Below are 142,064 nucleotides of genomic sequence, written 5' to 3' on the forward strand. Positions count from 1 at the left end.
TACAAGGAAAATTAAACATTTTGTCTCTGCTTGCTTCCCCTTTATAAGCTTAATGTAAAACAATTTCGATGCGATACCGCTAACAAAGAGAGAGTACTTATTTAAACGCTAGCCTAACAAGACTGCAGGCTCTGCCAAATTAAGGGGGGATAAATTGTAGTATTAAAACACATCTTTCATTCTCAACAGGTTCTATATTTTTATCAAACTGGGACGGAAGGGGGAAAGAAAGGTGGAAACCTTTCGTCTATGAATTTACCTTCACAGAGCTTGTCCAAGCTGATAGATAACCAAGGAGTGATTTGTAGTAGTCGCCTTTTCGATCTCGACAAAATATAACAATAATACTCAAAAAATATTTAAATTTCATCGCACACAGTTACAATAACTTATGAATAATAATTGTTCCTTATATTCTTGTGATCGACTACACTGGTTGTGAAATTAAATCTGTGGTTATTCACAGCATCTCTTCAAACAACAGATTTATACAATTGTTCTCTTTTCAAAATATATCAGTGATAAAGTAGTTTGCAGTTTAATATCTCATCGTCAGTGTAGGCTTTGTGGAAAGTTTCAAGTTCAAACAATCAATTCAAATTTTGTCTGCTTAGCGAACGTTTACATGGTAACAAGTCAAGCCGAAGAGCATCGTTAAAATGCCATTGTTACTTCCATTTTATTTGTTTCCAAACCCTTTTCATTTTTCCCTCGCGGCCACGAAGAGAGTTTATTGTTATCACAATTTGATATCCATGTCGGAGTTAATCATTCCCTTAGGAAGAAAAATGCAAGTTTGAGGCAAAGAGAAGATTTTAAAGGTGAGATAGTTAAATATTTTTTTGAGGAGGTAAATTTTCAATATACGTGGGGAAGCATTAAACCCAGTGTTGACGGAATATTTGCACGTTGAATTTCCAAACAAATAATCGTGTCCACCTCTCGGAAACTTAGCACATGGTTTTGGAATTTATGATCTTGAGTGATTGCCGCGTGTTTAAGTGTTCTCTTATTTCTTCTGATAAAATTTCACTTATCTTCATTAAAATGGACTAAGTGGAAAAACGTTGAGGTTGTAGTTTAATGTGCGTCGCGCTAATGTGTTAGTAATAACATATCTTTTGGAAGTTGACTACCGACAAAGAAAAGGCTGAACTGTTACATGCATTTGCGGAATAGAACTGTTTTCTTGATTTTGCTGGTTCGAATTTCTTACGGGTTTCTCTATAATATTTTTGTCTCAAAGAGTCACTCAGCAGGTCATTGTGAGTTGAATCAAATGAACCTTTCAAAAGTATTTCTTTCCCTGTCCAGTTTACTTCACCTCTTATCATATTATGTGAAAAGAAAGACAAATTCTTTCAAGAAAAAGAATCGAATGCTTTGGTAAGATGTTTTCGTGAAGTGCCCGGCTGTGGCAATTTTTTGTTGAAATAATGATTTAAGACAGTAATTAAAAAATATGCAACGCAAGTTAGAAAAAAAAATAATAAAAAAATAAACTCCAAGGGCTAACAAATTACAAAAAATACAGTAAAGTATCACGTTTTACAGTCACGGTGAGATTCAACAAAAAAGTGTATGCTCAGAAATAAACAAATCGGCCACAACTGGCCCTTTTCGTTTCGTGTTGTCAGGGGATGGGGAAGCCCTTATTATTTCCAATAACTTTTTTTTTTAATTCCCAGGGAAACAACGGACAAATTCAGAGGGTTAGTTGTCAAGGTAACGATACGTGACGTCTCAGGTCAGATGAATTATGTACGCAAATTCGGGCATTGTGCTTTTGTTTGGGTGTCGCTCCTGAAAACGTGGCATTATTCCTACCAATTATGCTCACAATTTGTCATTAAAAAATGTGCTCAATTTAATGATTCAAAATGATAGCTTTTGAGAGCCCCTCAAAACCTCCCCCCCACCCCCTCCCCTCCGTCATTCCTACAACAATCAGCTTAGTAAAACTAGCTGAGAATAAAAGACTTGCCGAGGTTCACAGCACAACATTTTGCTACAAATTCCAGTGCAAGCGGGAAAATCAGGCTCTCTGATGACAGTACTCAGCCTTGATAACTTTTCTCTTGTTGAAATGTGTTAAGAGACAAAAATGGCATCCAGCAAGAATTTTCTGTATATGTGTTTTTAACTTATTTAAGTATTGGAAAATGAATGGAAATAATATATTACCAAAAGCCATTCAGTAGAAATTATAATAAGCCAGTTGATCGTTTCTTATTCCTTTTGGCGGTCTTATCCTACAAGTAGAATTTCGGTCACCTTCTTCTTATTGTGATAGTAAATTTGACATGGAGTCAGATGTTTCTACGTAAACTAAAATTTGCAGCTAAATCTTGGTGTATTTCCATTATGTTGAGAAGAGATGTTTAATTACGAAGAAGTATGATTTTGTCTTATAAAAATTGATCCCGTACAGGAATTTCCTGGAAGTAACCTTTCTCATATTTTTTTTTAACCTCTTTGACTATTCTCGTTTTTTAGGTTAAGTCCATGTCGAATTAACGATCAAGAAAATTGTTCTTAAATTTCAGTTTAATACGTTCGACACCTGTTTTTCTTAGAGGTGACATAAGGTGTAAACATGTAGTACTTTTCATCCTCCGTACTAAAGTTATAATCACGGAACTTATACGAAGAGCACGTAGCTCTTTCGAGGCGGTACCTTGGGTATGCCCTTTCTTCTCCGAATTTCTGCATGTTTATTCTGTTGTTATGAAACAGTCTTCGAAGGCTATTTTCTCTTAAGACGTCTTTCTAAGTATGATTCTAATTCTGCTAGTAAGTTCATTATACTTATCGTATTGTCAATCTTGTTTTTGTTTTGCCCGACCTTGACCGTAAGACTAAGAAATTTTAGGTAGAAAATCATTTTGTAAAGTGTAAACATCTCGAAGGTACATACTTAGTACGCAGGAACTGTTTCTTGTAATTTAACGGGATTTGCTAACTGAGTGATAATTGATAACGTTGCATGAGGATTGAAAGCTTAGTAAGTGTCACCTTTATAAGCTGGTCCCCTGCATTCTCACTCAGATCTGAGCTGTACCCAGCATAGTGACTTATATAGCATAAGAGTGAATAAGGAAAGAGACAACCGAACGAATGTTAGAAATACTACTCTAACAAATGTAACATAGAGAAATTTTTTTTAAGACTTTTAGCCATTAAAGCGGCATTATGCTCGAGCTTTTCTTAATTTTTTTCAACACACAACGATATAATTTGCGGATCTCAGCAGTATGCAGATCTGCATGTGGCTTGCGCTCCAAATACTGTTGTGAGACTTGCACCTTTTCATTAGTTTCACATTCATGTTAAATGTTTAAAAAACAATTCTAAAAATCTTTAAAAACCTTCATTTATATCATCCTCCTTTTAATAAAGGGTTGGGCGCCTTTATGGAAGAGTAACTCTAATAACTCTGATTTGCCTTAATTTTCGCAATCCACCCGTAAAACATCGGATGAAATCGCGGATGAACGACACTTTCATCTTGATTGAGTCAAGATGAACATGTCGATCATCTACGATTTCTTGGTTTGACCACCAAAATGAAGAAAGGCATTCAAAGAAAAAAATGGATCTTATCGGTTTGCGAAACAACCTGAGAAGTTTCTCAGAACACCTTTCGCCTAGCGCTTTCCTCACCGTGAGAGCGATCATGGGGGCGTACTGGAACACGGAAACATGGAAAAGGGGGTTGCTAAAAGATCAGTTAAACCAAAAGCACTGAACAGCAAAATCACGAAGTTTTTGACAGTTTAACTGTGTGATCGCGCTTCACTTCATGGAAATATCAATTGTACACTTTATAATCTGTCAGTGTGTGTAAGGATGCATCCATATGAGGGTAATGAAAACTTACGCAATAGATTTAGGTCTCCGTTGATATTAAGCGTATTTCTGACTTTATGTCGCGTGTTTGAGGAAATTACTTTTCCTTCCATGCCGACTCCATACCTTGAAATGCGCATCTTTGTCATATCTTGTCCAGGCAAAGATCACTAAAAGCATTAAATGTAGCATTAGACTGGATTACAGGATAACCTTTAACTCGCCGAAGTGATCAGCGAGTAACCTCTCCATATAATGTCTTAACATTTTCCAATAGTCAAGTTGTAAGATGAGAATACTAAAACGTATCTGGTAACAGTTGTCATCTTGATCTAATGACAAATTTTTGTAACTAACTTACAAGGAAAGATGCGAGGAGCTCGTGGATAGATTTAACAATCAGATCATGGGAATTAGGGTTACTCACTAATTTTCCAAGATCTTCTGCATTTGCCTCTGAATCGATTTTCAAATCTCAGTAAATCATAATTCAGTTATCACTGATCCATCAGAATGATATAAGTTCAGTTAACATGGCTATGGAGATCACTGGTAGTTACAAAGCTTATACATGTAGCATTCTTTCCCGGCAACAGCTGACAAAGAGAAGCGTTAATTGAAGACAACTAATTCTCATTTGAATCCTGGAATACTGGCAAAAGGAAAACATAAATCAAAGTTTCTTGTTACAATGTATAGTCTTGTTTGCCTAAACCTTAATCTTTTCTCTCCTTAGAGCTCAATCAATAGCTATTTTCCTTACTGTCTGCCCTCAAATTTCCTATAATGCTGCTTCTAAGAATTTGGTGTTAACTCAAACAATAATCCCCTTGTTGATATTTTTCTTTGTTCTCATCACCTACCAGAATGGTATTAAAGAGAAAATTACAAGTCCTAGGTCACTACTACTGGAAGTGAAGGGGTTAATACCAAAGATAAATATATCATGAGGCTGAGTCTCAAAACTGGATTTTAAAATATACTATATAATTGTGGTTAAATTCAATATCCACATAGCTTTTGTATTGTTTCTTTTTAGGTTTGTTTTACGGGACATCATGGATGATGATGGGGATGCTATATCCTCCCCTCCCCCACCTGCTCCAGCCCCAACTCCATCTTCCCCAGTAGAAACTCCGCAGCCAGTTGAGAGAGCAGTTACTCCAGAACCTCCACGTGAGACAGATCAGGCTCAATCGAAGGTTGAGCAGCCATCCAAGGATGAGAGACCAGAAGGCACAAAGACACCACCTGGTGGAAGTCAAGAAAGGTAAGCAAGAAAACATGTTTGTGCCAAAAAATTCTGTTTGTTGATAACAATAAAAATGTTGTGCCCCAAGGGAGGGTGGGTGGGAAAGCAAACTCGAATGAGAACCTAGCACACAAAGCTAGCTAGCTGACAGTGTTGAGATGCAAGCATGATACTCATTCAGCAATCTTTGTTATTAATTAACCTCATAATGGAGGTCTGCTTGCAAGCTAGACTGATTGGGTTTGAAGATATCTTGGGTAAAGTATCCAAATCCTCCCTTAAACATTACTTTCAAGGTGTGATTTGATGTGGTTTAACTACAATACACATTTAATGGCTTTGTCTTGAAATTATTTATCCAAAAAAAAAAGGATGCATGAAAAACTACATGGAACAGAGGATTTACTGGCAAAAAGTGAAGCAAGGAAGAAGCTACCAGACAAAAATCTTGATTTTCAGGTCTGTAAATTATAATTTCAATGTTTGAAAAATAGCCATTAACCCTTTAACTCCCATGAGTGATCAAGACAGAATTTCTCCTTTTAAGATCAATACAATATCAAGCAAGCAAGTGATGAGAATAAGGAAAAATATTAATAAGGGGATTACTAGTTGGTCCAACACCAAATTCTCAAAACTACTCACAAGAACTGTATGGCAGACAGTAAGGAAATTACTAGTGAGGTCTTGGGAGTTAAAGGGTTAATTAGCTATTAACTTGGGGATGGTTTAAATCCCATCCAAAGGGGGAGTGCATGCAGTAATACTCCTTGTTGCTTCATGTTATGGAAACTAGGATAAGCTTCCTCTGGATGGGCCACTTAGCTTTAGTACAGACTTTACCTTCCCTGTCAGTGGTTGTTGTACTTATTTTGTACTATCCATATGCCTTGCAGTTTTAAATAATAAAGGCCTGATCCGTGTTTTATTTCATTAATGCTTGTCTTTTCACTTTTCAGGTGAGGGTTAGGATTATCGAGGGTCGTCAGCTTGCAGGAGCTAACATCAGCCCTGTGGTCCGTGTGACAATGGACAATCAGTCACGGCAGACTAAAGTCATCAAATCAACCAACAAGCCATTTTATGACGAGGTTCGAAAATCAGAAATAGAATTGCTAGAAATATACTTAAGATTTCCTGAACCTTTGACACCCTAACATCATGTAGTGCGCATATTCACCATAGGGTTCTCCGTACATTTCCCATAGTGCTTGCAAAGAGAATTAATGTTTAACAGTCAGGAGCTCCTTTAGTTGGTTATCATTTCCTTTATTCTCATGTCTTAAATGTTTGATTCAGTGGTGATTCTGATTCTTTTTTTTGACTCAATCAGAAGACCTGATTTCTTGAAGAATTCTGCTTTATTTCCTTAAGGCACATTGAACTAAACTGACTATAGTTACCATGTTGTTAAATCTCAACAGGTGTTTTTCTTCAATTTCAATGTTACACCACACAAACTGTTTGATGCTCAAGCCCTGTTTGAGGTATGATGTGAAAGAAGTTACGCAGATGGATAAAGAATTTACTCAATTTACCTGCAATACCACAGTGAGATTTTTTGTGGCCAATTTGAACAAGGAAAGAGACAAATGTTTTAAATAAGAAAGAAATAATCAACAAGTAAGGGCTATTGAAAATGATTAAGAAATGATAAAATGCTGTACTTTAATTGTTCATATTTGATCAGGAAAATAGGTTACATTACTTAAATAATTCACTATTCTTACTTTGCTCAGGAGTGTGCTGAATATAAAATTTTGTTCTCCAGGTTTTTAATTCCAAGAAATTAAGAGCAAATGCAATGGTGGGGAGTTTTCAGGTGAGATCTGCTTAGTTAAATGCAAGGCATGTGACATCTTCCTCTCATTAGCATAGTTGTTTACAGTAAAAAAAAAAAACATGGACAATATCTATATTATAAAATATCTATATTATATATTATATATTATATTAAAATATCTATATTATATCTATCTATATATCTATATAATATCTATATCTATATATCTAGTTATTTGGGAAGTTTATATGTTGTACTGTCATTTATTTATGCAAGAATTTTTTTTCAGAACATAGTAGGAGGGAGCTAAAGGGTTGTTTAAGTCATTCGTACATAAGCACTTTTGTTCACCTCAATAAAGCATGAGAAAAATGTTTATGTTGTACAAATCACACATTTTATCTAGTTTCAATACTAGCGCCAAAGCTATTCGTAAATCTCATTATGTTCCAAATTATTGATGATGAAGCTGACATACATTCTGTTCTGGTCAAAAATTTAAGGGAATGTTGATATACTTCACAATTATTTTTGTGTTTTATGATGTTTCATAAAAAGTTAGATCTGACTATTTCATTTATCTTGCAGTGTGATGTTGGATTCTTCTATGATGAACCTTGTAAGATCACAAAAATCTACCTTATTATGAAAATTATAATTATCTGTTTAACATTTTTTAAATTTGAGGTACATGTAACTTTAGTAGAAAGATTTTGTACCATATTCTTGTGCTGGGGTTATATACCTCAAATATGTCTAGAGTAGTGATGTTTGGTTTGGATTCAACTTCAGTTGCTTTATTTTTTCCAGCTCATTCTGTACTAAGGAAGTGGATACTTTTATCTGACCCAGAGGATAAAATGGCAGGAGCAAAAGTAAGAAGCATTTCTTGTATTTTGGATAACTTGTCCTGTATTTTGATCTATAGAGCAGCTGATACACTCACATACATGTTCACATTCATAGTGGCTAAACTAGTTCTCATTTTCACATTTTCCTTCCTCGATGGTTTGATATCTGAGTTTGATTTTAATCTGATAACTGAAAAAAATCAAGATGAGATGTTAATTTTCAAACCAAGGAAAAAAATTGATCCACACCAATACATAGTGGTTTTAGTTTAGTGCATGAGGGTGATGAGGAAAATTAACCATTTCCCCAAATAGTCTAGTGGGAGATTCAGTGGCGTATATTTTAGTGCACTGGACTCTGGGTGCCTCATGAACAAGGCATGCTCACAATACATGCATATAATTGAATTCAACAACTTTCTTCAATTCAGATCATACTTTTATTACATTTTCCTTTTACAACCCTTCTATTGTACTTCATTCTTCAAAGATAAATGGTAAGATACATGTGTACATGTATCTCTAAATTTTTTTAAACCACTCTTTGCAGGGCTACTTGAAAGTTACAGTTATGGTTCTTGGACCTGGTGATGAAGCCCCAGTAAGTGAGAAATATAATAGATTTCTTGATGTAATGACTCTCATGTTAGTAAGGTTGAGTGGTATCAATAAACGAGTGTGGCATCAATTCTCTCTTGTAGTCACTTGATATTTCCTTGTAAAAAAGTCACAAGAATTTGACGTTAGATCAAGATAACAACTTCTACATGTACCTGATAAGTTTGAGAAATCTTGATACCTGTTTATTGGCTAATGTATGGATATTTTAAGGGGAAATTTCATATTACTTCTTAGAATTAAAGGATTGGTAAAGAATGCGTTGTCCATGTTTCACTGTGATTGATGCTTTCGTTTGTGTAAAGAAAGCATGGAACACCACTTGAATCTCCATAAACAAATACCTGAGGCCTAAAATGCCTTGAAACATGAAACTTTTTGCACTTTTTGTTCACTTAAATACGTGTTACTTTCATCAGTTACATGCATTGATAATGATTCAAATTGTGTTCTATAAATGTATAATATCAAATTGTGCAAGGTTTGTGAATAATTCAACTCAGCATGTACACGTATTAAATGTGGATTAATTACTAGTGTTGGAGATATCTCAGGGTGGTGCATCGATACAGTTTGGGTGCCACAGGGTAACTAAAATTTGTCTTTAATGAATGCTTGTATGGTTTGAGCACCCTGGCTTTCTGAGATCAGAGCTTTGATCATCTATCCAATTGTGTAACCCTTTATTTATTTTTTGATTCCCAAAGAGTGCCTGCAGGCTTCTAATTTCTTGTTACTGTCTCACTTTTAAATCAGATATAGAGGTCATAAGAATAATAAAAGTAATAAACCATTACCAAATTAGAAAGCTCCTGATTGATCGTCAAACAAAATTTCTTAGTCAGTACCATAGGAAATGTAGAGAGAACAGTGTGGAGAATATGAATACTGATGTCAGGATGTAAATGATTGAGAGTACTATTTTTTATGTGATATCTTTGCGCAGGTAGTGACGATAACTGAGGATCAAGATGACCTTGATGATATTGAAGAGTGAGTGATATTAAGTTTGGTTTGTTTAATGTTTTTGTTTCTTTTTTTTGGATGTTGAGCTCACATTTGAAATTTGCAGCATTTGGTATGTGGGCTTGAAATGTTTGCTTATGTACAAAGAAAGCCTCTTCATTTATTGAATCTAAATTAGATTTTTTGTGTGTGTTAGCCATAATGATTGTGTTTCTGTTATCTTGTTGTCCTTATTAATTTCAGTTTTCCATACATGTCACGATCATTTTATGTAGAGAGTGAAGTTTTATATTTATTTGCACTCTGACTGTGTTTTCTTTCTTTAGTAACTTGATCCAACCTCCAGGCATGATGCTTAGACCTGCAGTTTTCTCCTTGAGAGTGTATAGAGCTGAGGATATTCCACAGAGTAATACTTTATTTTTATTAGCAATTTATTAGTAGTTGTAGGGGATCCGTGTGGTTTCTCTAGTGCTGGGAGTAATGCAACCCTGAAAAGATAAAAATACATCTTTGTCTAAGTTCTCAGTATCTCATTTGGTAGAACATGGGAAATTCAGAATCGGACTTTTCTTTGAACTAACTTTGCGAATAATGTTTAGCATCCTTTTCTAGTTCTGAGCTTTTTACCTCTTGAAGTTCCTAAAATTCAATTTTCTTCTGTCTGAATCAAATCAGTGTACATTTTAAAAGCTCATTAGGCTGTGCAATGTCTATAACTGTCTGAGACATATGGACATGCGTACCATAGAAAATAAATTTTCATGGACTTGTTATGTATTTATCTTTTTGTTCTGTTACATTTGTTTCTTTGCAGTGGACTCTGCTGTATGTGAGACAATTAAAAAGTCCTTTGTTGGTGGGCAGATGAAAGAGTTGGTTGACCCTTACATGATGTTCTCATTTGCTGGCAAAGAAGTATGCCCTTTTTTTTCACCTGTTTGATTAAATTTTCTAATTTTCCTTTGCATTAAAACAATATGGTCTCAAAAACTTTGCACCAACATGAACTAGAATGTATACACGTATATGTAGCTGCTGACATATACTCGTATATCTACAGAACAGTACTTTTGTTATCAGGAAACATAGAGATCAAATGGAAATTCTTGTTGCCATAACTGATTTCAAGAAATAACCTTTAAGAGTAGGCATATCTATGTGAACTGCAAGTTTTACAACAAATTTACTTCAAAATGCAATCATAGTTCTTCTGATGGACACAGATGCCTGGGAGTTGCCAGATCTAGTGAACAATGCCCGTACAATAATTCCCCTGAAGTTTACTGAACTAGGATCAATACATATGTGTTATTGATCAGGTGTTAAGTCAAAATGGCAAGACTTTTGCCAAGCTCCTTTTCTATGTTTTATGAACCAAGTTGAATGTTAAGTTTATAAAAATTAAAAAAAAGAACGTAACTTTCGGCCATTTTGAAGGAATAGGCTTGGCTATAAGTAAAAGATTATCATGTAACAAAAATATTTTGCTTCTGTGAGAATTGAGAATGACTAGTTAAAGAAAGCCAATTGGGGAGTACATGTTCGTTTTTTATTAAAAAAAAATGGGAAATTTCAATAAGCTTACAATCTCAGTTAAATAAAATTAAAGAGCTGCACAAAGTTAAATTATTTTTTCTTGCTTGGGATAAAAGCTGGCAATCCCACTTGGGTAGCAATTTAGAACAAAGGATAGGCTTCATTACCCACAGGATCTTTAAGGTCTCAATAATAAGATTTCTCCTTTTCTAGGCAAGAACGGATGTACACAAAAACTGTGATCACCCTGAATTCAAACAAGAGCTACATGTTCCATTTCAGGTACAAGTTATTTTTGCTTTGGTTGCTACATTAGAATTGAAATCTTGTTTGTGTCTTTAACACTTTCTCTCCCAGGAGCAACCAGAATGAAATCTCTCCTTACAATAAAGGGCCCAGTTGTTTTAAAGGTCAATCTTGCAAATAATATTTTCAAATTAGTGTTAACGCCAAGTGTGCTGTCCAAGCAGGTTGCCCTACTACTGAGCCACAGAGAAAATATTGGTGAGCTTGGCCAGGAACATGTGTATTCAGTGCTGTTTAGAGTATAATAAAGGATGTGGAAAAATTATGCGCTTCTGATTGGCTGAAAATGAGTGCATTCTCATGTAACATGAGTGAAAATTACAAATAGTGTGCACGTGCTTTCAAAATTTTCATCTGTCTTGCCTTCCAGTCGTGTTTTACTCATGTATACTAGTAACAAGTAATAACAAGATTTCTCTTGCAATTTGGTGTAATATGCACTTGTAAATTTTTCAAAGATTACAAATTGCACCTATCCTACAGGCTTGTACAATTTTGTTGTCTTTGAAAAATTTACTTGTGCTTATTTACACCAGATTGCACTCAAAATAATGTTATTACCTTTACATATATAGGGCATTTGTCATGTTTTAATTGAACCTGGTAATGACCTTGCACACCAAGAGTTCTCCAAGGCTAATTAGTAGAAAATCAAACTGTGAAATCTGAGGTTCTAATCTTTGGGAGTGGGAATGGGATCAGGACTGAGTCTTTTTTCCTACCCTTGTGACAAATAAATAATTTTTTCATTTGCTGACCAAACTTTTAAAAGATTTACAACATTCCTTGATTAATCTGGTGTCATGGAGTCAAAAAGTGACCATGCGTATAGTGTTGCCTTTTTTAATATACACTTTACATGATACTGGTGGACATTAACTTTGTGTGTTAAGATAAATTCAAGGGTTATAGTTAGTTCAGGAGAAGTCATGTACAGTTACATGTACATATGTGCCAACAGTATATTTATGCCAGACAGATGAAATGAAGTACATAAAATTTATTTTCCAGTTCCCTACAATGGCAGAAAAATTAAAGTTGCAGTTATGGGACTGGTATGTAATTTTTAAAATAATATTCATAGTTTAATTTATTTTATTATACTTCTTTTAGTTAATTTTGAAGTTGAACAAGTTAAGTCTAATAAAAATTTTGATTGGTACATGTCAACAATATAACAGATAATCAACAAATTTATGCCTAGAAAAGTATATTTTGTTGTATACATGCTATTGAAAAATTTTTCTAAAGTTGCAAATATTTTTCCCGGTTAGAAGTTTTTAGAATTCCTTGCTGATGGATGTGACCTCCTTTAGAGAGGGTATCTGGATGACTGTAGAATATATCATTTTGATGATCAGTGTCGAGCTAAAATTGTACACTGCCAAATATTGAAACACTTGTGACGCTAAATTTGAATTTTTAGGTAGATGGCATTATAAAGGATAAGCACTCTCCAGCTTAGTAGTAGAGTGTTGCGCTTCAAAATCTGCACCTTTGAGGTTCCAGTCCTCATGAAGCACTCAGATGTTTTTTCTTTTTCAGGTGCCCTCAACATAAGAACCATTTTTGAACACAATACTTATGTTATGCAAAACTGTTGTTTTCCAGGGACAAATTAAGTGGCGATGACTGCATTGGAACGTATTACCTTCCCATGTCTGAAATATCTGGACAAGGAGAGGAAGGTTGGTACATGTATAAAAAAAGACTTAATATACTGTTTATTAGTCCTGGAAGTGCAGTGTCCGAGACAAACTTCTTAGGAGGAACATAATCTTGAGGGAGGCCAAAATAAGTTCCAAAGTAGAGTTTAAAGGAGATCCATGGTGTATGCCGTATGCTCCCCCAGCAAAAGCCAAGGTGGCCTAATCTATTCCCTGATCTGCGCAGACAAAACAGTCGGTGTTGAGAGGTCTGATAGGCAGCAGTAGACCACCGGTAACTAGCTGTTGTTGAAATATTGTGAAATTTGGTCATGAGCTGCACATGCTTTTTTCAGTTTTTCTGAGGTTATTTAGCAATGAAGATGAGAACAACAACTTGCTTCAACAATAGCAACAAGTGAAAGGATCTTTCTTGTTGTTTTAAATATTTGTTCTCTGGAAGTACATTTCTGTTTGTGTCTTCCTCATTCATCAACAGTCTACTGCCATGATTTGACCAACTCTATTCTCTTGTACTTCTAGGTTACCTGCCAAGGTTTGGACCCTGCTTCATAAACTTTTACGGCTCCACAAGAGAATACTCAGATCTTCCTGATGAATTTGATGATTTGAATATTGGCGTTGTAAGTCCTCATGAATACAAACGTTTGATTGTTTACACCCTTACAGTCCATCAATTATTTTCGCTCGCTCGCTCGCTATTGATCTCAATCTATCACTTGACCGCATATGCCCTCAGATAATAATCTTAGATTTGTAAACCTTATGTCCAGTGCGATGAAAGTCTTCGTTTAAGGTTCAATTCAAGATGAGAGAGTCTTTAGCTGTTATTTCAGAAGAAGGGACATGTTTGTTTGTTCATTAAGTCGTTCCAGAGAAAACTGAAAAGTAAACAAACCAAGCATCAAGTAGGAAACAATTCGTTACCATTTTGTCTTACGCGTTGCCAAAAAGTTATGATAGATGATAAACATCGTAGTGTTTATTTGGCGCGAAAATATACTCGTACATTAGGGACATCATGTGTTCATCGAAGCTCACAGTTTTTGTTGAGCTTTAATCGCGGAAAATTGTTAGATATACCTTTATTGTGATTGGCTGACGTGTTTACTTGAGTCTCAATTTACTTTCAGGGTCAGGGTGTAGCATACCGTGGCCGAGCTTTAGTTGAGCTGGAGACAAAGTTGGACACTCAACCTACCAAGATGGTCGAAGAAGTACTAAATGATGACATTATACGAGTTCAGGTATGCGTAGCTCCTGCTTGAAAAAAAGAAACGATTTACTAGTTGGTATAACGTGATATGTTCGTAGACATCCCTTTCTTGCCATCAACGGACATTTCTCAAAATCAACGCGTCTGATGTTAGAGAAAGAGGTGTAACGTAAGCACCGAACAGTTTTGCACATTTGGATCGAGCAGTTTTCGAATGAGTGTTGAATGTAATCGGGCACTGCATTGTTTTTGCTTTACTTCACTCTGTGATTGGTCCAGAAAACTTGCATCATTCTCTCAGGCAATCACATGATAAACTAAAACCAATCACGACTTGGTCGCCCGCGTTTTCCCGCGCTTTAGGCAGCTTGGTCGGTTTGAGATCTCATTGGCTTTAAACGTATTTTCCTTTTTTCTGATTGGCCGTTGTGATTAATTTGGATTTGGTTTTACGACAGTCGATTGAAAAGCTCTCTAACATGCTGCACAGACTATGTGACTTAGACCCTAGTGTTACCAAACCCAATAGGGTGTTAGCTCAAGTCACATACCTTTGCCCGTCTTGAAAGTGGCCTGACTTCTGGGAAATATTTCTTAAAACCAGAGCATGTTTAAGTTCAGTTATTTTCCCTTCCAGACTTATCTACGTCGGCGTAAATACAAGCTGTTTGCCTGCTTCCTGGAAGCCACACTGGTCGCTTGTACTGATGGACCTGTTACTTTTGAAATAAGCATAGGTATGAATGGATACGTGATTAGAAAATGTTGACTTGTTATGTGTTCCATTACTGAACAGACCCACGACAACATGGCATTTATTTTTTTTAAATGATAGAAAAACAAAATGCTGTTAACGGTGGCGTCGTCTATGGGACTGTCCTTTAATAGATCATTAACAAGAACCAATCAAAACGCCCGTAGGAGTCACCTTATCATATTAAAAAAAATTGCTCACGGTTGTCGCAATGCGCACAGTTTTTTGTAAAAGTACTGATTGGAAAATTCCCTTGACTCAATTTCGAGAAGTATTGCAAAGTGATAAACTACTTGTTCTTCGCTTGCTTCTGTTGCTACACTGTTGTTTGGTTTCTGTTTTGGTTTCTGATATGCAAATTTTAATTTTGTTACATGATGGTAGTCCATTGAAAGCATTCCTTGAAATAAAGTTGTTAAAAATTTTGGATTCCCATCCCCTGCCCCCCCTTAAAAAGACAAGTGCATATCACATCCCTGCCTTCTCATGGCAGTTACTTCCTCATTCTTCTGTCCTCGAGATGGTATGCGTTTTTTTCTCAGGTAACTATGGAAACCAGCTGGACTTGTCAGTGCCGCCCTCGTCGTCTTCTACGTCACCAACAAACGCTATATTTGATGGAAGCTACTATTACTTCCTGCCATGGAATGATATTAAACCGTGTTGTAATGTAGATAGCCACTGGGAAGATATCGCCTTCAGACTGGAGCCACGAAATATTCTGACACGGATATGTGAACAACTTGTGAGTTTTAACATTTCGCTCAACAGATGTGCCAAACGTTCCATTTATTTACGGAGGATTGATGTGTGTATTGTGATTTTCCAATTAGGAGTCAGACTTGGAAAAAGTTCAGCTGGCTGTTTCTGAGAAAGCAACTCTAACAACCGTTGCTGTTCTTACAATTAAAATGCTGGATACATTGATAGATAGCTGCAGGTAAGAAAGCTGGGAGGGTCATCACACAATCCGTCTCAGGAACGTTGAACATGTTGAGGCGGTTTTGTATCTATCAGTAAGTCTTGTGATTTTTAATCCCTGTTTTGAACTCCTGTGATCTGATTCTTAATTCTCCAATCTAACTACCCTGCATTTCTTTGAGAGGCAAAAAGAAGAATCTGTACCCGCTAGTTAATAAGTTTGTTTCCTTATGATCTCTTGCTTGTTGGATAATGTGTTGATTTTGCACGAGAAGTTATAGATCGATCAAGTGAGGAGAAGTGAACAGAACACATTCAAAAGATGAGATATCTTAGATCAACACTCAAATAAATACGGCTTTATTAAAGTGATCTCCTATGATTCGCAGAAAACCGCTTCCGCAGTTGGCAGCCAAAACACCCGGAATCAACGATCTTGATCTGAAGAGAAGAGACACACGAGAAAGTGAATTGGTCAGTGTGAAAGTGTCAAATCCACATCGATGCTAATTACATATCTTTGATTCAGAGCCCTCTTTCAATTGATTGTCGAAAGTAATCCGAGATGTTATTGGTTTTGCTTTTCTTTGCTCTGTGATTGTTCCAAAAAACCTCGCGCCACTCTCTCATCAAATCCGATGCACAACTAAAATCAATCACGACTTGGTCACCTGCGTCTCCCCGCTCTTTGGTTGGTTTCTACTTTGAGTTCACATTGGTTCCTAATAATATTTTCTTTTTTTCTTATTAGTAGATTTGACAACTTTGGTTTTGGTTTTAGCGGTACTTAATCGAAAAGCGTTCTAAAATGTGAGATTTTGTAAAGCCATCCCTTTTGGTTGCGTTGATTGTTTCATTTACTCTCCCGTATATGTCTCCTTGACACTCTGTTGGTGTCGCAATTGAGAAAACTAAACTGAACGTCGCGATATTTTGAGTCGCTCCTCTGCGAAGTAGAAAATTTACTTATTTACAGGAAAACTGTTAAATAATATTTTGCCTAAGGGGTACGTTCCCTCGCTCCTCGAGTGAGGGGGGGGGGGGGATGGTACGGCTACACGTAAGCTACCCCTGAGGAGGTGAGCCCAAACGAGAAAGGGATAAGGGTGGTTAGTGGTAGCGAAGATAACACAGTAAATGTGGTAAATGACGATTTGGAAAGTGAAAAGCAAAGTTCTTTACTTTTAATTTACAAATTATTGTTTCTACGTTTCTTTTAATCAGAAATGTATCATCGAAGAGGCCTCAAAACTTCGTACAAGTGCGACTGACGTAGATGAAACGATTGGAGTCGTGGAGGATTTTTTAAAGAAGCTTCATTTCCTTGCAGTAGAGGTACGAAACATGCTTGAACACAATACAGTAAATTCCTTTCATTCCCAACTCTACGAATTGACTGTGGAAAACAATTTCGAGTTGTATTGCCTTTTCGCTGCTTTGGCTGTTTTCTCTTTGATTGGACTACAAAACTCGCACCTCCCTCTCGGCTAATCAGATGCAAAACTAAAACGAATGGCTAACTATTTAACTATTAGACTTGGCTAACTCAATCGCAATGCTCCATGGGAATGCTTTTTATCATACCCACTTCCTTTACCTCAAAGTGGAGGTCGCATCCTTGATTAGGTGGATCTTGAGGCCCGGGACTCGGTCAGTAAGGTAACTTCAATGAGTTTTAAGCTATTGCAAGCTCCTTATTCTCAAGTCGAACATCTTTTAGAGGGTAAAATGGGACGTTAGGGCAATTGTTGGAATAATGATATACTTGAGGCGTTTAGGACCTCTTACCGCCGTCTGTTTACCCTGCGCGCACGCTCGTGTTTGGGTTTCGCTTAACGGCCCCTTTTCCGGCCACAGTCGCCTATTACACCATCGGCAGCCGCCTATGAAAACTTTTCCATTTTAAACCTCTACAGGCATGTTTTTTTAATCGTGTTTGAATGTCTCTAAAGCCGCAGAATAGTATGCCAGATGTGGTGATTTGGATGATGAGTGGAGAGAAGAGAATAGCTTATCATCGTATCCCTGCCTATGATCTTTTGTACTCAACACATGTAGGGGCTCGTGGAAAATACTGCGGAAAGACACTGGATTTATTTATGCAGGTAATTTTTCGAACAAACGTTGCCTTGCGAGCGGTTTTTAACGTTCAGATATCATCGAAGGAAAGAAATGAGTCCATTCTCTAACCTCACAGTACCCCGGAAAGAAACAGTTTAACCTAGAGGACTACCCAGAAGTTCCCGCTCAAGTCCGTGTCATGCTGTGGCTTGGACTTGAGAAAGACCAAGAGGCCTGGACTAACCGCCAAGAGACTGAGGGCGACTTTTGCGTATTCGCGGAAACGGTAAAATTAAGTTAAAAGTGATTTTTCAATGATTAGCTTGTAAAGATACACTGGGTGTAACTTTCATTATAATGACGAACCAATGCACATCGGAAGTGACTGCAAATTTGAAAGAGTACTTCATTTCAAGGGAATTCTCCTCAATGAAAAACGGAATCTATTTTTTACTAAGTTATTGGTTTAAAAATCTTTTGTTTCCTTCTCAGCCAAACAGATTAAGGACTAAAGGCAATTGTGACTTATTAACTCGCGTTTATGCGCTTGAGTTCTTATCAGAATGGTTTTAAATCAGTCATACAACTTCTAACTCTGGTCTCATTGAGTCATTCCTTTCCTCTCATTATGAGAACTTAGAGTTTGGTTTACGGCGCTCAAACAAATTGCGATCTGACATCCAACCCGATTTCATAGGCAGATCGCTGGGCAGTCTTTACACAAGGTAGGAATAAAAGAATTCAATCTATGAAAAGACTGCCAGGCGAAAAGCGTAATCCTTTTGCAAACGGCTTGGTTACTTTTTAATAGGCCACTAGTGACTAACGGTTCTATAGCGTATTTCCTCACGAGAAATCAACTAGTGGCTAGAGAATCTGCGTTCAAATGAAAAGCTATGTACGTTGCGCTTTTGTCCTCAGTACGAGAACCAAATGAGTGTGCTTGGTAACTGGACTGCTAAAGGACTCCCACGGCCTGCCTGGTCAAATGCTGGTGGAACGGTGAGTTAACTTATTCTCGAGAAAGTGACAGAGTTATTATTCCAGGGAATTGATTGAGTCCTCAGCTTCCACTGATTTGTTGCTGCGTATCGTGAAAATTACAACATCTACTCTCTCCCCATTTAGCAATGGATTTTGAATAGTTAAAACTGCTTTTTCGAGGCATGAGAGAACTTAACAGAGTAAACCTCGCTGGATTTCTAAAGGTCTTACCTTGAGAATGCCACGTATGTACAGTGCATACTTACACATACTAAAATGCCTCCATGAATTTGCTAAAGGCATTGGATTGCGCAACTATAGGTCCAGCCTAGAATAGTTCTGACCAAGGCTTAAATGTTTTTCTTTTTTCGTGGGAAGTACAATTTATTCCATGTGTGTTGGCCTTCACTCAGGAGTATATTTAGGTAACTCCTCTTCTCAGGATAAAGCGAAGTACGAATTTTAGGTTAGTGACAATAATTGTTGAATTATTATGCAGCTGAAGCTGTTAAAGGACTCGTTTATTCCTCCTGATGGCTGGAGTTTTGATGGAAAGTGGTTTGTTAATCCAGAGCTAAGGTGGGTCATTAGAGTTATAAATAACTTATTCTACCGTGTAACATAATAAGCTATGCTAGATTGTAGTTTGATTGGTTCTTACTAATGACACGAGCGTAGCCAGCCTGTAGCCCCGCAGCGCTGGGCTTACGATTTTTTTCCTCCCGCTTGACTCGAATAATGTGACTCTTACAAAGGTTGAAACAAAAATTGAACTTTCTTTACGACATACTTTCGAGTTATTAGATAACAAAGAAGCATCAAGAATTAATCTCATCACGTCAAAGCACTAGGTTAGCAAACTTCCAGATCTCTAAAAATGCCTACAACAAATCAAAAAGGTGGATACGCCCTTGTATGATATAGTGGAAGACAGACTACATTTTGACGTCACCCGTGATCTATTGCTGAACGGATGCATGGCAACGTGGAATCTGAAAACAAATCGTGGCACTCGAGGCATAGCACAGTGAATCACTAATATTCTTACCCAATTCTGATTTCCCTGTAACCAATGAACAGACGAATGGCAATTAGAAATTCTCCTTACAATATCACCACAGAATCATACATCAATATCATGAGAATAAAGGAAATGATCCCCAACTAAAGAAACTCTTGATTGTTAGAGAAATTCTCTTTGTCAGCACCGTGGTAAATGTACAGAGAACAGTATAGAGAATATGAATACTGATGTTAGGTTGTAAAGGGTTAAATGTGTGCGTAATTCAGCCAATCATCTAATATTCAATAGGTACATGGCGAGAGGGAATCTATTGGTTACGTAGAAATAGACAGTAATTTAGTTATTTTCAGTGTTAGAGGGTAGCATGGAACTTGCAGTGGTTATAGCACCTTTGCGTTAGCTAGGACTCTATGTTTTTCCTCTTTGTGCAAAACTAACTCGTGGATCTCTAGCGGGATAGCCTGTCTCAGGCTTTCTGTTGGAGGAAATGAGCTCCAAAACGGCTGTGGTCACTCGTGTTCCTAAAAACCACGAGCACTCTTTGTCACTCGCCTACTCCTTTTCCATTTACACTGATTTTGGGCCTGGAACATGCTATAGCTGAGGTCATAATAATGCACTGGAAATTTCTGAAGTACTGCTCACCAGTTTGGTCTATCAGTTAAGCAACCTCCAGAAAGTAGAAGGATTTGCTGTTTATCAAATACCATTTTTCTTATAAATTTGAACTGTGAAATGATCTTTTAGCTTAGCGTATGAAAAGGACTCAGGCTGTAAAAGTTTTATGGAGGACGTGTTTGAAAACGAAGAACGTTTTCCTGGGGGGCACTGGTCGCCAGCGTCAGTAAATTGGACAGACATTGTGAGTACCTCGTAGCAATACCAATACTAAGCTTTACGCGCTATATGCCAACCGATAGAGTGTCATGTTGTCCACTGAGCATGGAAACAATGGAGCTTTTACGCGTGTTTACTGGTATTACTTAATACGGATTCTTATAGAATGTGCGATCATGTAGTATTGTCCTTTAGCTCGCGTGTGTCTCGGTGTAACTTTTTTACATGCAAAGAGCGTAGATTACGTAAAGGGAGAACCTCGGTGAACATTCCCCACATTCAGTTTTGGAAGCAAGGTGTTTGTTGTCTTTAAAGTAAAGTAAAGGTATAGTAGGGTAGGTGCCGTTAAGGGAACAGCAAGGAAATCACCACGGCAACTGAGCTAGGCGACTGTCAGCACTACATCAACCAACTGGTGTGTGGAATGAGCACTTACCCTCAAAATGGAAGGGAAGGACCCTCAAAATGGAAGGGAAGGAGGGAAACGAAGCGAGAAAAACGCCAAAACAAATTGAGCGGAAAAACAGCGCTATTCCCTGAAAAACCTCACTTAAGCCCCCTACAACAAACTGATGGAGCCGCGGCGATGAATCGGTTTCAACCTTGCCTAAATTACACCTCGCGTAGTTAAACAGTTAAACTTTCGGACACAATTCATAGTTAACGGAAATGCACGTGATTTATTCCATTTTAGCACGGAAATGCTGCCACTGCTAAGGACTCAATAGTTGCCCCTGAAGGCTGGGAGTGGACTTCAGAATGGAACGTGGACACCAACAGGGCGGTGGATGAGGACGGTAACAAGATAATTGATAAACAAAAATGTTATTTGTTTTGTCACTTTCGTGGGAAGGCCAAGCTTTCTGATTTTGCACGCCGTGGTCCTATTACCATCGAGTTCTCTGTGGCTCATTGGTAAAGCATCAGAGCGAGGGTTTGGGGTTCAATTCAAAATGTTTTCTCTGTCTCAAAGTGAAAGGCAAGAAAATAAAAGAAGTGATCACCAACAAGAGAATCTTTGTCGCAGCGCCTTAGGAGATGTTTAGATTACAGCGAGAAGAGTATGCCTACTCATGTTAGGGTGTTAGGGGTCAATCGGTCTTAGTAAACTTTTGTCTCACCTAAGTGAAGTCGAAACTTTTCAAAAGAATGTCTTGGAAAGCTGACAGCTGTGCTGCTATGAACGTCATGATAAGACTGTTTTGTTGTTTGCTTTCAGGCTGGGAGTACACTGTAGACATAAGTATAGGAAGTTATGTGGCAGTGGAGAAAACGTATCATATGTCGAGGAGAAGGAGATGGGTTCGCAGCAGAAGCTTGATGAAATCTACCCACAAAGAGGAAAAGGTACAAAAGTATTTGTAAAAAACACTTGGAGGATTATTTCTGGGAAATAATATAATGATTCACTCTAGCGTTTAGAGGCGCCTTCTGCCTCTCACCCGGGGTGAGGAAGAGCCTACGGGAGGTTAGTTTGGGTGATAATTTATTTCTTCGCATCATTTCAAATTAAGCCAGCCCTTTGCTACAGACTTTGAAAGAGTAAGATTTCATCACTGCAGATTAAAAAAGAATAAGAAAACAAAACTGAAAGTTCTGAAATATTAAAAGAAGACACCCTTTCGCAAGGTTAATTTAAGAGAGTACTTTAAGGCAAGGAGCCACATGGCCTTGTAAGATCGGTTAAAAAATTTGGGAAGAGCCTGCATTTGGGTGTCTATTGGAAAGTGGGCGATTATTGTGTAAAAAGCCATTATGTGTGAGGGTGCGCTCGGTGTAGATACCGTGCTTCTGAAACAGGAGAAATTCCGTTTTGTTATCAATGTCCATATAATAAAAGTGCATTATCTGCGTCTTGTAGGGCCAGGAAAAGGTGGACACAGAGGGGTGGGAATATGCTGCAGTGTTTTCATCAAAGTTTCACAGCAAATGCCGCACTCGAGATTTGGTTCGGCGTCGAAGATGGCATCGAAAAATGGTTCAAACAGATCCGACAGCGCCAGCTGTGTTTCAAATTTCTGACGAGGTTTGTAAATCGGAGAGCGCTTTCACGGTTTAGAAAGCACGGAGTCTATGTTGTTGTTAGCATGAATGCCGGATCGAGAGGTCCAAGGTCGAACTCTGGCGGGTCCTTTGTGTTGTAGTGCTCTGGAGTAGGAATGGATACTAACAAACTGTTGGCAAAAATCTGAGAAAATGCTGGGGAAGAGGGGTAGGGGTAGGGTTAACTTTCGGTGTATTAGCGTTTTATCAAGGGATGGTAGGAATACGCTTACTCACTCAATGCTACAGAGAACTGGCTATGCGTTAGCGGTATGATCTAGTGAGAAAGTGTGTTCAATTGTCCTTACCATGGTCCAGTCGTGGGCGAAGTTCTGCAGTTGTTCTTTACAAAAAATGTTCTATCTGCAAAAGCCCTTACGGAAGTTAACCAAAAAAAAAGACACGAACTCTGCCTTACGGAAAAAAAAGAAGCAAAGATTCTCTTTTTCTTTAAAACTGAACCTGAGAATAAATTTAAAGTGATCAGAGGTAACTTAAAACTGTCCAATCTCGGACAAATAATTTTTCTCGTGCTAATCATAGCTTCTGACTGGACCAGACAGTTATGAAGTTACTCTAACAAAATAGTAAATCTGTTTAACAGGGTAGAAAGGGAATAATGATGGTGCCCCGGATGTTCATCACATTTGAAAGTACGTAAGATAGCTTAAGGAACACTTATTTAACTTTAAAACTAAAATGAATTTTAGGAAAAATAAAATTGTTCTTTACACGTAACCGTCCTTCATAAAACACGAAATAACCAGCTGGTAGAAAAGCAAACCTTAAGCAATTCGTGTCCTTGTTAATCATCAAGAAGGATGCATTTGCCTTGCAACGTTGAGTTTTAAGCTATAAAATACACGACAGTTTGTATTTTACTTCAGCTACTTGACATGTTAGTTTTTAATCGATATTGATAGAATGACCATTACTAAATTTAACCTTTATAGTTATCGGGAATTTGTAAAATTTCAATGGAACATTTTAGCCACAAAAATTAATAATTTGGTCTCGTTCCAAGGACTTTCATAATAATACAGTTTGTAATTGCTCCCCCGCCTTACAAAACGGTTTATCTCCCATAACTTTGCCTTTTCAGTGACATAGACTCAAGTATGCATTCATGGTTATTTTACAGAACCTCACAAGTATCAGCTGAGAGTGTACCTATTTCAAGGGCGGGACCTCCTGCCTGCAGACCCTGATGGACTGTCTGGTGAGTGTAATGTGGCAAGGATGATTCAGTGGCAAAATGCCTGGATGTTGATTATATCTCGTTCTTCATTAGGTCGTTAGCTTAAGTCGTTTTGATATGATACATTGCTTGCTGAACCACAAGAAATAAAATGTGACCAGCTCTGGAAAACACAAGATAATATTGCGAATGTTAGACCTTGACTGCGAAAGTCAGTGTAGTCTGAAATTCCAGTGTAACAGTACTGAACAATTGTATGAAAATCTGTTCCACTTAGTGCCTGGTCACTTCGCCGACATGTTAATTCTCCAACGCCATTAGTCAACTCGCTGACACCGTAGATCAATTGGCCGACATTTGTCTTTGTTCTTTGCCAAAGAAAAAAGATGATGATGTTACCGGGTAACAAATTCAGGAACAAAAATTAGTGTGGCGAGTTGATCAAAGTTGTGGCGAGTTGACCACTTGTGGTGAGTTGGCATTTCGGTGAAGTGGCCGGTAACCTTCTATTCAACCATCAACTAATACAACAACATCAATACAGTAAGGTGAAGATTAATGCTTTTTTCACTCTTGATTCTATTTTTTCTGTTTAGATCCCTATGTCCGCATTTCTTTTGGTACTCAGAGTCAGGTATCAGAGATCATTCACCGCACATTGTGCCCCACTTGGGACCAGACTCTCATCTTTGAAAATGTCCACATCTACGGTAGTCCTGAAATCACTGAGGCATCACCTCCACGTGTCGTCTTGGAACTCTTTGATCAAGACCCTGTGGTAAGACGACTATAGTGACATAATCGTGCTATAGCGTGATGTCTTAACCCTTTAACTCCCAAGATCTGATTGTTAATTCCCCCCTCTAACTGCTGTACATCTCTTTGTAAATTAGTTAAGAGAATTTGATGTTGAAATAAGATATCAAATTTTACCTGCCAAGTCTGGTTATTCTCATGACCTGTCTGCTGGATAATTCATGGATAATATAGGGAGAATTTACACGATGGTCACTTCTTGACGTTTCAGGGTTAAACGTAACTTTCCGGGGAAGGGATATCTCTATATAGGTGTTACCGTGTTGTTAATATGAGAATACTCTTCAAAGATTTTCCTTCTCCACCCAGTAAGTTGTCTGAACGCGATTATAACGCTTAATCGTGTAGTTTGATCGTCGGGGTAAGAGTAGTCCTGCGAAGGATTGTTGTCGGTAATGGTGGCTGACGTTTTGACAACCTGAGCGGCTGTCATCATCAGGGTCGTGTGAAGAGTTCATGGCTGGTGAGTGTAATAAGTCTGGACAAAGCAAAGCGATGAGGCGAGAAGGTAGGAGAGGAAGAACCGAATAAGGACAAGTAGAAGGAAGAGGAAGGCTTTTTACCCATTATCAAGAGAAGTGCAAGTCTGCGAAGTCTAACCTTCGTATAAGAAGTGAAATTAAGCACCACTTGCGCTCACAAACTTGAACGGTTTTGATGTTCTTAACATTCCTTTCAAATGTGAAGACATTTTTTTTCTTACTAGGGTAGAGATGAGTTTATGGGTCGCTGTGTGGAGTCACCTGTTGTTAAATTAAATGGCCAGGCACCGCCAGCTCCAAGACTTCTTTGGGAACCAGTGAAAAAAGGCACGGAAGATGGCGGGGAAATTTTGGTTGCGTTCGAGCTTTTCCTGGTAAGTGTTGTGGCATATATGGAGAAGAATTTTTTTCTTATCTTAAGTGGCACTTTGCTCTAGCTACTCGAGTTTACCTGTATCTCTTGGTCCTCAAAACGTCCTTCTCAAACTTGATCTCTGCCTTTCTAGTCAAGGAAGGGTGCAACTAAGTTAACAATGCACATGAAAAATTACGTGCTTCTGATTGGCTGAAAACGAGTGCAAAGTTTTAACACGAGTGCAAATTACGAATAGCGCGCACACGCTTTCAAAATTTTGTCTCTCCTGACTCTGCGATGCTATGTCATGTACATTATTGACAAGAAATAAGTGATTTCTCTTGCAAATAGGTGTAATAAGCTCTTGTAAATTTTTCAAAGAATACAAATTGCACTTTCCCTACGGGCTCGTGCAATTTTGTTGTCTTTGAAAAATTTACTCGTGCTTATTACACCAAATTGCACTCTAAATCATGTTAGTACCAATACTAATTGAATGCTACAAACCTTTATGTGGTTGTTTTATTTTGTATTTACTCCACAGGACGAGGGAGCTGACTTACCTTACTTTCCACCCACCAAAGAACACAAACCGTCATTGTACATGGTACCCAGTGGAATCAGACCCGCGGTTCAACGCACAGCTATTGAGGTATGAAAACCAGGGGCCTGTTTCTCGAAAGTCCCGATAACCTAACAGGCCCGAAGCCATATTTTATAATTAAAATGTAAAGAAAAGAGAAGTTGGTTTTGGCCCCTTTACCAGTCCATTTTGTTTCTCTAAGCTGATAGTTTTATTGTAAAACTTTTAAAATCATCATCCTGAATGAAAACAGATAAGCTTTACGGGCCCATTAAGTTACCTGGACCTCCGAGAAACGGGCCCCAGTACCACTAATCTACGTGTGTGTATGTTGGTAGCAAGCCAGTAAACTTTACTTTTTATCTCTTACAGTTTGCTCATTAACTTTCTCTCATTAGTTTCTTCTGACCTCCGAGGTTCTTCGGTCGTGGACACACCCTTTACACCCTTACATCAGTATGCATATTCTCCAAACTGTTCTCTATATATTTCCTGTGGCACTGACATGGAGAATTGAGTTTTTTTTAAACAATCAAGAGCTTCTAGTTACTGATCATTCTTAGTGTTCTCGTGCCTTAATGTGTGATTCAGGGGTAATACTGTAATGGGAAAGTAAATGCTAATCACTTTTAGGGATTTAAGGATTAAATAACGCAAACTACACTCAACTCGAAATTTTCATTAAAAAAAAAATAATAATAATATATAATTTTTTCAAGTTGTGGTTTATTGTTTGCCATTCTTGTCACCTGTTGGTTTTTTCTTGTTCCTTTGGTTTTTGTTTACATCCATAGCGATTACATAGACTTAACGGTGCAGAAAACTAAGCACAACATCTTCACATACTCCTTGAACAAAAGACAATTCTTTCGAGGAGACATTGTACATACTACTTCACAGCACGGGCTCTATGTTTTGAGTGGCGGAGCCATTCGAAGGGGGGTGGGGTGGGGGAGTAGTTTACTTCCTCATTAGGCTTAGTGCAATTTAGTTCCACCTAAATTTCGCTCTTTTTATTACAGGTCTTATGCTGGGGCGTTCGAAACATGAAGAAGTTTCAACTGGCCAATGTCTCCTCGCCAAGCATCGAGTTCGAATGCGGAGGTCACGTGATTCAATCGTCGACTATTAAGAACACTCAGAAAAATCCCAACTTTGACGAACCGCTGTTCTTTTTTGACACGGTAGGGATTGCCTAGCTTGGTTACCCAGGATCACCATCATTGTTGTAGAGGTGATTCTTGCTGGGAATTAGTCACTTGTGGTTGTACTTATCAACCAGGATGATGTGATATGCTATGTAGTCATTTGGAATTTCCATTACTCAATTGCATGTAAAAGGGGGTGAATTTCTGGGGAAAATGTGGTGCTGCGTCGAAGGGGAGTGTTAAAAGATAATTAAGTTTTATCAACTGACTTGATAATGTAAATTGACCAAAGTAAAGAGTTTCTAAAGCTGTCGTCTCGAGCGTTAGCCCTTTTCAGAGCAAATAGAGGAATTGTGGGTTGTGTCATTGTGGCTGTGTTCTCTCTGGTAAAGGGCTAACGCTCGAAACGTTAGCTTCAGAAAAATTTTACTGTGATCAATTAACATTAACAACTCCGGCAGTTGTTAAAACCAAGTAACTTTTGAAAGGTATTCATCGACACAGAGATACAGTGGCTGACTCAAACGAGCGTCACCCTAGTTTTCTAGCATCTCATTTTTGTTGTTCAACCTACTCTGCCAAAGACATTGGTGGCAGTTAGAATTCTCCAATTATTTTTATTCAGGCTGAAACTTCATTCTAATTCCAAAGTATGTTTAAGCTTAATTTAGATACTTTCATTTCACTCCTGGAGAAAGATAATGTTAACGTCTTGCTTTCATAGTTAAAGTTAACTGTTGTCCCTTGTGGACCTAAAATAACTTATGTTTATACGAGTTACTGACCACACGCGTGTATGTTTTTTTTTTTCGTTTTGAATTTTTATTGACTGAGACAACGTCGACGTCCTTTACTGGCAATCAAAGAATGAGTTTTCAAATAAAATACAAGTTACGCCCAAACATATTCAGGAGTTTCAAAAGAACTGGACAACAGCGGTCTATCTCCGCTTACAAGACCTCTCATCGCCGTCTGTTTAGCTGGCGAGTAGAGTTTCGTGTTTGGGTTTCGCTTCACAATACAACCGCCTATTACAACATCGGTAGCCGGGTCATGGAAACAGATATTGAAACCCTGCGTATTTCAGAGATGGTTTCTTTTTCAATATTCTTTTCTTCTCCATCTTAGTACCTTCCTAAAGAAGAACTCTACACTCCACCCATGAATATCAAAGTGCGGGATAACCGCTCATTTGGCCGCCGACCCGTTGTCGGTGTTTACTGCATCAAGTCACTGCAGCCTTACAGGTGCTTGCCTTTGGACGGCAATGATTTGGGTGACGATGAAGGTTGGTGTTGAAGGAGAAAAATAATTCCCTCGCGGTATCTGCCACCTCCGGCATACCCCACTGTTTTAACGCATGATCCCCCCGGTGGAGTTTTCGTCTAGTTAGTTTTCGTCTAGTTAGTTTTTTTTTCCTGGGACGAGACGAACCAGCTTTCTTCTGGTAAATTTAATTGTCGTCCATTCTTTAAAGGACAAAAATAGAGAGAAAGAGAGAGCCATTTGCAACAAAACAAATCTCTCAATCTCTGAAATCTTTCTGTTCTTCCAGGCTCCTAAATTTGCTCTCGCTTTAGATACAGTATTCTCTCAATTAAGTGTACTATGTAAATTTTACAAAGACTACAAATTGCACGCGCCCTACGGGCTCGTGCAATGTTGTTGTCTTTGAAAAATTTTCTCGTGCTTATTAACACCAAATTGCTCGAGAAATCATGTTGTCACCTATAAAAATTGCATTGTTTCTGGTTTAAGTTTGAAGTTTGCTGGAAACGTGCTTGTAATCTGGGTATGATTTAACATAAGAAAACACACAAATGGTCCACTTGACTTTTTTTCGCAGCCGATGCAGCCAAAGATGAAGACTCTGGTTCTTACTTACTTGACATCGCTGAAGAGACGGACAAAACGGTAAGATGAACGAGAAAATTGTCCTTGAAGGAAAGGACACTTTGGATAGATTGTACGAAGGGGTTTTTCCAATAAATTTCATTATTTTCGATGTTTGTCAAAGATGTCGTCAAACTTTTGTAGCGGTCGATCATTGAAGGGCTTTGTGTACATGGCCATAGCACCATTCGTTTTAAAAATGTTTGTTTCTCAACAGCTCCAATTGGATTGTTTTCAAGGCGTTCTTTTGTGCGATCCCAATCCCTCAAACTTCAATCGTCAACTTGTTATTTCGTACTAAAAATTTATTGGAATTTGTACTCTGATGGATTATCGGTATAGAACGTGTATTATTCATTTCATAGCATAAAAAGTAAGCGAAAAAAATTTCATGTATGGTAGGGATTTCAATTAAAAACCGTTTAATGGCGGTCTACCGCCGCCCATAAGACCTCTCAGGTGGTTTGGGTGTCGCCTTACGACACACGCAGCCATCTATTTCACCACCGACAGCCGCTAATGGAAAAAGTTATCGAAGCCCATGTGTAAGAGGTGTTGATAAATCATGGAATCCTGTTTTTTTTCTTTTTTTTTCGTGGACAGGAATTGGTTGAGGAGGACATTGACTGGTGGTCGAAGTATTACGCCTCACTGAGCGATTATGATAAATGTGGAGATTACATAGAGCGTGGCTACGACAAGATAATTGTATGTACATATGAAATAATTGTTGCTTTTCCTTGGTATTTTTCATCAGTATCCTACGAATTTATATTGGCACTTCCAATCTTTATTCTGCTGTGGAAATACGTCGTGGCTTTCATAGAGTGTTCTTTACCTCACAAAGTACGAAAAACGCAAATTTAAATTGGTAACCGGATAGAGCCTTGTTAAAGAGGTTTGAGTTTCAGCACTTTCCGAGTAATTGTGTCATGTTCTTTGTAAGACACATTACCCTCACTCCGCCCATCCCTCCCTCAGGAATATAAAGCAGATCATAGAGAAGCCTAACAGAATCCTGGGGGATTGGTGGGGGGTGGGGGGGGGGGGGAGGAGGAGTAGGAGGAGGAGTAATCTGCTATCGGTTGGCATCTTACTTAAACCTTTACACCCTAACATCAGTATGCATATTCTCCATACCGTTTTCTATACAATTCCCAGGGTGCTGACAAGGAGAATTTGTTCAACAATTGAGAGGTTCCTCATGACCTTAATGTGTGATTCAGGGAAATTAGATGCTAGTCATTCGAGGGGGTTGTAGGGTTAAGGGTGATAATCATACTGAAGTTTCCCAACAGCACTCAACTTCAACTTTGCAAATTAGCATGATTAGTGGAAAGAATAAGAAGTGGTCTGTCCTTTCTGATGTTGTTGTTTTTTTTCTTCAGGTGTATGAGCAAGAGCTTGAAAAAGTGGACGTTTTTGAAAAGTTCCAAGACATGGTTAAGACGTTTGAACTTCATCGTGGAAAAGCCAAACCTGGAGAGGACGCCACTGTAGTTGGCGAATTTAAGGTACTGAAGTCAAAATTGAAGGGGGTTGGGGTTTTAATTTGATCGAAAGTCCTCGAGGTCAGGTTTGACAAGAAATCAGTTTGATATCCTTCTACCATGAATTGAGCTAAAAAGATGTCTATCCGACTAAATCTGTGTTTCTTGTGGGTTTAGGGAGCATTTCATGTGTACCCGTTACCAGGCAACCCAAATCTCCCGCTGCCGCCTCGTATCCTGAGAAACTTGCCTCCCAGCGAACCGGTTGAGTGTCTGGTCAGAGTTTATGTCATAAAGGTTGGTTCGAAGGCGCAATGTTGGGATAATGATATTGTGTTTTGTTGTTAATTGGAGTATTAGGTATAACAGTAATTCACGGCACATTTCGCGGGGTGCTCTTCAGACAAATGCAATAAGAATTGCCAATAACTATGACCTCTCTCCTCGTTTTCCATCAAAGAAATGTTATATGAAATACTTTCATCTTAATGTGTGTAGCTAGGTTAGAACAGATTTTATGGGCCGTATATCCGTTTTGCCGCTATAAAATCAATTCGATGGAGGTATGGAACATCCGTTAGGTTTGAATCACAGCAAGCATCCCCATGCTCTTTTCGTGGATTGATGATAAATTTCTTTTTAATTGTTTCTTTTCTTGTCATAAAAATGGACTCAACCTTGTGTTTGAGACATTTAATTACCTTTTTTGCTTTCCTGATATTAGGCTATTGACCTTCAACCCATGGATCCTAATGGCCTGGTGGGTACTAAAATTTTTTTTTTTATGTACTGTGCAACCTGTATAGGTAATCACATGATTTCGAGTGCAATTTGGAATAAATTAGCTCGAGTAAATTTTTTTAAAGACCAACAAAATTGCACGAGTCCGTAGGGCGAGTGCAATTTGTGGTCTTTGAAAAAATTAACAAGTGCTTGTTTATTCCAAGTTGCACGAGAAAAATCATGTGATTACGTGTTAATAACATACATGGAAAATACGAGATGGCTTATCATAATTAAGCATTAGCAAAGCGCGCGCATCAAGTGCAAAAATAATTTATTCAAACCGTGCGTTCGGTCAAAACAACCGCGCACGATCAAAACAATAATATACAATGATATCTTCACATCTTTAAGGCGAAAAAAAATTTCAAAGTTCGTCTAAACAGTTCAAGGAATTGTTCAGTCTGTGTCCAAATCATTTTTGATGAAATGGAATCGCCGTTTCCGAGGTTTAACCATGTTTAGAGGGAAGGGCTTTTCAGTTCTTTTTCTCCCTATGATAAAATTTTAGTCCTCTTGGGTGGAAACGATCCAATAGAATTTCTTGTTTTGGTGGACTGTCCGTCTGTGGAACCTAATCTTTTATCTTGAGCGAAAGTATTGCTAAGTTGCCTGATATATCCCTTTTGGAGTAACACCTTTTGGATCACGTCTCTGTGTTTTGTTGTGTTGTAGATTGTGTAAGATCTTTAAAAAGCGTTTGTATTAGCGATGCTATTGTGATTTGAATTTTGCCTTCCGTTTTCTAACAGGCTGATCCGTATCTGGTCGTATCTCTCGGGAAAACTACGATCAAGGATCAAGACAAGTATATTCCTAACACGCTGAACCCTGTCTTTGGAAAGTAAGCTTTTCACCTTTGCATCGTTGTGACAAACCGTCTCACGTGAGGTGGCTGATTGCTGTCTTTTTTATCCTCACATCCTAACCCATCTATGTTTTGTTATCATTTCCTTCATTTCCATGACCTTAATGTTTGAATCAGCAGCGACACTGTAAGGAGAAATGACATGCTAGTCTCTTTAATAAACAAAGCAAGCCTTTAACGCAACAAATGAGTAAAGAAGTACCACTGCTAAAGGTACTGTTTCCCCCTTCATTAATTAGAAACAAGTCTTTGTCGAGTCCATGAAAAATTTGCGTTATACAATAGAGCTGCTACACCTCTTTACACCCTGTTAAGTCCATGAAATTCGCGCTTTACACTGGAGCTGTTACACCCACTTAGACTATGCTTTGTTATTTTTTTTAAGGATGTTTGAGGTTACGGCCCACATCCCAATATCTAAAGACCTGTGTGTCACAGTGATGGATTATGATCTGATTGGTAAAGATGACAAGATTGGAGAGACAGTTGTAGATCTGGAAAATCGGTTTCTGTCAAAGTTTGGAGCCATGTGTGGCCTGCCTCAAACCTACTGCACGTAAGTATTAGCACTGAATAAGAAAGTAACAGAACAATAAGAGAAAGTTGAAAGTGCTGATACAGAAGCAATTTTCACTTTAGGATCGAAAATATTTTTGTTTGAGTGTTACGTTAGTGATGAGTGCGCTTTTTGTTTTCTGTTGAAGGTTAAGTTAGTGATAAGCGCGTTTTTTATTTTCTGTTTGATTATTACGTTAATGATAAGCGCTATCTCTATTTTGAGTTTGAATGTTACTTTAGCGATAAGCGCGCTCTTTTTTCCGTTTGACTATTACGTTAGTGATGGGCGCTATCTCTATTTTGTGTTTGATTGTTATGTTAGTGATAAGCGCGTTCTCTAATTTTTTGTTTGAATATAACTTTAGTGATAAGCGCGCTCTATTTTCTGTTTAATTGTTACGTTAGTGATAATCCCGCTCTCTATTTTCTGTTTTTTTTTCGTTAGTGATAAGTGGGCTCTTTACTTTTGGCTTGATTGTTACGTTATTGATAAGGGCGTCCTCTGTTTTCTGTCTGAATGTTACTTTAGTGATAAGTTTGATTGCTATGTTAGTGATAAGCGCACTCCATTTTCTGTTTGATTGTTACGTTTGTGATAAGCGCGCTCTATTTTTTGTTTGATTGCTATGTTAGTGATAAGCGCACTCCATTTTCTGTTTGATTGTTACGTTAGTGATAAGCGCGCTCTATTTTTTGTTTGATTGCTATGTTAGTGATAAGCGCACTCCATTTTCTGTTTGATTGTTACGTTAGTGACAAGCGCGCTCTATTTTCTGTTTGATTTTTACGTTAGTGATAAGCGCACTCCATTATCTGCTTGATTGTTGCGTTAGTGACAAGCGCGCTCTATTTTCTGTTTGATTGTTAAGTTGGTAATAAGGGCACTCTATTTTCTGTTTGATTGTTACGTTGGTGATAAGCGCACTCTATTTTCTGTTTGATTGTTACGTTGGTGATAAGCGCGCTCTATTTTCTGTTTGATTGTTATGTTGGTGATAAGCGCGCTCTATTTTCTGTTTGATTATTACGTTGGTGATAAGTGCGCTCTATTTTCTGTTTGATTGTTACGTTGGTGATAAGCGCGCTCTATTTTCTGTTTGATTGTTAAGTTGGTGATAAGCGCGCTCTATTTTCTGTTTGATTGTTAAGTTGGTAATAAGCGCGCTCTATTTTCTGTTTGATTGTTACGTTGGTGATAAGCGCGTTCTATTTTCTGTTTGATTGTTACGTTGGTGATAAGCGCGTTCTATTTTCTGTTTGATTGTTACGTTGGTGATAAGCGCGTTCTATTTTCTGTTTGATTGTTACGTTGGTGATAAGCGCGCTCTGTTTTCTGTCTGAATGTTACTTTAATGATAAGCGCGCTCTATGTCCGTTTGATTGTTACGTTTGTGATAAGCGCGCTCTATTTTTTGTTTGATTGCTATGTTAGTGATAAGCGCACTCCATTTTCTGTTTGATTGTTACGTTAGTGATAAGCGCGCTCTATTTTCTGTTTGATTGTTAAGTTGGTGATAAGCGCGCCCTATTTTCTGTTTGATTGTTAAGTTGGTAATAAGCGCGTTCTATTTTCTGTTTGATTGTTACGTTGGTGATAAGTGCGCTCTAATTTATGTTTGATTGTTACGTTGGTGATAAGCGCGCTCTATTTTCTGTTTGATTATTACGTTGGTGATAAGTGCGCTCTATTTTCTGTTTGATTGTTACGTTGGTGATAAACGCGCTCTAATTTATGTTTGATTGTTACGTTGGTGATAAGCGCGTTCTATTTTCTGTTTGATTGTTACGCTAGTGATAAGTGCGCTCTATTTTCTGTTTGATTGTTACGTTGGTGATAAGTGCGCTCTATTTTCTGTTTGATTGTTACGTTGGTGATAAGCGCGTTCTACTTTCTGTTTGATTGTTACGTTGGTGATAAGCGCGTTCTATTTTCTGTTTGATTGTTATGTTGGTGATAAGCGCGCTCTATTTTCTGTTTGATTGTTACGTTGGTGATAAGCGCTCTATTTTCTGTTTGATTGTTACGTTGGTGATAAGCGCCCTCTATTTTCTGTTTGATTGTTACGTTGGTGATAAGTGCGCTCTATTTTCTGTTTGATTGTTACGTTGGTGATAAGCGCGCTCTATTTTCTGTTTGATTGTTACGTTGGTGATAAGCGCGCTCTATTTTCTGTTTGATTGTTACGTTGGTGATAAGTGCGCTCTATTTTCTGTTTGATTGTTACGTTGGTGATAAGCGCGCTCTATTTTCTGTTTGATTGTTACGTTGGTGATAAGCGCACTCTATTTTCTGTTTGATTGTTACGTTAGTGACAAGCGCACTCTTTTTTCTGTTTGATTGTTAAGTTGGTAATAAGCGCGCTCTATTTTCTGTTTGATTGTTACGTTGGTTATAAGCGCGCTCTATTTTCTGTTTGATTGTTACGTTGGTTATAAGTGCGCTCTATTTTCTGTTGGATTGTTAATTGGTGATGAGTGCACTCTATTTTCTGTTTTTTCATTGTTATGTTAGTGATAAGCGCGCTCTATTTCTGTTTGATTGTTACGTTAGTGGTAAGTGCACTCTATTTTTGGTTCGATTATTATGTTAGTGATAAGTGCGCTCTCTATTTTCTGTTTAATTATTAGGTTAATGGTAAGTGCGCTCTCTATTTTCTTCTTAATTATTAAGTTAAAGATAAGGGCGTTCTCTACTTTGTGTTTAAATGTTACGTTAGCGATAGGCGCTCTCTTTTTTTGTTTGATTTTTACATTGGTGACAAGCGCGCTCTCTATTTTTTTCTTTGATTGTTACGTTGTGCTGAGGGCGCTCTCTATTTTCTGTTTTATTGTTTCGTAGTGATGAGGGCACTCTCTTTTCTATGTTTGATTTTATGGTAGTGGTAATCGCGCTCTCTATTTTATGTCTGATTTTTACGATAGTGGTGAGGGCACTCTACTTTCTGTTGGAACTTCTGTTTGATTGTTACGTTAACGATAAGTGCGTTCTTCATTTAATTTAATTTGTGTTTTATTGTTACGTTAGTGATTAGCGCGTGCTCTATTTTTTAGTGATAAGCGCGCTCTATTTTGGGTTTGATTGTTACGTTAGTGATAGGGGCACTCTCAATTTTCTGTTTGATTTTTACGTTAGTGATAAGGGCGCTCTTAATTTTCGTTTGATTGTTTCGTTAGTGATAAGCAGGTTTTTTATTTTGTTTGATTGTTTAGTTGGTGATGAGCGTGTTCCATATTTTCTTTTATTATTTCGTTAGTGATAAGCGCGCTCTCCATTTTCTGTTTGCTTTTTACGTTGGTGATAAGTGCGCTATTTATTTTTGGTTCGATTGTTACGTTATTGACTAGCCGCTCTATCTTTTCTGTTTGATTGTTGCGTTACTAATAGGTGCGCTCTCGATTTTCTGTTTGATTGTTACGTTAACGATAAGGTCGCTCTCTTATTTTTATTTAAATGTTACGATAGTGATAAGCGCGCTCTATTTTGTGTTTGAATGTTACTTAAGTTACAAGCATACTCTATTTTCCGTTTGATTGTTACGTTAGTGATAAGCGCGCTTTATTTCGAACTGGGCGTCATAAAACCAGAATAAAGTTATCACAGCAGCTATTGAGAACGGAGTAAAATACTGCAAGTTCCTAATACTGAAGATTTCAATGTTAAAACAAACAATTTGCTCGAGGCGCTGTGAGTGATGATTTAGCGATTGGTTTAAGTTTTAAATGTGAGTATTTGAGATTGTAGTGCGAGTTTACTGAACTAATTATAGAGCAAAGTACAGGAAAGCTAGAGCAATTTTGGAATACTTTAGACACTTAATTGAAAATTTATCTAATTCCTTGGAAATCTGATCTCAGTTCCGGTATTAACAAATGGCGTGACGCTCGCACACCAAGGCAGATTTTGGACAAGTACTGCGAGACAAACAACTTCCATAAACCGAAATTTATGGGTAACAACAAAGTAATATTCCACGGAGATGCGTACTGGCTGGAAGATTTTGGTAAGTGTGGGACGTGTAACCCCTGAGGGTGACAAGCATCTAATTTCTCGGTAACTGGGTGTTACCGCCGAATCAACCAAAAGGTTCACGAGAATCGAGGAAATGATTGCTGACTTAAATAACTCTGGATTTTAACTAAATTCTCCTTGTCGATGCCAAAGGAAACTGATGGAGAATGGAGTGAAGAATGTACTGACTGGTGTTGGGGTGTTAAGAGTTAAACATTACATTATCTTTTCAGTTATGAAATATGTGCTTGGCAACTTTAGGATAGTTTTTGTATTAAAAGTCAGAAACTTGTTTGACGAAGGACGCCAAATAAGGAAAAACTTTCACCTTAAAGATGGATTACAATGGCTTCCTTTTAAAGCACTAATGATATATCGATGTTATCCTCATGATATTTCCCTGAAACTGGTAATTAATTAACATTTAGAAACTGCTAATATTTACTGTAATTAGAGAGTTAGCTTTAAACGACAGCCTTTCGATACAACCTTAATTTCAGTTCCAAACGAGTTCGTAGACGCGTGTGTTACACGAAATTGGATTCAACATGCCAAGATTCATTTTTCTGCCTGTCCTTAACAAATCGGTGTTGTTGGTTAACACTACCACTACGAGCGATGTTATTATACTGACAAGAGAAGGATATTTGTGGTGTGAGGCTTCCATTTTTTCATCCTTCCATTGCACATGAATCAATTTGATGATTCCCTTTACTTCTTTGCAGAGATTGGAATGACAATATCTCCTCACATGGGTCCCCCTGATCAACGCCTTGCCTTGCACTTGCTGAACGGTTTACCACTGGTGCCAGAGCACGTGGAAACGCGACCGCTGTACAACACCTTGCAGCCTGGTGTAGAACAGGTTTGTTACTTGTCACATTAATATGAACTGGTTTGATTCAGAGCTGAAGTTGTTTATCTTGAATTTTGGATTCCAGGAAACTATAACGACGAGTATGATACATTACCCGGAAAGTTTATTTTTACTTTTCGATAGTTTTGCCCTTTCGCTTTTGCTAAATGACTGAATTTTTTAAAGCTAGCGCCTTTTCCAAAACGTGTGATTTCCTTGCCTAAACTCGCCTAATAAAAGACCATGGAAATCACCCTTTTCCTACGAAACGTTCTTTATTTTGCAAGGGCCTCTTTTCACTCACCAAAGTCATGTTCTTGAAAGACAAAACGTCTAGAATCTGATGATTTTTTTTTCCATTTATCCAGCAGAGCTAGATAATACACATGTTTATGATATTTTTCGTGATTTTACTTCAGGGAAAACTTCAGATGTGGGTGGACATTTTCCCTAAAAATTATGGACCGCCAGGGTTACCGTTTAACATCTCACCCCGAGAGCCTGGAGAGTACATGTTACGTGTCATCATATGGAACACGAGTGACGTCATTCTCGAGGAAGTGTCTGCCATGGGTGAAGCGATGAGCGACATTTACGTGAAAGGGTAATCTAGATGTGTTGACCTTTTGCAACCTAAAATCAGTACGCATATTCTCCATTATATTAGGTTTACATTTTCTATGGCACTGGCAAGGAGAATTTGTCTAACAATTCTGAACTTTCTTGTCGTAGCTTGCGCCTTTGTTTGGTTCATTAGCGCTACTTTGAGATGATATTAGATGCTGGTCACTGTTATGGGTTACAGGTTTAACTGGTTCTTTTTTTCTGAAATATTTAAGGCTTCCTTTATATTTCTCAGCCTTCGATCGAGGGAAGTTTTTGTACGCAGAAAACAGAACGACGGTCAAAGAGCTGTCCCATTCTAACAGGACCTATTTTTCAATCATTCGAATTTTCTTTTGTGAAGAAAATCATCGGCTGAATTTACTTTTTTTACCGCTAAATTTCCGCTTGGCCTGATATCTACTCAGGCACATGAAATTATTAACTTACATAAAGTTTTTTTGATTTACAGATGGATATCGGGGATTGATAAACAAGAAAAGACAGATGTTCACTACAGGTTAGTTATAGACAAAACGAAACAGTTTCACATAGGGACCTGATTTCCTAGAGTCTTTAGTTTTGCATTTATCTCTTTTCCCGACCACTCGGTTTCCATACTAAAACCAATCTTGACTTGGTCGGCCGCGTTTTCCCGCGCTTCAGGCTGTGTGTTTGTATCTCCTTTGGGTTCCCATTGGCTCCACGGGATAATTTGCTTCCGTTTTATTGGTTGCTCTGATTACCACGGTTCTTTTCTGGTAAACTCCGTCGAAAAGTGCCTTCATGATTTGATGATTTTTTCTAGGTCTCTGGACGGTACAGGCAACTTTAACTGGCGATTTCTGTTCCCGTTCTTGTATATTCCGGCCGAAAAAGTTATGGTTGTAAGAAAAAAGGTATGAAATAGCTTGCTTTTGTAGTAGTTCATACGTAATTGTTACTGAACCAAATACATTTGATTGGATGAAGTAACAATTTAAATCAAGAAAGAAAAGTCTGTATCTTTATCCGCTTTAACTTCCCAGATCTGACTGCATATTCTCCTCTCTAGCTGCTACACATTTCCTTTTAAATCAGTTACGAGAATTTGACGTGAGATCAAGGTGAAAACTTCGACCCGATAATGTTGAGTATTCTCATTGCCTGCTTGCGGATAATTTATGGAGATTATAGGGAGAAGTATATTGTCAATTACTTCAGAGAGTTAATGGTTCAGCAGAACCACTACGGAAAATGGGTTTAATCATGTACATGATGGCGAAAGAAATGACATCCAAGCTTAATTAGACTTAAGCCACAGTCAAATTATAACCTGCGATCAAATATAAAACACTTACTGCTCGATCTGCCCAACAAGACCGAGAAGACAACAGGAGACAGGGCGTTCTTCGCAGCCGCGCTAACCCTGTGGAACGCCCTTCCAGACGTTTTTAGAGCTTTGCGCAGTCTCAAAACTTTTGTGGCACAGCTTAAAACTCATTATTTTCAATTGACTTTTACCTTATGACCTATGGTATTTTAACATAGATCTTTATATGCATATATATAATATTTTTATTTAGTATCCATTTATTAAGTATTTAGATAAACTGTGATTTTTTTTTCATTTCATTGTGATATTATAGGCATGTTATAAGCATTGTAATTTAAAGCGCATTAGATCATATACCCATGTATTTTGCGCTATATAAATAACCAAGTTATTATTATCATTATTATGTTACCATTAAAGTTCCAATTTAATGGGGGTTAACTCTTTCTAAATCAAGGTTTCGCATTTGGGCAGCATTTGTTATCACTATGGCAAATTTCCATCTCTTTTTGTTTCGACAGGCACACTTCTGGAGCCTTGATATAAGAGAGCAGAGGATTCCCCCTAAACTGATTCTTCAGATCTGGGATAACGACCTTTTCTCTCCGGACGATTTCCTCGGTAAGTCTCTTTCCCTCATTTGTGAACTGCATAAGTTGTTCTTGAACAGTTTAATGTTATTTTTAGATTTTATTGCCATTCCATGGACACCCTAAGTTGAAGATACAGCTCCGAAAAAAGCAATCTTACTTACAAACTGACTTTCCTGATTTGCTGCGATCGTAACACAAACCTGTTATCGTTTTGTCTTCCAATACATTCTTTTAAAATAATAATAGACGTAAGAAGTTGGCTTCAATCATGTTACTTCCCCTAATTGATAATTTATTTATCCTCATCACCTGTCTGCTTGCTGCTGTCTGCTTGAATTTGAACAAAATGGTTGTTTGTCAAAAAAAAAAAAATTATTTGCAATTCGGTGCATGTATCCTATTAGACGTTTTCGTGTATAGTATTGCTGAGTATTTTACGAGTTGTGCTGTATTTTGATTAGCGTGAGTCAAAATACAAACAACGAGTAAAAATACTCAGCAATACTACACACCAAAACGAGTATAAGTTATTTGTTACCTGCTTTATTTTATGCGCATTTCTTATAAGGCGGGAAAAGTGAAGCAGATAAAGAAGCGAAACACTCGCAGCTGACCGGTTAAACAGGTTTTTTACAGTACAAGATAACTAACTGTCCGATATCGCGGAATATTTGTACTCGACTCGCGCGTTCTTTTTGCTCTGTAGTTGGATGATAGGGTGTCATAGCTCCTCTGATCTATTACATCGCCAGTGCACCACCATTGATCATCTTAAAGTGGTTTATGTGTCTTTTCTTTACTAGGTACGTTAGAATTGAACTTAAACAAAATGCCAAAACCTGCCAAAAATGCCCGCAAGTGCAGCTTAGACCAGCTTCCAGGATTGAAAGACAAACCACGACGAAACATAGAGACAGTGTCACTGTTTGATCTGAAGCGAACAAATGGATGGTGGCCTGCAGTCGGAACGGCGGATGGAGAGCAAATCTTGGCGGTATGTACTCAATCTTAATAAAGTGCTGAAGCAAAGGAAATTTGTGGCTCTAATAGACAGGCCAATAGTGGACGTAATTAGATAATCAATTACCCTCAAATGAAGCTTTTAAGTACTACTGTTAGCAAAGAATGTGACAATTATTCCATGTGAACAAAAACGAAAAGAATACTTCGTAAAGTGTTAACCTCGAAGAGACACTATGGCTTTTTACATATATAGTGTGATGGAATGATAAGAATGTGACTCACCATTCTCGAGCTAAGGCACGGCTTCCATTTAAGCCGAGGTACAACTATAATGTTGTGTATATTACTGAAGTAGTAGACTCCTTTTCACTTGCAGGGTAAAATAGAGATGACTTTAGAACTGTTGACACAACAAGAAGCTGAGGAGAAGCCCGCTGGAACAGGACGAGATGAGCCGAACCAAAACCCAACACTGGATCCACCAAAGTAAGTACAAAAAAATCAATGAATATTACACAAATGCTTTCTAAGTGTCAGTTCCAGTGATGGGTCAAGGAGCGGCTATGTTTTAAGGTCTTCCAGGAGACTACAGGGCGAGACACACAGAACGAAGGAAAAGGTCACGTTGTGTTAACTAGCGGCTCCTGTAACCGAGTTTCCCGACAAATCTGTTTCCACGATGATGACCTAAGCAATATTTTAGTCTTGACCCTTTACAATCTAACGTTCATATCCGTATTCTCCACACTGTTCTCTCTAAACTTTCTTTGTTAATGGCAAGGAGAATTTGTTCGACAATCAGGTACTTCTTCAATTGTTATCGTTTCTACTATTCTCACGACCTGTGCATTTGATTCATTTTAATACTGTAAGGAGAAGTAAGAAGCCAATCACTCGTAGGAGTTAAAGTATCAAAGCGTTGCCAGTGATAAATTCCGTTGATCACTAACTGCTGGTTACCGTTGGCAGGAGATCCTCCTTTCCTGCCCTTTAACAATACTCTGTGAGGCCTAGTGAGGTAGCTTGCTATTACTAACACTGAACTTTTTTTTGCAGTCGTCCTGCCACATCCTTTGCCTGGTTCTCGTCTCCATTCAAAAGCCTGCGTTACATTTTGTGGCGCCGTTACAAATGGAAGATCATCAAATTCTTGCTGATCTGTCTCCTATTAGCTATGGTAGTCCTGTTTTTTTATGCAATGCCGGTAGGTTTATATGATAGTTCTAAAACACATACTGAAGGAGATTAATGGTGCAATCCGTTATATTTTAAGGATTAAGTTAGCTTAAGATAACGAAAAATGTTCGGAAAAATTATCGATTGAGTTGCGATCCAAACTTGGCAGAGGCGAACATGTTATGGACGTTATAATGCCCTTTGACATCCTCTCTGACCCAAAAGTACAAATGTGATGACCTGAAATCGTATGAAAGGGTAGAACTTTTGGCGGTTGATTCACACTACAAGCATTGATCGTAGAAGCACCTTGTCCTCTTGTAATACAAAACAATTCTAGACGGAATCGAACACCAAAAACCCTTGCTATGCATCAGATTTAACCGCTCCAAGCACCTCTCTCACAACTCTGCTCTCATTTCCTCTCTCCCAGTATTTAAAAAATGAGGGCAGACTCGGCCCTTTGTCATATCTTTTCTCGGACAGCAAATGTGCCCTAGTTTCCACGCCTTACCTTCGACTCACATCATGAGCATGACTTCTTATAATATGCGTTTACTGTGCATGCTTTTCAGGGTTATACTATGAAGAAGATAATCGGTGTTTGAAGACAACCAATCTCAGCATTTTACCACAGTATTATCAGTGGGGAGACCACAATTAACAGGGATAGTTGTACGTGAAATCGACATGAGGCTGGAGACTTTAAGGGAGCGTTTCTCTCCGAATGTCAACAATGACCCAAGAACGGTTTAGCAACCTATCGCTACCAGACAGTTAGAAAGAAAAGACAGACTTTCCCTTCTTGACATTGCCAACGAATTTACTGACCGTAACTGCAGCAGAAAGTGAAATTTTGGTATCGTCAAAGAATGCAATGTACAGTAAATACCTGCCACTACCAAATTACCCTTCGCTGTTTTATATTAATTTAATATACCCGAAAACATCACTAAATTAGGTTTGTGTCAGTTGTACATTGTAGAGGATATGTGATATGTCGATGAAGCAATAATGAATCTGATAGATATCGCAAGGGATATTTGGAAATAAACTTTTTCTCCTATTAATAAATCGGCTAAGCATCATGCCCCCCTGCCCCCCCCCCCCCCCCACACCTCTAGTTGGCTCAAACTCACAAGCTCGTCTTTGGCCCCACAAAGTTGCTGCGCGGGCCCTGATTTAAGGTGTAGTTACTCTGACAATCATCTGAGCACTTAAAATAAAACAATAATCCTTATCAATCTCAGCGATTCATTCGCAAATACCAGCGAGCTTTGTCTCGAGAATTATTATGTCTACTTTGTCACAGGTAAGTCATGAAACAATCACCATAATTATACATCATTACGCTTCATCCACCGTCACTGAACATCATTCACCGTCATTGCATATCACTCACCGTCATTATAAATCATTGCGCACTGTTGTTACAGGTCATTCTCTGTCACTGTGCATCATTCACTAAAATTGCGTGTCATTCACCGTCATCACACATCTTTCGTTTAAACTACGCACAATTCACCATCATTATGCTCTATTTAAATCAGCACATCTTTCGCCGTCACTGCACACTGTTCACCGTCTAGAAGTTGATTCGGGAGAAATAAAGGTTGTCGAACGTTTTTTTTAATTTCCATGATTGTTCCCTACCAATGTCTGTTTTGAAAAATACAATAAAAAATGTATTAACCGAGCTTGCTAAAGAGATATGATAAGCAATCTTAACCCATTTATGCCTGTACTAGTACCAAAAAATAATAATAATAGACCCCATTTGTATCTGGGTAACAGGTAATTCGTCTAAATCTTCTTTATACATCCGTGTTCAATATCTATTTTCCTATCATATTTATAGTTCAATTTTCTCAATTTAAATGTTATTCGAGGGAATTGCGAAGAAAGTTGTACTACTCCAGTCAAGATTCGTGAATTTGAAAATAACTTGTCTCTTTCCAGTAGTTTCCCTTCTATCTTCAAAAAGAATTTGAGACAAGTTATATGGACTCCCCAGTTGATTGGATTGGGCTAGATTATAGTCAGTTCCTGCAGTTTCCCCTCGTTATTTAGAAATTTATTTGTATTCAAATATATTTCACGTATTCAAATATTATTTCACGTTACGTGACGAACCTTGCGTAACGCATTTTCTGTAGAGGACGAAAAACACTGGAACTAGTTAACGAGGAAATTGGATTTTTGCTACGTCGTGAACGATGGATGCAAACTGTCCATTCTGTTTCCCAAGCTGAAGCAAAAACAGCAGCTTAAATAACAGTTGCGTTTCAATACATTTTGGCTCTTGTTTGATGGTGTTCAGATAGGAAAATGGCCTCACAGTGGATGAAAAACTCTGAAATGTAGACCACGTGGGACAGCCAGTTCCACGACACGTTATGGGTAAGGAATAAACATGATCGTCATTAATTTAACCTTTATTTGAGCGCGATAATCTTAAAGCTATAAGAATTTGAGTCATGTCTTTAATCATAAAAAACGAAGCTGCAGACTACGGACTTGGTACAAACGTCGGACTAAGAACAGGAACAATTTGTCGTGTAAACCGATCCTACATGTAAACAGTATTTTTGCACAATTTGTTACATTTGATAACTACGTATTGTCGCCCAATCACCTTCCTGAGGTTGTCTATCGCGGATCTTTTTCGCCCATTCTTTGGTGGTGAGGATAAACTCTTTTCGAAACGTTGTTTCAGGCCTCAGTCGGGTATTAGATGAGGCTTCAAACAAGCTCTATGCAATTCTACAGTACATGTAGGAACTAAATAGATAACGCGTGATCTAAAACAACATGTTGTAATGCTCGCATTGGAGCAGTTCTTTCTTTGTTTTCTTTCTCAACGGTGTTGGAAGGCAAACTTACGCCATGAGGTTTTTTTTACTTGTTTACCAAAAAAACGACTGGAGCAGAAAGTGTGCAGTGCACTCAACACAAATACACTGTACCTCCAGACGTCATGTGATTCTAATCTATTTGTTTTCATACGATAAGTTGAACTTGATTGGTTCTTATCTATGATGCTACAATTAACAGTATTTTGCTTTTTTATGATTTAAAACAATTATATTCAGGTCAGTAACAGATCACAGGAGATGTTAAAATACAACAGGAACAACAGTGATACAATTGGCTGGGCCTTGTTTGTCACTTTCTTGTTCTAACCACATTTTGAGGTCATCCTTGATCTGTTACTTAGTAGACACTAGTGTTCAAAAGCAAAATCCGAAAGAAGTGACAGAAATAAAAAATCAGACACCAGTGTCCAAAAACAAATATTGCACACAAGTGTCTAAAATCAAAAATTGCACTCTAGTGTCCTTTAATGTCTAAAGTAAAAAATCGGATATGAGTGTTAAAATGGAAAAATCAGACACTAGTTTCAAAAGTAAGAACTGGTCACTTGTATCTAAACCAAAAACTCCACCAATAGAGTCCTAAATCAAAGATTTTCGTACCCAATTCAAAATGGTCACTGATTATTTGTTATTACTCACCGTATGTACCAATAATTATAATGCTATTCTCCGTTTGAGGATTGATTTTGGTTTGGTGTCTAGTTGCTTCATGCAAAAGCTAAACTCTGGCTTGATGGGCAACTTGGCTCAAGTACAGGTTTTACTTTATCTTGCCACAAGTCAGGAAATGGTCAGGAAAAAAAGGTCCTCCAAGGTCAAGGAAAAGTTAGGAAATTTTGCTTTAAGTCAGAGAAAATGTATATTTTTCAGAGAATTTAGGATTATGATTTTTTTACCAATTCAAGTTTTTAAGTAGGTTTTTATAGACATGAAATGTAAATAAATTGGTTTTCATAAAACAAAAAATATGATTTGGTTTTAGTGGTATGTACTGTAGCATATCCACATAATGGCTTTTCCTTCATCTATCAAATCCTAGATTGAATTGTAATGTAGAAAAAGCAGACAACAAATGTACTGGATTGTTTAAATATAGTTTCATGAAAATTAAGAGATGCAGGTGGTAGGTTTCCAAAAAAATCAATGCATTTTCCATGTTGTGTCAAGGAACTATATATTCATCTGCCTTGTATGAGACTCACTGAAATCATATTAATAAATATTTGGGTGGAAAGAATGGTTGTAGGGGTGGTTGAAGGTCATCACTAGAGCCAATTTGGGAAATTTTAAAATTTTCAGGGAATTTCATAAAGCTATGGCTGTAGTAACCATGTTGTATATTCATGCACTTCTGTCTCAAAGTTAACTGAAAATTTCTTCTTCAATATAATATAATGTCATAAATATGTTATTCTTTTGGATTGTCCAAATTGTTTATTTTGTTTTGTTTTAATATTTCCTAAATGCCTCTTTACAAATATTTCACAGGAAGCCCCATATAGCATCTTTCCCTCTGTGGCATAGTTCAGGACAAATACCTTTGTACTGAAGAAAAATAAACAACATTTGTCACTTGAACACTTTGTGGAAGTATAAAAGCCAAGACCTGAAGTTCAAATTACACCTTTGTTAAAAATTGGACAAGATGGAGCTCAGGGGGAGGACATCAAGATTGCTACTAAATTAGAGAATCTCCAGAGAGCAGAGAAGTAAATTCCAATTGTCTCTGATGAAAATGTCAATGCTGTGCTTCAAATTAACATTAATAATTTTTAAGGAAATTTCCTCTTTAATTAAAAGCAAATTTTTTCTGTGTCTTCAATTAAGTGTGTGAATGAACTCAAACAGGATATGGACGCTGAGCAGGAAATTTACTGTGGAAGATTATGATAATGAAGTTTATGTTCAGTCACTGTACATTTCCTTCTGCATATTTGGATCATCATTTCCATCATTGTTATTGTTGCATGAAACTGTGTTACTGCTCTGACCATGGCTTTGGGTGTTAATAATGTACCTCATTTCACTTAAGTCCTGGGTCTAAGCTTTAGTTTCTCACTGCAAAAGTAAGAAATAATATGATCATTTTCATTATGTCCTCACTTTTACTTTATCTATTTATCTTGATTGGCCTTGACTGAAGTAGTTTTATGTGGTTATTCTTATGTTCTAAATTAGATAATTTTCAACATTGCAAAAGATGTTATCAAACAAATTTGTCCTACTGTTTTCCATACATTAATTTATCAATGGAATTTTTTTTCCATATGTTTTGACCGAAATAAACTAAGGTTATGTCATGTTGCTCTTAATTGAGGTTTTTTCATCGAAACAAAGTCTTGCTCATGGTTTCCTCCACAAAACGTCTTGCACTCTGGCTAGGACATTTTCTAGCTTTAGAATGTTTTCAGTCCCTGTTGGTGTTCCCTGATGACAATAAGTTGGAGTATAACCAAGCACGTTTGCAATTGAAGGAGACAAATTGTTTATTCGCTCTGTCTGTGTCATTAATAGGTTCAATGCTGGTTCAACATTCTCTTTGTATATTTCCTCTTGACTTGCGTATTCCCGGTCCAGAACAAGTTTTAATTTGCGCTTACAATCTACGTTGAGGCTTGGCATTCGTTTGCAGAGAGGAATATCTCGGAGAAGTGGAGAGAAGGCTTTCTCTGGTCAAATCAGAAATGGAAGAGGAAGGAGTGGATGCGGCCGTGGAGGTACGTTAAGTGCGTAGCAGTTTGGATTTTCCAACTTACATGTTTCGAGAAGCTTTTATTCAAAGCAACCCTCCCATTTACACGGTTTCGCGCTGGAAATACGCTACGATTTCATCCTCCTTTTCGCCAATGGGCTAGAGCAGTTTGTTATTTGGACTATTCACTAGCGAAGTAACAGTATCAGTGAAATAAGCTTTTTTCTTTCGCACAGATATATGGTTGGAACGAACCGAGACGAGCGCTCAAAAACCTGGGGGCTTCGCCGTCCGCTAAGAAAGCAAAGCAATACGAATGGAAATTATTGAGACCGCGAAAAAAGAAGATAGCCTTTGCATTTTTCAAATCTAAAATCGGTCCAAAATTTTATCTTTCCATGCGAACAATTTAAACTACAATCGCAAGTTCCAGTCGGGAACCATTGCTTTAGTAGACTCAGTCTTGTTCGGCTTTCGAATGCTATGTTAACTATATTATTGTTTCCTTAGTAACATGTCACTTGATCGTGAATCTGAGCGGCGATTGGTTACCGATTTGTTTTCGTCTGAGTAATCTAATTTTAGAACTATTCCGAAAAACGGTGTTGCCACGGGTAACACCGTTTTTCGCGGAAAACGGTGTCACCACGGGTAACACCGTTTTTCGCGGAAAACGGTGTCACCACGGGTAACCAATCCGATCCGGGTTTTGTCGACGCCGTCAAGGGATGACTCGTAGGGACCTCTCTGAGCGACGGCAAAAGATATTCGTTTATACGATATGCACGACAAAACCTTCACACGCTACAAACTTATGAAAACAAACACTCATGGAAACTTCAAACCTACCGTACAGAATGGTAACTCTTTGCAGAAGAACATAGTTTTAATGTGAACTAGGAAATCGACTGCAGCAACTTTCGGCCGCTATATTAAATATTTGCCGAAAATTCTTCGGAGACTTCGTCTGACGTTAGTGTTTTGAATATTTAATGCAGTCCTTCCGGGTCACGACGGAGCTGTGTAGCGCAGTTTTTGCGGTGCTTTCGGTTTGCGAGGCGAGATGTCCGAGGAGAAGAAAATGAGGCAAGTATTGAACCACAAACTGATCCATTTTAGCTAGATGTCTTACTAAAGCGCAGATTTTACATCGAAGGTAGCTCTGCGAGTTTTTTACCACCCTATCTCCTGTTAGTGCGCGCTTTGCTGTCTGTTGTCGACTAATCATTACGTTCTTCCTCTTCAAGCAATCTCTAGGGTGACTTTGAGATAGTTTGAGGGCATAGCAACAAAAAATATGCGTCTCTAGTCAAGTGTGCCTTGAAAGAATCGAGCAATCAATAGTATAGCTTGTCTTTGCCTATAGTTAACAAGAGCTTGAGTTAGATTGAACAAACGCGAAACACGGAAGCCGCACCCTTTCGATTTTCCATTTGAATGCTTTTCGTCATGTTTTCCTTTTCAAATGTTTCATATTTATTGAATATTGGATGTTAGCTTTCAACAGACTGGCCTTTCCTAGTTAACATTGGCTATCCACGAGTATGAGGGATTGTTATTCCGTAAATACGAAAATTTTGGGACTACCGCTTTCTCTTTCATATGTATTTTAATTATTGTTTGAAGAACTGTTTCTATTTCATAAAGAAAACCACTGCCTATCTGAACAAAAACAAGCTTCCATTCGTATTTTATCTCATGATTAATGCCTAACCACCAAAGTGACAAATATTATATGAAAGGTGCTATATTAATATTGCTGCTTTCTTCGACCAGGTTCGCTTACGTTTGGCATAGCAATTGTCTTATAGACAGGAATAGAAACTTCCTCACTCTGATCAACTTGCAAAAGAGCCCAAATTTTTTGCTCACCAGCTTGAAGCTGTTTTCATGCTTTCCCTTGAAGTGACTTAGAAAACTTTCTTGTTGATTGACCTTCGATGAGAACGACGCCAATATGACGATGCACAATCGCAAAGTCGATTTCGGCGTCGTCAGAGCTTATTTTCCTCAAATTAGTCGGACGATTAAGAGGCACCTTTTAGTGAATAATATTTTTTGACGGAACTTAGCAAATTTTATTTTAGTACAACGAACATCAGTTAGTTAGTTTCATTCCCAAACTTTCCCAGTACGTAGAACAGTTGGAATTCGGCGCTATCTCCGTCAATATTCCCTTTCGATTCATAGGGCAGAATGCTGTGACATTCATTAAATATTCATGATCACCGAAGCGCAAATACGGGGGCTGTCCTCGTGTACCGGTACACGAGGGAATTCTTATTGTTTTCATAACCATACATGGAGTTATGACGCAGTTCGTTAATGTTTCCTTCTTTTGTGTACCGGTACACGAGGATACAACCCAAATACGCGCTCTGAAAAGCCCAAAATTAGAGAAGAAAGGGCCATAATTGGCCAAGTAGCGTTGATAAAACTTGCTCTCCTGATTTCAAGAATTAAAAATCTTAAAATCCACGCACGGAATTTTGAAGAGGAATGTTGTATCAACAATTTAAGACTAAAATAAAGAAGATTGAACAAGTGGAAGGAGTATCCTTTTGCACTTGAAAATAAGGAAAATTGACCTTTTTTTGTATGGAGTCCGTTTTCCAAAGCAAATTTCTGAAAACTTTTACTGAATTTCGCCAACCCACGCACGGTTTATGGAAAATTCATCTTTTCTCATCAAGAATCTGCAAAAAGTTTACAAATTGGTCAACGGGAACCACTATCCTTTTCATTTTGAAAACTGCTGGTTGAATTCGCGTTTGAAAATGGCGCGTCTTGAGCGTGCGAGCTATTGTTTTAAGCCTTCGATTGAATAACAATGGTCACCAAGACTAAATAATAGACCATTCATAAAAATCATTCAGTTGTAAAATTATTCATTATTACCGCGAATTTTAAAAGTAAGTAAAGTAAAGCAGCTGGTTTATTCAAACAGCCGATCATATCGCGCAATGGATAAAGTCATGGAAAACGTCAGCGATCGGGAGCTCTTTTCAGAGCTCGTTGACAACCCGATCAATCCGTTACATGTACATATAGTGCCTCCATTTGTGAAAGAAAACAACCCGATGTTTTATCTTCAAATAAACGGAGAGGCTGCGTTCAAATGGCGAGATAGTTATGGTCAGCCCTGTAAAGTATTTAACTTACTCCAGCGAAGCATCTTGCCTCTTGGATACCAACTAATGGCATCCGCTGAAGAGCGGGTAGGAAAAGCGTTTAGCGAAAGCATCAGGCGATTTTGGCGGGAAATCCAAGCAATCAAGAACGGAAATTCTCTATTTCTCGTTTATTTAAGAGCACGTTTGTCGAAAGACTGAGTATTGGACTCGAACCTTTCTTTCTTTATGTGAATCCTCAGTTCTCCTCCTTCCCCTCCCCTTCTCCTCCTGCCCCTAAATCCTTCTCTGAAACCTGGCAATCTTTATAGAGTTTCATGCATTTTTTCGTAAAAACATCACGATTCTTCGCGATCGAGACTCAAGACTGGCATATACTTGTAGTCCGATTTCAACTGAAAGTAAAGTGAAGTAAAACATACCAAATCAAACAAAATCGAGATAATAACCAGCCCAACGCATCAATCGAATGAAAGTTCTCCTGATTTCGATAATTCATCGTTCGATACCCAAACGTGCAATTTTGTTTGATTGGCAAAACTTTATTGTGAGCTCGATTATGAATGATTAGTTTTTTTTTACGGCACATGATCGTCTTCCTCGAGCGGCAACTATAAAATTCGCTTTGTTTCCGGCGTTGCGTTTCAAGTTCACTTTTTGCGAAACAAAACCTCCTTTTGACGAAACAAAACCTTAGCGAAACTTATAATTATGCGTCGGAGTCAAACTTTTGCGAAACAAACAACGCCGAGTTTATTCAAACAAAGGAAGAAACAAAAGCGGGTTGTGGTCATTCAAACAAAGGGAGTAACAATAGCGCACTAAAGCCATTGTTCAGTTTGCCGCCACATTCAAGTTAATGAGTATTGCCGCGCGTTCATAGCAACCAATAAAAAAGCTTCTTTCTGGGCTCCATGAATAGTAATAAGCGTTATAACAGACCTATGCGTCTTCTTGAACTGTAAGTAAATGTCACAAGAACAATAGCCATTCTACGCTAGTTCAGTAAGGGGAATTGCTCCCGTAGTCTCTCCCGTTGGAGGGATGTATTCGAAAGAAAATGCCAGCGGACACACGACAGTTTCATGATTTATAGCGTTAACAAAGTCCGGGTAAATTCTGCTAAAGTGATCTTCACAAGCTTTCAACAAGTCAGAAGAATACTTGCCAGCAGGCAATCCTGCTGGTAAGTCCTCCCCTGTTGAATTGTAGAAACGAAACGACTTCCGCATGGGGGCGGTTACAGCCAAGGAAAAAAATATCTCATTTGCTTCCATCAACTTATCATATTTTTGTGTGATATTCTGAAATAAGGACCATGCAACAATGTGACAACTCATTCCGGAAAGTAAAGTGACATGATCGATCTTTTACACCCTAGAAACAGTATACATATTGTCCATACTTATTTTTATAAGTTTCCTTTGTAACTGAAAAGGAGAATTGGTTAACAAGTAAAGTCTCCTTAGGTTGGAGATCATTCCCGTTACTCAAGTGATCTTAGTGAATGATTCAGCGGTATTACTGTCAGAACTAATTAAATGCTTTTGACTCAGGGCTTCAGGGGACCTTCGATTAAATGCTTGGTAATTACTCATAGCATTATTTCTCGCTGAATCCGATTTATTATGAATGAATATGCACTTGTAGGAATTTCTCGACCTCTACGGGGAGGGTCCTATTTGAGACAGTTTGCATCATGAATTTTACACGAGGTAGCAAGGGTAATCACACGCAAGCACGTGACCCTTCGAGTTGTTTGCGCCGCTTTTGCAGTACTTTCGGTTTGCGAGGCGAGATGTTCGAGGAGAAGAAAATGAGGCAAGTATTGAACCACAGACTTATCCATTTTAGGTAGATGTCTTACTGAAGCGCAAATTTTACATCGAAGGTAGCTCTGCGTGTTTTTTACCACCCCATCTCCTGTTAGTGCGCGCTGTGCTGTCTGTTGTCGATTAATCATTAGGTTCTTCCTTCTCAAGCAATCTTTAGGGTAACTTTGAGATAGTTTGAGGGCATAGCGAAATCGTAATCGTCGTACTCGTACCGCGAAACTGAAAGGAGCGCAGGTTCCTCTAAAAATTGTAATAGTTGGGTCATTTTGACAGCATCGTCAAGTGGTTTCGTCTCAACCACTTGTTTGAACCTCTGGCAAAAGGCAGGGTATTGTTGTGGTGATCCATCAAACTTCTGGACTGGCACATGAGGAAGATCATGGGAAGCACTCGTCCTTTCCATCGAGGAAGGTGCAAGGCTTTCATTCACAGTTGCACTGGACACATTGGGCGTGACTGTAGAGAACGTCACAGAAGTCTACGGGTTTGAATTGGACTCATTTTAGCGATCACCTTTGACGGGCTTAGACACATTTCTCTTATAAACGGCTGGATTAAGTTGCTTTTTTGAACGACAAGTGGATCACTAACACAGATTCCTCCGGCTTCATTCATGGAGGTAGTGCCTGCAGGGTTTTCTACTGCAGGTTTAGACGTGAGGGGTGGTTTATAACTGACACAGGAGTAATACTGCAAGAAATCACTGAAGGCAGAGAAGCGACTGGCACTCGGAGAAGTTGCATCAGATTGTCCTTTGCAGGAGATTTTTCAACTTTGTGAGACCCCTTAGCACCCTCCTGTTGGATAGTCAGTTCAGACATTGCTTGTTCTGACAGAAACGCCTCTAGCTTGGCTAGTTCTACTTGATCCCTTGCAGCCGCAACCACTCTTTCAGCCTCCAGTTTGGTTAGTTCAAGTCTATTTTGCCGTTCCAATTGCGTTCGTTTGATCTCCATCTCAACCCTTTTCACCTCCAACTCAACTGCCCTTCTATTTCTTTCTCCAGCCTGTTGTTGCATCAATACTGCCTTTGCAGCGAGGGCTTTAGCTTCATGGGTTTTCGAACCAGACACACTCAACCTTGAGGCTTATCTTTTTCCGGATTTCACAGATTCCGGCTGGGAATGATTCCCTTTCTCGTTTACTTCTTCAGCCATTTGGTTATGGTAAAATTCGGCAGCATCAATAACAAAATTTTTCAATCTTATCATGTAAGCTTGTGCCCTGGCGGTTGAGTATCGCAGTCACTCAAAACACTCCGATATTTTTTACAGGAAGCGTCAAGCAAATCATCATATTTATCTCAGCATGCTCAGGAACGCGTTATTAACTTGTGTTTGTTGAATTCGTACCTTAATAACATTTCCAAAATCCTCAAGACTTTTATCTAGCGCGTTACACGCTTTCGTAACGGACAACAAATGCCCCTTGCGAGATCTTTCCAGCGACTCTAACCTTCCGTAGAGAATTCTTCGTTGCGACATGACACAAATCTTGAAAGATAGCGGTTTCCTATGATTAAAATCGACGATTCTCAAGTTGAGGTCGTAAACAACATAAATAAGCACAAATTATTACACCAATGTCCGGAAACTATCCGAACTTACCATATGGTGAAAGGTGGGAAACAAGAAAGACAAATCACAGTTCCAGAGCAAACTAGCTCCACCACATGCGATTGAAAGAAAATGTAAAGGAGAAGAATAAGCTATCAAGGCATCATGGTCTTACGTATCTATAGAAAATAATGAACTGCGGAATGGACTTTACGACTTGTTGAGGAATAGCCTCAGCACATATATTTGCGAAGAAGTTCAGTTCCATCTCTTATGTAAGGAAAACTAAAGCATCACTGATATCGTTACCATTTAAAAGCAAAATATATATAACTTGGGTCCTTGGAACTCTAAATAAATTATCTTAAAAAAACATGAACATTTAAGTTCTGGTATAATTTGAGAGTTTTTGCCCATTTTCAGCAAAAGCTATTGCATTTCCAGTACTCGATGTTTTTCACATTGGTGCTCTTTGTCTTGATGATTTAGCTTCTAAAAAAACAATTTGTTTAATTTATTGCTTGCTTGTCTTTTTTATGGTTAAAATCTTTTATCCATTCAAAATTTGTTAAATTATTTTAATTTTGGTTTTTCTTTTATAGTTTGTATGGAAACATAATATTATCTTAGACATAGAAACTTAAATTGAATTAAAGTGGTTTAAGAAATTTTGAACCACAAAGGGTGGATGTAATTTGTAAGAAGCCTCATATGTCCCATAATCACTTGTAAACTAGTTAAGTCTCTAGACAAATTTGATATTAAAACAGTAACATCATTGTTGCATCTGTATCTCTGTAGGCTTCCATGTCCAGTTTTTCCTGTCAATGGTCCTAAGCAAGGTACATTTGATTACTATGTCCTTGTGTGTGAAGATCTTGATTGGAGTATCCCCGCATGGGATTTCCTGAAGACTCCTATTTTGGAGGCTGCAAAGGTATTGATACATCCATAGAGTAACATTCCTTTTAAATTATTATGTAGGTGTTGACTGATCATATGAGAGCCTGATGGACAACTATTTGGCTTGAGCTAAATAAATAAGACCAATATAATCCCTAATTACTTTTGAAAATCTATTTGAAATTTAATCTCATGACAAAATTACCTCACTAACTGTTTTAGACATAATTTTTTAGGTGGATAAAGCTGTTGGAGTTGAGACCTTGGTGTTTTTCTGTGACCAAGACTTGCCAATGGTAAGCTTACGGAAATTTTCAATAAGGTGCTAGGAACCTATAAAAAATTTAGTCGTGGAGCTGCACTCTGTTTATATGAATGATCCGTGCAGTGACCCATAATCATGTTAAAAAAGAAGAACAGTTTGTAAAGGTCCAGTGGATTTTTAACTTTCTTCCCTAAGAGTTCTAAAATTGTTGTTTCCATGAAAAGTCTACTCTTGTTCCAAGTGATCCATCTAAGGGGAGCTTATCCTTCTGTTTGTAGCATGAAGCAGCCAGATGTAAGAATATTAGTACTTTTAAATGGGATGCCAGTCCAGTGCAGATCATTTCTCAGCTCCTTCCCTATCAGCATCTGTTAAGCCTCCCTGAAAGGTTGCTCTTAATACCTATCATAGCCCTGGGAAGATAGAGGTACTGTGAGAATAAGCGTGTCTTGCCCAAGAACGACTCAGAATGACCTGTCCAGGTCTCAAACCCAAAGCTACCCTGGACCTGGAGTCTAGCCCTTAATCTGGTAGACCATGGCATCTTGCACAACATACAATGATATTTGAAAAATTACCTCTACTCAGGTATATGCCCCGACAGGCCCTGTTAATAGGGACTACGATGATGTGAGACGATACTATGATGCAGCAATGAATGGAATGAAAAGGTGATTTACTATGTACAACGTGTTTTTTCCCATATGTATATGCACATTTGTGTATATAACTTCTTTTTTTGTTTTTCTGGGAATTTCGTGGGTGAAAAGAAGAGATGTGCGTGTTATACTTGGTCAAGATTTATTACATATAAAAAATAAAATGGAACGTTTACAATAATCGCCTTCCTCAAGGCAACCATTGATAACAATGAAGCACTCTACTTGCGTTTTAATTTAAAATAGTTACCTTTATTTAACTTTGAGTGAAAATGTGTGCTGGAAATATAAAAACTATTTTATTTTCTATGTAAGAGAAAGGCTGAGCCTCATTAATTGTGCAGTAATATGATTATGTTACAAATTAATCATTCACTTCTCTTTTGGCAACTAATAAATAAATGTTCGTTGAATTTCAAACATTTTGGATTAATTTGAAAAAAAGATAATAATAATAATAATAATAATAAGAATAATCTCGGTTGATCTAGAGAATATTCACCCAATTTTGCGGGTGCCAAGAAAAGTTGTTTTTTTAGCTTTCTGGAATTTGAAAATTAAGACATTCCACATGGAAACAAAACGCCATGGCTATTTTCCACGTTAATATTGTCAAACTCGGTAAGGATGGCCATAAAGTCACTCTGACTGGATGCTTTGAAAAACCAACAGCAAATGCTTGCATGTCACTAAAAACCTTTTTTGTTCCATTTTAAAGGTCTGCATTGCAAAAAACTGTATTGTGAGTCCTTATAGCCTTAGCTGATATGATATTGTCACAGACACTCTGGGCAGGCTCAGTTGAAATTGTTACTCTGTCGATAAATTATGGTGTTTTATCATTTTCTAAAGGGCTCTTAAGGGCGGAAGCAGATGCCCACTCCTGGTGACCATTTCAAAAGACACATTCCCAAATTCATGGTCTGTGTCACTTCTTGGAGCTCTTCATGCACTCTATGTGGTAAGAATCACTTAGCATGTGATTTAGAGATTTTTTTAGCCATCACTGCAAAAAATCTATGCTTTGAGTTTGAGGTATAGTCAAATGACTCCCAGAGATGCTTTGTTTTAACTTTTACTTAAATTCTGTTTGCTCTATTTGGGAAAAATGGCACAGTAATGTACAATCCAACGACTTCAAAGAGCGACATACAGGAAACATTTTGTGGATGGGGATGTATTGATTACTGGTATTTGAATTTGCCTTGAATTTGCCAAAACTAAAAATCCAGATCGTATTTCAGCTATCCATTCGGAAATTTTATCTTTGAATTGAGTGTTACATTTTCTTAGTACTAACCAAGCATAAAGGCCTTACAGGGAAATATTGGCCTGGGGTTATGGCGGTATGGACCAAGTGCAGCAAGGTCCATACTAAACTGACTGAGGGCCATTATTTCCCAGTACAGCTTGAGTAAGTAAGGTCAGTAAGTGGTTTATTATATGGCACTCAGACCAAACTTGTTTGCTTTGAATTTGCCGGATTTAATGAACAAAAATCAGTTACTCAGAATATGGCCATTTCTGTGGAAACGGTCCCTATTGCAAAATACGGACCAAGTAAGAATCAATCTGAACATTCGGATTTGCCTCAGGTCTACCTTTCCAAATAATAAATTGTTCCTATTGTGCTTTGGGGTACTAGATGTCTTTAGGGGGCATTTGCTTTACTAAACAGTTTGGGAACCTCTCCACAATGCTATCTTTGGGACCGACTGAAAGGGGAGGAGAGGTCTAATAAAAAACTTTTGCTTTAGAAAGATAGTATATTTTTACTAAGAAAAATTACTTTCAAAACACTTGTGAGTTTATAACATTATCAAAATACTTTTCAACAAGAAAGAAAAATTATGTTTAAAAGAAAAGCATACCAAAACAAACAAGGTACAGGGAATCTACAACAGTCTCTAGAATGTTTACTTTTAATATTGCAACTGTTTAGTTTCTCCTCATATGAAATGAATTGTCTGCTTGAGCAAGTTGTCTTGTCATTTCATAATCCTTGGAAGGTTTGTCTTATTAAGAGACTGAAGAGTTTAGAGAGAACAAGGGTCCTTCAAAGCTCTTATTAGCAATTCTGACTCTCATGTTTAGCCAATTGAACTGCGAGAAGCTTTCCCAGACAAGGAACAAAAAGTTGATCACCTTGGAGTGGTACTATTTGGTGATGTGAGTTTATTTAAATAAAATTATTGTTAACATTACATTAGTGTCTTCAAAAAAGGGCCTCTGGCGCTTTCAAAGATCAGCGTATGGGGACACCTTATTGAAGAAAAAAAACTGGCTGCTATCGAGCCTAAAGCTTTTGAAAGTAACCATAAAAAGCAGTCAAAAGCAGAGTTAGGAAAGGCAGATTAATTTCAGGAGTTTGCTTCAAGCCAAAACGTGATATTAGAGAAAGCTCATAACTATTATTGTTGGGAGTGAAAATGTTTGATAAATGAACAATGCAGTAACACAATGGAGAACATCAAGGCGAGTTATGTATCTAAGTGACAATTAAACAGCCTACAACAAATAAATTATAAAAGTGCCTTTAATAATTTTTTCCAAACCAAGATTTTTTTTCATAAAAAATTCCATATAACAGTAAATGATGCAATTCGATGCATTTACACTTTGACTGCTGGATTAGGAGACAGAGAAGTATCATTATTTGACCCATATATATATATATAAGTGAAAGAATCAAAGAGGACGCATCGATTCTCTGTTACTCTGAGTTTCGCGCCTAAGCGCTCGTTTGTCTGACGAGCGCTTCGGCGCGAAACTCAGAGTAACATAGAATCAATGCGTCCTCTTTGATTCTTTCACTTATATATACTCAGCTCTGCTACCACAGCATTGAGCACTTTATGCCAAGGTAGACTCTACCCCCACATATATATATATATATATATATATATATATATATAGGAAGTCTGCAAGTCGATTTTCGCGTGGAACAGTGCTCAATACGTTGAAGCAGAGTAGAATAAATATTATGAGAGGAAAAAACGACGCAACTACATATCCCGACAAGCCTGTTTCGTGAATCGCTTCACTCTTCAGGGGTTTAAGAGTGAAGCGATTCACGAAACAGGCTTGTCGGGATATGTAGTTGCGTCGTTTTTTCCTCTCATAATATATATATATATATATATATATATATATATATATATATATATATGTATGAATAAGAAGTCTGTGTTTGATTTTTCCGTTTTACAGTGCTCGATACGTAGAGGTAGAGCTCAATGTATATTGAGATAGGGAAAAAACAGAGAGAGAATACTTTCATCCTTACAAGTCTGTGTCGTGTTTACTCACTCATAAGGGGATTTTATTATCTTTATTACATTTTTCATATTCATTATTACATATATATGTAGGTATGTATAAAGTCAGTGGCAGTGTTTGTGCTCTTTGAAATTGAATTTTCTTCCATTAAATTCATCACTTTCTTTGGAAATATTAACAAAATGCAAGGCAGCCGTTTTTAAATTTAACGCACCTAGTGAGATATGATGCAATCCTCGATCAATCAGAGAGCGTGCATTTCTATAATCACTTGTGCAGTTATACTAAATACACATAACTATGTCAATCTCTAGGGCTGCAATGTGGAATACATCAAAGCAATCGATTCTGGAAGGTGAGCATATCATGGTGTACTATGCATATGGCAATAAGAAAATTATAGTCCTGTGCTTTAGTCACTGGTGAAGCTCTCTCTCAAGCCATGGCTCTGAACCTATACTTGCAGTCATACATCCACATCCCCCTTTTCACAACAAGGGAGGGATGTTTCACTGTTAACTTTGCATCCTTTTTGCCTTTAATTGGTTTTTAGTCAAAATTAAACCATGACAATAGACATCAAATTCACTGGAAAACATTCTTTTAAGTTTTCTGAGGTCACTGTCGTGGTGATCAAATACCTGAAACAGTGCTCAATGGATATCCTCTTGCAATCATTATTAAAATGACTACAATGTGCCTTCAAAAATCAAAAGAGAGAACTGTGGGTTATATCTCACCAATTGTTGTGTGATCCGTATCATAGGTATGTGTGTCAGGACATTGGTGGATCAGATCCTGAAAGAATGGCTGCCCCTCGGGTGGAGGAGTACATTCGTGAATTATTTGAGGGTTCTCCAGTTAAAGTAAGCTGGTTTGATTGTTTTAATTTGTCCTGGACATACTTTGTTTTATAATAAAGTTTTTAGCAACCACAATGTTTAGTTGTTAGTTTTCAAATTTTTGGTCTTGAGGAATTGTTCCAAACGTATTCAGAAACGTCAAGGGCACAACTTGGGCACCAACTTGCAAAACCTTTAGCTTTACTTGTAGTTCCTCTGCATAGATCCCTTTGCGATCTTATGCTTCCTGATTTAATTCAGGTAACAGTTGTTAAGGATCCAGCTGAGTTTGAGAAGAACTATCCACTGTATGCAGCCGTCAATAGGTGTGCAAAAGGTAAGTAATTTGTCATTCTATTTAAGATACAGATTCCATGTTGCTGTTGGTCTGTTCAATGTCATCAGAAAAATTTGGTATGGAAAAAGTTTTTCCGTCATGTTTCTACCTCATTCATGCTATTTTTTTGTATTTATTGCTAAATAATGACAACAATGGCAGTAATTGTTTTCTTCGTCATGGTTTCACCAGATTAATATAATTACATTTTATTAAATAAATGGATATAGGGTAATGAACTTCTGCAAACATGTTCCTTTTAAGCTGGCAAGATCTAACAATGAATGAATCAATTAAAAAGTTAACTATTCAGTAGATGTAAAAAAAAACAACAAAGAAGAGAGATTCTCCATAGTTTAAAAAAACTTTTTGTCAAATGTTTTCTGTTGAAACACCAGTGTGCTTACCAATTTTAGTTGTTGAGAGACACACTGGTCGAATCATCAACTTGGAGTACGTGGGAGAAGGTGACATCCAAAACACTGTCCTTCTGGTTGGAAAGGTTGGTACCAGAGAGAAACTTGTGCTTATCAGTCGTTTAGCCATTTTCCAAGGTTTTCCATGCTCAATTGCATCTTGGCTAAACTCCTTTGTGCTGCCCCTTTGAAGTATTTGACTTTGCCTTTGGTCATAGTAGATGGACCCGGTCCATTAGCACTAGTCTTGCATGATACTCCACTTCTTGCTCATTCTTTTCCAAACTTTTTTTTTTTATCTGTGTCCTGATGTATGTCATTATATGTTAGGATGTGACCATAATTGTTAACTATTTACAACCATTTCTTTGTGTTTTAGGGTGTGACTTATGACACAGGTGGTGCAGATATTAAGGCTGGTGGGGTTATGGCTGGGATGAGCAGGTAAAGATGCTTTTAATATGGGCCTTAGCATGCATGTACTTACACTTTTGTTACACTTTTCACAAGATATTCCTTTGACCCGCGGATAGCAAATGCTAATCAAGGAGGGACAAATTTGTTTATTTATTCATTTATTTTTTACTTACTTAATTTAATTACACTGGAAATAAAACGGAAATGAAGAAATATAATATAAAAAGGACAAAAAGATACGCAAAAAAAAAAAGAAAAAAAAGGAAAATGGTAGATGTTCATTGTAAAGGAGAAAAAGTCACAGCATTTGAAAGTGTACGAAAAATATTGTAGAACTGGTTTAATTTGATTCAATTTTGCTGTGTTTGAATTTTAGCATTATCTCATCAGGCTTCATACAAGAATCTTCATTTTCTAGAATATTGAGAAGAGCTCTTTTTGTTTCTTTTTTGAAAGATTTCTTTGATAAATATTTGTATTCATTAGGCATCTCATTCCCGACTTTGACACCAACACGCGAAAAGGCTTTTTTTGCATTGTAAGCCTAGAGTACTTAACGCTAAAGAGTTGTGACGTTGATGAGCTAGTATTATATGTATGGATGTTTGACGTTCTCGTAAAAAAGTTTCGTGATTTTAGAAGGTGTACTGTCGTTATGAACATCAAGCATTAATTCACATACAGCTTCATAATATAAGAAGGTAATAGACAGAATTTTCGCATTTACAAATAAGGGGATTGCACGTTCTTTTCTATCAACAAAGTAGATTAAACGTAATACTCGCTTTTGGAGAACAACAATTTTGTTTAGATAGTTTTTAGACGCATTACCCCAAGCAACGAGTCCATAAGTTAAATAAGGTAAAATTAAGGATTTATAAATATTTGTGAGTACAGATGATGGAGCAAAGTGTCTCAGCTTAGCAATCATTCCTATGGTCTTATTTTAGTGATAACACAGTCCAAATGGTTTTTCCAAGAAAGATTTCATCGATTAAAACACCTAAATACTTGATATAACTCTTATGTTCCGAGCTTATTCTCCTTTTTTTTTCACTATCAAATATACTTATTTGAGGAAGATAACGGATTTTCTTTTGTCTAGGGCGAAAAATTACAAGATTTGATTTTTTTGTATTCAAAGTCAATTTATTTGTAGTTAACCAGTCATGTAAATTGTTCAGTTCAGCATTGACCGTCTGTTCTAAAGACTTGGAGTCCTTGTCAGCATAGAGAATGTTAATTAATTGTAGCACTGTTGTGGTTATAGAATATAAAAGGGGACCAATCAGAGGGTACTGCGAGTTACATAGAATCCTCAATTGATAGAAATTTTGAGAGAATGATCACCTAATCTGATGGCTTCTGTTGCTTTAAACATGAAAAAAAAAAAACAACAACAACAATCCAGAGTATGTTGGCTTATTATCTGAAACATGAGCAACTCTGTAGAAAACAACTTGTTGGTATGACTGGTTAGATTTAGGGTTATTATTATAATTATAGATGCTGACCCGAATTATACAACTTTAAGAATGTTATTGAATCCTGTACAAATAGTTTTGTCAGGCTGACTGTTATTCTTACCTTTATGAGATCGTATACTAACTCACTCACTCATGCCCGTTACGCTTAACTGGCATGTAGGGCAGCAACGTGCTCGCATGCAGCGATAGATTATTATCTCCGTCATGTACTTTTTTATTTTAAGGGATAAGTGTGGGGCAGCTGCAGTGGCAGGGTTTTTTCAGGTATGTCAATATTATAATTATTTTTATATTACATAACATAGGGCCTTTTTATATCAATTTACTTTCTTCTAGAGGATGTGATTGATGATTCAGAATTAATCTTTCAGACTCTTGCTATTCTGAAACCAAAAGGAATCAAAGTCTTTGGTACAATGGCTATGGTGCGCAACAGTGTTGGTGCAGGTAAAGAAACACATACAGTCTAAATGGTGTCTCAAGTTGAAATACCGGTACTGCATTTTAAGTACTCCTGTGATGATACGTCTTAGGTATATCTTAGCCGCATGTTAAATTAACTGTGTTCACACATTGAAAAGTTAAATTTCTAAGGCTTGAATGTCCTTTCGCTTTCAATCAGCTCTAATACCTTAAACCTTAGCAACATCAACAATATTAGTACTGATAAGAACGGAGATGCTTCTTTAAGTTATACTTTCAATTATGAATCCCTCTCTTTACTGTCATCATCCTTTGAAAAGCAAAATTTAATTATGCGAGTTCATCACCAGAAAAAATTAAATAAATGTACAATTTCAGAGGGCTATGTTGCTGATGAGATTATAACCTCTGCCGCTGGGGCCAGGATTAGGGTTGGTAACACTGATGCTGAGGGTCGCATGGCAATGGCTGATTGTGTGCATCATATGAAACTCAAGGTAATATTGTGAATTTAAACATAAAGCAAATAAAAAAAATGTAACATACTCATCAAAGAGTAACAAGAAAGCGACAAAGAACTTGATAAAATGAACTAGATGAGAATTTAGCTTTGGCGACACCAGGGTGTGACGCTTCATCTTCTTGATTTGTACAAGGTTCAGTTGAAGTTTAGAGTGTTTGGTTTTTGTGGAGGGCGGAAAAATCGAAGAACCTAAAACCCTTAGAGCGTTTCAAACTTTAACAGCTTGTGATTACATCTGAATGCCTGAGTACTACAATTTTTCTTTTTCTTCCACCTTTTCTTGTTCTTTCCTCTCTTCCTTCCATTATTGCCTTTCCCAACCTTTGCTCCTTAATTTCTTCCCTCCTCTCTTCCCTTCTTTTATCATTTTCTTTATATTCTTACACTGTCCGAGGAGACTAATTGAATCTCGCTTTACTTCCCAGTGATTGTCTCATTGTTGTACCAGTAATAAATGTGTAGTCGTTTTGTTTTAGGCTCTCGCAGAGAAAGTTCCCACACACATTCTTACAATTGCCACCCTCACTGGCCATGCCCGCCTGGCTATGGGTCCTGCCTACTCAGTAAGTACTAATTAAATTGCCACTACTGTTATACAGTCAACTTTCTCACCAAAGCGGTTCCACGCTGTTTGAATTACGTTTTCTTTTATCAGTCAAGTACAGTTCCTGAAATCCCCCATAATTGACCAGTGGTGATAAGAAGAGAATTGGGAAGAAAAAGAATTGGGGAAACTTGCTGAGTATAAATAGGCCTTTAGATAGGAAAAAGAACAGATGTGGTACATACAATTTTGACTTCATGTCCATGATGTGTGGCAAGGCCGTTTATTTACCTTCATGTTTTGCTTATTAGATTGTGATTGACAATGGGCCCGCAGCTCGTACCAAGTTTGCTCAAAATATCCAAAAAGGTTAGTACTTTTTACTCATTTAGCCTGGTAATGCTAGTCTGTTCAAGAACATGCGAACTGTAAAATACAAAATTCAGTTAGCGTGGATTGTTAGTCGTTGTCACACTTACTCAATAATTGGTTTGTTTATATTTCTAGCTGGACATGACATGGGTGATCCGTTTGAAATCTCGACAGTTCGTAGAGAGGTATTTGATAAGTTTGATTACTAAAATTATCAGCTTAATCTTGTTCTAAGTCGTCGTTACCCTAAAAATCTTTTTTTCACTATTATGATTTAAGTGAATTTCTAAAGCAAGCAATCTCACTTTGCGGCAGGCAAAAATTTTCAATCTCTGACTTTTTTGTCTAAAAGAGAAAGCAAAAGCGAGTGGGTTCCCTGAAATTCTCCTTCAACGACTTCATTGCAAGCATCCTGAAAATCCTTTGACCCCTGAGAGTGACGGTGACTGACATATAATTTATCCCAACAGTATTATCCCCTGAATCACACAGTTAGGTAACGAGGATAAAGGAAGTGGTCACTGACTAAAGAAGTACTTGATTGTTAAAAAAATTCTCTTCATCAGAACCTTAGGAGATGTACAGAGAACAGTATGGAGAATATTCACACTGATGTTAGGATGTAAAGGGTTAAACGTGAGGCAGTGGTAAACTAAAACCAGATAAAAAACAAATAAGATAAAATTTCACTTATCTTTTGCCTTCACATCTGCCTCATGTATCGTACTTCACCACCAGTTTGCATCTAGTTACAGAGAAAACGGATATTGCGGCGTTAGGAAGGGTTCATTTATATTTATTTGTGTGCATTTCTTTTGTAGAATCTTCAAGGGTTAAACTTAAGTCGTTTTTAATCTTACACGGTTGTCACAGAAAATTGTGCCAAAAAGTTTGTTTAACATTGTAATTTTTCAAATCCGTGTAAAAAACTCGGTAAGATTAAACAGATAGGAGTAGGTTGTGTATGTTCTTTGTTTGATTTTCAAGGACCAATATTCCTCTTCGTTGGTTTTCACGTAAATTTCACTCAGTTACTTCACAAGCCTCGTTCCAAAATAAAAATTCTAAACCTTCGCCTCTATAAACACAGAATATTCCAAGTCATGGGCGTCCTTTCATCTTAAAGAGCGAGAAACTAAACAAACAGGGAACCCAGCTAACAAATTTATTGCCTCTGTTCAGGATTACGACTTCGTCAAAGCCCATTCAGAGTATGCAGACGTATTGCAGTGTAATAACTCTCCATCCAGCAGAACACCCAGAGGACATCAGTTTCCAGCTGCTTTCCTCATCAGGGCCTCAGGACTTGATAAGGTGAATTCAAATTTTACATTGCAAAGAAGGGTGTTTTCTTTCTGCGCTACTTCGATAAAGCTTCACTGCAATTGAGTACACTGCTGCTAATCGCGCATCGATTGGTTGGATTTGAAGATCCCTTACTCTTTTTTGATTGAAACATCGAACAGTCAATATATTGTACTTTATTATCACTAAATATATTTATAATAAGTAGAATAATATACGTATTTTGATCGGTTCTCTCTTATGGTATAATGGAGGACAAGTGCATAGATGACGTCACCAGAAACAACATTTTGCTTCTTTATCTGAGAAAACAAATAGATCCCGTGTTTCTGTGGGTCTGTATAGGAGAAGTCAAAATGTGGTAAAACATTGGTGACACACAAGGTTGCGCCTAATTGGCCCTTTTGTCCTTACCACATGTTGACGTCATTTTTGATCTATTATGAACAAACGCACGGCAATATGGAATTTATCTGTTAAATTTATTTATTTATTTATTTATTTATTTTCCATACTAGCATGGTATTGACTCAAACCAGCCACTCTGTTACTCTCACTTTGACATTGCTGGATCAAGTGGAACATTCCCACAAGTTCCTACTGGGGCGCCAGTGGTTGCCATGACAGAAACCTTTCTCAAAAGCCATTTGTTAAGAATCAAAAAATTGTATCGCAAGCGCATTTTTTTACACGTGTAAGATCAAGGAAGACATGTTGATTCTGAGACTCCGCTGTTCATTCTAGCGTGAGATTAAAAGGTAAAAGATATTACTCTGTGTCACGACCCCGTTGATATTAACCGTTCTGCCGATTGAGAACACCATTGTTGAACAGATCATAAGCTGATCATAGCATTGCAAAGCTTCATGTTTTTGCTTGAGCACTAAAATTCAAAGATAAATCAGCACGAGAAATCTGATTTTTATTTATTTTCGTTTGAGTCAGTTCTAGTATGGTGTAGGAGTCGCAACGGCATATGCGAGGCTTAAAAATAGTTTTGAAAAAAAAAAAAAAGGTTAAATGAATGATGTAGTGTAAGATGATGGTATAAGGGATTATTTATATGGAAAAATTAGGAAATGCTTGTGTTAAAGTTGAGCCGAGTTAAACAGGTATTGAAAAGCTTGTCATGGTTTTCTTTTTCGTAGATTCTCGGAGTTTTCGATAACGCTTCGGTGTTAAGTTTGAGCCAAAATATTGCTGGAAATAATAGGAAACAACGTCACATGTCTGTGATTCCTCGCGGTTGCTTAAAAAATGTAGTGGAATATGACTGACAATAAATAAATTCAATGAAAAAAAAAATTTTTTTGTTGCTGATTCTTCCTTTTTTTTTGTTCGTCATTTTATTACTTAACCCTTTTACTCCCAAGATCTAATTTTCAATTCTCCCTTCAAGCTGCCACACATTGTCATGTAAGTCACCGAGAATTTGGTGTCAAATCAGGACAATAACTTCTACCTGATAAGTTTAAGTAATATTATTACCTGTTTGCTGGATAATGTAAGGATATTATGAGAGGTAACAAATTAATCGCTTCTAGAAGTAAAAGTGTTAAATTAGATTTTCTTAATTCAGGTTAAACGCGAGGTGCTGTAAATGATGTCATTCCAAAATGTGCCTTCCTTTCATTTTAAGGATCTTCGTGGATCCGCTGAAATTGGTTCCCTCGCTGAAGAAACGCAGGTTAACGTACCCTAAGATATTAGTTTTAGTATTTACGATAACTGCACAAGTGTTTACGTTGGGAAGGGTATTTGGTAGAGCAACATCCCTCCATGGGTCGGAACCAGGTGATTGGAGTAGGCTAGATTATATTACATTGTATTCAGTTCCAGCAGAATCCCCTCGTTATCAATATAATATATTGATATTAGAAAAAAAAAAGAAACAAAAAAGAAAAAAGAAAAATACCATCGTGAAATGGCAATGTAGATGAATAGCTCATTGCTCATTGCCTTGCGTGACGCATTTGCTCTATTGGACGAAAAACACTGGAACTAGTTAAAGAGGAGATTGGAGTTTTGATACTTTAGAGCAGTAGTTGCAAACTACCCATTCTGTTCCCCGAAAAACAGAAGCTTTAACAGCAGCTTTAATAACAGTTTCCTTTAAATACATTTTATCTCTTATTTGATGGTATTTGGATTGGAAAATGGCCTCACAGTGAATAAAAATCTCTGAAACGGAGACCACGTGTGACAGTCAGTTCAACTATACGTTGGAGGTAAGCAACAAACATGACCTTTATTTGAGCACGATAATCTTAAAGCTGTAAGATTTGAGTCTTGTCACTAATATTTAAAAACTAAGCTGCAGACTACTGACTGGGTACAAACGTCGGACTGAGAATAGAAACAATTTGTCGTGTAAATCGATCCTATACGTAAACAGTATTTTTACACAATTTGTTACATTTGATAACTATGAATTGTCGCCCAATCACCTTCCTGAGGTCACGTTTAGCAAAATTTTGAATCATGATATATAAAACAATTAATTGTATGCAATGTTGCCATATAATAGATCACAGGCGATGTCAAAATGTAGTAGGAACAACAGTGATACAATTGGCTGGGCCTCGTGTGCCACTTTCTTGTTCTGACCACATTTTGAGGTCATCTTTGATCTGTTACTGAATAAACACTGGTGTCCAACTGCAAAATCAGACAGAAGTGTCAAAATAAAAAATCAGACACTTGTGTCCAAAAACAATTATGGGACACTAGTGTTTAAGATGAAAGCTCAGACACCAGTGTCCAAAATGTGACCCTACATATGATTTTACGGACAAGGGTGATAGCACACTCCCAACACACTTCCATTTACAAACAAAAGAAACCGGCTATAGCATGCTTACTGAGCATGCTAGGGCACATTTTGATGAGAGTGTGCTTTTGTTTCATACAATAATAAAGCGTGTGCTGTTGAACATTGAAGGGTGAGCAGGCAAACACACAAAGCATGTCAACCTTCGAATACAAAGCTAGTATTCAAGCAGACACAGCACACTAGCATGTAATCTAATGCGTTGTACACTTGTTAATTGAATGTAAAGCTAAAGTAATCATTACACAGTCAATGTACTCATTCCTCTAGTAATACTAGTAGGTCAATTAAACCAAAGCTCATATTGATGTTTTATAATTATTAACTTCCTGATCAGAAGAAACAAAGTTGAAACATTTGGCCACAAACAAGTTTCAAGAGTTTAAAACAGACACTTCAATTACTTTGTTCATGTGGAGAAGTAGCTTTTGATGATGTTTGTAACATGTTGAAATACAAAATCTAACCTGCTGCCAGAACAAATTGTGACAATTGCGAAAACATCCCAACATGTCCAAGATATTCATTACTTGCCATAACATATAGCCATATACAGCCAAAATGTTGTAAAATTATATTCCATCAGATGGCCAGAGTCTAGAGTCCAAAATTGAAAATTGCCGTTTTAACTTTTGTAGCGTCACAGCAAGAACTAAGAAAACTACTTATTTGGTTCCAATGAAAAAATTTCACATTCAAAGTTTCCATGATAAGCTGATCAAATTTACATTACTTTTCTACTGGGAAATTTTTTTGTTTTTATGTTTTTATTTTAAGCATGCAGCCCAAACAAGAAACAATGGTGAGTTTGGGTTGAATGACTTGACAATTGCAAGCAAACACTGAGAAAATTATAACTGGAATTTCTAGGCATGCAATGATTTGTCCTAAAAAAGATTTTATTTATTTAAAGTATGATGCATTCAACAGTGCATGATTTGCTGGCAGGCAAAAACTTTGTAAAGTTAAGACAGGACCACAGCAGTAACAAAAAAAAATACCATAGCCATAGGAATGCATGTATGGTTTTTCTCTCAAGACTAGTCTGCAACTGGTCTTAGACTTGGTCTATTTGAGTCTAATGTGCATGTTTTTGTCCCCTTGTCTTTGAGCTGCACTCTAGTTGACATTGGTGCAAGAAGACTGATGAAATTTTCTATATCACAATAGTTACACTCCTTTGGATGATTTTGAAATATCACTTGCAGTAGACAGAGCTGTAAAGCATATGCACATATCAAGAGTTTTGCCAAGCTTACATTGGAAACCACAACAACACTAGAATTGGTTGAACATTTGAAAAATTGAAAAGCAGCACAGATTTTTTTCTCAGGTTTAGACTCTGACAGAGTCAGTCAGGTTAAGCTTAAAACTTTTGCTACAGCCTGTTCTTCAACAGAGGCACAAAATATATTTTTCACACAATGATTAAATACATGTATCCATGCATATTTGTTAAAATTTAGTTGCAAAATGATGTATTTCAATTGGGAAAATGCATTTTTTGTAAGTTGAGCAACATTAATGTTAACATTAATTTAATTTATTAATTATTAATTTTGCCATGGATGAAGGTTAAGAAGGCTTACAACATTTTTGAAATTACATGTACTGTACTGCCATGTTGATTAATATATACTGCGCAGGCATTATTCAGCTCTATCCTTGCAGTTTCATTGCCAAATACCACTACCAGTCAAATTAATGTGAATTTTTTTTCACTAAAAATCATTTGTCTCCCATGTACAATGTACAGTTTTACTTCTAAGGGTATTTAAGAAGTTCAGATAAGATAAATAGGATAGCTATTTATATGTTATGATAAAAGAGTGGTACAGTAAACATTGTTAACAAAAATGGGTGCCACTTTAAGAATGCCAAATGAGGTAGATATATTTCTTGAGCAAATACAAAATATACTGATGAGAATGTTTATTTCACATGCAGGTGCTAAAAAGAAGAATAAAGTCAAGCCTCTAACCTGACTGTGTGACTGAAGGATCTTTGAATTACAGTTTGTTGCGGCACTCCTTTTGTTTTCTGATGCTGAAATGTATGTTGGTCTTGAGTGATAGTTTTCGGTGTGTGACAATGTCAGCGTTCAGGTCAACTGTTTCAATCCATGAAGTGCTAGAAGTGGACCACTTTGGAGTTATGTAGGTCAAGAGTTCATTCATCTTCACTACAATGTATTAAAAGGGGGTAAGTTTTTTTAAGAAACTGTTGTGCTGCATTGGTGGGAGAGTATAACAGGTAATTTAGTGTTAACATCTCAGTTGAAAATATAAATTGGCCACCATAAAGAGTTTAAAGGCTGACATTTCAGTTGTTAGCCTTTTGTCAGAGTGATTGGCAAGCGTTAGCCTAATAATTATTGCTCTGACAAAGGGCTAATGCTGGAAATGTCAGCCTTTAAACTCTCTATTGTGGCCAATATATGTTTTCAACTTAGTTGTTAATACTAAATTTCCTGATTGACTGGCTGACCGACTGATTGACTGACAGACTGCTTGCCTGGCTGGCCTGCTGACTGACTGACTTACAGACTGACTGGGTGACTGACTCACTGACTGGCTGACTGACTGACTGACAGCTCTTGAAAGGAAGGTGAGTTAGCTGCCTGTCTGGGAATTTAAATCTAACCAAAAACATCGTTTAACAAATTTACTCAATGGCTTTGTATACTTGAATTCTGTCCACACAACTCGACTAGTTTTTTGCGTTCGCATTCGGTCTTCATTCGAAGGAGTTGTAATAGCTTTTGCAAAAGAAGTCTAACAGCAATAACATCAAGGGCCATCCGTAACTTGGCCATTCTAAAACTTTATCCATGTGACTTAATGCCACGGTAACTGTGTGGTCGTTATGTGCTGTCGCCTTTTTCAGCGCCAAAATAACTTGCTACCACTTTTCGGCTAGAGTCGAATTCTTTCTTCTTGGGTGGAGGCGTAGGGAAATTGGCTAGAGTAGTGAAATGGAGTTCACTTTGGTTCTGCTTTTTCTTTTATTCCTTTTTGAATTTTTCTGTTATAAATGTACGTTAACCAAAGATTAAGGTTCAGTAAATGGTGTAGCAATCTGGCAGATACTTACACCTGCAAAATTGTTTTGCACAAATTATCAATTCGAGATAGACAATGACTTATTTGAAGATTACAGTAGTGAAATAATTGTTTGTCTTGTCTTCGGGAATTGAAAGTTTCAAACTGATATGTTGATATACTGATTTCAGGGTAGAAATTTCAACATCTTACCTAGTTTTGGTTATATTTTTTAGTTCAGGCGTTTGGTGTGACAATGAAGACCCTGAGGAAACCACGACGGCTTTGGCAACAAGAACGTGGCCGAACAAAAGGTTCAATGAACGCATCTGTAGCTCAACACTTGCGTTTTAACACGTGCGTTTCCTAGCTGTTTTCTACAAAACAACAACTTTAAATCACCAAATTTGCGTGGTCTGAGGAAGGGAACTGTTCACGTTTCCATTTGAAACTAAACGCTTATTACACATCTTATGCTGAAGAAGAGGTATGGCGCCGTTTGAGGCGGTAATTAAATATACCCTCTGGCGAAATTCAGAAGAAAACAAAAATTGTTTTTTTTAGTAACGTTGTGGAGCCATTAAAGAAAGTGATGATCAGAAGTTGTAATATGCAAATTCCATGCCAAAAGCAATTTCCACGTTACCCGAAGTGTTTTCCAAAGACTCAAATGCAGCAGCAGCTCTCAGTCTCTGGTTTTTTTTTTCATTTCCTCGGTTTTCTTGTGATTGCTTTTTTCCTGTGTGTCATTCTGATAGATCTTTCCTGTCCTTTCTCGTAGTAAACGTTGTTGCTAATATGCTGCCAGTTCATTTCTATTGAATAAGGTGATCAAACATATAACACAGAGAAAAAGCTCAACTCATTCTGTTTTAAGTTTAATTTTTTTCTGCAAACTTATTTAGTTAATGATGTTCTTCAATTTATTGCAGATTGACAAGAAGAAAAGCAAGTGTTCAGAGAAAAATACCAACTTCGGAGAGAATGCAAAGATTGGGGTCGATCTGCCACCTCCCCCCCCCCCCTCCGTACCCGCTTCTTATTTTTTAAGTATTTGTAGAGGCTGTGTACCTTATGGAAACATCTTGTAATACGCATGTGTATTAAAACAGGCATTTGCTTACCCAAAACGCATGACTTTCAAATAAATGTTTCTACCACAAGGTAGACAACTTTTAGGAAGACTTTAGAAAACTATTTGTCAGAGGTGGGTGCGGCGGGGGAGGTCGGATGGGTGAAAAAAAACTGTCTCAAATCATTGTAATATTACTGTATTAAAAGATTTGAAGAAAAATGTTTGTGGTGTTAATATTGTAATGTATATTAAAGATTCTATTGTAATACTGTAGTGTACTAAAAGATGTTTGTACCATAGGGTAAATGATTGCTATGAAGAGTTACAAAAACTGACTAAAAGTGGGAGGGGTGGGGGACGGGGGACCGCTTTTGGTTTCACTCCAAGGTAGGTAACTGTTATAAACTGTCTAAGAGAGGCGGGTGTGGTGGGGGATGGCGGATGGATCAAACCCCAATTTTTCATTTTATTCTCTTGATTGGGGTTCAATTCAACTTTGCTTTCTTTTCAAGATTGATATCTGTCTCTAGTCTCATGCTTAAGGCGATCGTGTTCCTTGGTATCCAGCTGTGGGTGGTTGAAGAAACCTGCATAACAGGGAAATGAAATTAAGACCAAGAATTTAAGCCATAAAGAACGATACGCCAAGAGACTTAGGCAAACATCCACAAGCTTCTGTCCAACTATGCCACAAATATTATACTCGTACACAGAAAGTAAAATGAATCCGCATGCGTCCTAAATAAACCTTCATAAAAAGAACGACACATTTTCCCAGTCAAAAGACCATGAAAAACTTTCACGAACATTGCAAAAGTTTTCGTTCAAGTGAACATCAAAGACACACTCACCAAAATAAAAAGCATTCTCGTCTTTCTTGACCTTTTTTACACTTGTAATCTTTGGGGTTGCTGAAAGAGGAAAGATACGCGATAATTATAAACATACAAATTTCTAGGACCACCGGTTAAAATGAAAGTTGTCCATTCATTTTAATCTCATGACTTAAATTACAAATAAAGAAATATTTTGGCAGTTCTGACAGTTTATTCGTTTTAACTATTGTTTTTTAACTTAAGGATCGACAAATTTTAGAGTTGAAAATTAAAACTATTTTCAGATCAAAGCTAAAGAATTGCGAAAGTTTGCTTTGGCGCATTTCGCATTTTAGTTGATCGAAAGACCAAGTAAATACCTGCCGTTTTCGGGAGACATAAAAATTACACTGAGTACCATCGGCTCTGACGTTTTGACAGCTCTATGGTAATGTCATCAAAAAGAAAAATGTAAGTGAAATAAGCCACGTAATAATGAGCTATGTTACCATAACCATTAATTAGACCAGCCCTGAAAAGTTTTTGAAAATATTTTGTCTTAAAATATAAGTATAATTCGGGCAAAACTGGTCGGCCATTCAGGAAACATGCTAACGTTAACCATGGTTGCCACAGCCAAAGGTTTTTAAAATTCACTGAGCCTGTAACTTTTCCCAGAAAAATGTAAAATTTCCCTGAAAAACTGAATCAACGATTTACCAAATTAGTCCGGATAGTGGCCTCCGACCTTCCCACACAGCCATCTTTTCCAACCATACATCAGGCTTTTAGCAAGTCACATGTAGAGTACGTGAGTCCAGAATTCCTTAATATAACGACAAAAAAGGATTTTTTTCCTGAAAACCCAACATCAGCTTGCCGTTCATCTTTTAAAGGGAAACTATTCTCCTCATCAAACAAATTTCATGTCCGTGAAATTTACCAAAGAATTATCAATTCATTCTCAAACCTACTTGGGCTTGCATTTGAGAGGAAACGATTTGCTAGCCAGGAATTTATCAACTGTAGTTATTACCAATATACATAAATAAAATCCATATCAAAGAAAATTTAGTATAAGCATCTTTCATCATGAAGAGGCCAAAATAAGAGGAATGAGATCATATTGACTGATCTGAGATTTCACTTTTCCTTAATTTTTTTAAAGCCTTATTTTTCCCTGAGTCAACGTGAAATTCCCCGACGTTGAAGAGTGCGTTTTGTACTTGAATTTTTCCCCGACCTGTGGCAAACATGTGAAGGGGAACAAAAATCGCCATACCAAAGGGAGTAATAACAAGGTCGGTCTAAAACGAAAATCATACGCCTCCAAACATATTGACAATCTAAGTTAAACCAATCTACCTGACGAGACAGCTAAGGAGACTTAGAACTGAAGTGAGTTACAAAAGATTCATTGGCTTTTAATTCTATATTAGAAGTTGTAGGGTACTACCTGACCCAATACTAATAGGCCTTAATCAGAAGCATACAACCTGGAAGCGTCTAAATTCTCCCATAATGTTTGTAAGAATGCTAGAGTTTATTGAGCGATCAGTCAAATCACGGATGTAGTTCACTTCAATGTGGAGTCAGAGGTTCAGGTAATAGTTTCCTTCAAAAAAGCTTACAGCCGCTTGCTTGCTTGGGGAACGTGAAAGTTCATAAGAACGAAAGTTTCGGATGCCATCATTACCGGGAAACGCTGCAAAAGTTTGGTATCTAGGAGAATATTTCTTGTATAATTCGAGACCAACTCAGCTCTTCGATTTGGCGGTTTAGTGAAGCAGTGAATCGAGTGGATTACTTTGTAGGTTTACAGTGAAAAGGATCTGCTCGAGAAAACCTAACTGCTTAAAAAATTAACTGCTGATTTTAAAAAGAGACGAAATGAGATTTCGACATTTAAATCCTGAACTCTGCTTCCACGATTTTATTAAAAACTGTGATATTTATCGGTAAAAAAAATATTTTTGCCTCGTATTTATTCGACTCTATTTTTTGGGGACCAAGACTTTGCGCCAGAGATTAAGACTAAGAAAGAGTTGTGCAGGGTGACACAAACCCCTTAAAGGACCAGCTTTAAGTCTCCCATCTCTTGTACAAAGTCAAACATCTGATCAGCCCATAAAGACAGTCCAGTGTCCGAAACAATTTTATGTTCTTTTTTGGGGATCAAGTCTTTGCATCTTAGATCAAGACTAAGGTAGAGATTGTTTGGGTGACACCAACCCCTTAAAGGGCCAGCTTTAAGTCTCCCATCTCTTGTACAAAGTCAAACATCTGATCAGCGCATAAAGACAGTCCAGTGTCCGAATCAGTTTTTCCTCTTTTTTTGGGGACCAAGTCTCTGCATCACAGATCAAGACTAAGAAAGAGTTGTGTGGGGTGAAACCAACTCCTTAGTGAGTCAGCTTTTATTCACCCATCTCTTGTACAAAGTCAAACATCCGATTAGTGCATAAAGACAGTCCAGTGTCCAAAACAGTTTTTTTTGGGGGGGGGACTTAGTCAATAGCATCACAGATCAAGACTAAGAAAGAGTTGTGCAGGGTGACACTGATCCCTTAAAGGGCCAGCTTTAAGTCTCCCATCTCTTGTACAAAGTCAAACACCTGATCAGCGCATAAAGACAGTCCAGGGTCCGAAACAGTTTTTCCCACATTTTTGGGGACAAAGTCTTTGCATCACAGTTCAAGACTAAGAAAGAGTTGTGCAGGGTGAAACAGCTCCTTAGTGGGTCAGCTTTTAGTTACCTATCTCTTATGCAGACTTAAACACCTGATCAGTGCATAGACAGTCCAGTGTCCAAATCAGTTTTTTTGTTTTGGGGACCAAGTCTTAGCATCACAGATCAATACTAAGAAAGAGTTGTGCAGGGTGACACCAACCCCTTAAGGGATCAGCTTTAAGTCTCCCATCTCTTGTACAAAGTCAAACATCTGATCAGCGCATAAAGACAGTCCAGTGTCTGAAACAGTTTCATTTTTTTTTGGGGGGGGGGGACCAAGTCTTAGCATCACAGATCAAGACTAAGAAAGAGTTGTGCAGGTTGAAACAGCTCCCTAGCAGGTCAGCTTTTAGTTACCTATCTCCTATGCAAAGTTAAACACCTGATCAGTGCATAGACAGTCCAATCTCTAAATCAGATTTTCCCCTTTTTTGGGGGACCAAGTCTTTGCATTACTGATAAAGACTAAAAAAGAGTTTTATAGGCTGAGATGAAACTGAAATAACAGTCCAGTGCCCCAAGAATTTTTCCTTTACATGTAGAACCAAGTATTTGCATCATGCAGAGATGAAGACCAAAGAAGATACTTTTTGGGTGACACTGACTCTTTACTGGCTCAACACTTCATTACCCATCTCTTGCAAAAAGTGCTCTTCAATTCAAAGCATAAACATTTAACAGTTTTGGAAACAGGTTTTATCTTTACTTTTCCTTTTTTTGGCAAATGATCAAGTTTTCACATACTCAGGCTTTTTATTTCTAGTATACTAAAATGATACTTATCTGATAAATCACCTGCACCACCAAAAACCCTACCAGACTAGAGAAGAACATCTTGCAACCCTGGGAAGGAAAAAGAAAAACTTATGAATGACTCTCAAGGAGAGGTTGTTAAGTTCTACAATATAAAAGTATTTCCCTGTTGTCTCAGTATCAAAACGCAGTTATGTGCTTATTTGTGTTGAACAGCTTTGTAAAGATCTTAAGCACCTTTCACCTTTAAAATGTAAAAAACAATAATGATTAAACATATCAGTCTGTCATTAATCAGGAAGATCATCAAACAATCTGTCAATTCGTCTGCCTCAAAAAAGCTGTAATTCTCTACAAATGTAATCCAAATTTCTTTTCATAACATTTTGCAAAAGAACTCAACATATAACAGTTTATGCCAAAAAAAATTGATAACTATTTTCATATTCTATACAATACCAGTTGTCAGCTTGTGGAGAACAGTTGACTGTTGACTATACATGTAGATGTACATCAAAAGTATCAAACTTAAAAAATAAAGCTTAGTTTTCACTGGCAACGCTAGAACAAAGTTGGCAGTTGGAATGAAATAATTTTGTCTAAAAAGTCTTCAGTTGGTATCATATGAAAATTTTTGATAACTAGATGTACCTCAGAAACATCAAACTTAAAAAATACAGCTGGGTTTTCTGACTAGGCTTAATGTTGAAGAAGCTTCAAATTGACCAGCTCATTATTTTCACCAACAACATAGAAGAAATTTTTTGTCTTAAAAGTACATGTACAATGTGTTGTTGTACCATAGAAAACAAAGAGCAGGGATTGAAATTGTTAAAAGCTTGCTGTGTGATGCTCATAAGTCCTTGGAATATGACATTGCACTCATAAAAATAAATAATCAGCATGTATCATTTAATACCATCTCATCAAAAACCAGTCACCTCATGAATTCAAACATTTCCTCTTTGTTCAGTAAATGGTTTGAACCCAAATTAGATTGTGTAGTAAATAGCTCACTGTGAAATGGAACTTCCAAGAAAAAGGTTAAAGTCAGCAGAGGACTTTGCATGGTGTGAAAGCAAATCGCATTCAATGACTTCTTTTCTTAAATTTGTATACTTTCAGGTGATAGTTTACAACTTTTCTCATCTAGAAGATGACTCTTCCTCGACCAATCACAAGACTTTTTTAATTCCCATGTAAATTTTAGAATTTTCCTCTAACCTGTGCTTATTGTTTTTTTTAATTGTTTTTTTTTTGCTTTAGCAATTTGTTTTTGACAGACAAAAATATTTCAATCTCTCTTGCAAGACTAGTAGTTAACACTGACACTGACTTCAGAAAGTGCAGAGCTCGCAGGAATAGATTTAAATTTCCCGCGTTCAGGTATAAAAATAATATCAAAACGAATAAATTAAACAGTTGCTTACCAGAACTAAAAACATAATGATCGAGAAAACCGTCACTAGAATCAAATTTTAAATTAAATTCTGCAAAACGAAACATCCTTGAGAAATACCTTATCACTGCACGACTTTCAGATGTTTCGGTGTCCAGCGGCGAGTGTGTGGACATCAACCACTTTTGTGTTTGGCAGCCACGGAAATCATTCCTATTAAATTAAGATGAAGGAACCGTATAAAGATAAGTGTGCTTTAAGAGCCAGGTGATGCTGAAGGGCCCTTTTATCTCAGAGTTTTATGTCAAACGATAATATTGTCGCTGCTATCCTACTCTCCATGGTCCACATGGTAGCTCTAGTAATTCCCAGTCTCCGCAGTCAGAAGAACTAAACAACCTCGTTCTCAGATCAGAGTTCTCGCCGGTGAGTGAGGGCTCACTATTTGCATAAAAAGTAATTCTCAAGAACCGAATTTTGGTCCATACTGATTAGTGACGGACCGTGTTGCTTCCCTTTCGATTTATGGAAGATATCAAAATTTGCGAGCACCAATACTATATTTTTCTAATTATATTCTTAGGTTTATTTACACCTTAAGAATTCTTTTCGCCCTTGTTTCCTGGGCGTCGGTTAAAGAAGGTCTCGCGTACTCAGGTCTACCGCACGTAAGCACGCTATGCCTACTAGGCGCAATGGAAAGGGCCTCTCGTCTCAAGCGAGAGGTCTGAGATCCCAGGCGTCTTTTTTTTCTTCTCTTTTCCCTTTTTTATATTTAATTTCTTCCTCAAAAACTTGTTTTTTTCCCTCTTTTCGCTTAGAGCGTCATCAGTTATTGTGCAGCAGTCGGCATCTTTTTTTCGGTTTAAGAAGCCAATTACCGAAGCGCAGTGTTTGTCTTTCCTTTTCCTGCTTTTGGAAAAAGTAGATTCGAATCATTCCGGAGTACGGTTTGGAGATATTATGTTTTAGGCAGTTGAATATTTAAATTTAATAAAGTCAACATTGGCCTATAAATATTTATATGAAAGAAGGCATATCACCCTCACTGTACATTCACCAAGCACTTCAAATGTACAACATGTGCGCAAACCTTATCCTCGCAGTCTTAAATTCAGGTCATCTTTCATCCATCAGTAAAATTTGCTCATCTCACATCTCAGCTGTTAGATAAATATGCTTTATTTCTCATTGGACTGTTAGATCTTTGACCAATTCTCAGGTATCAGTTGAGCCTCATGCATGAACTAAACATTCGAAAGTGGACTTACCACAAAGTTAACAGGAATGGAAAGAAGAAGTGATGGATGGGAGGGAGTAAATTTGGGGTCATAACAACAACTCGGACATGGCTTTCAGCCATTTTCTGAGTTCAAAACGGGTGAGCATGATTCAATGAATAGATTCGACGATTAAAAAATAATTCTTTCACTGTCGCGGACTTCACTTATGCTCGTTTTGTCATTGCGAGCGTTATAATCCAGGCGCGATTATCAGCTGCTGTTCGGGAATATGAGCCCGCGCTCCTTCCCCACTTACGAATTTAAGAAACGTGCACAGATATCCTACCCAACACACAAGAAAGAATTTAGCTCCATACAAATGAAAATTCTGTTCAACATTGATTTATTTCCATTTTCCCATGAAATAATACCTGCAAAATAGCATCTTATGAACGATATGAAATTTTAACAAAAATTCTCGCATTATCTTTAAGCCTTTTTTGCTTTCATTACATTTTTAACGACCGCTCTCCTGTGCAGTCTCAATGAGTTACGTGACTGCTGACAATTTCAATCATTAGAAACTAACTAGAATTAAACATCAGACACTTGAGCATTGAAGAAAGCCTGTTTGTACTCTCTACGCAGAGATCGATATCATTATGCCTTGTGGAAAGAATAGTTTCTTCAAAATTCAGTCCTTTGTGGAAGATTTGAAGATTTTCTAATGGAGAACCAGCAGAATAACATTTTCTTGGGCTAATATGAAATTTAATGGACCTTATCAATTTGCATTCTAAGGAAATTACCTAACAGCTTTAGAGTTCATGTTTTTAAGGAAATTTTGAGATAAATTTGTCTTCAGGTAAAGGAAACAGAAGTTTCCCAAAAATCGCTGATCTTGTACTGTTGCCGTATCTGCCAACTTTAAGCACCAAATATCTTCTTTACGGTGTAACCCTAAAACGATAATAAAATGAAAAGTTTAACATGTATACAAATCCCGTTAAAGGGCTTTTTGATGTGCTGTTGTAAATGGCGTAAACCAAAACCAAAACCAACTTGATATTATAACCGATCAGAACAACTACTCCTAAGTGCAGGAAATTTTGGGTGAGTAATCCGTTTGGTTTTGCTGTGTCGCTTATATGTGAGTAGTTGCGGGGTACAGGTCAGTCAACCCTTTACACCCTAAAATCAGTATGCAAATTCTCCATATATTTCCTAAAGTCCAGACTAGGTGAATTTGATTATAATCAAGCGTTTGTTTAGTTGGCGATAATTTCCTTTATTCTTGCGATTTTAATGTGTGATTAAGGGGTGATATTGTGGGGAAAAATTAGATGTTGGTTTCTCTTAGGGTCAAAGAGCGAAGACCAATAACATTACTTCGTGAAGTGGAGCAAAGACAATGAAATCCCTGATTACTTTCGATGTTAAATCATAAGATTCTCAAATAAAGGGCTTTTCTTTATAACTTATGTAAACATCTGCAAACTTTTCTGAGAGTTTGTCTCATTTGCTAAACGTCCTGAACACACAACAGTGTACTCGCAGGTACAATGTACACCATAAGGGCTTTCATGAACTATACTGCATTTATATTTCGTGAATAATACCTTTTTCATGGTATGTTACACTCCATGCAGCCATACATGAGCTACAGTGCGTGGTTTTATAAATTATAGTAATGCTTTCAAAAACAAGACAGTGAACTTACAGGCATGCTGTATATAAAGATGCCAATCAACAAACCAACAATGAGCAAGATGAGGAGAAGAATTATTAGCCATTTGTATCGTCGCCAGATGATGTATTTCAGCGTCTTGAATGGTGATGTGAACCACAGGAACGAGGTAGCAGGACGGCTGGTGACAAATGAATCATGATCGATTAACGATTTACAAGCCCAAATACCAATCACAGAAGGATTAAGTAGAGGTAAAGTAAGTTATTTCTCAACAAGTACCTCTGAAAAAAGACAGGCACGCTGTAGTGCGCATTTCAACTAAGAATCTTAAAGTCAAAACCAAAGTAATCAGCCAATCAGAAACAAGAAAACATAACGAGGAGCCAATTGAAGCAAACACCAGCAAAGTACCTTCATTATTGATTCAAGGCTCTAGTTTTGCATCTGATTGGAAGAGAGATGGCGCGAGTTTTCGTTGGATTTCCTTTGACACACAATTGAAAATTGCTTTATGAGCTGTCTACCTTTGTGGTAAACACAGCTTACTCTCTACACTTACTCAGGTTCTGGCAGAACTGGGTGCATGTTGGGGTCATCTCGTCCTTGTCCCGCGGGCTTTGCTTCTGCCTCCCATCCCTGAAGTAACTCAATGGTCATCTCAACTTTACCCTGCGATAACAATGAGAGAGAATATAACAGCTGAAATATTGAGCACGATGAATGTATATAGAGGAGATCCTAGCGTGTGATACAACGACGAGTCATTGTTTCGCAAATTACGAAATTGCACAACAATTTGATTTTGAATTAAACAATTTGAAAAAATATCATATTCCTAAGTTGATTTTTCTCGAGTGAGACGCCACCCTAGTAAAATGAAAGTTTGGAATGGAACGAACTAAAAAGAAACTCTTTAAGATGCTGGTATACATTTCCAGTGTTATTTTAGCTGGAAATTTAATTTTCACCCACCATCTTCTAGAATTTAAGGGTTCCTTGGCGGAAAGGCCAAGTAAAAAAAATCTTTGAGCGTGTATGACACTTACCGTTGGTTCAGCCGGGTTTTCGGCATCTGGCTTAAAGCAGGCCCACCAACCTTTTGTACTTTTTACCGTGAACAAGTCAAGAGTTTTACCATTAAGTCCTGGATCTTTGTTAGGATCACCACAGTGGTCAGAGTCAAGACAAGGCTTTGCCAGCTCATTCAGATTTAACTCTAGTTGTCCTGTGTATAACAGAGAAACACAGTAAGAAAATACTTAGCAGAATATCACTTCGTCAATGTGCCACAAGTTGGTGAGAATACGCACTTCTTGGTACAATGTGTCTTGAGGGTACACACTAGTAAACCCAGAAGAGAAAATATCATGAATAACACATCGCGAGACGAAGGAGTCGTCTTTCTTGTCAAGGAGTCGAGCCTCGGAGCGAGGCTCAATCGAATTCTATGACTAATCCTTGAACATTTCCAAGGACGTCACCGTCATTGGTGTACGGACACCTTCTGTCCTGAAGAGATATGACCATCGATTTCCATAGATGGCGGTGAAAGATTTTCTTTATACGATGTGCGGGCCTATAATTGCCTACCTATGAAGTCATCACTAGAGAATGTGTCGTTCTCCCAAATCTGAACTTTGAGTTTTGCGTCGACTTTCTCTTCAGTCTCGTCAAGACTCCAGAAGTGTTCCTACGAATACAATAAGCTTTAATCATACTTTCTCTTTCGAAAACAAACTTTTAACAAGTTGACATCAACTGAAAAATAAGTAACTGAGTATTGTCTGTAGCACTACCTTCTTTTTTACAACCAATTTCTTCTCGATAGGCAAGTAGTCAAAAGGAAACACCATTCGCCAGTTGAAGTTGCCATCGCCATCCAGAGATCTGTTTCAATCAATCAAAGCACTCTTAGGAATAAACGTTTAAGCGGAAGAGCTTGAAAGAAATTATTTATGTTAAGGATAGGAGGAAGCCAGTTTTAAGGATTTTATCTCTATTATTGTATGAAATTTGTCCTCAATTGTTTAGCCTTAAGTTGATGAGGAAAGTGAAGCCGTTCAATAAAACGAGAGAGAGAAGGAGAGAGAAAGTCAAGCGAAATGACTGTTAAATTCCTTAGGGGATGAAAAGCTGTTACATGTACAATGAATTTGAAAAATACTGACCAAATTCCGGAAAGAAAGAACAATATTGCATTGTATACCACTTTAATATGGCACTGTTAGTTGTAGAAAAGTAACTAGTGAATGCTTTACGTAAACGAACAACAATTTTTGTTTCCGGCGGAGTTTAACTCTTTAACCCGGTTCCACCCTAACATCAGTATACATATTCTCCATACTGTTCTCTATACATTTCTTATGATTCTGACGAGGAGAATTTGTTTAACAATCAAAAGCTTCTACAGTTGTTAATCATTTCCTTCATTCTAATCACCTTATTGTGTGCTTCAGGGGTAACAATGCAAGAGGAAATTAAGCTAGTCGCTTTTAGGGGTCGAAGCGTTCAGATGTTGAAGTCTTTAGATTAACATCATATTTCTCTTTTCCTTAACTTTACCTGTAATGAACATCCGTCTTCTGTTTCTCGTTTTGAACGTCGATCCATCTAAGAAAAATCCCAGTGTACAAATATTATTGTCTATATTAAATCAGCCTTTTAATAAGAAAGGCAAAAGTATCATTTTTTTTTCATATAAAAGCAGCAACGAGGAGGTACTCACGCCTTGACATAAATGTCACTCATCATCTCGCCTGTGATCGACTCCTCCTCTAGCAAAACGTCAGTTGTATTCCAGATGATTAGACGCAACTCATTTCTATCGGTACAAAACATCGTGAAAAAATTCAATAAACGGAAATCGATGAATCCGATTTGAAGGTAATTTTTGAAACTCCGGCACTTATTTCCTTCGGTAGGGTTTCACTTGGAAAGTCATCTTTTGAAATTTACTTCAGCAGTTTGTCCAGTTCCATCATCTTACAGTTGATCACCTACTAAGTGTTTTAGTGACTTAAATCGGCTGAGGTAGCAGAGAAATTTCTTTAGAAACTAGCAAATGCTCTAATTTACTTTCAGGATAAATTTCTTTTAGCTCCATTGCTGGGAAGAATCACCGATGCATTTTTATTGCTTCAAGTAACTAATAATAATGCGAGTAGACGGCACACCTCAGTCCTTATGTCACAGAATATCTCACTTGTTACGTTTAGATCGATTTTTCAGCTATTTTAACCATCTCAGGTACAGTGTTTCTTATATGAAACGAAAAGAGCAGACCTAGAACTAGTTTCACTCACTTCACAGGTTTCCTTTCGTCGATAACAACAGGCGGCTTGCAGGTACCGTCGTCCTTTGGAAAGATGTCGACCCACATTTGAAGTTTTCCCTACATAGAAAATGAATTAAAAAATTAATGAAGAAGGAAAGTTTAGCGACTGCTAAATACAGTGGTAGGATGACGATACTTCAAAACTTGCTCCATACCTGCTCAATATCTGGTTGAACCGGACTGTACAGGGATCTGGTCTCCACGTGCTCCGGTACCATATTGAACGTGTGCAGAATGTGAAGAGCCAAACGTTCGTGAGCAGGTCCTACTTCCTTTTCTGGCGGATCACCTTCCTCTGTGAATCATGATAAATAGTCAATCGAGTTGTAAGTGCAAGGAAATCAAAATTGCGATAAAATTAATACCCGTAGAACAAACATATGTAGCAAAGGCGAAATTTTAGGGATACCTCCCCTTTAACGCTGAACTCTGATAGTTTATTTTTGTTTATGATGCATATTTTTATCAAATGTTTATTCAGACAGGTGAGGATCTCTTCTCAACTCTTTTGCTCTTAAGATCTCATTAGTAATTCCTCCTACGGTCTGCCATGATAATGTTATATAGTTCGAAAAATTCGGTATTAGATCAACCAATAATCCCCTAACTGTTATTTTTTTCTCGTCGATTCTCGTCGATTATCTTGATATTTTCTTGATAGTGTAAGAAGAAACTCTCTCTTGGTCACTTGTGGGAGTCAAAGGGTTGAATTCTGTTATCGGATTCTACGTTAATTCAGTCAAATATTTTCCAAGCCCAAAGTCAAGGTTATGTCAAATGAAAATAATGCTTTCTTACCGAATTGACTCAAGGTATATTCTCTGTCTCCAATTATGATCCTGTCAGGATTCTGATTTTTGCCAGGGAAGAAGTTGAAGGACTTCATGGCAGTCTCGCAGTACCTCGTAAGGATACTGAATGGCTTCTCAGGATGTCGCCAAGCGTTGGGCCCAGACCTAAAAGAGAAACAAACGCCAACCGTTAAGTAAATGTAATAAAGTGCCGATGAAAAATGAAAGTGAAAGTGAATCAAAAGCAATGACTCAACAATTACTTTCGAGCATTTCTCTCAGGTGAAAAAAGCGTTTAAATGATCTAGGAGCACAGATTTGCTTAAGATTTCGTTTTTGGTTGACTGTGACGTATCACAAAGAAGCATATAAAAGTAATTAACTCCTATTAGTCTTAAGCTTTTTTCACTCTACAAGAATAAAGGCAAACTAACGCGCTAAGATAGCTCAATTGTTCTGCGTCGATTTTCTGCAACTTTTTAGACGTTTCCCCTGGAAACTACCTTTAAAATCCTCAAGTGCTTATCATTTTTATTTGAAAAGAAATGATGCATGAAGTTAGTTAAGATCTGCAAACTTACACGAAGTATGTCTTGTGTAAACCACACTTTGCATGGAAGCGAGTCAACAGCCTCTGTTCCAAGTCGACCACCGTTTCACCGATCAAATCGTCCCTGCTGAGGTAGTCGTAGTCCATCACTTGGATTTTTAGATCTTTTTCCTGAGGGATGGAAGTTTTGAATTCGAACATCCTACGATAAGGAAAAAGAACAAGATCATTGGTATTTACAACGAAGCTTATCAGTGATGCATGTTGAAAGCAGTGCATGAATCTGAGGACTGCAATTTGTGACATGCAACAACTTACTTTCCAAACACCGGGTTGAGCGTATTTGGTTTGAAGTCTTCTTGATCGTCATATTTCTTCTTTCCAAGGGACACAATGACATAAGGGTCAGCCTGCCAGGGTTAAAAAAACAAAAAGTATATGAATTAAATACCACTCGTGATAGTTGTAAATCCAAACCTAGTAAAAGGATACGTACAAAAAAAAAAAACGTCCTCACAATACTGTGGAAAATTTGTCAGCATGAGCCTTGACAACGACGACCACGACGAAAACAAAAATAACAATGCAACAACAAGAACAATAACAAAAACAACAACAGCAGCAAAAGTAACAACAGTAACACTCACCAATCCACTTGGATCTTGGGGCTGGAGATCAGTAGCCTATGTGGAAAAAAATCGAAATTTTAAGCTGTTTTTACAATTGATGTACTGCGGAAAACAACGTACAGCTGATCCAAAGGAACAAAAAATGAAAATACCGAAAAAGCAAAGATGAATGACTGTTTCGTTTTTTTGCGAAGAGCACATAAACTCAACCAAACCAAATACTTTTCACCAAAGGGAGTAAAAGAAACTGAGGTGCTGCGTCAGTGGGAGGGGTATAACGAGATAGTTTAGTTTCATCAAATGAATTGTCCATGCAAATTGGCCACTGTACAGTTTCTATACCTGGTTTTCGAGTGCTAGCCCTTCGTCAGACCATTATATCGACTAGAACTCGAAGTTTACTGAAAATCTATGGGTGCGAACTTACCAGAACAACGTACACTCGAATTGTGCACTCGATTGGTAAGCTGCTGGGAAGGTTAGTGAGCATTGTTTCAGGAAGATCTGTATCCGACATCTCATCAGGAATAGGGTAAATACGGAAAGTTCCCTAAAGAAATAGACCATGAAGAAGATTTACATGCAAGTCTGTAGTATTGTAACTTTAAGCCTTAAGAGTCCTGAAATAATTTTACATCATAACCGTTCGTAACTAACTGAGTTTAAAAGCTTGCGTCTTCTTATTCAGGTTAGACATAAAGAGGCCATTTCTGAATTACCTTTGGCCTCATTTTGAAAGCGAGTCTTAGTGCTCATCCTTTCATGTGATTGTAAGTTTTCATTCACATGTAAATTAAACTCGTTTCCAAACAAATGTTTGAGTATCACTAGAAGGGAAGGAATGCAAGCTGCTTTAGCTTATCTAGGTTTTTTCGCACCTTGAATTCACCAACCGATCCTTCGTCTTCGTCATCATCCTTGTGAGACTTTGTCTTTCCACGACGAAGTGGAAAGGTTGCAAGGAAGTCGCTGAAGCCTTGGAATTCTGGGACTTTTTCAAGCTCTTTGTGATACACCTAGACAAAAACCCAGAGAACAGTAATGAATTGTTGTGGGTCATTCACCAATTTATCGAGGTGGAGCTATTTCAAAAATGCTATGGGTTGTTTTGAGAAGACTATCACTTGAGTTTTTTCTCTCTCTCTCAGAAAGAAGATATCAGAAGAAATCTACGGGTAAAATTGAACAGGCCTTGAAACTGCGTGTGCAATTCGTTATTTCTTGCGATATGATTGTGTTTTCTTTCTTTACAATTTCTGGCCAGTTAACACTTAAGGTAAACTTAAAAATCAACCAAACAGCCATCAAACAAAGTTGAAATTTTTACCTTGATTGTGTCATATCCCCTGGACAAGTATTTCCTTGTATGTTCGGTAAAGCTGGCTTTGTCTCCTTCTTTGTCTGTCGTAAACATTCCAACAAGCTACACAAAGAGAGTGGTAATTTCCATATTTAGTTATCTAATTTTTCAGTCTCTTTATTAGCAATCCGAGTATCACTTAAGACGACAGTTGAATGGCAAACTTAGCAGCAAATCATGCAAGTAAAGAAATCTGTTAGTAGCCTTTTCATTTGCGAAGGCCAAAAATATAGTGCGATTCCCTATAAGGAATCCATCCCCAAAACCCTGGATTCCGCGCTTCTTTGTTCTATCCCTGTACCTCTGTGCTAAAGCGAACTCTTCGCTGAATCACGCAATTAATAGAGCAAATGATTTAAAACGCAGGCAAATGATTAGCTATTAGCTATTTAAAATAACAAACAACCTCGCACCTTTTCTCCTTTAGAGATTTTTGCTCCTGCTCCAGCCCCTTGCAAAGAGGCGAAGTACTTGGACCACCAGTCAAACCTGTCGGGATCCTGTATGAAGAATATCAGGTATATTTATATGGCAATTTTCTCTAGGTCGTAAGTATTCTGTTCTTATTTGCCTTGTGATTGGTCTAGAAAAATGCGTCATTTCCTTAAACAATCAGAATAGAGAGAGCATGAAATCTTTACTTAAAAATCAATAGCTCGTTCTGAATTCAAGATCCCATTGGCTGCCTGTTATATTTTTCTCTGCTCTGATTGGTCGATGTAACTCCTTTGGTTTTGACTTTATAATAATCAATTGAAAGGCGCTCTACAGTCAGTGATCGATTTTGAGATATTTCATATGATTAACTTGAACCATTACTGCTGTACATAAATTTTCATGTATAAGCACGCAAGTCTTCATCAGGGACTCAAGTGCCTTAGAAAAAGTACAGTCTTAAACGCCAGAATCATTTCTTAAATCAAAACACTCTTTACATCGGCTTATTCGTTTCCTTAAGATGAAGTATTCTTTACAAAAAGTGTTTTGTAATTGGGTCTACAAAAAACTTTTGCCGCTTACGATCATCCTCCTTTCCTTTTCCTTTCCTTTCCCCTTTGGCTTTTTTTCAGGCGGTGGAGCTTCTTCCCTTCTCTCAGGCCAAACTTTCTTTTCAGGGGGTGGGGCATCAGTTAAATCCACAAGCACTTCTGCAAGATTGAACACAAGACTGCGGTCTGTCACAGCCCATAGGGTACTTTTTAAAGAGACAGCGAGACGCAATGTAGGCTAAACAAAGACTTCATCTTTAATCCTTTATACCCTAACATCAGTATGCATATTCTTCATACTGTTCTCTAAACATTTCCAAAGATGCCTACGTTTAACGAAAGAATATTTTAAAAGAAAACTATTTGCGACCCAGAAGTAATGACGATTATTGAAACTATAATAGTGACGAGAACAAGGAAATTGTAATGACGTACCATCCACTTCCGAATCGTCTGCAGCAGTCTGTGACGGCAGCTTACACTTAAATGCCGAGAGAGACTTGACTGAGTGGATACCAACCAACGGTTTTCGACCAAATTGTCGGTTGTCTCTGACTCGAATGTTGATTGGTGGCGAGTACAAGTCCTCCACTGGTAAATTCTACGACAGATCGCAAAGTTTATCAGACACTTCCATCATTGCAAGTTTTAGGTGATGTTAACCAGGAATTAGCTTTACTTATTCAGCTCAACAAGAATAATGTGTTTAACTGAACACACTTTGACGGTGTGGAAGTGAATACGGGAAAGAGACAGAGAGACAGAGAAAAAGAGAGAAAGAGAGACATACAAACAGCCTGATTGCCACTGATGTAAGAGACTTACCAGAATCTTTCTCTCTAATACTGGTTCGCCAAAGTTCGGCATTTTCTTTGTGTTCTCAAGAACAGGTGACTCAATCACCGAACCCATGCATTCGAACTCGATCGAGGGTGATGTTACTTTGGTCAACTGAAATTTCTTCATGTTCCTTACGCCCCAACAAAGAACCTAAGGATAAATAGTCAATTACGTAAGGATACATAATCAATTACATAAAAACCCGCAGATAAGCCGCACCTTTTTTCCAAAAATCGTGGCTTGAAATTGGGGGTGCGGCTTTTCTGCGGGAACATTTGAAAAAGGTGCCGTGAATGTTTTCACTCGCGTCCGATCCAATGCCTGGTTAGTAAGCTTCGAATCTTCCGCTCACGTTCTTGTTGTAATGCAAAAATCTATGGAAAAACTGTGTTGAATGAAGAAATTCCTGTCAATTAATACCAGAAAAAGATCAATCATATGTCAAAGATGGTAGAAACGATGTTCATTATATAAAAGTGCTAAAATTGTGGGTAAGACTTTGAAGTATTTTCCGTTAATCGTGAGTTTACGTTCGATGAACTGTAGATGAAGAAGACTTCTCAAAGCTCGACTTTGGATTTCTTTTGATTTCTTTCAAAAAACTTTTTTTTCCAAAATTTGAGCTGCTAAATTCAGGGTGCAGCTTATTTTCGGGTGCGGCTTATCTGCGGGTTTTTACGGTACATTGGAAATAAGAGATCTCTGAACAGTTTTCCATTTACAGAAATATAAAAAGTGTTTTCAGCGCCACAAAACCAGTTTTTGGAAAAGTTTAATCAGTACTTAGTCAAAATCTATATAAGAGAAGAGAAAGAGTTTTATTTTAAATATTGAAATTTTTTAAACATGTGTCACTGTCTCAATTTTGATTGGTTACAAGCATGCAGTCGCTTCTCACGGCCTTTGAAAATTTCAACACAATTAAAAGCAATTTTCTGATCGTTAAGTCGAGTAAACAGTGATTCAAGTAAGGTGAATCCATCGCGCGGGTCTCGTACACCTAAGAAATACCTACGTTGTTCGCTTCCAAACACGACTTAAGTTTAGAGTAGGGTTTTAGTGGTGCTTCTGACTGACATAATATCTCTTCGATCAACATTTTTATTCCGTAGTTCAAATCTGCTTTTCATACATTGTATTTGATAAGAAATCAGTATGGGCGTACTCTTCTGTAGGCCAGTGCACCTAAAGAACATTTCCGATTAGCTGAAGATCATCACATCTTACCTCCACAGCTGTCTTCTGAACGACAGGCCGCACCTTGCTCCTTACAGGGTACACACCATCACGCATAGGGGGTGGGAGTGGCAACTTTGCTCCCTCATCCTAGAAAAATAATCACTCAACTTACACCTCCTTGTTTACTTTCATAAATTGAATGTCGATGCTCCTGCATAATAATGGAAATGAGACCTGACGATTTAAACTCTTACCATGAACAGCTCGCATTCAGCGAGCATCTCGCCCCCATCTTGATCTCCACGCATCACCTTGTGCCACAGTAACTTGGCCTCTGGTTCTTCGAGTCCCTTGAGTCGAATTTTTGGAGTCAACATACAACGACCAAGGAAATCATCTTTTCCCTAAAAAATTGTGAAGGAGAATGGTCTTCAACTAATCAAATTTCAAGCTGTAAACTGCAAGGGCCGGTCATATGAGCGAAGTCAAACTTACATTGTTATTTCAGACAATTAATATGCCTTAAGATTTCCTTAAGTAGGGCTTGTTGAAAAAATAAATCTTTTTTCTAGTGTTAACTGCAAGCCGTCTTAGCACTATTCGCAAAATGATATAAACATTTGGTAAAAACGTTTGACCCAGATCGAAGATTCTTTTAAAGGCACCTTTCCTGTTGTGAGGAGCAGCCCCAAGAATTTTGATGACATTTATTTTTTAATGGAAAATTTATGATTTTTCCCTTTCAAACCGTATCGTTCGCCTTGTAGGTCAATTTGCTTTCATGTGCTAAGTTCTAATGCATTTTACAGCGGTTTATCAAGAGAACTGTGAAAGAGCTACTGAGGTATTGCACCAGATCGAACGCAAATTTTACACCGAAATGATTCGGTTTCTGCTTAACGGTACGGTTCCAATATCAAGAGCACTTTGACGACATTTTTATACTTCAAGTGATCCTTGAATTCCCGATTAAGCTGCCAACTACTTGACAACTTAACGGTATCTTAAAACTGTTTTAGTTCACAACTGATCGTACCATGCCCGTGTCATGGTCAAACAATTCCACGACCACACTGGGAGGATTTCGCTTGAGGTTCTCAGGATCTTCGCTGATTTCCATGTTCATAAAAATCAATGTTTGATCCCAGGTTGGACAAGGAGTTTTGCTGATAATGTTCGTTATTTGACTTTGGTTACCAAAGGCAACTCTTGCATAAGGATCTGAAATGAAATAGGAAAAAGTGCGTTACGAATTAGGTTTATTGACGCAGTTTCCTTTTCATGCAGTTCTACTGTAGTTTTCTTTGCGCTAAAATATTGTGGGGAAAGAATTGTGATTATGGCTATAAACGGCTCTCCCTGGTGTCAGGGAACATGTTCTTAAAGAAACCCAGTATTGACTATTCTTCCTTCCTCCTACTTAAATGAACAAAAAATGGCAAAGTAATATATTGAAGTAATTTTCATTTCCATGAGTTAAAAATAATAACAGCAAAGAAAGACCACTGCGTGTACGAAATGAACCAACATACCATTCATTCCATTTTCATCTTTGGCGATAAGGTCTCGTGCTTGGTAAAGATACACCCACAGTTGATACTTGTGTGGCTCTGTTGTGAAAAAGAAAGTTGATACGGTTTTTCAAAGTTCGTCCGAAAGATATCAGTGCATAGATAATAAAAACGTAAATATAAGGAAGAAATCGCGGGACTACTTACTGGCAAAAGTTACAAACATCCTTGGAGATATGCACAACGCACTTTCTTTGTCCTGCAACATTAAATTGTCAACACATTTAATATAATGACAATCATATTTTCCAATGAATTTAGAAAAGGAAAGAAAAGCATTTCAATACAAGACCATCGCTCCTTCTTTTTCTCGCTTTTTCCTTTCATCTTCGCGGGAATGTGCGGCTTTTTTTCCAGCCCTGCCCGCATCATCACGTTCTGTTCTCATATGGGGATTTTTTTTACTAATGTTATCCAATAACTGCGCATAAGGCCAAACAGTTTCATATGATAAGGAAAGTTATCCATTCCTCGCATTTTAACCAATGAATTTCCTGGCTCCAGTAAGTTGCCGCTGGTGACTGCGGCGAAGGCCTCTACGTCGGTCAAGAAGGTATTACAGGCTTCTCGTACGTCACCACTAGATCATTAGAACCTTATGACTATAAACCATTGCGGTACCAATGGGAACCAAACCTTGCAACAGGGTTCATCTGTAGGACTTACCTTAGATTTGAGCTGGATTCGCAGAATTGGTGGAAGCTTGCAAGAGAATCCATCAATCTTCCCTGCGCTTGGTACTATCTTCAACAGCCAGCGTCTTCTTCGCACAAAATCTAGCTTTTTCTCCTTGGCGTGAAATTTCTTATTGAACAACGGAGCGTAACCCCAGCCCTCTGCCAAAAGCTTCTGTAATTGATCCTAGAGAGAAGATTGGATCAAGAAGAATTAACCAACATGAATCATATGATAAGCTGAATTGTATACGCATTTTGATTGGATCTATCGGAGGACAGACGCATACGGTGCAGATGACGAAACCAATAGCAACATTTTTCTTTTTATCATGTAAAACAAATAGAATAAATATTGTCATGTTTCCATGTCCAGTAATGGGTAACAGAAGAGGTCATAGTGCGGTAAGAACATCAGTGACACACTCGGCTGCGCCTCGTGTGCCACTTTTTTCCTACCGCACGCATCTTTGATCTCTAACTGAACACAAGCACGGCAACATAAAATATAATTTTTATAATCCTTTAACTCCCAAGATCTGATTGTCGATTCTCCTCTCTAGCTGCTACACCTTTCCTTGTAAATAAGTTAAAAGAATTTGGTGTTAGATCAAGGTAACAACTTGTACCTGATAAGTTCGATGACTCTCATTACCTGTTTGCTGAGTAATGTATGGATACTATAGGGAGAGGTTACTTGTTAAACACTTCCGGGAGTTAAAGGGTTAGACAGAAAGCGTAGTAAACATCACATATCCGTAACGCGTCGCAAAACTTAAACCAAAATTATCACAACGCCCTGTCAACCCTTTTTTCGATTCTCCCCTCTAGCTGCGTTACCCTGCTGCCAGGGTAATGTTCCGAAACGCGCTAACGAGAATTCGAAGTAAAAACAAGCAGACTAACATTGGAGCCCAGGAAAAAACGCGAGTGACTACTTATTCGCGAGCATTCTACATTTTATCTGATTGGTTAGAAGGGTAATGTAGCTTTTTGTGGAACAAAAAAAAATTGTGGCCAGAAATTATTTTGCGGCGAAGCGAAGAAAAAGCGATGCAATTATGGATATTCTCGACATTCAACTTTGATGGCGGCTATGAAATGAGCTTACAAATGAGGTCTCAATTGAGAGGTTCATTATTTTAGGAAACCATTTATATTTCTCTTTAAGAACTTTACCTGTTTCTTGGTGGAATTTGCATCCACTAGCTCCCTCGATCGCACAAGTCTTCTTCTCCTAGACATGTGGTAAGCCTTCATGACTGGCCCATAAATTCCATACGTTGGGTTAACAGAATATTCCCAGCCTAAAATCAAGGGTAAATATATCCTTACAATAAACACAAAATTATTTTAGAGTATTCATGAAGTGATACGAAACCATCTACCCGTATTTCAACAACAGAATCTGAAGTCATATTTCAAAGATGAGATTCATATCCAAGTAAGGCAATGTGATATATCCTCTTTTCATCTACATAGCTTCTCTTTAGTCACTAGTTCGTATTTCGTTTCTTTGTAACCTACCGTCTCCATCGACAGCTCTGTTTTTGTCCACTTCCCAGTCCTTTGACTTCCACGCCCAACCGGGAGGAGCTTTTTGAGCAGAGGGACCTGGAACCTCTTCTCCGTTCTATTTAAAAAGAACGAGTCAGTGGAGAATTTATCAGGCAGATGAAATTAGACAAAAGAAAGGTTCTTACTGCATCAGTCCAGTTATTTTCTCCGGCTGGTTTGAAGTCGCCACCGGGAAAACTTCTGGCTTGATTCTCAAAGATATCTACCAAATATTCTTTATGTCCTTCATCAGGATCGTGGAACAAACTGAACGAAAAGCAAAACTGAACTTTAGTATCATTTTAGGAGCAATGTAAAACTTATTAGTAGCTCGGAGTGCAAATGCAACGACGTTTCCCGTCTCGAAACCAGTAGTTGACGATTTCATGAACAAAAACAGACAGAGGACAATTCCATTGTGAAAGTATTCATCATTTTGAACTTCTGTCATCGTTATGTTCGGTAAAAAAATCTTCTCAATTATTCAACAAAGTTAAAGAAACGTTGATTCCATTATTTTTGTACCTGAGCTCAGGCTTCTTTTGCCAACCACCTTCAAATTTCCAGCCTTCAGGTGGAAAAAACTTGTCTTGGGGTAGTTCCAACTGAAAAGAAGACATAAAAAGACTTTTTGAGTCATCCCAATGAAAAATATACTCAAAGAGCAGGCGCACGTTTTGACCTTGCCCAAGGGATTTGCTCGTGAATGAGCAGTCACGCGAAGCGAGAACCTTGTCCGTCCTCTCACACGCTTTTTACTTGTGTTTTGCATCTAAAGGTTAAACAAAATAATAATAATAATAATAATAATAATAATAGCAAAGAAAACAACCCGTGAACATTTACCCTCATGCCATTCAGCCTTTGAGGGGCAGATGATCATATACTAGAGCTGAAAAGTCCAGAAAGATTACTATTGAGTCGAGTATTCGAGAAAATGATTACAAAGAACAATTAATTCTGCTGTGAAAGAAAAGCGATTATCAAGGTAAATAACATTGTACTTACGTCACCAGATGCATCAGAGAACCGAGGACGAGTCAGCTTATTGTTGGTCCACTTGCTGATAATCTTCACCTCATTTTCGTACTGATTTTCAGAAAATAAAAATATGTAACTAAATTAGGGTGTAGTTGTGCTTGTTAACATATCTACATTTATGAATCAATTTATCTTTTGGATTCTCTAATCATCGGCACTTTGGGGTGAATTTCATACAAACTCTGAGCTTACATTTCACTTAAATCTTATTTAAGCTTCACCCCATACTGTAATGGAACTTTGTCGAAATTGGCGACTGAAATGAAATATCCTTTCAGCATGAAGTACAAGGTCCGTGTTGAAGGCTTTTAAATAACTGCAACCATAATTAAACATAAAAATGTCTGCACTACTTTTAAAATCAAAATTTCCTTTGTCTTGACTGAAATAACAGCTGGTTCATAGCATTTTGAAAGATCATCAAACTGACGATGCTTATGTAGGCAATGATACATATTTACAGTGTAGTTTTATATCTTCATAGTTTCATTTTTAGCCTCTCTTGTGGAAGGGTCTATTGCTAAGCAAGAACGTGATGCAGGACAACGTTTGATTTCCGAGCCACCTGCATATACCTGTAGGGTCTCGCTCAAAATCATTGTTGGTCTTAAATAACCTACCGTCTCGGCAAATACACAGAAATCCCCCTCAGTTTTGGGTCGTGCAGTCCAGTACTGCTGTTGCTTTTCCAGTCCAAGCCACATCTCCACGCGTAATTTGGCTGGAAGTTCTGGGTGTTCCTCGACGTCTTGTCCTTTCTTGCCTGGATACTAAAGACAAAAAAGCGAAGAGCAGTTTTGAGTGAGCAGTGGCTTAGTGCTGATCGAACGAAACGACAAGGACGAAAAGGGAAGCCAATCGGTTGGTATAATTTGTATGGAGATGTTACAACCAGCTCTTTCTCACTACTTGCAAAAGCATAATACAGAATACAGGTCAGGCAGCCGAAAAGAGGTTGTTTAGCCATACCAAGCCAAGGCAATAAAAGAAAAACAAAAATAAAATAATCTGCGAGGCACTTTGTAACAAAGGGTAATCTGTCCATGACTCTTGTTTTGTTTAAACTTTTTATGGCGAAGGACCATGCGCAAGCATTATTATGTATTACCCAGCAACGGGAGACAAAAAACCCTTCCCGCTCCCTTGCGTTCGTGCGCGCTCTGGGTGATTCTCTAAATGAGAACATAATTAGGAAGCTATGTGAACAGAATGCGAGGAAGAATGAAAATAATGCGATCCTACAGCGCTGATCCTCCTTCCTTTTTATGTGTCATTGATAGACGGACTCTAAATAATCTTGGCTAGTGATAAACACGAGTTTCTCAATGAACGTACCTTCATGGGAATCTCGATTGTTTTTCCACAGAATTTTCCACATGCTGCTTCAGTCTCAGAGAACAACAGTAAATGAGATGGCATTCTGTAGTACGCCACTCGTTTGTCACCACTGATCATCCATATGATAATGTCCGGTAAACTCACTTGAGGCTACAAGAAAATTTAAGGTTAAAAAAAAATTAATGGTGACTAACGTATTGCTGTATTTGTGGTATTTCACGGAACATTTGTTGGCTCGAACACACATGGTTATCATGAGCAGTTTGGCACGCTAGACTGTACTGGGTCGAAGGAGTTATGATTTGTAGCGGCTCTACTTTAATCGAAATGCTGTTGAAGCGAAATGACTTTGTAGCAAGGGACTTTGTGGCGAAATGACCGGAAACTCTTCAGGGTCACAAGTTTAATCATAGGCTATTTATTTCGAGCTACTTATCTAATTTAAAGCTAATGTGGTAAGAAATAATTTATACGCAATGTGCGAAAGAGGAGGGGTGTTAAATGTTAATTGTAGCCAAATGTCCTAGACACGGTCTTCAGCAAGACAGATAACTCTCACAAAAACTACTCTCCACCCAGAAGTACAAATGAGGAGGGGGGGGGGGGAGGGAGGGAAGGGTAGGGAGGGGGTGGTTTCTGCCTTGAACTTTACATTAGACCAAGTTTCGTTGGCAGAATGTTACCTCAAAGTTCGCTAAGCGCCTTGAACACAGATGGTTATCCGCTCAGCAACATAAAAGGATGGTCTGTGTCGTCTAAGACTTTTGATACAACGTAATGAAATTATCCACTTCATTTTCCGTAGGGCACGCATGCAAATAAACTGAAATTTAATAGATGACGTAGGTTACCTCAATTTTTAAGTCCTCAAGGCGCTGTACAAAGCTGTCGAGCTCGGAGAACATCTCTTTGAAGTCCACCTCCTCCTTTTCCTCTTCACCCTCCAAAGGTGGTACTAATTTCCACTGCAGAGCACCAATATCATCCAACAAGAACATCTTGAAAACAACAATGGTGATTTTTCAGTTGACAACAAATGCCAAACAAAAGGATTCATCACAATCATAACCACGGTAGTATTCTAAACTCCAATAATGTTAGTCAATTTTTTTCTGTTTCTTCGTACGAATTGCTTTAATAAAAGTCGAGTAGGCAAAAAGCAGTGTTGAAAATTCTGATCTGAAATTATGATCTGTGGATTACTTTGCAAAGTTACACTGTACTTACGAATTCGTCAACTCTCATTTGATGGAGCTTGTTGTCCAAACTGTTTCGTTTTCCGGGAAGATTGGGAATTTCTTCCTTAAAACGAGAGTGCTCCGTTCTAAAGGAAAGCGGCACAGCTATCAGTATGTCATTACCCTTTTTGTGATTCTCATCTTTTAAATTCAATGCTGTGCTGTATCGGTTCACGTTACCTGCAGTCCCGGGCCATGTTATCCAACAGAGAAGACAACATATCCTTTATTTTTGGGTCGTCACTAACTTTGGACTGTTCAGCTGCTTGTTTCAGACGTGATACGGATTCTCGCTGAGATTAAAACACAATATCAGAGTCGGTGAGGTTTGCTCAGGACAAGAGTAAGCATTTTTTTTAAACCTTTAACTCCCACAAGTGACTAAGACAGAGTTCCTCCTTATAATATTAATTCAATTTCAAGCAGACAAGTGACAAGGATGAGGTAAAATATCAGTTGGAGGATTTTGAGTTGATCCAACACCTAATTCTCTGAACTAACATCATAAGAATCTATGGCAGAAAGTAAGAATTGCTAAAGAGATCTTGGGAGTGAAGGGGTCAAATTTAGACAATCGATGAACGCTAAAAAGCGCCTTTTTCATGCAATAAAATAAAACGTAATGCTCATCTCAACTAACGTTACTTCTTCAAAAATTCAAAATTCAAACGAAGGCCAGATTTCTTAAACAAAATCACTTCCATTTATTATGTTTCAAACAAAGTTTAAACAAAGACCTCAAAATGATTTTCCCTCAATTTATTTCACTTCATTTAGAATTTGATAAATGTTCATACAATGTCCTCTCGTTGACGATTTTTTGCTAGGCTTCTTCCTTACAGTTTGCCATATAAATTACTGGCCATAGTCTACAGTCGCTCGATACACAATTTTCTCACTTACCAGCCGCTCTACCAACTTGGAGAGAATGTTGACCGGTTCAAGTCTAAAGGCAATATCCTCCCAGGAGCATTCCACGCATACACAAGGCTTCTCATGTCCCCAAGGGAGGTAATAGTAATGACAACCGTCGTACACAGCATTGCAGGACGGTGTGTTACACGCAGCCACTGACTCATCAAATTTGTTTCCGTTGTTTCCTATTAGATGTGATATCAAAAGAAAACTCTTTCTATCGATAGATTTTCAGAAACTTGTTACGTCCGTCTACATCCTCCCCTCCCCCCCTTTTTTTTCTGCCAGGAACAGTTTCCTCGTGGATACCATTATAGAAAGGGCACAGCATGATCTCCTCGCAATTTTATTAAAAAATTCAGTTTAATTTTCGCAGTTACGTACCGATGCTGACTTCAAATTCTACAGGCCCATCTGTCTCAGAGACCATGAGTGCTTCGTAGAAACAGACAAACAGCTTGTACCTTTCACGTCTCAGGAAGGGCTGGAAGAGAAAAGTCGTTCATATGAGTAGCTATCAAACGTAATATACATGATGAACGTTTAGATTTGACCCAACTCTGTATGGAAACAATCCTTAGAAACCTGCTACTAACAATTATCATAAGTGGGTGGGGCAACCCGTGCACCTGCTTCACAAAAATCGGGAATGAGTGACGACAACATAAACTATTCATGGCCGATAAACTGGCAAATTTGACCTTCTTTAGTCAGGTAAGTCAAATATGTAAAGTGAAGGAAGTCGTTCATGGACTGGTGAAAAGCAGAATACGGTGTAGATATTTAACATTCAGTGGCACAAGAAGAAGTAGTACACTCCGCAGATACTTATATAGGAACATTTATCTCCGGCCCCCCATAGTTATAGAGCCAGCTTACAGTATCTCATATGACTTCATCAAGTTAGGTTAAGTTGATCTTACTCACCTGAGCGGCAATGATGTCTTCATTGGCCAGCACGCCTATCGGTTGCTTAAGATCTTCGTTAAGAGTCGTTGTTAGCTCAACAAGAACTCGTCCACGATATGCCACACCTTCACCCTGAAAGAAAAATACAGGTAAATGAATGTCGTTCGCTTGGCTGTTTTGCAACTACTGTGAACATAACCAGAATTGTAGGCACCCATAAGGCCAAGCTCAAGTTATAAAGACCTGTTGAGAGCTATGCACATTAGTTTTAAAGTTATATGGTGTTTTGGGGTAATCCAATAGGAACAATGTCCTTCACAGTTAACAGTGCAGAGAACAATATATGAATTTAACCATTGTAATCTAAAAGGTCTCCGATATTCCTCAGTATTGACAAAACGCGATGCAGCCATTTTGAAATCCAGTGCCCCTCAAAGAATCACCTGGCCGAGGTGATTGTCACGAGATATGACGTAACCTCGACAGATCGGAGCGTGAGAATCCTATAATCAGCTGAGCAATCTTATTGAAACCGTGTATGGTGGCCAAATCGCTGGCACGCCACTTCACGTTATACGGGTCAAATTGAATGGAGCTTGGAAAATCTAATCAAAGACCAAGCTAAAATACACCTAGAAAAGCCGAATGTAAATTGAAATAAGCTGCGCTGACCAAAAGTTTAACAAATGACTCAGAACCTCGAGCTTGTGTGAGAGAATACTGCCGTGCGTTAAGTATACTCACAATTCCCTTGTTTAGATCATCGTGTTCATCTGGCAAATTGGTGAACTCTCTAGTGGAACCATAGAAATTGACAAAACACGGACCAAACTGAGGCAAGAAACCTGAAAATTAAAACAGCTCATTTGTTTTAGAAGATGTTTAAGGCAAAAAAAATAAAATCGGAGTAACATTTTGATCGATTCAATCGGATCATTCTCATTGTATATTTAGCTTTACCTTCATCACCTCCTTGCCCGGCAATGGACGACAGGTTGATAAATGCTGTGCCGATACAATCATCAGATGAACCTCGGTCCCTGAAGAGGAACGGAATAACAAATGTTAATAAACATGTGGATACACAAAAGACACCAACAAATACAAAACAAAAGCAGTACAATCTAACACAAGTAAATAAATGTACCTCTTATTAACCGAGTTCGAGGTCCGCACTGAAAGTTACGGACCGATTAGAAAAAACGAGGTCCCTTAGCATACAGTAAGGACTGAAAAACGAGGATAGTACGCGATATTTTTAATATCTCTAAGTTCAGTTAGAGGAGGAAGATTTGAATTCATACTAATTTTTGAATTTATTTGACCGTAACGGGGAAATAAGGGCCCACTAAACTGACCAATCATGGTGCACGTACTGAGACTGAATAATAAAGAAAATTCCTCCAGCATTTTCACCCGACACTTCTGCATTGTTTGAATATACGAACCATTTTCATGAACACTATCGAATAATGGATCTAGATGGTAAATTCGACTTATGAATGTTACAAAACTATTGTAACTTACCAGTCAAACACTTGCAGTTTCAGTCTCTCACACATGGACGGGAGCTGTGCCATTCAAAAAGAGATAAAATTGAATACGAAAGTAACAGAAAAAGAAGCAATGCCACATTGACGTTTGTAAACTAAGAGTCACAGATCAGATATGATCGGAACACACGGTAGAAGGACGCATGCGAGAATCAAGCGAAAAGATTAACCCTTTTACTTTACGCCATCCCAAATCCAGTAGTGATGATGATGATGATAATAATAATAATAATAATTTCCTTTGTTTTCTAGACGATAAGGATTTAAGCTTAGCAGCTTAGCATACTTTTCCATAACATCCTTTTTCAAAAGGAATGGAATTTGTAATTTGTAATCAGAATTGTAATTTCTTAGTTCTAGCAGGTTCGAGATAACCAAAAGATGCAATAACTTGTTAGAGTTGTATCAGAATTAAAGTTATAAAAGTAACTTAAACGAGAGGCCTGAAAGGACTGTATTTACCATGAGAGGGATCTTCAGAAACTGTTTGAATTCTGGATTACTGTCGTGGTATTTTATTCCCGTCGTTGCCTAATGAAAAATAAAAAATAAAAACCATTGTTATCTTCATTTATCGACATGCGTTGACACAAAATTGTACTACAGCCACAGTGTGAGGTAGGATTTTGTTACCTTCTTCCCACAAAAGCTAAATTCCATGTATGGATCCACAAGGCCTTTCTTTCCTTTGTCCTCCTGCAAAAGAACAAGTCAAAAACAAACCAATTGACATTCAGTTTGACAAGAGCCGTGATTTCGTACGTTATCACACAACTTAGCCAAACTTTGTGTTTTATATTTCACCAAGAAATCATCAAAGTGGCCGGAAAAACCGACACAAAAACGACTCGGACTCTTTAAAAACTAGGCAGTTAGAAAGAAAAACTAGAATGACGTCGTCTAGACACAGCAAATATCCCGCCTAATTAGCCAGCGATGCTGGTTTAAAAAGTGCAAAGACAGGGTTTTTAAGTTCAAGTTTTGTTTACCTAGCGAAAGCTAAACATCAAACCTCTTTATCATCGTCGCTTGAAAAGAAGCTGAAGAATTTCTTAAAGCTCTGCCCAATTCCTGTGTCCACTAGAGAGTAACACAAGAAAAGTCACGTTAAACTTAGAAATCAATTCATAGAAATCTTCGAGTCTTGAAGAGCAAAGGAGTAGCAGCGGTATACACTAACAAATGTTAAGTACTGTAACCGCGAATTGTAAATCACCTGCCGCGTGAAATTTTGTATTGTGTACTGCTTATACATATGCGTTCGTAAGGTAAGTTGTCAGGTAGTGTACTGTAATTAGTGATGATTGATGTTTTTTAGTAATGATCAAAGTCGGAATGTCGGTCAATGTCAGTGTCGAGGTAACTGCACCCCAACCAACAACAATCAACTGATAACAAGTTATGGTCAATGTTGGGTCAGGGGAGGGGTAGGTACACATTTGCTCAGATACTGATATTGATTTGTTGTAAGCTCTTACTTTGTGGAAGATCTTCTGCATGAAACACTTTAAGAGTGAAGACGGCTGATTGTCGAGTTACACCTACGGGTGTCAGAAGGTTTCTGAAACCAAAACAGGAACAGATCTAAGACTAGGTCAGATTAGATATCACGTTGCAGAGTGTGTTCGATAAGAACAGTGAGAAATACTGAATGCACAAATTTACAGCCAGAGTGATTGAAAAAAAGCAAAAATATATTATATGAACAATTATCATAACTGCCAGGTGCTGAGTCAGAAGTGCCATAACCTATATCAAGCCCTCATGAAACAGAAATTGTACTGAACAAATCCAGATCTGTAAATAATATCAGTGAAGTTCGGATAAATCTCGATGTACCATGGCTACGAGAAATATGAAGAGACGATTATACTTACGACTCAATATCATCCTCGATATCTTTGGGTTGAGCATTTGCTGCAGCCTAAAGAGAGAACAAACTCATTACCTCTATGTATCAAGATAAAGCGATTTCCGGGACCAATCCTTGGCAATTCATTATAAAGAAGAAGTTAGAAATTGGTTTGGGAGAACTTTTAATCTCTCTTAATGATTTTTTTTCAGCGCCTTAACTGAAGGGCCTTATGTTTGCCTTAGTTCAAATCTGTCGTGGTATTAAGCGGAGCTGTTTCTCCCATTAGATAAGATATGTGTTACGCCTCTTTGTGTCCTTACGGATACTTGACGTTCCCAACGGTACTTTACCCATCTAGCAAATTTAACGGATTGTTGTTAGCGTTTTTGAAACGGATAGCTTTACGCTTCAAACGCTTTGTGAAGTATAGGTCTCTAACAGACGGCTGACGGATGCCTTACGCTATTGGCTGTTTAGCGGAAAAGCGTCATGATGCGTTTTCCTATGCAAAGTCACATTTTTGGAGTAGGGTGTACTAGCCTTATCCTGGCTTTTGAGGGCTTGCAAGGTTCTTGTTTTTTTAAATCATTCCTTCTTCTAGGCACCACTGCTACCCCTCTTTGATTCCGTTTTGTCGCCCCCTAAAAATTAATATTGTTGACACAACTCAATATACTCACCGGCGGTTCATCCCCGGGTCCGAGGACCATGGAAGTGACTTTCAAGTACCCCTGAAAATGAAGTTATGGTAGAGGGAAGTTAATAAAAACACAAGAAATCGATCAAGACTCTTTTTGAGACCGCACACTTCTCGCAAAGAGTAGGGAACGTATCTCCCGGTGTTAAGGTCTGGCCTTGTCATTGTTTACACAGACCCCATTCAAACCGATTTTAAGCTGAACTGGGCCACCCTGTCTAAATATCACAAGTACATACATACACTCAAGATGGCTATCAAATCTGTAAAAATTGAACGCCGAATAATCGTCGATATGAAGATTTTAGACAGTGACCACATTTTCATAAATCATTTGTTGTCAGGCAAAGATCATGGAGCAATAGCATCAGTCCCAAGTTCAACGGTTATTGTACTTACTGCCGGTGTATCTCCTCCTCGAGTTTTCTTTGATTTTCCTTCCTCCTATTGCGTTAAAAATAACAAATAAGAAAGAATGTTTGTCGGTTACAAACAGTCAACTGCAGCTTACACTACGCTCCATTCCTATCGACAATAACCTTCAGCACACGATAACTAGATTCCATTCAATCTCAGAATAAAAGGAGACACGTATTTAATTGCAAATAAATTTTAATAGAAATATCAAACCCCATCTTCATCTCTATCCGCTGGTGCTGACAACAGGACCCATTTGCGAATGAAAGAATGACCTGAGTTGTAAAATCATCATAAGTAAGAAAAGGCTTGAAGTTTTTGAAGTCTACTTTTTAATACTCTAAGCTTTGAGAAATAGAATTTCTCACTGAGAAACGTGCATGTTTTTCGATTTTGTACCAAAACGAATATTTCAGTAGACTGACGAATGAGTCTTAAAAATACAAGGCATATGAACAGATGAGAGTCCACGTGAGCCGGTCTGGAAAAGCCGTCCGGCCCTGATGCACATGAGCGGCTTTTGTTGCCAAAAAAGAAAAGAAATATTATTCGCAATTGCTGCATAAAACGAGTGACGTGGAAAAACATTTTGAGTTACATGGATAGCAATTTCAAAAATTACACCTCGACAATTTTCACGAGAAGCATACAAAACCTTACCTTTCATTTCGTATATTCCACCAATATCGCACTGCGAATAAAAAGTGTATCTCCATGTTAACGAGTTGTACTAATATCATTAGTTGTTCAACTCTACCAATTCAATCGACTAATAGGTTCTACGCACCTCAAAATAACCGAGCAGTGAATCAGAGCGCAGTTTTCGTGAATTGAAGACCTGTAAAATACATCTGTCATTAGAATCATATCTAAGACAACGGAACCATGCTCCAAACTGATGCATGCAGAAGTAAGAAGGGCGTCTTCAATAAGTATCAGAGCATAGGCGGTACAGAGATTCAGGCGCTCTGATTGGTCGAAGGTAATTTGCTATAATAACTTAACGCGGGTTCTGTATGATACTGAAGCCCTTTTTTTACAATGGATGTACCTTGGCAGTCGAAATGAAACGTAATCTCTCGAAATATGTTGATCGGGTTTTCTCTGATACTTCACCAAGCCGAGGTTAGCTGCCTTAAAAACTTCAAGTAGCTTTCATAGTTAAATCTCGATTAGTGGCATCGTCCGACGGTACCTCGGTCTCGACATGGAACAACAGTTATACAGACATCTCTCCCAGAGTGAGAGAATATTGTTTTCAAATCTTAACTGACTGGCTGTATACCTAAGAAATTACAACAAAACCCACCTCAAGTGTGACCAGTTCATCAAACAGCTCCGCTTCCGACAAATGGAAATTGAAGAAGAATGTCTAAAATGGACGAGCAATTCATTGTTAAAACATTGAGACGAAACTGCGTCCTTTAGGAGTGGAATTAGTTAAAGTACGGTAAGAATCACAAAAGATGTACAAAATTATACAGGAGCCGATACCATGACCTTCAAGTTCGTAACAATTGATGAATCTCTTCAAAACGCGGACAACGTTTTAGATGAAGCTTGTATTTGAGTCAATAGGCCCAGAAATAGTTTTGAAAATGTGAACATACGCAGTCTTAGAAAAAGATAAACAATAAACAGACAAATTGACTGCCCCAAACCTGATTGTAAACGGGCTTGTTTGTGGATTTTTTCACAGCTGTTTCTCTCCGCTGACCATTCACAGTCACACGAACAACTGGATGAATATTGCTGCCTGGCAACTGGCGGCCTTCAAGAATCCTTATCCGGATCTACGTGACAATATAAAATAAATTAACAAAACTTTTAACTCCCCAAGGGAAAGAACGAGAGACGGTACATCGCAAACCTTCTAATCAGCTCCGAGGTTTTTATTTCAAATTTAGGAGAAGACAAGGATGCCTATTCTGAGGGTAAGCCTTATGATCAAGGAAGGGGGAGGGGTGCTCATCCATTTTGTTTCCGAATCGTCGCCGGAAATCTTCGTACTTTGCGATACAGTATTTGTGTGTGAACAACAAAATAAGTTATGTATCAATTTAAAAAGAACTAATCCTATAGTTTTACAGCATAGGTGGTGCTCGAAATAATTTATCCAACGTTTACTTGTTCTCAAACTGAAACAAGTATGATGTAAACGTGCAAGGCCGGATGAAGATTCACAATCAGTTGTCTCAGTTCTCGGAGGGGGGAAGGAGAGAGCCTTTTCAAAGCAGATGGGGGCACTAATTTATAATTTTGGTCGACAGGGGGTGAGCGCTAATTCGGGATTCCCCGAACGGACTGAGAAAGCTGTTTCCTTATCAAGGTACAAAGCGTAAGTAAAAGGTAGCGAGCCACTAATAGATAGTTTTCTTATGTGGACAATGAAGAAAATTGTGTTTGTGGATTTAAATCAAATCATACGAGAATACCTGGAAGTCTTGCACTTTTGTTGACCAAGCTCTTCTGCCTCCCCTGCTAGTTCGTTTCCTTGGATGAATAAAAGTATGAAAACAGTAAGATGAGTAGTAAGCTTCCCAATTCAGACCGACAACGTTCAAGCTCAATTACAAACAATAGAAACATCGCCCTACCTCCTTCGCTTCTTTCTCGGCTGTCCTGGAAGTGCAGGGTCGCCTCCTGCTTCTTCATCTTCGTCCTCTTCATCACCTTCATCACCCTCTTCACCAGCCTCTTCCTCCCCGCCTCCTGCGTCACCGCCACCACTCCCAGGAGGAGCAGAATACTCAATCTTCAGCATAATTTTGCCCTAAAAGAGGATAACGCGCGAAAGAAAGCTGTGTTAGCATTTTCCATGAGTTTTTTTTCATATCCACATGTTTCCTTCAAGTCTTAAGTTAAAATGTAAGTAAGAGAAAAGGAAAGCTAGTTATTGATAATCAGTAGTTGAATTAGAAATTGATTTTAAAACCAATCACAAATAGAATATTACCACATTCGAGAAAGGTATTTTTTACTTAAAGTTGGTAAAATGTTAAACGTGTTAATTACTGTGCACACAATAATTAGTATTTTCAGCCAAAAATATCCTGTCTTGTAATTTGCATTGCAGATGGTTTTATAGGCGCTCGACATGAAAGTCGACAGCACAGTTGCATGACAAGAAATATCCTTCCATTTCCATTTTACTTTTTTAACGGCGCCTACAATGCGGTTGCCGTAGGTCGGTTTTTTTTCGCTCACCAAAGTGGGATTGTTCTTTCCATCAACCAGATCATACGTTCTTTCAATCTGATTGTTTCCCAGCAGCTCTCCCAAAGGAACTTCGACTTTACCAAGGAGCCTAAAGAGATTGGAAAAAAAAAAGAAAGGGGCAAAATAATTACAGATACTCTAGCCTCTCCTCGATAAATGTGTTGTCACTGGAAGATAAATGTAATAAATTAAGAAAGCTAAAAGTTTAGCCAAAGAATAGAGGATTTAGTCTCTGACAAATACTAGGACAGAGGTATACGTGCTGTTTTATAACTTTATTTTTATCAATGTATTTAATAGCTAGTGCCTTAATCTTCGTAGCCATAACTGAAAACGACATCTGTCAAACAGGCAGTCTTTCTCTCTAGGTGTTTTTTTTTCTGCCATTCAGATAATAATGCGAAGTTGAGTTAAATGTCGAATATACTTTTTGCAACGTAGAACCTTTATGGGTTAGACCCTTGCCAAACTAAAGTACTTTATGAAACGCGCAACCGTCTTACTTCCTCGCCAATAGCTTTTCATAGTCCTTGACCTCGATAGAAAGCTTGTCATCCGGGGACAATGGTTGGCCTGAAAGATCCCACTGGAAATCCTGCAATCAAGGAAACACGCATTAATTTCAAAACACAAAAAGGGTTTGGATGTGTTTAAAGCATACTATCAACTGTGTACCACTAATCACTGTTGGTTATGTTCTCTTAACTTTGCCTGAGGATACTATGCGAAATAGGGGCTATTTACGTTCATGACTGACGTTTGTTGATGCCATATTCGACAAAACACTGACACTAATGGACAACTCGTGAAGAGTAAAAAGAGTGTTACATGCAAGTCTTTTTTTAAATATGCTTTTACAGTTGTATTTATACCTGATTCCAGACTGGATCTAAACAATCCTTTTGAACCTCAGTTTTCTTTTCATCTCCTGCAGGTTAAAAAAAGTCATGAAATACTTTTAAAAAAATGGCAATCAACTGAATCAAAAAAACCGTACGCGGTTCTTCGCCTGTATAAACCCTTGCTTGTCTTTAAATTCAGCATGGAAAGTGCGGAACTTTTGCTAAGCTCTGTAAACTTAATAACTTAAAATCCTCTGGTTACATCATGTTGTGTGTTAATATCGGAACGTAACTCGGTCTGCCTTATTATTATATAAATATGAACACTCAGAAGAAAAACAAAACAAAAAGAAACCAAACAAAACAAAACAAAACGAAAATAACCTAAACAGAACGAAACAATAAAACATAGAGAGAAATCCAAACAAAGCAAAACAAAACAAAAAAGACAGTCACGTAGATAAAATAATCAGAGGTAGCCAATGACTATTTAATCGGTTTGTCTTTTATTTATATCTGCATGTTAGTTTCCAGGTCGTCACCCACTCGCGTCTACGATGTTGCATGTCATTCAAAATTCAAGACGTTAACAAATTTTCCACATGAAAGATTTTCAAAATTAATCTGCCATGAATGATTTTTTTCCACATGTATGACTACTATTCAGTCGAATGGCTAACACTGAATTAAATGATGCAAAAATGTCATGTTTGGCGAGCCATATAGAATTATACTACCGCAACAACGCCCTGTAATTTCGGCGAAATTTCGAGGCGGTATTTAGTCAGCTGTGATATAATCACGAGAGGCTTCAACTGGAGTTCAAAAATAGGAAAATAAATTGCCAACTTGATTGCCCCTGACTTCACTTTTGAGAAGCTTTGCATAGATAAAGTTAAAGCACTTTTAATGCGCTTAACTCAAACCCGAAAACAAGTAGGCGAATTGTTCTCTATCCACTTCATTCGATTCAGTGGAAATTCTAGAATTATTTATGTCCCTCGGATAGTTAAAAATATTCATGTTCAAATCACTTTGCTCAAAATGAACAACGAATTATTAGGGTATGTTGTTTAATATGTTGGCAGCCTCATGCTTTCAGTTTTTTTACTTTGCTAATTATGTCGCACTTTCCGTGATACTCCAATATTTTGATTATAGAGACGCCCTGTAATGTTAATCATTCCGAAAAAATTCTACAAGAAAACAAATCTAGAACTTAATTTTCATAATATATCCCGGGGCGTAAATTCAACTCTTGTCCAAATTCCATGCAATGGCTTCCTCTTTGCAAAATCTCTTTAATAATTTCCATAAAAACTCAAAGCAGACATTCAGAAAATGAAAGCTCATATTGAATGATAAAGCCGTCTTTATATAAGGCGAAGGTTTTTTTCTTTGAGAAATGAAGCGAGACGAAAACACTCCTGAGCCTTTAATGGAGATTAAAAAAATCCTTGCACTTTGTGGCCCGACGCTAACGGCCATCTTAGGACAGTGAAAGCCTTGACAAGAAACAGAAAATCTTAGAGTGGAAATAAGTTTTCAAAATATGGTATTGCAAAATAAACAATGCTTAAAATTAACTTGACATCGTGTATTGTCCTTTCTAAAAAAATTCCTAAATCCACTTTAACCACCTGATTGCCTCAAGCTACAAACACAATTTTTACTTGACTTTAAATGTGCAATAGATAGAGGGAAATTGAAAATTTGTCCTATTTTAAGATGTCGTGGTGAAATTTGTAGCTCACGCGAGTTACTATGCATACAAGATTGTTTGTTAAATAGCACTGGGATAAAGGTCCATGCGCGCAGTGCCGACATTTAAATTTCGGTTTGAAATGCTTCACTGATTTTTCAAAAACAGCCTGTAAACTGTAAACAGCAAATCAAAAAATTTCGTTAGATGCTCAAAATCGCTCATCTAAAACTAGATTGCTTCATCTTGGTAGAAATTAAAAGGAATAAATGACCTAAGATCAAAATTTAAACGCTCAGAAACTTGGAATATTGGAACGCAAATTTCTACATGAACATTCTGCATAATAATGAACACTAATTATGCAGAGCAAGTAAAATGGAGTTTTAGTGTACTTTAATACAAGTCAAACATTTTGAACTTTTCTAAGTAATAATGGTCGCAGCCCGCGAAATAAGAGCCTAAACTACGTGAAAACGAGTGGAAGTTTATAAACATGCCATAATTGTACATATATCGGCTTGTACATGTACGAATGCAAACGAATTGATCAAGCACTGAAACTTACCATGGAAGATAACTTTGGCGTATGGATCACTCTTTCCAAATTTATCGACGTCTGGAAGGTCAGTGGCTCGTTGGACGGTTACTTTAAGCATTTTCCCGGTCTGCTCTTTAGTTCAGCAATCCAAGAACACCTTACACCATCACGAAAGTGAAACCCTTCAACTCAGCTGTGCCACGAACGCTTCTATCTTTACGGTTGACTTCCACAGACAGCCTCACACCCATTCACAGAACATTCTGCATAACAATTAGCTTTACGCTCCGACATACAAAGAAATGCAAACACACAATAAGAAGCATACTTAAGCTTGGCGTCGGATAAGGGTCACGACCTAAATTCTTGCCATATTTGGTGTAACGACGAATATTTTCTCTGTAATTCAGACAAAACGAATATCACAACTTTCCCATAAACCTGTTCAAAAATAAAAGATTCCTTATCGTACAATTTGAATTTTTTTCTCACCAAAAGTAATATTATGGCATTTTTTCCGAAGCTGAAGAGCCAATCAGTAATTTCTATACGCGATATAGATCTTACTGTGTTTATGTTATCCACATCGTAGTGCAAACGGTCAGTTCATTTCCGCACCATTTGTTGACTAAAAGATGTTTCTGGTATCGCCTCCAAGTATTACCAAATATGCGACACTATTTTTCAGAGGCCAGCAGAGTTTTTAATGGCGTAGTGCAAATTTATTTGGAACACAAAAAGAGCTAAAAGGATGAATACAAGACTACGGAAAAAGGACCTTAGGGACTTGAATAAAATTGCAGAAGATGTGGTAGCGAACTAGAAGAAACAATGTCAAGAACAGGAAGAGAGAGTCCCAGTGAGAGTGTTTGCCAGAAGAAAGAGAATTAAAAATAGTATGTGAAGTTACATTCTGGTTCCTCGTGTCTCACTCTCTTTCTAACACGCTGTTTTTTCCCTCAGTAATGGAAGCTTGCGTTATCTGGAGCATCAAAGTAAATGATAAACCTTGTGTCACCAACACTATGTTGTTTATTTTGCCGATTATTTTCTACGCCTTTTCTGATCACGAAAGGGTCACACGAGGGTCACAAGCTATTTTCCTCATAGAAAATAAAACCACAGTTTTTCTACATCTCCTTCGAAACCGATTTTTGACCACAAACTGTTAAGGTTTGCTATTTTCGGTGTGCATCGAACCTCTAAAGTAGGCCTGAAAGAATTCTAGAATTTACAGAGACGGATTAGCTAAAGGGGGACAGCTTTACTGAGGTATCAGGGCAGAGGATACAATACCACATACAGATTAGTTGAAAATAAATAAATAAAAAATAAATGTTTGCTTTTACGCAATCAGAAAAAAAAAAGACAATAGCTAAGACGTGCGAAGTCTCTGGTTTCAATTCTTGTGGAGCGGAAGTTGTATTGACACTAAACCCTTTACGCCTGAACATCAATATGCATATTCTCCATACTGGTCAAAGGAGAATTTGTTTAACAATCAAGAGAAACTTTAATTGGTGATCATTTCCTTTATTCTCGTGAAGTTAATGTTTGATTCACGAGTGATATAGTAAGGAGAAATTAGATGCTAGTCACTCTTAAAGAGGTTAAAGAGAATACTTACGTCTACATCTCAGTTTGCTTTATATCTTGGTCGGTTCTTGAAAAAGTTCAATATCTTAACAATACCATATCTATTTTCCTATTTCTTCTCCACAATTCACATGCATGTTTCCACGGTCACAAAACTTACTAAAGAAGGACGAATTTCAACTATGCAGTTTTCGTTTATCATTGCTATTTTTTTGTTGAGGAAGTCTCTAAAAACCCAAATTCATGATCATCCCCATTCTTATTATCTACAAATGTTACCCTATTTAGCTCCATAACCTCCCCTCTAAAACCCAAACCAATGAAACTGATAATTTTCAATTTTCAATTTTTACAGTTTAAATAAAGTCAAAACTAGCTCAAGATAAAAAATGTAAATGCAAGTTTATTTTATCAAAAAAAAAAGACATCAATATTTGCTTTCTAGCTATTTTTAAGATAGCTATATATTTGCGGTCTACAACAAGTGTTATCCTATATACAAATAATTATGAATTGCAGCATCGATTTGAATTCACTTTAACCTAAATTTTTCTCTTCAAGGAAAAGAAGCCATCGATGGTCGAAAGAGCTCAAGTCTTTTTTAGTTCCTGAGAAGTTTTTCAATTGTTTCCATGTCGCGGGAAATGAAAAAAAATGAAAAATTGTCAGCCAAAGAATGATAACTTGATAAAACACCAAATACTCTGGTTAATTTACATGGAAACATATTGCCGTCAATATTTCCTTATTCATAATTTTATCAAGCACGACCGTTCCCATGAACGCCAAAATATTGTTTATACATTTGTTTTATCTCAATTATAATAAAACGCACCCCAAAACATCTATTAACCCAGTTAACCACAGAAGTGACCTGCCCGAAAAAATACCTATCCCAATTTTTCCAATTTAATTTGTATCATATTGCCTATCAGCCGCAAAATACTATTTTTAATACCTTAAGTAACAAAAATACATCTTTATCAAAAATCTACCTGCATTTCTCATGTGAAAACATTAGTGGTAACTGACGCAGTTACTCTGGGATTGACTTGCCCACAAAAAAATATTTTCTAATTGGTTTTTTAATTTCACACAAAAGACAATTCTTATCGAAGCCAAAATATGCTTCACGTAGCCAGAAGTAACAAGAGTACTTCTTCATCAGACATTTTATCTTGGCAAGATCACCTTTGTACCAAATTGATCTTAATCATCATGAGTGTAATAAACGAAGCAACATTCAGTTATCTGTCGAAAAAGTTTTCATTATCTTGCCCCAGTAAAGTAGCAGTGTCTGTAATGGTCATCTCGTCATGGACGAACAGAGACAAAAACATAAATCTCTATATGAACACCCGATTGCTCCCTAAGGTTGAAGAGCCTCCTGTAATTTTCCAAAAGTCTGATAATAGACTTTTAGATAACCCATTACTCTATTGCCAGATGACAACCATGTGGTTTATATATTGTAAAATAGGTTTTGGTTTGTCATCGTGGTAAATAACACTTCCAAACGAGAAATGTAATCGTTTTTCTCACGATGAGTTCACTTTGGATGCGGATCGCAAAGTTTCGAATACATAGTACCGGTCTCCTACAGGTTGACCGTACTCAGTCGCACTCAATCGACCTCGCAATCTACGTCCCAAGCGACCACATCGTGAGACAAACGATTACATTCTTCCTTTGAAAGCATGTGGTTTTTATTAATTTTTTTAATTTCTTAAAGCTTGCAAACATGGCTTATCTGGAGTTGCTTCTCGCCATCCCCACTTGTTTGGCGTAGTGGTACTTCATAGACCAAGCCTTCCATTCTACATGTCCCGCTTGGTTCACAGAAATAAATCACCGCTTCGATCTGATAGGACCAAAACCAGAGAACATCAAAATTAAGTGAGATGAAGCGTGAACTTGCTCTTTGGCTGATCGGATCCTTTCATTACTTTGACAGAAAATGTCACTTGTAGGATACAAGGCCAACCTTAACGTCAAACAAACTGTAGATACTCACCCTCATAATAGTCTTTGGTTCCCAGTCTACCTCTGGCACCTGGACTTTGCACAGAGCTTGAAAAGAACCTTCACCTATAGAGCCAGATGAAGGTTCTAACTTGAATACCTCTTGGATAACTTCTTCATCTGGAAGAAAACGCATATACAGAATAGCCATTACGAAGTGGTTTTCTGTATACTTCTTTGACATTAAAGCAAGCAATCTGCAGTATCCTCCTTCCCGTACCGTATACCGAGGGTAATGGTTTTGTTTGTAATGAAGCTTTAGTAAGTCGATTTCCATTTAATCCCTCAGCTTTGAAAGTATAGAAATTAAAAAACCGCTCCACATATAAACGATTCTCTGAAAGTATACTCGCACAAAGCTAAGCTGCTCACTTCCTCATTCATTCACAATTCAAACAGATCTTACAAGCTCTTACAGCCACATAGCATCAAAGAATATTCATTCTCACCTTCCTGAAGCTTAAAGGTCATAACTTGCCAAGGACTTGTCACACCCTTAGTAAGGTAACATCCTTCAGGAAGACTTATTCCCAGTTTCACCTCCAGGCACGATCCACCAGTCACGTGAATGGGTTCTTTGCGTGTGATTGGCGTTCTTTTTGACGTTAATCGTTTCGCCACCGCACTCACTTTATTTGACTCGCCGGCGACCGCACGGTCTTTCGAAAGTTTAGAATGTTCAACAATATTTAACTACGAAGGAAAACATCTCTTTCAGCGGAATTTTCTGCGACTGACTTCAACCTGTGCTAACTTAACCAAACTCCATTCCAGACTGTTATCCGAATTATGCTGGGTACCAAAACGATCTAAAACTCTTAATCAAGGTCCCTGATGATACCTGAGATTGTTTCATCTGATTACTACTCTTAGTTCATCTAATAAACATCTTTCCGTAAGTTAATGAAAAAAATATACATAAAGAAACGACCTTAGGTAACAAAAAATTTGTCTTCAATGAGAAGAAACTAAATGCAGCGATGCAAAAAGACATGCGCACTATACTTGTTCATAGTATCGGCCTGAATTCTCTCCTGTTTCATATTTCGCTACATCTACATGTACCTGAAGTGCTGCGTCTTGCCATGTGCGATATATGTAATACAATTTGAATGTGTAGCGCCAGTTTGCTTTCATCGGGTTGCTAAACTACTTACCGGATGTATTGCCTTATTTTTGCTGAAGACTCCACAGTTACAGGAGTCACTATGCAAGACCAGTAGAGTGATTTTGTCGCTTTTCAAATATCTGAGTCAAACTTAAATGACGCAATATGGGAAAACCTACACTACACTTGATTAATCAGAGAGAGTGAATGCTTCTTAGCGTACCACACACATCATAAACGTCATGGTCACTCTTTCCCCTACAACATAAACATCACTTCCTTTAGCCTACAGCAAGCTTAGAACGCTATTCATAGCCTCTTACCTGCGACACTAAGAGTGTTTTCAAGTCAATAACTCGGACGGCGTGGTTGTTAGTGTCTGCTACATACAACGTTTGTCCATCCGGGCTGACGCACAAACCACCTGGTTCGTCAAACTGTACCCCACCCTGCTCAGAAGACAGACCTGGTTTACCAGAGCCCAGAAGTGTTTCACAAGTCTTCTTTGCTGGGTCAATAACTTTAATCTAAAGACAAACATGTAATTAGGCTCGGAAGAGTTGGTTTCACGTCAGCAAGAGCTTGCTTTAAGTTTGGATCAAAAAAGGGTGTTGAAGGACGGCTTTGCAAATTTCTCAGAAAATTATTTTCAGAAAAATAATGCAATCAACGGCACAATAAATACTATCGAAAAGCAGTCAATACCAGAGCAATTTGGAATGTCTCTCGAAACGGAGCAGCAAGATAGCTATATATAATCACGATCAAGAAAGGACCACGTACGCATGAAGCTTCTGGATAAATGTCAGTATCTGAGCAAATGCGCACTTACCCCTCCTCTGACGAAACAACAGTCAACTGATAACAAGTTAGGGTATGTGCGCAATTGCTTAGATACTTACATTGATCCAAGCTTGTTATGCTGAAGTGATCACAGATGCTCATTTATGTCCCTCGAACCTAACCTGTCAGAAAACATTTTTACAGAAATTTCGTACACATACATGTAAGTATGATGACTTTCGCGCACGCCAAAGAAGCAAACTCCCGTACATTTGCGAGGGAAACGACTAGTTTAAAATCGACGAATCTACAGTTTTTCCACCTCGTGCAGAAAAGGACATCAAGCGTGAATCATTCAGTATATATGGATCATTCAGCGTATGTCACAGTGCGCAATCATCCACGCACTGCCACGGAGTACAAACTCTGTTTAAAAATATTTGGATACCTTATGGTTGTACGAGTCTGCTACATACAGCCTCTGTGTCAGCGGATTCCAAGCTACTCCTAAGGGATGCTGCAGCTTGACATCAACACCTTTACCATCCTGATCACCAAATGCAAAAAGATTCTGGAAACGAGAAACGCAACGTTTTATTGGGCATGCACTAGACAGAAGAATACCTTTGATGTAACCAAATCACCTTATCCTGAAATTCATTCCTAGAAGGTGCAGGTGTTAACGACCTGAGGGACGGTAACAAAGTCATCATCACCGTCGCTCGTTGCGCCAGCGCATGAGGCTGTCACACTGCCCCACCATGATAAGGTGGTGATCCCACTCGGAGCAGAGTAACAAAGTGGCTTCTAAAATAATCCAGGATTGCAGATGGTTGCCTAAGTTTTGCTTCAGTACATGCACACTCTGCAATTGGCATCTGTCAACCTTCAGCCGCCACACTGGTGTGATTAGTCTAGAAGCAAAACCAAAACCACTGGGACTCGAGCAATTTTCGATTGAGTGGTAAAGGTACATTGTAATCTGAGATTGCTTTGTCTTTCGTCTACTTTACCCTGTGATTGGTCCAGAAAACTCGCGTCACTCTCTCAACCAATCAGATTCAAACTCAAACCAGTCGCGACTTGCCCTCTCGCGTTTTCCCGCGCTTTAGGCAGTTTTGTTGGTTTTTGCTTTGAGTTCCCCATTGGCTCTTAAAGGTACTTCCCTTTCTTCTAACTGGCGTTGTGATTTCCTTGGTTTCGGTATTTTGAGACACTCGATCGAAAATTACCCCAAGACGACTAGTCATTCGCGTTTCCACCTGGCTCACTGGTAGAACATACGATTAATAACTAAGTAATGTCATACGTTAAATTCACTCCAGAGGATGGGTTTTTTTTTCTTAGCCTATCCGTGTATCAAGTGCCTCTCACTTACTGTTGGATCCCTGTCAGCTCCCACAAGAGCCTTTGTAGCACCACTGGCCACATCAACTGTCCTTATACTGCTGCTTTCACTATCTGCCACAAATAAGCATCTGAAGGGTTTTTCCTTTGCAAGACTGATGCCTGAAGGCTGTGCAAAGGCTGCTTTGTGGGGATAACTGTTATTACGATTCTCTTCTGCACCACTTCCAGCAAATCGAAGACATGTTCCTTTTACTTGAGAACTAACGAAATTATACCAAGAGGCATTAGAAACACAATCAGTAAAAGATTGTTTATTATAAGACTGACAAAAATGACTTACCAATGAAAGAATCTTCAGATGAATATACAGGAAAACAAATAAAATTATAGAATTTTATCCATGAAATGATACGTGAAAATTTTCATATGCACCATACATAACATGTATGGAAGCATCGGAAATGAGAGAATTTAACTGATTTGGACATTGAAGCATGAACTGGCTACTTCAAAAGGAGGGGAGGGGACTAGCTATGATTTTAGCAGACTATCAGTCATGTTTTGGGAAATTTATGAAAGGATTACAAGTTTTGTATGGAATAATTTCAGTTTTGATGATGATGTGCCTGTACCAAAAGTGTATCATTTTCAATAGCACTTTTAAAGGGGTCTACATATAAACGCAATATGAACATGAACATAACATGTGACATAAAACTTAAGTTTAACAATGTAAGAGTTACTTTTTAAATGTCTCATCAAAGTCTACTTTTACAAATTGAAAGAAAATTGATGGAAAGTTAACTGAATTATTAACAGAATCAGATTCCTAAATCTGGCAGCAGCACAACCAAACAAACTAGCCCCACAGGTCTCCTTAATTCATTTCTTACTTTTGGTGATGTTAGAGAAAGAAATCAGGGGTTACTGTTGCTTCAAAAATCATAATTTGACTGTGGCAACACATGATAAAAGAACTGACAAAAAAGAATGAGTGGAAGAACAAACGATTCAACCATTGTAACAATTAACCACTTTCAATGGATGAACAAACAAATGACAGTTGACTAACATGTTTACTAACCTCCCTTTTAACCATGTGCTGTCCTTAATGTAAAGTGCCCATATTTGATGTGTGCCTGCCATAGCAATGTACAAAACATCTCTAACATCTCCATCTGCATTGGTAGGTCCTGCAAAAAGAAAAAAAAACAATAAGAAACTACAAAGGGTCATTAAATTACAAAACACAAAAAACCAGTTATATTGAAGAAGGGAAACCCAGCATGTGAAGAAGGAAGTACATGTTGATAAAAAAAGATAAATAAAGGAAATGACAAAAAAAAAACAAAACAAAAAACAGGGAAAAAGGATTTCTTAGCAACAGCACATTTTCATACTTTGAACACCATGGGTTGGGTATCAAACAAAAAGAGAAGGCAATGAAATGCTAGCATGCTGAACACTTGACGTCCTTAGAATAATCCAAAAAAGGATCTTCTTCATATTGCTAGAGCAACAGTATCACAGACTCACTAAATCAAGGCAAGAGGAATAGCTGCAACCAATTTTTATCTTAATGTTTGTGGAAAATTAGTACATGTTCATGAAAAGAGCTTACTTAAGTAAATTAGATAATGAATGGCAGGAAAGTGTGATTCAGACCTCAAAAAAACCGTACTGTCTTTAAAAGCGTCTTTGCCTAAATGCTAGCTTAAAGGTGTGCTCCTCAGAACACTGAAGGTACAAATTTGTATTTCCCAATATGAGACTTTCAAATATCAGTTGCATTGGGCTGTCATACCATAATCATTGACAAAAAAAAGACAACAACAGAAAAACAGAACAAACTAGGTCAGTAAAAATATCTACATTTTAAAGATTGAAAACAAACCAGGTGGTGGGCCAATAAGGACATCCCATGGTGAACTGATGCTTTGTGATGTTCCAGTGTTTCCACCTTCCTTGTCACTTCCTTGCTTTCCATCGCCAGCGACAGTGGTGACCATTCCTTTCTCAAGATCAATCTGAAAAAACATATTGAACATAAATTTGTTCAAAAGTTTATCCCAAAGAAATCTCATAAACAGTTATAACTTTGAGTTAAGAATTGCATTCCAGAATCATAAATCAAAGATAAGATCCAAAACATTATATGAGAAGAAAATATTAAATGAAAACAAAAAGTAGTTCTTTGAAAATTATCACTTACCTGTCGTATGGCATGATTCTCTGTATCAGCAATATAAATTATTTCCTGTTCAATGGCTATTCCCTGTGGTGAATGAAATCTAGCTTCTTGAAATGATCCATCAACAAATCCAGCTTCAAAATTTTCTCCTCCTCCAATTGCATTTAAAATAATTCCTTCTTTGCTAATTACAAGGATTCTATGGTGTCCTGTGTCAGCCACAAACAATCTTTCTCCACTTTTGTCCATGGATACTTTTCCAGGAAATGAGAGACTTGTCTGTGGAAGAGTGTCTTTGACCAGAGACATGCCAATGGAATGGTCTTTTACTTTTCCTACAAGAATAAGGTGCTGGGTAATATGCGATAGATTGGTGGGAAGAAAATATTGAGAAGAGAGAGTTTCCACCAAAGAAGCATATCACTTATCATGACAAACAGACACCTGAGTGGGATTATATGACTTTTGAGGTTATAAAAGGTTAAATAACTAATCTAGGAAAAATGTTGACAGATTTCAACAATACAAGTTGTATTTTAGCCATAGAAAAAACCAACTCAGTGTTACTAATGCAGTATGGGAAATTATGATCTTCAGGGGTGAATGCTCCAAACCTTCATTTTTGTTTTCTAAATTATTTTATGATTGTTTGTTGGTGTGTTGGGTTTTTTTCTCCGATGCATGACATGGGGGAAAATTGCAATGTCATATATGGCAACGAGAATCCTTGATTCAGCACGATTCATTTCCAATTCAGTTCTTTCTGGCCTTTCACTAGTGAATGACACGTTTTGAAAGTAAGAGAATTAATGTCAAAAATGTTGCAGTACCTCTCTGTTTGTAGTATTTAAGAGCTGTTCCCACAAATTGTAAGAGCGGATCTCGGTGCCCCTCCCCCACCAAACTAAGAATAATTTTTCCTTCTGGACTAACAACGACAAGAGTTGGCCAACACTGGACAGACAAAGAGTGCCACAGCTTTGCCTCGGAATCATTCACCACGGGATGTCTGATATCGTACCGTAACACTGCACTTAATACGTTTGTGGACGATTTTTCGTTCTCGAATTTCGCGGAATGAACACCGAGTATGACAAGGCCATCTTTCACGGAATGAAGGTGTTCCAGTGCCTCCAGATCTGGTAGGATATGTATACAGTTTATGCAACAATAGGTAAAGAAATCCAAGACACATAACTTCCCGTGAAGCTGGTCTTTGAAGAACAATGAATTTTTGCAGTTCAGCCACTCTAGATTCGAATCAAATTCTGGAATACTTGAGGAATCTCTGGATTCCATCCATTCGATAAATGTATAAATTGCTTCGTCTCTCTCTTCCTCTGAGGCCGCGGATTTTAAAGTACATAATAGATCTTCTCCTTTTTTAATAAACCAACCCTCTGCCAGCGCCATGATATCCACGAGAAGGCAATGATGGGTATGAAATGATATTACCTGGAAGAGTAAATTTTAGAATCGCTACATCATCGTGATTTTCCCCAAGGCGTTCCAATATTGTGGTCAGCAGAGATTTCCAAAACATATTTGTGTTGTGTAATTTCATCAAAGAGTCGTACGTGCACGGTAATAATTTTCGCTTCTCTGAATGGACATGAAGTCTCAGCTTTTCTTGTTTGTAGAGGAAAGCAATGTGAGAATAAAATACTTTATGTTATTCTTAGTAGCTCTATGTAATTCAAATTTCGCTCTATTAGCCTGAGGTTTTAAAGGTGGATGATGGGAGCATTTTTTACCGCAATTTTCAAAGCTGATGATGAATTATGTGTCGCCACCCTTTTGAAAAATAACATGGCTGACCCTAATTTGAGATTACCAAAAAAAAGGGAATACAAAAAAAAAGTATGAGTTAAAATTTCAAGAATGGCGTGATTTTTGCCATAAAGTATAAGCTTCGAACGACCTGACAAGATTGAAATAAAAAGGACATTTTCCTCTTACAAAACATCATTAGCAAATTCATAATTTCCAAAACATGCAAAGCTGTGTTTACTGGTCACTACCGTATTGTTTTTTTTATAATGATACAAATTTCCATTTGGTAATAAATTAAATCTTTTTTAACCTTTTTTTAACGAATCCTCAAGCAAGCGCCTGAAATAAAGACAAAATATTTTATTTATGCCCTCCGTATTTTGCCTATTTTCAGAACTGGGGAAAATTGGTCACCATGACGCCCAGCGTATATCAACAAGGAACGTAGGACAAGCTTAGCTTTGAAACAGGTTACATGGATACTAACGATTCAAGTGCTGTTTATGAAAAAAATATCATATCACTAAGGAAGACTGAGTATACGTGCTCTCGTTTTGCGGTCTTGTTTGTACTCCGATCACAAATGTTGCTACATGTACTATTTTTTTTTGTTGCCGTATGTGCCGTTTTCTTTTTTTTTTTTTTTTTTGTTGCTACGTAGACCGTTTTTTTTCTTTTATTTGAATTTTAACTGTAGGTGGGGATTCTTTTCACAAAAGGCGTCATCATCACCTTCGTAACTTGGCTAAAATGCAGGAATGCTTCATTTTTTTTTTCGCGAAGTTTCCAGCTCAAAAAAAATGCAGATCGTTTTCGAGTGGTTGAAGGCAGATCTGCATTTTTCCGTTCTCAATGAAAATTTTTTGTACTTTAAAAAAAATTACACCTTGAAAAATTCAAGGAAAGGAGGTTAATGCGTCAGCCACAAAACTTTATAGCCATGATTGCACTTTAAGAGGGTGTAATTGATGAAAATAGAATTTTCAATTTTTAATCAAGTGAGCGGTCAATGAGAAGTGATTGACAGCTAGTTAGCGATCATTATGAAGGAGAGGTGTGGCTAAGCTGCCCTCTCTGCCTACGACTTCCTATAGATTGAATCAAAGGGCACGATTTTCTCGCATATAACTGCTTATGTAAACCTTGATAGTGAAGCTCAGCTCACCAGCATGTTGAAGGTGGTTGTGAACAATGCAAGTAATCTGCCAAATGTCGATAAATTCAGCGGAAAAAGCGATCCCTACGTGATAGTTAGCTTTCAAGGTCAGTGGCAAGATTTGAAATTGTTGCTCAATGGGCTCCATGTATAATTCGAGAAAAATCATATCCCATTTAGCTATGGTTGATTTGCCCTTCGAAAAGTCATAAAACAGATCTAGTTTTTGAAGAGATGCATGAAATGTTTTGATTTAGTCAAGCAAAGTTGAAATAAGTTATGAGGTGACGACAAAAAGGTTTAAATATTCCAAATGCTATACACGAACGAGGAAAAATCATCTCGTGGTCCAAAAACCTCTGTTTTCGAGTTTCTTTCAGGAAGAAAAGATTATAGCGCCAACTTGATCAGTCGTTTTAATTCGTTTGTGATGGTAAAATCGAACCAACCCATCTGATAGTGAAAGTTCTGTGTTCAAAATGATCAACAACAGTGTAGGTCAAAGTCGAGTTAGGAGCTGATCGGAAAATTTAACCGAATTATTCATCACCCAGAATTGTACCCTTGTCTTCGTCTTAGAGCAAAAATCGTGCCTGTACAAGCATGATCGCTTCGTTGTAACGCACAAGTTTAAATAGTCTGATTAAAACGATACATTAATGTTTTTCCAATGTAAGCGCGCGTCGGAAAGGCTTGAGTCTCTTTGGTGTTACTTGCAAGTAAATGTAGCTCGTTTGCTGAAGCTCACAAATCAAAATAATTCAAGTTGTAACAAAATTTGCTCCCGACGATTAAAACGTAGTTCACTTTACAACGAATACTTTCTCCGCGTACTCACTTCTTTGGCTGATAAATCATCACCGCAGCATGCCAAGTGGGGCGCTTGTAGTAAACGAAAAAAATTTAGTCTTTAACAAAAGGAGGTATTCATGAGCTTAAGACTGGGTTTCTATCGCATGATAGCTGATGAGGGCAAGGTTCAAATCAACTATCACGGATAGCATGGAAATCGTGAGCAAATAATCTTATTGTTTCAGTATAAATCTACTAGTCGTTCTAAACTAAAAAACAAGACAGGCTCGGAATGGATTGTGAGTGGCGTAGCCAATCAGATTGCGGTATTTGTGATAGAACACTAGCAGACATCTTTGAAAACCTTCAGAAAGTACTCTCCAGTGCTTCGGTGAAAAGTAATGCTATCCTGTTCCAGTAATGAATGGAGTTCAAACTTAGATATTCAGCACTGGCTTATTGTCTCAGTTATTTTACAATAAAAAATGATGCGCGTCTCAATTATTTAGAACAAAATCAAAAGTCTCCTTTCGGAGAGGGCACAAACTAGCACAATTCTGATAAAAGGAATTCTCTTTTCGGAGAGGTGTTAAAATCGGTGCAGATGTGATAAAATAAATGATTGACATTCTACTGGTATTATACCACAAATGCTGTAATCTGAATGGCGACGTTACTCTCTATCTATTCCGTGATAGAGAGTGAGTAACCTAAAAGTGTGAGGTTGTCCAAAAAATTTATCATAATAACAAAAATATCCTGAGAATGTCTTGTTATTCAGTTTTTGACGATTAGTGGAAATAGACAATTAGACTATCTGCTCTCTATTCCATGCGTGTAACCTGATTCGAGCCTTGCCCTCATCAACTATCACGCGATAGAAATCGAAGGGGAATAATCTGATTGTTAATTAGAATGGATATTTCAGCCTTTCGTGATTTAAATGGGGATTGAGTGCATCGGATAATAAAAATGACAATGTGTTGTGATTAAAAGGAGAATGATGAGATGTGGCAGCAATATATCAATACAGTAATTCCTTTATCTTAAGGAGCAAATTATGGGAGCATCGCTCTAACAAAGGGCTAACGCTCGATACGCCAGCTTTTAAACTCTTTACGGTGGCCAATTAACGTTATCAACTCAGTTGATAATACTAATTAAATTCCCCTACTATACTGTCCAACCGACGCAGCACTACAGTTTCTTTCGAAACTTACTTCCTCATTTATCGGAGCATTTTCGTCAAACAGTTCAAATTAAAGGAAAATTAAAGAAAAAGGATGTAAATGACATCTCGTCGACTTAATTTCCTCTTTGACAAATGTGGAAGAAATTATTTTAAGAAATGGACCTAAATAATTTAGGAATGGAAGTGAAAAATAATCCGCTACATAAATGCAAAACAAAACCGTCATGAAATCGTAGGTCTGACAAAAAGTTCTGCACAAATGAAGTCTGTTTAGCTTTCAAGACTCAGTCTCTCTTACAAAAGTTCGATGCATTTCGGTCAGAAAAATCGACTTTTTCATACTCCTCGCGCGAATCTATCTTAGTCTGAGTGATGAAAACTATAATGGTTTTGCCAATTATGGCAAACTAAAATTTTTGCCGAGAGAAAATCGCTTCAGCGCTCAGACAAAGGCCCATTTTTAACAGCGACGATTCTCAAGAAATGGCATAAATTGCCAAACTCTCACTTTCACAAATTTCTGGTTTGTGGAATATCTTTTGCCTTGCTTATTAAGTTTAAGTTTTATTTACCCAACGTTTTTTTTATTCGAAAAATATATATTTTTTGACACCTTCTTCGCCCATTGCCGCCATTGCCTCTAATATCCAATTTTCATCTGGGCTCAGCGTAGAGGTTTAACTTCTTCTCCATGATGTTTTTAATTAGACAAGCCGAAATAGGGCAGAAGAGCATAGAAATATGAAAAAAAAAACCTTTTTCTGACATAACCGGCCAACGGGCTATGCTCATTTACCTGACAATGCAGACAAAGCGCCCTCGATCATCAACAATTGTTCATCTCGGTGACGGTACGTGATAGTGATGGATATTTACTGAGTTCCGAAGCTGCCAGGTAATTATCTACCACTTTCATAACACAGACACCACAAAATAAGTTCCTCTCTGTCAAAATACCAAAAAATAGACGGAAATTACACTCTTGACTTGCGATTTTGTCTCTTCAGCTGCTGAAGATATCACAGGAGGAAAATTAGCGTTTTCATTTAAACGTGAAAATTGTGCGCGCTAACCCTGTAAAAGTAAACATTTTCTCAAAGCTTAATAAACACTGATTTCGGATATAAAATTTATTTTCATAATTTTTGCCTTAGAACAGAATGGGAACGTAATCATTGACGCCGAGACGTTTTACGAGATAGGTTTATTTTACGACGCATTTTAATCAACACGTTTCTTTTTAATCGGAGCGTGATCTTCACATATTGATCTAAAAGCGTGTGTCTATAATTTTTATTTGAACGCCTTGGTATTTCTTTATAATTTGTTTAAATTCGAAGAAGTGCTTTTGAGCAGAGTTTTCACTGTAGACGTTATATATTCCGACATAATCTCCAAAGTTCACGAAAATCGGCCGAATATCAACCGAAAATAAACTCTTTAAAGAACAGATCTCAAGCCAAAACACTTTGTAAAGGTCCTTTTAAAACGGAATTCTCCGTGTACATAATTTCCGTCAAAATTATTTTCCCATCTCAACTATTTTAATGGTCTTAAAAATTGTTCCCAAAGCTAATTTTGTGATTACTTTTCTCCCTCTTAGACAAATTAACCCTTTTGTACCTTAACATTAGTATCCATGTTCTCAATACTTTCCTCTCTAAATCTCTTATGGTACTGACAAGGAGAATTCGTTTGACAATCAGGAGCTTTTTAAATTGGTGATAATTTCCTTTCTGTTCTTGACCTTTGTATTTAATTCAAGGAAGATGTTGTAAAGAAAAATTAATTAGAAACCAGTCCCTCTTAGAGATCAAAGAGTCGTCCATCCGAATACTCTTAACGCCCGTAATCATGGTCGTTACCTCGTGATACATCATCAACGATTTAAAAACGATTTAAATATGGCTGTGTACGTTCTGAGAGAAATTCAAGTTTTCCTTGCTCTTAACTCTGAAATGTGAACTTCTTCATCTCTTTCACTGTGATATGATTTATTCTACTCCAGGTCAGGAACAAAGGACAGACGTCATCAAAGATAATCTCAACCCTGAATGGAACAAGGTATAGGTTTATATCGGTGACTTTATTACTGCCAAAATCCAGATATCACTTCTTATCTCTCTCTACCGCAGAATTTGAATCTCTGATTTCTGACCTTATTCTCAGAGAATCGGAGGAAAAGTCTGACATGATTCCCCATAGCTGTGTTTTCCTTTCTTCTCGTCACATATATTCTTGAAAATGTATCGATATTGTGAGGAGAAATTCCATTTTAGTCACTCTCAGAAGTGGATACAACCACACAACTCGAACGAAAAGCTTTGCATTCTTTGCTTATGTACTGATGTATTTGGTTTGTTTAGGAGTTCGAATATGACCTCAATGGAAAGGAGTTGTCAGCTCAAGAGACACTTCTTTTCAAGGTTAAAGACTGGGAGAAAATAACAGCCAATCGGTAATTACTTACTCATTTCTGATTGCACTCTTCTCTTGACACTATCTAACGATTGACTAATGATCCAGAGATGTCGCGTGATAGTTAATGAGGGCGATGCCTGAATCAACTATCTCGAATAGAAATCAATATCAAATAATCTTTTTGTTTTGCAACAACAAGACAGGCGCATGTTTCTATCTTATTTTGTTTACACCGCACATAGTGAGGCTATCTACTTTACTCACTATCTATCAAGAAATCGATAGTGAATAGCGCGGCCAATCAGATTGCAGCCGGATTTGCGGCCAATCAGGATGTAGCATTTGTGGGAGAACGCCAATAGATCTACACACCTGTACAGTTCTGAAATGGCATGTTAAGAACACGCTCCTTTAATTCTTCGTCGATAACGGAAAAAAGGTTAACGGGCAATTTTGTTAGGGTGGTCTCCGAAGCAAAATTTCAAACTAAACTAAGTAGAAACATATAGTCATAAATCCTAGCAAATATTCAAGATAACAATCAAATAGAGGAAATTCCTTAGTCCCGAAAGCAACGTAAGTTGTCATGAGTTGCAACCAATCAAAGAAAAAGTCAGAGATCATTTTCTGATTTTTCTCATCTCGCTATTGAAAAATAACATTTAAATTTGCTGAACAAGTTTCTTGTGCACCTCTCGCACACCTGGCGTGTTGTGTTCTTTCGAGCGCTTCTTTTCTATTTTCAAAGCTTGAAAGACTCAAAACGGTTTATTGCTGAACTGACCTCGGTTTATTGTTTGATGTGTCACGGACAAAAATTTCACCACAGTTTGAGCATGCTGTGCTGTTTTCCTGCTGACGTTTAATGAGTATCCTGCTGATCGGATATTTTCTTCGAAAAAAGGCATTTTTGTAAAAAGGAACGTTTGTTTTACGACTGATTAACGAAATTGCAGAAAATTAATCAAACCTCTTCCTCCTACAGCCTTCTTGGTTCAGCCACAGTTCCCTTAAACAATTTGGTCCGCTCCAAAAGTAAGTCTGTGGACACCGAGGTTAATTTGGTAGATGGCGAACAAAGAGCCACCCCCGTAAGTACTATTTTGTAATGATCTTCATGAAAAAGCTAATCCAAGAAGCAAGGAAGAGAAAGCTTACACTGTTGACACCCTGGTGACCCGAACCTCCCGTTAAGAAGTTCAGGTTTTAAGTACATTCAGACAACCCCTTCGTCAAAAACACCCCAGCCTCCCTCTCTCCCCTATACCCCTCCGATCCCTGATGACACACTCTAAAATGAGAATCTTTATTATCACTCATTTTTTATCATAGCGTTGCAAGTAAGAAAAGTTCTTGCTTTTGAGAAAATGATCTAATTTGCAGTTCTTTGAAATATTGGAACTGATTTGTTTCCTTCAAAATTCCATTACGTTATTTTTTTATAACGCTTACATCGACTAAACTTGTTACATAATTTCACACCCAGGCTAAACTTAAGATCAGCTTATCTTACGACCCTCCTCCATCCGCCGCCAAAGGAGAGGCACAGGAAGGTGGCATTGAGGAGGGTGAAGAAGTGAAAGAATTTGAAACTACTGGAGGAGAACCAGGGAAAGTAGGAGTTAAAAGGTAAGTTCTCTTCTGAAAAGTAGTCAATGGCTTGGCTATGTGCGATGATGTGTTGCTCCACAGCAGGTTAGATAGACTGTTTTGGTGCTTCAGGGGAGATGATTTTTTTTTGTTGGCTTGCTTTAATGGCCGGTGAGTCAGTTGGCATTTGCCTATAACGCTATAGAAGTTTAATCACTGGTTGACCGACCATGTTTGCAAGCCACGAGCGCAAATAATTCTCTGATTTCTTCTGCAAACTGAAATGTAGCAGGACAACGATGAATCAGCCATTTGATTAATTCAGGTGGTAAGAAAGGAATCTAAGAGAGCACCAGTTGTGCCTACCATTGACATATTTTTGTCCGGCTGATAAGGAAAAACACGATGTAGTATTTGAGAAAAGGGAACAGGGATAAATCAAGACTGACGTAGCGTTTTGCACTTTATGCGGCCTGTTAACCCTTTACAGCCTTACATCAGTATGCCTACTCTGCATACTGTTCCTTATACATTTCCCAAGATCTTTACAAGGAGATTTTGATTTGGTTCAGGGGTTATATTGTAAGCAGAAAATAGATAGTTACTCTTGAATGTCAGAGGATTAACATAAATCGTCATATTGCGTTTGTAAGTAGACCCCATGAAGAGTGCTATTGAAAATGTCTCACTTTTTGTATGCGCCCTTTGCCATCAATACAAAAAGTGTGATCTTTAATAAATTTTTCGAAACACGAGTGATAGTCAGGTGAGTTCATAGCTAGCCCCCCCCCCCCACCCCTTTTGAAATAGCCAGTTCGTGCTTCAATGTCGAAATGAGTAAAATTCTTTCATTTCCAATGCTTCTAACATTCCAAGATGATCAGTTATTGAAAACCGAATTACATTTTCAGGACCAGACGTGGACAGAAGGGAAAGGCGTTATCAAATAAGCCTCAGGATTTTCAGGTAAGAAATATAATACAAATATATATAATGAAAACATTTCAAATCGCTACTCTCTTACAGCTGAGGTTTTTCTCTTAAGATATTTCACACATAATAACTTTTGCTGTGTGATTTGAAACAGATACGTGTAAAGGTATTTGAAGCTCGTCAGTTAACAGGAGGTAACATCCACCCTGTTGTTCGAGTGAGCGTGGCTGATCAAGACCGAGACACAAAAATCAAGAAATGCACAAACAATCCGGCATTTAACGAGGTTGGTCATGTGATCATTTTTGCATGGACTGGACATGACTAAGAGCTAAAAGCGTCATTTTCTTCAATTCCATCATTTCATACAGAATTTCTCCTTCAATTTTCACTCTGCACCTATGGACTTGTTTGAAGAAACAGTGTCGTTTGAGGTCAGTAAACAGGGAACCCAACACTGATGAACCACTTCATTGGTATTGGTAACCCTTGTTGTTATTGTAAGCGGCAGGAGGCAAGTTCTCCGCACTATTCCCAATGTATTTCCTATGTTACCTACGAGGAGTATTTTTTAACTATCAGGGGCTTCTTCAGTTGATGATATTTCCTTTCTTCAAATCACCTTTACATTTGATTTAAGGGTGATACTGTTAGTGTACGGAGAAATTCGAAGTCAGTCACTCTTAGGGGTAAAGCGCTCGTTCATATTTTTTTTCGAGTCCTGCAAGTTAAGATGATTTGAATTAAGCGCTTCTAAGTATAAGCTTTGGTTTTTTCTTTTCTAGTGGATGACGTCTTTTTTTTACGAATGTCTTGTGTTTGATTGTTTGTTTTAAATTAAACAATGGCAACTTGCAAAACGTAAAAAAAAAAGCACCAGTCTTTATATCATAATATTAATAACCATGTCCAAATATTCATTTTACTTTATCTCTTTCGTCCTTTAGGTTTTCGACTCCAGAAAGTACCGTGCAGACTCACTACTTGGTTATTTCGAGGTTAGCTAGGTTAAATTTTCAGAAATGAGGAAAACACAATGAACACTCGATACATGTAGCTATTCCTTAGGTTTATGATTTTGGATAAATAATTACGACAAATATTAAGTTGATAAGCTATGAAATGGTTACCCAAAGCGGGGAAGCCAGTTGAGTAAAGATCAAACTGAACAAAGCAAATTTTCCGCACGTTAGTACCGTAACATGATCAATCGTGGTAGTTGTGTCATATGTTTCTCTTGTATTACTCTGCATAAAAACAACTTAGAATGACCTGTTAAGAAACATTGTGTGCTTCGTACTAAAAACGTAGCCTGATATTACTGCTTTTTTTGTGTCAATTTGGAATCGAATTCTGCCTTCCATGTTATCAGTTCCGACGGCGCTCTAACATTGCTGTATAACTTATATCGCTTGCCTTAGAGTTACGAGTAAATCTTTTTTTTCAGCTTGACATCTATTCAATATACGACATGCCAGGTTAGTGGTTTGATGAAGTAACGTTAGACTCTACATGGCTGGCTTTTGAGGTGTGGTTAGCCATCTCTGTGTTTGATCTGGATCAGCTTTAATTTTACCGACGAAGATTAGGACGATCCAGCCAATCTTCAGACATTTAGGCAACATAACAACATACATTTGGCGCACTTGAGACTTCACTTATTAATCGTCATAAATTTTTTTTTTTTTTTAAACCTTTGACAATTACAAATTCAATCAATCAGATCATCTTCATCACAGTGGATTTTTCGTATTTTATGCCTCGATACCAAGAGAATATGTCTCTGTGGAGCAATTGTATACATGTGCATAATGAGATATCTTAAAAAGATAAAACATTATTCTTTTTGCTATCCCAATTTTAAGGTCATTCTTTTATTCGTAAATGGATGTTGTTAAGCAATCCTAAAGACAAAGGAGGCGACGAAACAGAAGAGGTAGGTTCATTTATTTCCTTTTAAAAACAGGCCAGCTACCCCATAATAAAACCAATTTATGAGGCCAACCAGACGTTTCTATGAGAATCAGAGCTCTGATTAACAAAAAGCGCCGATGCAAGATTGAAGGGCATATGTTAGGAAAACATAAAATGCAGCTTGAAGTACATAAAATAAGATGACGAAACAAGCCCGTTGCCATTAGGAAGGTTTTGGCGGGTGGGATGAATGCCTACCACCCCCTCCACTCTCCCCCACCAAAACAGAAACCTAATGGACAATGGAAAATGGTACAGACCCAAAACATGGTGAGGCGGAAATGGAAAGAGTGGCAGAGAGGGAAAATAATATGATACCGTTTGCCTAAATAAGTCTCTGAAGTTCTGACATGTTTTTTTTCGCTGATTATTTTCTTTTCATTGATGAACAGAAAAGCGCAAAAGGAGTTCGAGGAACTTCTAGAGGAGGCTCACCAGCAGTAAGTGCGATCATACAAAAATATGTTTATAATCCTTGTGGAGATTTTAAGAAGCCTAACGTAAAACCGATAACACATTTTCATCTCTTACACGTTTGATTATAGGGTTACCTAAAAGCGACAGTAACCGTGCTGGGACCTGGAGACAAACCACCGGTAAAAAAAACTATAAATCTTAACTCTTGCCGAAACTTCGTTCTATTGCTGGTTCCCTTAAGATATAAACACAACTTTCTCTTCAGCGTTGCGTTAAATTTGTGTAATTGATTAATGTACACGTCCGATCATGGTCACCTGCGGTTCCGAAACGGAAAAAATAAACTTCGCCCAAGAAAATGGCGCAGGAAATTAAACCTGATTAGAGCCATCAAATGTAATGGCAATGTTCCATTGCTAATTAAGAAAAGGGAGATTACAAATTTATCATGAAGAAAGTTGTTAAAAAGAAGACATAAGTTAAACCAAACAAAATTACAAAAGTACTTTCAGACAAATCCTTTACAGCTATGTGAAGCAACTGTAATTAAGTTTTACATTTTTGATAAATTTTTATTTCTTCTCAGCCTCTGTCTAAGCTCGCCGGAGAGGACGGTTCTGACGACATTGAGGCGTGAGTACCTTTATGACTTTAATAAGCAATTTTTACAGATTTATCTTAAAAGCTCTCTCATATGCTTTCATTTTCTCTCCTGTCATGTTTCCCGAAGAATACTAATTATCTGCTCTGTGCCAGTTTGTCGTTCTTGTACAGTTTGTCCTATCACTTTCTAACAAAAGCTCGCAAACTTAATTATGTTTTTGCTTTTGCGAAGGATTTGCAGTGACATAAGATAACTTTTTATAACGAATATATGAGCTACATCATGATCCAGAGTAACTAAGGCAAAAGTCAATCTATTTTAAGAGTCGATGGCTATGTGCTGTTACGCGAACTTTGGGTCAACAATCGTTATTTATGAATTAACTACCTATGCATGCATTCGCACCATAGGTATTTGGTATCGTTATATTGCGAAATATTTCATAGCTTACGGACAAGTCCTCAATAATTAGCTCTGCAGGACGCGCGTTTCTCTACCAGCAGGAAGATTTGAGACGAGTCAAGGAGAGGTTTGACAGGGGTCTGGTGCTACAACTAACCAGGCCCCTTATAGACGTCTCGCCGGTTCTCGTTGCTCAAACCGTAATACTATTATCCCGCGAGCGCGGAGAAGCTGGTGCCGAAGTGCTTATAATGAGGAACCGAGGGGTTAGATAGAGTAGTCTATACGTAGACTAATATATACTTAGCCTATGGAATTCATCAAACACTTGGGAATCACAAAAGCCGTGAAAGTCGCTGAAACATTTCTTCATTTTAGCTTGGTTGGTTTTTTTTGTTGTTGTTTTGTCAGTTTCCTTAGTTTGATTTGTTCCTTTCATATCGATTATTTTTTTTTACAGTAATCTTCTTAGGCCTGCTGGAGTCGGTCTTCAAGACGCAGTTTTTACTTTCAAAGTTTATCGAGCGGAGGATCTTCCTCAGAGTAAGTTAATTAGGTAGTGTTAGCAGTTATGGGTCGAATAATTACAGGTTCTCCAGAGAGAATATTTGTACACCGAAAAGAAAATCGTAATATTTTAGCTCAAAAAAATTACCACAAAAAATTATGCGATGTAAAGTAGCAAAATAGTAGTATTTAGAGCTCTAACATGATGATCATAGAATACAACTGTGTCGTCGGTCGTTCAGCTCGAGAACTATCGTGAAAGAGAGATGCCAGAAAAAAAAATGGTACAACCCAAAGATGTGGCTCTAATTTGTCTAATTTTGTGTTTGTAGTGGATACAGCTGTGATGCAAGGTGTCAAGAAATTTTTCAACATGCAACAGGTAATACTCTGTCATCAGGCGCAAACAAAAGATAGAATAAAAAGCAGAACAAAAGTCAAATCTCATTTTTTTCGATAGGAGGATGAAAAGCTTGTGGATCCCTACGTTCTATTTCAGTTTTGTGGAAAAGAGGTATTGTACATGTTTCTTTGTGTTTGTCATAATCTGATCAGATTAACCTTCTACATGGAAACAATGCTGGCTCGCAAGGAAGTTTTCGCTTACGTCTGTGATGAGAAGCTACTTTTAAAAAGTGACTCTCTAAGCCCATACCTGTCGTGTTAACCACGAGGAAAAATAATTTGAAAGCCGGTACGACTGCTTGTTGTAAACGCAAAAGGTATGACTGCAACAACAACAACAACAGCATTAACAACAACGATAACAACAACAGCATTCACAAAAAACAACAACAACAACAATAATAACAACGACAAAAACAACAGCATCATCAACAACAACAACAGATATAATTACAAATACAGCCAAAAAAACAGCATTATCAACATTAACAACGTCGACAACGACAACAACAATTTAACAACAACAAAAACAACAAAGTGGGACTTACAGACTCATAAAATCCACGTCCTCTTTGGAACGTCTATCTAAATCCGACAAAATGCATGAAAAATAGCAATAATCAATGGACGAAGGCAAAGTATTTCATTTCTCTTGATACAGAATCGCACCTCTGTCAAATACAAGACAGACTGTCCAGAATTTAAGGAGATCATCAAAGTTCCTTTCATGGTAAGAGTAAACAATTTAATCGGTTGTTTACAACCTTATAAACTATATTCTTTCGTAAGGGTGAGATCTTCTCCTTCTGTTTTTGTCTTATACGGTTTAGTGTATTGTTCATCTCTTCTAATAAAAATTTCAGGAAATTCACTTGAAAATTTCTTTTACAGACGAAATCTTTCAAATCAGTCTACCTGCTCGCATAAGTGATATTTTATGGTTTAACGTTTACACCATAATAGATTTCTGTCGACTGTATCGTTTAAAAATTTTCTCTCCTTCAGTTTCCATCAATGTGTCAGAGAGTGAAAATCCAATTGTTCGACTGGTGAGTGAATAAGCTAACCAAAACTACACTCTTTACTCTTAAGCCTCCTCCACACCAAAATCTTTTGATGCGTTTTTGCCATCATCTACACTGAAACATTCGAAAACGCTCATGAAAATAGAGTCTTTCGAAAACAGTTTCGAAAGGCCTCATCTAAACCTAGGCGTTCTTGTTCGAGAATGCATATTGCTTTCCAGCGTTTTTGCATATAATCCAACTACATCGCAAACAACGCTGATAAAACCGTAGATATTTAAAACGTTTTCAAGGGTAAAGAAAATGCATCGTCCTTTAAACGCTCCGTTTTTTGAAAAACCTCTACCGAAAAATGGGTCACTCCTTTTCATTTTCATTTGCATTTCCAAGTGTTCTTGTGCGCGCGATAAACACATAAAATGTATGTGTTTTCAAAGGAAGATTCACTTATGTGGACAGTTCTAGCGTGGGTGAATATTAAGTCCTTCATTTTGCTTGGGACGTTGCCAGACATTTTTGAAAAACGTTTATCGTTGTCGAGCCCCTTGTACGGGTGTTATGTATCGAGGAATAAGCATGTTTGCAATATTTAAACACAAGCAATTATAGGAACGTACGATAACAGTATACAAACGGCAATAGGGAAAATTAATCGAGGCAAGGTATAGTGGTACTAGATAAGAAAGCGTGCCTCCTTTGATTCGAGAATTATATACATTAGAGAACTTAACACACTGTAAAGATAAAATGTCTCTCTAAAAAACAATGTGTATATTCAAGAAATGCATTGGCAGGTTCTCGGGAATGTTGTTTGAAAGTTCGTATTTTGTTCCTTCAGGGATCGTCTAACTGATGATGATTGTATTGCAACTACTTTTCTTTCTCTTGCCTCAATGTCTGGACAAGGAGAAGAAGGTTACATGATATAGTTTGTATGACGTGATAAAAATCTACGTTATCTCTCTATTTTCCTCAAACTGTTCGTTTTTTATCAATTTATTTCCCTTATTGACTACTTTATCTGCAACTAATGAGCGAATAATTTGTCAATGTCTAGGATTTCTTCCAACGTTTGGTCCTTGTTGGTTGAATTTTTATGGTTCCCCGAGGGAGTTTTCTGAGCTTCCAGATGAGCATGAAGATCTAAATGATGGAAAGGTGCTTGAAACATTATTTATATAGTTGTGTTGTGCATTGTCAGGTAGTGTCTGGCGACAAATAGATCAGAATGCGTCCAATAATTGATTTTTTGTTAAGGAACGTCTCATCTGGAAGACAACAGTTCTTTACTGAATTGTAATTACGTCGAATGCTAATTCTCCGGAAAGGGCCTGATGCATGATTTAATATGTGAAATGTTACTTATTTGTGCTAAAAAAACCCTGTTTAGCAAATATTAGATCATATTTTATTTTGTAGTCACGTGAAAAAATTATGCAAGCTAAAGTAATTTCTAATAACTGTAAGAGATTAATTAACATTTTTACTTTACAGGGGGAGGGAGTGGCGTATAGGGGGCGATTACTGGTGGAGTTGGAGACCAAGTTGGGTGAAGAGATTGACAAGGAGCTGGAAGTCATGAAAGGACCAGAACTTATTCGAGTACAGGTAGTACTGAACTGCAAAAAGACTCCACTGAAAATATAACTAAACAAAAAAGTCATTTAAAAAGGCTTTTCTCTAGAAATAGGGATTTTAACAGTGTTGAAACAAATTATCACTATCTCTACACCTATCATTGTTGTGAACGCCAAGCGTGTGACGAGAAATTGCTCTGACGGGCTTCTCAGGTGGGGTATAGTCCTCCACTGCTCCGTCATTCATGTAAAACGTGTAACACATGTAACACACAAGATACCTTGTGGTCAAGATACAACCGAATGAAAACCTTACACATTTTATCCTAATAAAAAGTACAGACTAGTTTCTATAAACGTGTAAATTCACGCATTTATACTGAGGCCTTAATAACGTTGTTTCTCTTAAGCCATACCTGAGCCGCAGCAAATACAAGTTGTTTGCTTGCTTTTATGAAGCCTCTATGGTGTTTGATGTAGACGGGCCTATTGAATTTGAAGTTAGCATCGGTAAGAATTTCATTCTTTTTGTCCTTGGCAATCATATAAAGTGGACCAAAGTAAACTGATTGTATGATGGCGGGATGCAAAAAAATTTTTAAAGATTCTTCTCCAATATGTGAACGTATTGCTGTGCCAATGTGAGTTAAAAACAAGCAGTTTAGACTTTTTATCTCTAATGGATCTTCGGTCTCAACCATACATGTAATGTTAGAAGACAATAATTAGTTGTTGAAATTGCTCATAGGGCTTTTCACATATTGTCTGTAAATGAGCGGGAAATTGCACAAAGTAGCTTGTTTTGCAAAAAAGGTTACTCAAACGTTGTTCTGCATCGAAACATGTTATATAACACAGTTTACTTTTAAGATAAATGTGTTCGTTACAGAATATGAATGATTTACAATTAATGACTTTTAGCAACAACAAATATATCCAAACCGTGCACCAGATTTACATAGATCAGATTTGTATGAAATGAAACTTCTTTTAACCATTTTCTCAGCTGATGAGAGCTGTTACTTTGTAGGTAATTATGGCAACATGATGGATGAGTCGGTGGCACCTTCCAACACGCCCCCCTGTAACGCAGTGTATGATGGAAGCAACTATTACTATCTTCCCTGGAGCAGCGAAAAGCCTTGTGTGTGTGTGGAAAGTTATTGGGAGAACATATCCTTCAGACTGGAACCCTTAAATGCCCTGCTGAGGATTATTGATTGCGTGGTAAGACCAAGTGCTACTTTAAACGCTTCTGCGTGAGCCTTGCTTTTGTTCTAACAGAAAAAGAGTCCCCTTCAGAGGAGCAAAATTTCAGGGAGCTATCATTTCAAGCAACACGCGCATTTTCAGTCAGGTTTTTCATCGCGTACAAATTTTTCAAAATCAAATCTAAAAAAAGTATTTGGTTCAAGGAGCGTAAAACCTTGACAGAACTGAGCTGAAGTAGCGAATTCGTGAGATATTTGTTTGATATTGAAGATGACATGGAAATCATATCACAGAAGCAATACATTTGCTGTATCCTCAGCGTAGATTAACGGAAATTGCCTTTAACCAAGAAACTTTTTCTCTCCCCAGAAAAATAAAATAACGGAAGTGATGTATATGATCGCCACCAATGCACCGGAAGTAGACAGGGCTTCTTGTTTGTTCTCTTTACTGGACCAGCTTATCGTAGACTGCAGGTTACTTGGGACGTTACATAATTTGTAAAATATACTGGTGCATGAAATTTCATGATAGGTTTATTCAAAGATACATACATAACCAAGAGAAATGCCTCTTAATCAAGATCTGCTGGACTTATACAAGTTTTAAACGTAATAAATGGATCCTTTGATCCCGACGCTCCTGTTTCTGTTTGAACAAAGGGTCATATGCCGACCAATTTTTCGATAATCGACACAAAATTCGTTAAAGACCGAACAAGAAAAAAGCACTGATAATGTTATGAGGCAGTCATGAAAATCAAGTCGTGCATTGGATGCACTTGCATGGATAAAGCGAAGTCTATCATAAGTAACCCAAATTGTATTATGGTTGAATCGAACCATTTTAAGGGACTTGTTCGTGAAATTCTCGGCAATTTCAATATTGAACGAAGAGTCATAAATAAGTAGCAACTATTTTAATGCATACAAAGCCTCAAGATCAATGCAAAACCCGACAGATGGTGCATGGATTGAAAAAATTAGGACAGAATAACAAGACTTGTTAAAGGGTAAATTGGCAAAAAGAGAGTGAGTAACGTTTTTCAGGTTTTCTTATCAGTTTGTTTCAATGCGTTATCTATGTGAGGCTACGGCCGTGCTAATGGAGGGGTTAGATATAGTTAGCAGTAGTAAAACAGTAAATGCACCACTTTTTTACTATTCTCGGTCATAAAGGGTTGAGAGTTAGAGAGATGAGTTAGTTTAAGTAGAATGCAGTCCAAAAAACAACTGATGTTTGAGCTCTGCATACGATATACAGAATTGAAAACAATTGAGACACTGCGAGCTGCCTAATTTGTCAAAAACCTATCGTTTACTGTACTGGTAAAACCAATAGGAAGTTGAATTTTTTATTATAAAGTAATGTACCGCCTTCTCCATAGAATTACCACTGTGATTACTTACTTAAGATGTTGGGAGAACACTAAAAAAGTTTGTAAATCACGAGCCAGAGGCCGTCTTTCACTTAAAAGTATTGCTTTTTTATGCTTTCCAAAATCCTCATTTACTTTCTTTTCATCCAGCAATAGCCTTCCTAACTTGAAAGGGAAGACAAACAAACTTGATATGAAGCGGGACCGTGAGAGAAGATGCGAGTTGGTAAAGCTGCTGTTATTCAATTCAGTAGAATTTTTCCGAGAAAAAGTTCGCAACATACTCTAATCGTGCTCGAACACATTTATTTAATTTAATTGATCTTGCAAACAAAGAGTTTCATAATAGGCGGGCATTCCCACTAAGATCTTGTGATTGTGAAATAATATCTTTTTTTGTGTCTTTTCTTAGACTAATGAAAATTGACTAAAGGTTTGCATGAATGAGAGCTGGTGAAGATCGATCTGAAAAAAATTCAACGAAAAAGAAGCAACTAATGAAAAAATGATGAAAATAACCAAGATTCAAATTGAATAAACAATAAAAAATTAAATATGAAGTGAAAAAAGTTTCAAGCTATGAAAATACTCAGTACCCTTGCAATAGTTTGAACAATCAGTTCTCCTTATGTTATAATCTTTTTCAGCGCTCTATCGCACAGGACGCCACGGAGCTTAAAGAAAAAGCAACAAACGTTGAAGACGCGCTCTCAGATGTAAACGGATTTCTTCAGCGGTTACAAGACCTTGCAGAAGAGGTCAGTATAAAGAATTAAAGGCAAATGCCAATTTCATGCACATTAAGTTTCCTCTCGTACGCTTCTCGACTAAAATTTTCTTTCTAGACGACTAGTTTTTTTTTTTAGTATTTCTGAGTATCTAATTCAAGCTTCGCTCTGTTGTCCTAGCATCTATCAACCCTCTCTTGAGTAGGAACTCCTTCTCTCTCCCAGGAAAAGGCGACGAAGTAGAGGTTACCACTCCTTGAATTACATGCACGTCTCCGTAAATTTCGTTTAGTGGCTCTGATAGCATTTCGAATGTGTCTCATCTTCCAGCAGTACACAACACGGTTTAGAGAAGAATTAATAAACATCAGTGTGAAAGAGTAGAACGACAAAATCTTGGAAACATTGTTAATTCCGGCAGTTGCCACCAGAACGAAAACACAAATTTTTGGCAAAACAAAGTGAACACACAGGATAAACAAAGAAAAAATCACATTCAATAGTTTTTCAGTTCTTTGTTCGGAATTTTAACTAGGTCTTTGTCAGCTAGCAAAAACGTTACTGCACACACACCATATTGCTCTGATTAAAAGGAGCTTTCAGTTCAAATTCAAGCAAAGTTTGAAAGAATTTTTTCTTCAGTTCCTTAACCAAAGCAGGTGTTGCTAACTTTTCATAGAGATGTAATTGTACTTGGTATTATTAGAGGCAAGGTTTCCATAGACACTTTTTAAGCTGCCCTGTTGAAACACACTGTATAAAGTTCAAACTATAATAACACTTAGAGATTCTATCTTCTTTCTAAAGTTAGTTATTATTTGCTTCAGTGAATTATAGGGTTGTTTACTTTGCTTCAGTTCAATTAAGCGTGGTTTGAATTAAAAATGTAGCAATATTTTGAAAACGATCTCAAAAGCTTTGGTGCTCTCCTTTGAAGTCTTGAAGATCTAAACATAATTTCTAACTTAAATGAGTAGGTGAAACATAACATTGTCTAGACTTTCAACTAACGAAAAAGAAGGCGCTTTGTTGATCGTGCGTGAATATGACCAGGTGACTTAATTAATCTTTATGTATGCCGGAATACTTATATTGTCCGAAAAAATGTATGTTCATGCATTTTATCTGGCTAAATTGCTATCGCCCAATCATTGATGAAAACGTATGACGTTCAAAGCAGAAAAGTCTTTTAAGACGAAGAAAAAATTCTGTTGGCATACGGAGGGAGTTGCTCACACTGTTCAATGCAAGAGTTTATTGCCAGGAGATGAGATTTGGTAACTGGTCTTCACTAATTAGGTGCTGAATTCTTTTAGTTCTTGACCCTTTACACCCTAACCTCAGTAGGCACATTCTCCATACTGTTCTCTATACATTTCTTAAGGTGCAGACAAGGAGAATTTGTTTT

General features: G+C 37.6%; 5 protein-coding genes and 1 long non-coding RNA gene across 11 annotated transcripts in view; 4 read left to right on the plus strand and 2 right to left on the minus strand.

Moving 5' to 3' along the window:
- The first annotated feature begins 710 nt into the window (after positions 1 to 710).
- LOC131789335 (myoferlin) lies at positions 711 to 43,405 on the plus strand. The gene is made up of 55 exons (XM_059106432.2): positions 711 to 821; positions 1,689 to 1,747; positions 4,889 to 5,119; positions 5,473 to 5,560; positions 6,061 to 6,192; positions 6,526 to 6,588; positions 6,873 to 6,923; positions 7,473 to 7,503; positions 7,695 to 7,759; positions 8,286 to 8,336; positions 9,300 to 9,346; positions 9,646 to 9,728; positions 10,137 to 10,237; positions 11,072 to 11,140; positions 12,176 to 12,219; positions 12,776 to 12,852; positions 13,354 to 13,454; positions 13,965 to 14,078; positions 14,685 to 14,784; positions 15,344 to 15,546; positions 15,635 to 15,741; positions 16,112 to 16,196; positions 16,947 to 17,057; positions 17,675 to 17,827; positions 17,920 to 18,069; positions 18,705 to 18,785; positions 19,267 to 19,346; positions 20,539 to 20,653; positions 21,323 to 21,425; positions 21,848 to 21,975; positions 22,490 to 22,654; positions 23,276 to 23,324; positions 23,813 to 23,890; positions 24,466 to 24,647; positions 25,392 to 25,541; positions 26,067 to 26,174; positions 27,128 to 27,289; positions 28,382 to 28,541; positions 29,100 to 29,167; positions 29,750 to 29,854; positions 30,535 to 30,660; positions 30,814 to 30,933; positions 31,361 to 31,396; positions 32,172 to 32,263; positions 32,673 to 32,843; positions 36,701 to 36,846; positions 37,580 to 37,719; positions 38,130 to 38,314; positions 38,786 to 38,833; positions 39,122 to 39,212; positions 40,150 to 40,249; positions 41,025 to 41,215; positions 41,561 to 41,670; positions 42,241 to 42,388; positions 42,936 to 43,405. Exons 3-55 carry the CDS (start codon positions 4,908 to 4,910, stop codon positions 42,966 to 42,968), a joined length of 5,709 nt encoding a protein of 1,902 aa, XP_058962415.2. The 5' UTR covers positions 711 to 821; positions 1,689 to 1,747; positions 4,889 to 4,907; the 3' UTR covers positions 42,969 to 43,405.
- Positions 43,406 to 44,562: 1,157 nt separating this feature from the next.
- LOC131789228 (putative aminopeptidase W07G4.4) lies at positions 44,563 to 67,494 on the plus strand. 4 transcript variants are annotated; one of them, XM_066160925.1, is made up of 21 exons: positions 44,563 to 44,760; positions 46,725 to 46,945; positions 55,252 to 55,387; positions 55,590 to 55,649; positions 56,207 to 56,289; positions 57,130 to 57,238; positions 58,372 to 58,446; positions 59,871 to 59,911; positions 60,323 to 60,422; positions 60,660 to 60,735; positions 61,152 to 61,237; positions 61,531 to 61,595; positions 63,280 to 63,319; positions 63,427 to 63,502; positions 63,857 to 63,975; positions 64,478 to 64,564; positions 64,857 to 64,914; positions 65,053 to 65,102; positions 66,100 to 66,231; positions 66,741 to 66,871; positions 67,049 to 67,494. In XM_066160925.1, the coding sequence occupies exons 4-21, from the start codon at positions 55,647 to 55,649 to the stop codon at positions 67,050 to 67,052; spliced, it is 1,335 nt and encodes a 444-aa protein (XP_066017022.1). In that variant the 5' UTR covers positions 44,563 to 44,760; positions 46,725 to 46,945; positions 55,252 to 55,387; positions 55,590 to 55,646; the 3' UTR covers positions 67,053 to 67,494. The 4 variants fall into 4 exon arrangements, with proteins under 4 accessions (XP_066017022.1, XP_066017027.1, XP_066017016.1 ...); XM_066160930.1 differs by lacking the exon at positions 46,725 to 46,945; XM_066160919.1 differs by lacking the exons at positions 44,563 to 44,760; positions 46,725 to 46,945 and adding an exon at positions 48,933 to 49,014.
- A 600-nt stretch (positions 67,495 to 68,094) lies between these two features.
- Positions 68,095 to 73,494, plus strand: LOC136283127 (uncharacterized). Of its 2 annotated transcripts, none has more exons than XR_010718576.1 (4): positions 68,095 to 68,450; positions 71,000 to 71,254; positions 72,330 to 72,580; positions 73,026 to 73,494. It is a non-coding gene; the product is annotated as an uncharacterized lncRNA (long non-coding RNA). The 2 variants fall into 2 exon arrangements; XR_010718574.1 differs by having other exon boundaries at positions 72,330 to 72,407.
- A 6,981-nt stretch (positions 73,495 to 80,475) lies between these two features.
- On the minus strand, positions 80,476 to 111,774 carry LOC131789282 (myoferlin). Of its 2 annotated transcripts, none has more exons than XM_059106351.2 (61): positions 111,548 to 111,774; positions 109,308 to 109,363; positions 108,939 to 109,030; positions 108,424 to 108,523; positions 107,814 to 107,989; positions 107,652 to 107,709; positions 106,878 to 107,009; positions 106,526 to 106,588; positions 106,004 to 106,054; positions 105,877 to 105,907; positions 105,430 to 105,491; positions 105,199 to 105,243; positions 104,783 to 104,833; positions 104,125 to 104,171; positions 103,726 to 103,808; positions 103,260 to 103,327; positions 102,881 to 102,943; positions 102,710 to 102,778; positions 102,222 to 102,265; positions 101,655 to 101,734; positions 101,439 to 101,539; positions 100,713 to 100,826; positions 100,170 to 100,269; positions 99,774 to 99,970; positions 99,051 to 99,163; positions 98,860 to 98,956; positions 98,484 to 98,630; positions 97,630 to 97,782; positions 96,915 to 97,064; positions 96,262 to 96,342; positions 95,779 to 95,858; positions 95,400 to 95,520; positions 95,224 to 95,329; positions 94,876 to 95,003; positions 93,689 to 93,883; positions 93,170 to 93,221; positions 92,984 to 93,061; positions 92,488 to 92,672; positions 91,706 to 91,855; positions 91,500 to 91,598; positions 90,258 to 90,422; positions 89,868 to 90,033; positions 89,464 to 89,618; positions 88,857 to 88,943; positions 88,411 to 88,506; positions 87,962 to 88,099; positions 87,511 to 87,633; positions 87,102 to 87,137; positions 86,773 to 86,864; positions 86,486 to 86,656; positions 85,912 to 86,069; positions 85,269 to 85,408; positions 85,082 to 85,170; positions 84,505 to 84,600; positions 84,342 to 84,389; positions 83,576 to 83,666; positions 83,370 to 83,469; positions 82,826 to 83,004; positions 82,339 to 82,448; positions 81,810 to 81,957; positions 80,476 to 81,049 (listed from the first exon to the last, which is right to left on the minus strand). In XM_059106351.2, exons 1-61 carry the CDS (start codon positions 111,636 to 111,638, stop codon positions 81,017 to 81,019), a joined length of 6,330 nt encoding a protein of 2,109 aa, XP_058962334.2. In that variant the 5' UTR covers positions 111,639 to 111,774; the 3' UTR covers positions 80,476 to 81,016. The 2 variants fall into 2 exon arrangements, with proteins under 2 accessions (XP_058962334.2, XP_058962335.2); XM_059106352.2 differs by having other exon boundaries at positions 89,464 to 89,591; positions 111,548 to 111,773.
- A 1,720-nt stretch (positions 111,775 to 113,494) lies between these two features.
- On the minus strand, positions 113,495 to 122,054 carry LOC131789283 (NHL repeat-containing protein 2). The gene is made up of 10 exons (XM_059106353.2): positions 121,401 to 122,054; positions 120,592 to 120,905; positions 120,274 to 120,406; positions 119,464 to 119,572; positions 118,408 to 118,639; positions 117,478 to 117,600; positions 116,570 to 116,773; positions 115,588 to 115,831; positions 115,131 to 115,258; positions 113,495 to 114,977 (listed from the first exon to the last, which is right to left on the minus strand). Exons 1-10 carry the CDS (start codon positions 121,981 to 121,983, stop codon positions 114,843 to 114,845), a joined length of 2,205 nt encoding a protein of 734 aa, XP_058962336.2. The 5' UTR covers positions 121,984 to 122,054; the 3' UTR covers positions 113,495 to 114,842.
- Positions 122,055 to 123,438: 1,384 nt separating this feature from the next.
- LOC131789306 (myoferlin) overlaps positions 123,439 to 142,064 on the plus strand; it is a 52,445-nt gene continuing 33,819 nt past the window's right edge. Inside the window, exons 1-28 of the mRNA XM_059106397.2 lie at positions 123,439 to 123,606; positions 127,492 to 127,547; positions 127,850 to 127,941; positions 128,890 to 128,995; positions 129,391 to 129,533; positions 130,406 to 130,460; positions 130,582 to 130,713; positions 130,799 to 130,861; positions 131,375 to 131,425; positions 131,875 to 131,905; positions 132,293 to 132,363; positions 132,573 to 132,671; positions 132,794 to 132,841; positions 132,947 to 132,997; positions 133,405 to 133,451; positions 134,285 to 134,367; positions 134,664 to 134,713; positions 134,792 to 134,845; positions 135,398 to 135,466; positions 135,742 to 135,785; positions 136,600 to 136,676; positions 136,819 to 136,919; positions 137,256 to 137,369; positions 137,749 to 137,848; positions 138,369 to 138,565; positions 138,920 to 139,026; positions 140,079 to 140,154; positions 140,576 to 140,686. Of these exons, the coding sequence (XP_058962380.2) occupies positions 123,513 to 123,606; positions 127,492 to 127,547; positions 127,850 to 127,941; positions 128,890 to 128,995; positions 129,391 to 129,533; positions 130,406 to 130,460; positions 130,582 to 130,713; positions 130,799 to 130,861; positions 131,375 to 131,425; positions 131,875 to 131,905; positions 132,293 to 132,363; positions 132,573 to 132,671; positions 132,794 to 132,841; positions 132,947 to 132,997; positions 133,405 to 133,451; positions 134,285 to 134,367; positions 134,664 to 134,713; positions 134,792 to 134,845; positions 135,398 to 135,466; positions 135,742 to 135,785; positions 136,600 to 136,676; positions 136,819 to 136,919; positions 137,256 to 137,369; positions 137,749 to 137,848; positions 138,369 to 138,565; positions 138,920 to 139,026; positions 140,079 to 140,154; positions 140,576 to 140,686 (2,322 nt within the window). The 5' untranslated portion in view covers positions 123,439 to 123,512. The remainder of the gene's footprint in view (positions 123,607 to 127,491; positions 127,548 to 127,849; positions 127,942 to 128,889; positions 128,996 to 129,390; positions 129,534 to 130,405; positions 130,461 to 130,581; positions 130,714 to 130,798; positions 130,862 to 131,374; positions 131,426 to 131,874; positions 131,906 to 132,292; positions 132,364 to 132,572; positions 132,672 to 132,793; positions 132,842 to 132,946; positions 132,998 to 133,404; positions 133,452 to 134,284; positions 134,368 to 134,663; positions 134,714 to 134,791; positions 134,846 to 135,397; positions 135,467 to 135,741; positions 135,786 to 136,599; positions 136,677 to 136,818; positions 136,920 to 137,255; positions 137,370 to 137,748; positions 137,849 to 138,368; positions 138,566 to 138,919; positions 139,027 to 140,078; positions 140,155 to 140,575; positions 140,687 to 142,064) is intronic.

This window comes from Pocillopora verrucosa, chromosome 1 (assembly GCF_036669915.1).
Source record: "Pocillopora verrucosa isolate sample1 chromosome 1, ASM3666991v2, whole genome shotgun sequence".
Classification (NCBI taxonomy): Eukaryota; Metazoa; Cnidaria; class Anthozoa; order Scleractinia; family Pocilloporidae; genus Pocillopora; species Pocillopora verrucosa.

Bases quoted from the DNA above. Each gene is read 5' to 3' on its own strand.
- LOC131789335 (XM_059106432.2), top strand. From the start codon at position 4,908: ATGGATGATGATGGGGATGCTATATCCTCCCCTCCCCCACCTGCTCCA. The intron at 22,655-23,275 runs GTTTGTAAATCG...TCTGTTTAACAG, and splicing joins TGTTTCAAATTTCTGACGAG to GGTAGAAAGGGAATAATGAT. The intron at 37,720-38,129 runs GTTTGTTACTTG...ATTTTACTTCAG, and splicing joins TGCAGCCTGGTGTAGAACAG to GGAAAACTTCAGATGTGGGT.
- LOC131789228 (XM_066160919.1), top strand. From the start codon at position 48,992: ATGTCCGAGGAGAAGAAAATGAG. The intron at 55,650-56,206 runs GTAAGCTTACGG...ACCTCTACTCAG, and splicing joins GTGACCAAGACTTGCCAATG to GTATATGCCCCGACAGGCCC. The intron at 63,976-64,477 runs GTAATATTGTGA...GTTTTGTTTTAG, and splicing joins TGCATCATATGAAACTCAAG to GCTCTCGCAGAGAAAGTTCC.
- LOC131789282 (XM_059106351.2), bottom strand. From the start codon at position 111,638: ATGCTTAAAGTAACCGTCCAACGAGCCACTGACCTTCCAGACGTCGAT. The intron at 102,266-102,709 runs GTAAATACAGTC...TGAATGGCACAG, and splicing joins TTCTGAAGATCCCTCTCATG to CTCCCGTCCATGTGTGAGAG. The intron at 84,390-84,504 runs GTGAGTACCTCC...GATTTTTCTTAG, and splicing joins AGTGACATTTATGTCAAGGC to ATGGATCGACGTTCAAAACG.
- LOC131789283 (XM_059106353.2), bottom strand. From the start codon at position 121,983: ATGGCGCTGGCAGAGGGTTGGTTTATTAAAAAAGGAGAAGATCTATTA. The intron at 120,407-120,591 runs GTAAGTGATAAT...ATGTTTTTTCAG, and splicing joins AGAATCATGCCATACGACAG to ATTGATCTTGAGAAAGGAAT. The intron at 117,601-118,407 runs GTAAGTGAGAGG...TCTCGTTTCCAG, and splicing joins GAGCTGACAGGGATCCAACA to AATCTTTTTGCATTTGGTGA.